We start from the raw sequence: 122,814 nt of genomic DNA on the forward strand, positions 1-122,814 counted from the left end.
TTACGCATCCCAAGACAGGAAAGACATACACAGTCAAGGGTAGAATTACTTGTTTGTCTACCTTTGTTGTTTATTTATTGTCCTGTCCTTGCCTTGTGGATTATTCTATGTTGGTAAAACGAAAAAAAAAACTGAATCTTTGAACACAAGAGCTCAATTAGAAGAAATGATGACAAATCTTCTGTGGCGAGGCATTTTCATTCTGCGGGTCATGATACAAACATGCTCAAATTTATGGGTTTAGAGGTGGTTAATCGATCTCCACAAGGGGGAGATAGAGATAACCATCTCTTACAGCGAGAGGCTTGGTACATCTTTAGTTTGAATACCTGCATTCCAAATGGCATGAATGAAGACCTACAACTGTCCTGTTTTTTATGAATGTGATGTTGTCATGAATGTATTGTTGGTTATGTTGCATTACACAACTGTAAATATGTATACTATGTAATGCACTGAATTGTATACAGTGAATGTCTCCAACCAATGGATTACCTTGACAGGTGGACTGAATACACCACTGTCATTGGTTGGCAACAGTAGGGTGTGGTGATGGGTGTGGGTATTTAGGATTGTTTTTTTTTGTTACTCTTGTTGCACACTGAAAAAGGCACACGCCGAAACGCGTCTGTGCAATGAAAAACACTACTATGCAAGGTGCGGTCTCCTTCTTGAAACATTGAATTTGAAATTTGGGCCAGCACCCTCAGAGATTTAAATAATTAAGAGTGACGCCTGCTCCAAGAAGAAAATTGACATGCCATAGGCTACAACAACATTAACACAATGGCTATAAAATATACTGCAACACTAACATTTGAAATTGATTATCATACTACATGGAGTTGTAGCCTAATGAAAGCAACAGGATATCTTACAGGAGATTTATATGTCAAAGGACGCCTTGACATGGCCCTGTAGGCTACAAGTCCATATCCTATATAGACTATATAGTCCATATTCCTCAAAAATGTATTACAAGAAGCTAACATTTCTCTGTTGCATCTAGGGGTGTAATATTGTACTAATACATTGTTCTTTGAACGTTAGTTTTGTATTGAAATCAGATGTAAATCGATACATTGATATGGATTGACGGTTGAATGAGAAGTAAAATGACGTGAGCCACGAATACAATGCTTTTGAGAGCGATTTTAGAATGATTTCATTTCACCGTCATTATCAAAGTAAGATGGCGCTGCCCTTGTGGCTGTGATATACAAAGTAGGAAGCATGATGGAGAGTAGATAACCGTAACAGCAGATGAAAATAAAACCGTTCACTTATTAAAACACATTACACAACACTGTTGGGGCCGTTCTAATTTGGACATTAAGCTGGTTCAAGCATTTGATTTGGCAGCATAATGGTTAGATCTAAATGTCCCTTTCACTCTGTCTATTTTATCCATGAAGGCACAACCATTAGAGGAGACTAGAGCTTCACACACTCTCCATAACCTAATTCTTGCCTACTCCAGTACACTAAAAAGCAAGTGACAGTTTTGCCTCAATTGTCGCCAAAGATCATTATGCATCGTTTTTCGTTCTCAAAATGTTGAAACATTGTCATTATTGAAGTGGTTATTGTGCATATTATTAATTAATGGTCCACTGTGTTCATTATTTTACAGGAAGAGCTGGAGCTTTTAACCCTTCACGAGGCACCCCATTAAGGGTAAGTTGACCACCCAATCAGAAGCCAGCCATGGGTAAGCGGTTAGGTGGGTGTCATACTTGTAGCCCAATGGTTGCCGGTTCGACTTCCAACCTGCCAGGTTGGTGGGGGGAGCCAGTGCTCTCCCCCTTCCTCCTCCATGACTAAGGTACACTGAGCATGGTACCGTCCCGCCCCGCCCCACTGCTCCCTTGGGACGCCATTGGGGGCTGCCCCCTTGCACGGGTGAGGCATGAATGCAATTTCGTTGTGTGCGGTGGGCACTTTGGAGTTTCCCAATCAGGCCTACACTTTTCACAATACAGCAAAAGGTGGCTATTTCAGGTACAAGCTATGTGTCAGGAATGTTGCTGCCTTATGCTTCAACTGCAGGTTTGCCTGCCTTTGCTGCAGTTTCTCAGATCATCTTGGTTTTGGATAGCATAGTTAAGAACTTGATTTTTATCCCATGGCTATATACACAATCGCAGTACGACGAGTTGTTACCTTAAAACACCACATTAACACTCCCTTTTAAGTAAGCAATGAAATTTGATAGAAAAAAACTTAATTTGTTAGAATGAGCTAAATGGATGTTCTTCCCCCCCCCCAGTGTCTTCCTGCCTGCTCAGATGTCCACCACAGCAAAGCTGCGAGTCATTTTTGATGATCTTACTGTGCGCAAATTGATTCTACCATCCGGTATCCCCAGTACTCTTCAGGATCTCAAGCTTGTCATCCAGAGCACATTCAGCACTCCAGATGGCTTTTGTCTAATGTATCAAGATGTGGAGTTCGGGGGCCAATTATTTACACTGACCTCTATAGAAGATGTGCAAGACAGGGGTACGCTCAAAGTTGTTAAAGTTGAACCAGTCATTGTAGATCTCTGTGCAGTGGAAGAATCAGATGGCGTGTCATCCACATCCTTAGCATCTCAGGACACAATTTTGCTCTCCTCATCATCTGATGAAAGTCCCTTGTCCCAACCATGGCCAAGAAATGTTGAAATTGGAGAAACAAAAGAGGCAATGGAAGAAGAGAGGGTGGTTCTACTCACAGAAGTGAAAAAGACCAACAACGAGGAGATTATCCGTGAGAAAATGGAGAAGACCTTTTCGTATCGACGGTTGGAGGTTGTCAACCAGATGCCCTCAGTCCCAGATGTCATGGCGAGATGGCCTGCCCTTTTCTATGAGTCTCAGGTAAACATTAATGTTTATGTCACACCTTCATGGCTGTCATGAGATATTTTGAAGTTAATTCAGGTGAAAGGTCTTTAATTCATTCATATAGCTTTTTATTTATACACATCTGAAATTAACCGGTCCATAAGTAGAAATAAAGAAGAGATTGTACACCATCTACATACATGCATTTCCTCCAATCTAAAACACTTCAATGTGTGTCTGTGTGTTGTATGCTTGTGTCTTCCTTTCTTTGTTTTTAGGTAAAGGAGGAGTTCAAGAGGATCACAACTATCCATCTGGACCAAACCTTTTTGACTAAGATGGATCTCTACACTCCAAAACTCCTGACCATCTTCAAGACAAAGGGTGGGACTGCAGGCACAAAAATAAACAGCGTCTTGGAGTCACTCAGTCAGGTGAGAACATAAAAAAGAACAATCTGCGCATTTCTAACCCCATTTATCTGTAATATAGAGCCTAGGGTTACTTGCCTGTTACATTTGCAGGTGTCCACACACTATATCTGTTCTCCTTTCTGTCTGATGACTTGGTCACGTTTGCTTTTTGTGAAAGCCCAGATGGTGACTTATCAGCCACTGGAGTACATCAGTTAGGGGCAAAATAATATTACAGTACATCCTGCTAATAAGACATGCCGATAATCAGTGTGAACTGTGTCAAGTCCCTGAAAGCTGGCCTGTATCCAGATGTCTCTTCCATGTTCTGTACACTTCAGACAGACACACAAGATATTCTTGGCACAGCTCACATTGAAGTTGTCATCTTGCACTGCCTGAGCGACTTCAGTGAATAATGGTCACCACCTTATGGCTCATCAAGGCATGAGGCAATGGCAAAATGCAACTAAAGCATAAGCCAAAATGGAGCTGAACAGAGAAATGGTCTGTGGATGCCACCTAACGAATCACTAATTTTAAGGGGATGTCTTGAAAATAACCTTTCATTTCCACCTGTTGCCTTTAAAATTCACACAGCAGTCCGTGATATGGATTCGCTATCAGTGTTGTATAATTGACTTGAAACGTCATTCTATTGTTTTGGTGTTCCTTTGCTCTTTTAAGCATTGAAGTTATTTATGCTGTTGTTTTTTTATACAGAAACAGATCTATAGCCATGATGCGGTCATCCGTTGTCTGATCCATTTCCTGGGAGAATCGGCAGAGGAGCTCATTAAAGACTACCAGGTGTGTGTCCCCCTTTGTCTGTGAACCTATTGAACGCATGTCGTTAACAACTACCATCCTTGTAATGCCATGTATGTGTGTAGGTGGCTGTAGTAGATATGCACTTGAGTATCTCTATGATGGCACTTTATGTATGTAGGTATGTATGTATGGGTTTTTTGTTTTGTTTTTTGGCGTCTTGTGTATCAGTGTTGTGTGTATGTGGCAGCTATGTATGTCCAGGACAAATTTCCTTCGGTATCATTAAAAAGGGTCTTGAATCTTGAGTCTGTCCTCCCCCTTTTACAATGGCTGCATTGTATTGGAATTGTATGGGCTGTACAATTTTTGACTACTTTGGTTGTGTTTGTGTTGTGTTTAGCAGGATGTTTCCAAGGATGTCATCGAACAAGACATCAAAGACCATGAGCTAAAGATCCTTGTGCTGGGCAGTGCAGAGGGTGTCTCCCCAACTGATGTCATCATTGTGATCGATGGTACAGAGGTATTGGGTGGTTGTAAAACGCTCACCAATGCTTGCATTCTGCTCATGGGCTTTGTGTACTCACTAGATCTCAGATATCCCCCATAATTGCAATATACATTTGAAGTTTTTCAAAAGTTGTTTTTGGAGTTGGATGATTTAAAGTTCTTCCCCAAAGTGGATTCTCTGTGGAGGAAACTGGTACTGTAAAAGGGAAATGAGACTACAGCACATGCGGTACAGATGCAATTGACTTAATTGTGAACTTGTTCATAACTGTTCATAAAGGGCTTTGAGTTATGCATCTTGCTCTTTAGTGTAGGTTTATTTAAGGACTTGAATAATGTAAAAATGGGCCTGTACAGGTTGGATTTTTCTTTTCTTTTTTTCATAATTTGTTTACTTTGAATTTCATTACTGTGTGTACTATAGATCAAATTATTAAGTTCCCTCTCAGTCTTTGAATCATTTATAGGACCCATATCACTCACCAGTACTTGCATTCTGCTTATGGGCTCTGTGTAATCAATTAGTATGTGTATCTCAGTTTGGAGCATATCAGAGCTTTAAAGTTTTTCAAAAGTTACATTTTGCGTTTGGATGACTTCAATATTCTCAAAAAAGTGGGTTCTTTGAGGGTAAATCTACTACTGTAAAAGAAGAATATGCCATTTGTATATTACAGATGAGTGACTTCACTTTGAATTCTGTGTGCAGAAGTCTGAGTTATGCGTCTTGCTAGGTTTGTTCAACAAGTTAAATAATGTACAGATGGGCATGGACAACTTATTGCCTTTTCCTTTTATTTTGAAGAATTTTATTCCTGGAATATTTTGAATATTTTATTATAGTGCACTATAGGCCAATTAGTTGGTTCCCTTGCAAACATTTTCCGTCCCAAGGCTAACTCATTCCTCACTTACGTGAACCACACACACACACACACACACACACACACACACACACACACACACACACACACACACACACACACACACACACACATACAGTTTGTTTCACATAAATTGGCCCAGACCAGAGATTACTTTTATACCGTTCTGTGATCAAATGTTTCTGGATTACTTCTCTTAATGGTACATTAAGAACAAGAGCTAAGCTAAATTGAGATAGATGATAACAGTAAGACAGGGGAGGCCAAGTTTAGATAACCAGTCAAGCAGAACTTGAGAAGAAGGATCACAGATGAGAGAACAGAAAATGAGTCAACTCTATTCATCCTTCTTCTCAAATATTGCTCAACTGTTTATCTCAACTTCACCTCCTTTGTCTTAGTTATATCACAGAATACAGTGTCTCTGAACATTTCAAGAAAGGCCACAAAGTGGACCCTCCCTACTCTGTCTCTCTCGCACACACACGCTTAAACACGCTCCCATTCCTATTTTTTTTGCTTTTTTCCCCCAGTGTTTTATTGAACGTTTCATTTTTATCATCTTGAAGAATTTAATTGTATCTTGAAGAATTTTATATTGTCATGTACAAAATGCCCACTTTTTTGTATGCAGGTTTTGCGTTGAAAAATAAATGGCAAAATTCTGGATATTGTGTCTTCATTTTTCAGGGAGATATTAATCTGTGTAAATGAGTAATATTTACTTATAGTTTTTACGTGCAAAACGGTGTACTAGGTTTTTACTAGTAAATCTTAATCAAAACATTACTAAGTAAAAAATACTTGCTTTCAGCTGTGAACATTACTTTGGTATTACTAGTAAAAAACTGTAAGGAGTTGCAAGTAAATTTTACTTAAAATTTGCCTTGTTAAATTTACTTAGTATTTTTGTGTGCAAAAGGTGTACAAGGTTTTTCTAAGTAAACCATGGTCCATATTTTTATCAGTTTGGTGCAGCATCACAAGGGGAAATGACACAGCCTATGAGGACCATCAGCTACTGAATGGTATGATTCCAACAGTCTCACCCTCAACACAAAGACCATGGACTATGTAGATCCAAAGCCGATCCCACAGCCCTCTGCATAAAAGGTGAGTCTGTGAAGAAGGTGTCCAATATGAAGATTTTTTCCCCTGAACCAACGTACTAAAGACCTGTTTTGGGTGGCTAACACATCTGCCATTGTAACGAAAACCCAACTGTGTACCAATTGTGACCAATAAAAGGCAAATTGTTTCAGTCGTTCAGCTTCCGGAAATCCCCTGTTGTATTGTCTGTTTTACTTTTACAGTTCCATTCTGTGTCTATGTTGTTCATGCCCATAAGAATTGACCAGTTGCAAGCTGATTATAACTTGATCCATGACCTTGGTCATCTTACAGTATCACATAGACCTCCCTTATACTGCACTGCAAAGCAAAAAGGCAGTAGGCCTAACTGCGTGGAGGGTCAAACTGAGTAAAAGCATTCAAAAAAGGATCCTGTTGTCTAGATCCAGTAGTTGTAGGTAGATTATTGACATGTGGTAGTTTTTTTTTTACTGTATAATGCACATGATTGATGACGTCTTAACATGGTTGCTATTCACTATAGTTGCCATCTCACCTCTATCAACCAGGAAACAGTTGAAGGATACATGGCATGGCCAAAAGAACTCTTGGCAGTCTTTATGGCCTCTTGGTTTGCGTTCAGACAAGCACAATAAATAATAATTGTGTTGGAAAGAGCAAGCTGAGAAATTGGTAGGCTAATCCATTCTGAGAAAATAAATCATAACTCACATAACTTTTGTTGAGTCCCGTTACTTTTCCAGACCAGAATGGCTTTCCTCACAGAATGTATAGTCTATTAATTAATTCATAAGCGCCATATACCTTCTCATGCAATATCAACTGTGTGGAATGGAGTGGAAACCACAGATGTTTTAAACATGAAGATAGACTATATTGATTAGTACAAAGTGTTTGAAGTGTTATAATGTTCCATAATCCATGCCAGATGCTTTAATTGTTATTGCCATAATAAATATGACCTTTATCATTAAATAATGTTTAAGTGTAAAAAGGTGAAATACACATCCAGCCTAATACTCTTTCTCAAGTGTTTGAGAAAGTGAGCACATAGGATTGCAAGTTTGCAGCACAAACTTGTTTTGTAGGTCCACTTGTTATGTGTCATGGAAAAGCCAATACAGCAAGCCAAGGCCAAGCAATATTACATTAAATGAATTTTGAAGTTCACTAAATTTATGGAAATACAAGCTGTTTTTGTAAACTCTGCATACATACACAACTCTGTATACATGCATGCACGCCACCCTTAGAGCTGGAGGTTGTAGGTGAGAAACATAGACATTGTCATGTATACATACAGTACATGCCACCCCTAGAGCTGGAGGCAGTAGGTGAGAGCGACGAGGGATCTAAACAATGTGCTTAAGATGTGATGCAACTCTGTGTATTACCAGCCTGTGTATTACATTACTATAAATTAGTAGTTATGAATATTGATCATTGTTACTTAAAAATAATGCATGTAGCCTATTATATTTGTATGTACTTGATGTCTCAGTCTGACATTATTTTCCCCTTTTGGTTGCATTCCCTCTCCCACCTCTGTCTCTCTCCCTCTCCAACACACACACACACACACCCTTCCCCCAAACAGAGCCCCCGTCCCTCTCCATCTACCCCTCCCCCCTCCCCCTGGTGGTCCCTGGCCAGGCCGTGACTGTGCAGTGTGAGGCATCTGGCTTCGTTCCCCTCTCTCTGGAGCTGGCCTGGGAGTTTGTGGGGGCCGACGGCAAGCCGCGGGCCCTGGGCCAAGGCAGCGTGAGCGGGCACAGGCAGGCCCTGGACGGCACCTACAGCCAGAGTAGCCGTCTGGAGCTGGACTCTGCCAAGCTGGGCCTGGGCCGCGGAGGGGAGGTCAGCTGTGTGGCCGTCCACAAGGGGGGAACCAGGAAGGCCAAAGTCGCCCTGAATGTGATCGGTAAGGGATGCTAGTGCACTTGCTTCTTAGCCAGGGTTGCCAGATGAGGCTGATGATGTCCAGCTCAAAAAATGCTCAAACCCCACCTGGAAGCACTAAATCCCTAACCTGATTTACATCATCTGGCTGCGTTCGGCTACGTCACGCGAGGGCGTTCCCATGCCTCACTACCCCAGATGGTAAGAATCAGGTAACTAAATCCCATGCAATTCTATTGATTTCAATGGCTAAAAATTGGGCGTTTTTTTCTGCTTAATGCCATTTTTACCCGCAGACGGCCATCCAAAGCAGCCCAATTGAGCGGGAAATCTCCCAATCTGGCAACACTGTTCTTAGCGCAGAGAGCATAGGCTGGAATGGCATGTTTTAGAACAACTGTATAGTTAGTTTAATGATGGTCTACAACTAGTAATAACTTTGGATGAAATAGCTTTTCCTTTGTAATTTGGACTGTACAGTTTGCTTTTCAGTTTTTTTTTATACTCATCTCAGCTCATCTCGTGTCAAACTTTTCTCTGTGTTAGGTGTCAGTGCTCCGTCCATTGAAGACTCCATGGCGATGGTTGCTGTAGCTCTGGGCCTGTATGGTCTCATTAAAGTGTTCAGTTGGACCTTCAGCTCAGCAGGTATGTCAGTTTGGCTTTAACACAGTACTTTTAACTTTGTAGTACTTATATATAAATATTTGTCTGACTGGTATTTTTACCCCCTTTCAAAAATAGGAACTGGTCAGCACCTAAAACACTTGCTGTTAGGCTACTGCATGTCTCAGTGAGTGCAATGCTGTGTGCATGATGATGCAGAAAGTTTTAATACTAAGGCATTTGACCATATTAACATGCCCTGCGGTTTTTGTTGTTGTCCTTCTGACTGTGTGCCCAATCTGTTTTGTGGTGCCATTACAGAAAGGGAAGTGATCAAGGAACATGCACTCCCATGAAATTCATCATTCGACAGACTTGTTTCTCAAGCGGATTTACATTCAGCATTTTTTACAGAATGCTTGTCTCTTATGCTTATGACCGATATAAGGAGCAATAATTGGAAAATATCCTACTAAAGGAATGCCTTTAAATCTGCCCTTGGCTACAGTGACATTTCTATGTGCTCAACGCATTGGCAAGATGTAACCATTAAAATAATTGATGTGAATTCTGTAAATAACAGTAACATGACAGCTGTAAATATTGTGATTCGAAGTTCATGATGATTGTAACTTTTTGGTGGAGTTGTTTATGAGTTGGGATAGTGGTGTGTGATTTTTGTGTAAATTTGCCGGTGAAGACAAAGTTCAGTGCGGTTTTGTACATAGTTAAGTGTTACCATCTTCAGACAGTGGGGAACATTGTTGGCTTTTATATTAAAAAAATGTTTGGAAAATGGACATCTTGTTATTTATGACCAACTTGCATTCATATTACATTCTTTGCACTTCCAACACCTCAAATATAAAGAGAGTGTTTAGAAATACTGTAACAGCTAATGTTGCGTATATGGACAAATGGGAAAGGGTTTCATCAAAGGTTCTTGAAATTTCAACATTAGGGGAGTAGAGAATCTTAGACCAATGTGTTGCAGATGAATTAAACAATCCATGAGTTCAATGTAACTTTCCATTGGTACATCTGGGCATTTTTAGATGAAACTACCCCAGAGCATGCGTCATACACGGCAGCGGACCGTCAGGGTCCGTGTATATTTTGGTAATTGGATTTTCCCTTTATGAAGGGAATTCAAAAAACGAAAAACGACTGGTTTGTTTGATTTTCGTTTCCAAACCCAAAATCAAAAATTGAAATACGCCACATTTTTCTTTCATTTTCATTTTTTAATCACACTTTAAAAAATGAAATTCAAAGTCAACTCAAACGGAAAAACGGACCAAAAACAAGCATTATTCATTATTCTCGCAGCCGGAAGTCGCCTTCGATTGGCTACAACGGCTCCCTTCTGATTGGCTTTCATTTTGACAGCGCGCACGACTGACAGAGCTTTACAGAAAAAGCCGTACCAGAAGATGCCTGGTTGGCTTTATCACTTTTAGCAAGTGTAGTGAGTGAGAAGAAAACATCGTAAACAACAGCGTAATTGCAAAAGTGGCAGAGTTCAAACTATGAAAGTCTATGCCTATGAAAACTTGAGCGATTATGTCAACGAAGTAGGCAGGCTTCAGACAATTTTAAATCACTCGGTCACTGAATCCTGTCCTCGCGCTCGCTAAAATAATGACCCAGCAGAGGTGAATAAATGTAGTAGTCCAGTCGTGATCCCCATAGGTCCCTATACTGAACCCAGAAATGTTGAGTACCCTAAAGTTTTATTGCAGAAATGTCATCTATAGGTCAAATGAAGGGGATTTAGCTTGGTTGCCTGAAGTTGCACTTTGGGCAATTTGCATAATTAGCAAAAACATATTGATAAGGTAAGACTATATAGGTGAATAGGCAAAAACTGAAATCATAGATATAACCTTGAAACTTTCTCAGTTGATTACTGATGATAAGAGAAGAAAAAAATGTATTGGATGTTTTTTGCATTTTGATGTTAAGATATGCAAACGAGGGCATGAATCATCAATTATGCACTAATTTGCATGGGTGGTTGACGTTTAAGGGCGTAACGCAAAAAAAAAAAAAAAGTTTTTCAAATTCCTGAAAAAAATGATGGATAAAAGATGGAAAAAAATAGAAAAAAATAAAGCACTTAGTGGTCTGTGGATTTTTTTCTTATTTTTGCCATTTTTGGGAAAATGTGTGCATCAACACATTGCATAGGCATGTCACACCGCAGGAAAATGGAGTCACACCACAGGGAATTCACTGCATTATGGCCATTTTAATCCTTTTGTATACATGACTGACATCTGAGCTCATGCTAACTTGATAATGATATTGTGTTTAATCTTAATATGCGTTTTCATTAATAAAAAAACTTTTTTTTCCTCCTATAAGAGCAGTCACACCACAGGACACCATAAAATGAACCTAAGCATTGCGTGACAGAAAGATTGCAATATGAAGACATATTAAGAGGTTAAGAGTCACCTTAAACTTCCACAGCACTCTCCAATAACTGAGGTACTGACTGGTTAGGAGCCAGTCTTTAAGACCCTTGTAGTTGGCCTTGCAGCTGCCCATTCACAAACATTGACATACAGGTCACCCCACAGGACGCAATTTGTGTTACGAAATTGAACTTGTAGTTAATATTACTGTCTTGAGTTTTTTCCACATTCACATATCTTAATCTAAAGTTAAGATTTATGCAATCATGCCAAATGCTTCATACATTATCCAAAATGTTGTTGGTTAATTTATATATATATTATTATATATTGTTTCATTAATGTTACAGTCACACCGCAGGAAATTTGACATAAACCTTTACATAAATCTTAACAAAAATGTTTCTTCTCATCTAAGACTAATATGAAACATAATGGACCACATCTTCTTTCATTGACATTTGTTTTTTAAAGGAAAATAACAGTTTTGTAGGTTTTTAACCAATGTTACGAAAAAACAAGGCGTCACATCTCCCACCCGCATACACATGAAATCAGCTTTGCATGGTAAAACCTGACTCAAAATTATTTTTCTGTGGATAAAGTATGTATATTTCAGGGTTGAGTTAGTGAAAACTTTTTCAAGACCCTGGTCAAGAGACAGTTTTGACATGTACCGTAGATGGATGAATTAGGTGTTTCATGCTAAACAGCTGTAGCCTACATGTAGGCCTACATACAGTGAACAAATTCAAAAGAGCTACGTATACAAACATCATACAATAGTATCAATTAATCGTTTATCAATTAATTGTGATGACACGAATCAATAATTTGCATCCCTCACCACACCATTTAAAAAATGTTGGGGGGACCTTATCTTACTACACAACAAAAATAAACCATTCATAGTTCATAAGGATGAATACCAAGAAGATAATGAGGGTGTCAAAACAGAAAATGGAGATGGTGAAGGCTATGTGGTCATCAAGACTATACTGTACTGTACTGTAGTGTGATGAACTGTAATATACTCTACTGTACTGCAATGTACTCTGCTGTACTGTACTCTACTCTACTCTAGTGTACCGTACTGTACTACTGTACTCTACTGTAGTGCACTGTACTGTGCTGTACTCTACTGTACTGTACTCTACTCTAGTGTACTGTACTGTACTGTACTGTACTGTACTCTAACTGCACTGTATTCTACTGAACTGTGCTGTACTGCACTATACTGTACTCTATGATACTGTACTGTACTCTACTGTTCTATACTGAACTGTATTGTACTCTACTGTAACATACTGTACTCTACTGTACTGTGCTGCACTGTACTGTATGCTACTGTACTATTGTACAACTACATATGACTGAAACATGTAGAGCATTCTGAGGTCAAGTACAATATGATGCAAAAAGGTGTGGTGGGAATGAGTAATGTTACTGTTACCACTATAAATCTTGAAGGTTAACAAGGTCCTGTGGCATTTTGTTGGTGGGGGGGGGGGGGTCAATGGTTGGCCATCCTTCCTCCTGGAGTATGTGTGTGCCTTGCATATCAAGAAAATGAGTAATGGTTCACCTTTATAGTATATTCCATATGAGAATTGTTGCTTTATATTGATATTTCTCCTATAGGTCAGGGTGGCAAAGACCTACGATTCATGTTGTCCATGCTGTTTGGAAGTAGCAATTGATACTCAATGATCACTGAGGTAACGGTAATACAACACAAGTAGGCTACTAGGTGAGGACTTCTTTGCAAATCCTGAAAAAAGAAATCCATTTACCTCTGTTTACTTACTGAACACCTACTTAGAAATAATTTTCAACTGAAAATATACATTGAGTAATTTATAATGCCATTCTTAAAAATGACTGAAATGCACTCACTATATGCGCAACACTACCTGTGAAGATGTAGAACTTGGTGATGTTATGGATTATTCACACATATGGAGAGCTTGTCCCTTACTCTATCTCGTGCAAATGAGGAGCTGCTACCTTGGACACCTTGTTGCACTGACACCTCCCCATTCAGTATGCTGCTGAGTGAGCATTCGCAGCAGTCTATTCTCACCTTAGTTTCAGGGTGGGAAATACTCATTTTAATACAGGTGAAGTATGAATCTTCTCAAATTGTTCACAATGTTACATTTGCTGTCAAGCATGTAAGCACAGACTCACTCATATGACATGTTAGAAAGTTTTTTTCAGAGGGCTCCTAGGCTAGAATTACTACACATACCCTAAAGAAACACCATGCAAAGTCTGGTGCTTTTGTCACTTCCGTAAAGGTAAAACCCTTAACAGACTCCACGATAATCTATCCATGTCAAAACATCTTCTTGACCAGGTTCCTCAGAGGGTTTTCACCAATTCAACCCTGAAATATAAAAATTGTACCCACAGAAAAATAATTTTGAGTCTGGTTTTACCAGGCAAAGCTGATTTCGTGTGTATGCAAATTAGCGCATACTTAATGATGCATGCTCTCATTTGCATATCTAAACATCAAAATACAGAAAACATCCAATGGGCCTACATTTTTTTCTTCTTTCAACATCAGTAATCAACTGAGAAAGTTTCAAGGTGATATCTATGATTGAATTTTTCAAGCCTATTGACCAGTAGTAACTTAGTCCTTACCTTAACAATATATGTATGCTAATTATACAAATTGTCCAAAGTGAAACTTTGGGCAACCAAGCTAAATCCCCTTCATTTGACCTATAGATGACATTTCTGCAATAAAACTTTAGGGTACTCATCATTTATGGGTTCATGAAATCACGACTAGACTTAGGCGCAGTTGTTAATGTAGTTTGGTAGGCCTACTCCCTGCACCAATTGACAACGGCCAGTGAACACTAGGCTACTGTTTGATGTTTTGTGGACTCGTCTCACTAGTGAAGCTGTCTTCCATGACACTCCCATGTGGATAAGTTTCGCTTTGGGATCTGAGATTTTTATACATTGCAGAAGAAAATACTTCACTTTTCAGTTAACCGAAAGAAGTTGGGTTTTATTAACCCGTTAAGACACTGCGTTATACATTTGCTAGAACAATGACCGTAATGCATTAGGCTACTATCCATGCGTTGTCATAGTATAGTAGTAGCCTACCTAACTTTTCAATGACTGTGTGCCACCACTGGAGGTACGGCGAGGGGCTATGTAAAACAGGTGTAGCCTACTTCCACCAAAGCATTTGATATTGTCTTGCACTCCCCTTTGTTGCACTCACTTTTTATCATGCTCATAATCACAATTAGTTTTATGGGGAAGCGCTTGCAACCTCTTGTCAACGTGCGTAACGAGCGGAATGGAGAGAAGCAGGCACGAAGTCGGAAGTAGGCTATATCAAAACTATTTAGGCCTTTAATTTACCTTCAGAGACATCAGAAAATAAATGTAGGCCCCTACACGTTGGCATCATAAAACGGACAAGACATTTCACTGGTAACAGAAAACAAAATCATTCACTTCTTCTAAGTTCAGCAGCATCAAACTACAACACGCTTCTCTGCTTACAATAATATGCAGCAGTTTTACGCGAAGCCACCTCCTACCGGTTACCACTTCACAATAAAAATCGCTCACATCAACGACTTGACTATGGCTTAAATACACCCATTTTCAAGGGCCAGCCAATTATTCACTAATTCAGTCAGTCACAAAACATAAACCGCCTGTTTAAACACAATACTCAAAACATAACTGTAATGTTCTTGTTGTGTCTATTGACATATAAGTGTCCAAATAAACAAACATTAAACGGAGCGATCACTGATCTGAATCTAACTGATTTATTCACTGGTATAATACACCGGGCCGCCAGGGGCGCACTCAATATGTAAGGCACATACATTGCATTGACGTGGTGGGGGCACTACGTAAACATGCATATGTTACATCCCCCTTCTTTTAAAGCAAGAGCTTAGTTATATCAACACAAGAGGTCAATCCTTACATTCAGCAAACAATTAGCAAATATAGAATTAATGTACAGTGTACCATTTCAATTCACAACTGTAGTTCTATTGCCGAATACATTAATAACTTTTAAAGCATTACATTTACCATACCATGTCAAGTCAATCACCTGTTAAAATAAGTCATCAAATCAATCACATAGAATATATTATGCAGTCACATCAATCACACAAAATTAGATATTAAATAATCATGTTGTCTGTCAGTCCATTTCAAAATGCATCAGTAGCTGTAAGAAAAACATTGTTATTGCATAAACACATCTGCAATATAATCAAACCATCTTACCATATATCATGTCAAATCACATATCAAATCACGTACAACAATACAGTGTATAAAAATCATGACAATAAAATCTTTTCATTTTCTTTTATTTATTTATTTTTTTTTTTTTGTGATTCATCTTTTCTTTTCTGTCTTTTTTTGTGTGAATCATCTTTTCATTTTTTTTTTTTGAAGTCTGTTTTCCTTTTTTTTTTTTGAAAGTGTTATCAGACTTATCTTTTGTGAATTGTTTTTTTTATTTTTTTATTTCATGTTCACAGGTTTAAAACAGTTTTCACAGGTTCATTCTTACTGTTGGTCTCACGACGCGTCCTGATCTCGTGCTGGAAAGTGGTGTGCGTGTAGTATCAGTGTCTGGTTGTGAATGTTCAGGTTCAGTGTCTGTAGGGTCAAACCTGTGTTGCGGTTGAATCTCCTCCTCGCTGGTGCTGTCCTCGGCCGTGGGAAGAAGGTGACGCCGGTTGCGCCGGAGATGCTGTCCTTCACTGGTGACGATGTTGTACGACCTTGGTGTGTCGGCTGGCTGGATGACAGCAGCAGGTTTCCACCTGCCGTCTGGAAGCTGGTGACGGATGGTGGCACCGGCAGGAAGCGTAGGCAGTGCTTTGGCGTTCCTGTCGTAGTAGTGCTTCTGTCGCCGTTGACACAGCTCTCTCCTGGTGCGGACTGTGTCGCGGCAGGCGAGCTCTGGCTGCAGCTGTTTCGCGGTGGAGGGCAGGACTGAGCGCAGGCGCCGGCTCATCAGCAGCTGCGCTGGTGACTTCAGTCCATCTACTGGAGTGTTGCGGTATTCCAGTAAACTGAGGTAAGGGTCTGACTTTTGTGCGTGCGCTTTGTCCATGATGGCTTTGACTGTTTGCACAGTCTTCTCGGCCAGCCCGTTGCTCTGTGGGTACAGGGGGCTGCTGGTGATGTGCTCAAAGTCCCATGCATGACTGAAGGCCTTGAAGTCCTGAGCGCTGTAGCACGGCCCATTGTCACTGACAACGGTCTGGGGTATGCCGAATCTGGCGAATGTGGCTTTCAGCTTCTTGATGACTGCTGAGGCTGTGAGGCTGGTGATCTTTTCAACCTCAAAGTAACGGCTGTAGTAGTCCACTGTGACGATGTACTCACTGTTGTTCCAGGTGAAGAGGTCTGTGGCTACTACCTGCCAGGGCCGCTCTGGGATGGGATGCGCGATCATGGGCTCTTTGGTGACGGAGTTCCGGCGCTCGAGGCAGATGAGGCAGTTTCCGACCATTGTGTCGATGGCTTTCAGCATGCCTGGCCAGAACAGTACATCTCGTGCCCGCTGTTTACTTTTCTCCATGCCCAAGTGTCCTGAGTGTATCAGTGATAACATTTCAGTTCTGAGTGAGTGTGGCACAATGATTTTCTCACCTTTCAGCAGGATGCCGTCAGCCTCTGAGATTTCGTCGCGGTGGTTCCAGTACTCCATGATCTCAGGTGAGCACTTTTTCCTTGCTTCAGGCCACCCGGAGTGAATGACCTGTCTCAGTAGCGAGAGCTGCTTGTCTTGGGCTGAGGCCATCCTAATTTGTGCCATTTTCCGGTCGCTCACTGGGGCGTTCCGGACAACTGTGTGAATGTGATTGTCCATTCCCTCACACAGAGACTGTTCATCACATGCAATTGACTTCCTGGAAAGTGTGTTGGCAACTGGGATTTGCTTTCCAGGTTTGTGTATGATGTTGATGTCATACCTTTGTAGTTGCAGGATCATGCGCTGCAGTCGTGGTGGTGCTGCTGACAGTGGCTTGCGCATAATTGACTCGAGTGGCTTGTGGTCTGACTCGACTGTCACCTGACGTCCGTACAGGTACTGGTGGAATTTCCTGCATCCGAAGAGTACTGCATACAGCTCCTTCTCGATCTGCGCGTAGTTTTGCTCGGTCTCGTTGAGCGCTTTCGATGCATACGCCACTGGCCTCTCGTCCTGCAGCAGCACGGCACCTAGTCCGCTTTTCGATGCGTCGACTTGTAGCTTCACCTCTTTCGTGTGGTCGTAGTAGGTGAGTACTGGTCCAGGCTCTCTTGTCAGCGTGTCCTTCACGCGCTGGAATGCTGCGTCGAGGTTGGAGTCCCACACAAACTCGTTGCCTTCCTTCAGCAGCTGTCGGAGCGGTTCTGTCGTTTCAGACAGTTTGGGAGCGAAGCGGGAGATGTAGGTGACCATGCCCAATATGGTCTCGAGCTCCGCTTTGTTGTTCGGCGGTGGCATCTCGTTGATGGCTTTGATCTTGCTGGGGTCGGGTTTGATCCCGTCTCGCGTCAGCTTGTGCCCGAAGTAGCTCACCTCTGGAACGCAGATGATGCTCTTCTCCCGGTTCAGCTTTATTCCCCTCTCTCTCGTCCTCTCGAGCAGTGCGAGCAGGTTGGCGTCGTGTTCCTCTCTCGTGCGTCCGTACACCAAGATGTCATCGACGATCGCTGCAACGCCTGGGAGCCCCTCATACGCCTCGTCCACTCTCCGCTGGAACTCGTCTTGCGCTGAGATGATGCCGAAGGGAAGTCTGATGAATCGGTATCTCCCGAAGACGGTGTTGAAGGTGGTCAGCATCGACGACTCGTGGCTGAGCTTAATTGCCCAGTATCCGGATCTGGCGTCCAGCACACTGAAGAAGTTGGCTCCAGCCAGTCGTGGTGTGATGTCGTCCAGCGTTGGAAGAGGGTAATGGGGTCGCTGTATGGCTTTATTCAGAGGTCGGGGGTCTAAGCACACTCTCAGCTTTCCTGTTTTGGGCTTTTCCACAACAACTAGTGCGTTTACCCACTCGGTCGGTTCAGTCACTTTTTCTATCACCCCCAGCCTCTCCATCTCGTGTAGCTCCTCTTTCAGACGGGCTCGCAGTGCATACGGGATGCGGCGGGGTGGACACACCACTGGTGTGACATCTGGCTTCAGGCGTAGGGTACACTCACCGGGGAACAGTCCGATGCCGTCGAACACGTCCGCGAACTCCTCCGTGATGCTGGTGTGGGGCTGCGCGGTGGCCATGTGTACCAACTTGACCATGTTGAGATCGAGGCAGGCCCGCATTCCGAGAACAGGTGGTGAGTTCTTTGCGTGGACGATGTCAAAGCCTAGCGTGACTGCCTTGTCCTTGTACCTGCAGGTGAGTCTGCACGAACCCTCGATGTCCAGCCGCTGTCCGCCGTACCCGGAGATGGTGCTGTCTGGTGGGCTCAGTCGTGTGTTGCCAAACACTTTGTGGAAAGTCTCAGCTGGGATGTTGGCCTGTGCACCCGTGTCGATCTTGAATTTCAGCTTTTTCCTCTGCTTTCCCAGCTCTACCTCTGCAAACGCTTGTTCTCTCGTCGTGTCGGGGTGGATTTTGGTGATGGTGTGGATGTACAGCTCATCCGATGACTCGTCGTCGGTCTCGTTGACGCAGTGGACTTTCTTCGGGTGGTACCTGGGCTTTTGTCGCTGCGGTTGTGATGCTGATGACCTGCATACTTTCGCGAAGTGGTTCGGCTTCTTGCACTTGTTGCACACCCTTCCTTTCGCCGGACATTCTCCTGTACGTCCATGGTCCCCTCCACACGCACCGCACACTTTCGTCGCACCTGCTGTCCTCTCGCCGTCCGTCGTCCGTCCCTGCCGTTGTCGATCTGGCTTGTAGTACGCGGGCTTTCTGCTAACTGCATGGGCGGAATGGCTGGCTGCGCTAGTGCTAGCAGTGTGGCTATCATCCATTGAACGTAGCTGTTGGCGGGATAGCTCGTGCGTTCTGGCTATGTTGATAGCTTTCTCTAACTGTAGCTCAGAACCGTGGCATAACAGTTTTTCACGCACCTTATGGGAGTTGGTGCCAAACACAATCCTGTCCCGAATCATGTCGTCCTCATCACGAAAGTTACAGTCCTTAATCATCAGTCTCAAGTCCGTAATAAACTGGTCAATGCCTTCCCCTTCCCCTTGCACTCGCTGATGGAACTGGTAGCGCGCGAAGATGGGGTTAGCTTTTGGCGTAGATTCGGCAGGATTAGGACACAGGAGACGGGTGTTGGAGGTTTTGGGGTGTGCTTTCTCTTTATACATTTATCTGCGCAGCGTGTGTATGAATGTGTGTGTGTATGTGAAGTTTTATTTTATTAATTGTTTGTATTACAAAACAGCAGCCCATTCCAGGGACAGCCCAGCGTGACCACGTGGGTTTCCTTGTCAGTTGGCAAATCGGTGCCTGTGCAACATGGGAGAAGATGAGGACCTCGCGGAAATAAAGGCCATGGCAAGAAGGCAAGGGGAACAGATAAAGCTGCTGTCCCAATGGGTTGACCAACTGCAGCGGCCCCAACCAGGGTCGCATGGAGCTTCCATCATTTGTTGGCGCTGCCAGCAACCTGGCCACCTGGCCCGGGACTGTGACGGGCCGCGGGTTCCTGCTGGGCCACCGTCCTCGCCGTCGCCGACAGATCAGCTGGGAGGTAATGGGCAGCCCTCCCCACGTCACTCGTCTGGAAGACGGGGTTCCACTGACCGGAGGAATTCCAGTGGACGGTTACCGGGCTCAAGGGACTTCTTTATGCCTTTCCAGTCTAGTTTGACACCATCCTGTATGATCTTGCCTTGCCTCTGTATGTGCGTGTGTGTGTGTATGTTGGTGATGTGCAACATTCTGGGTATGTTTTAGTGCTTCATTGGTGTGTGTCTGTGACTCTGTGCGTGCGTGTGTGCGCGTATACATGTGGGAGTGCAAGAGAAGAAGGGTGAGATGACCGTGTGGTGGGACATAGCCAGTTGACCGGTGAGACATTTTTTGGTTTGGTTTTTTTGTTATGCCGTCGGGGCGACGACAAAAATAGCGGGGGCGAATGTAGCATAATGAGACCTGTGCCTTTAATTTGTAGGCTTGTCATGTGACCAGTTTGGACCAATAGGCAGCATTTGTGGGTTTCTTTAAAATAAGGGCGCCAAGTAGGGCATACTCTTCAGGAGGTGGCAGCTTCTATTGCTAGCATTCTTGCTAGTTGGGTCTCAGTGGAAGCCCTGTGAAGCTTCATCCCTTCTGGAAGCTTGTGGCTGTGGTGGAGTTGCTGCTAGCTGCTTTCTAGCCAGACTGCTGGCTTTGGTACTTCACCTGTGTGCAGCCTATTTTTGGTATGTAGCCTATGTCCTGACTTTCCCTATATCAGATTGGATATTATGATGTACGTATCTAAATTTGCTGCTGCTACTTCGCCAGGTATCGGGCTCTGATGCCTTGCCCCTTTCGCTGCTATTGCTACTGTATTAGTCCCTCTGTCTCATCGGTCATGGTGACCGGATGATTCAGTGTGTGGCTCTTTACCCTTGGTGGGCTGCTGTTTTATTTTGAGGTTTGGGATGGATGATGTGTGTATGGGTGTGCATGAGTGTCTGAACTGAGTGTTGTGTAGCTACATCTGATACTGAGTGTGGTACTTAGGTGTGTGAGTGCCCAGGAAACAGTAGTGGTGTTCTGGCCAGTGGTGTGAGCGTAGCCAGTATTTTCTTTTGATTTTGTTTCATGTATTTCTTTTCTTTTGTCTTAAATGTTCACCCTGATCAGGCTAGCCACTCTCTGGATGAACCACCAAGACCTCCTAGCTTAGTGTGTGCTGTGCTTTCTATTTTCTTACTATGACTAGAGGTGTCCCTACCCTTCTTACGCATGCTTATCTTGACTAGAAGTGTTTATTGAGTTAACTGGTCTTGCAGTGCTTAATTGTAACAGAAGCTACAAGGCTAAGGTGACATCCATAGGCGCCTGCTGATCCTGGTGTATATGTATATTGGGTTTCAGGTACTTTTGTATATTTTAAAGATTGTGATTGTGAAATCTTATTTTTGTTATTAAAAAGAGAAGTAATTGTCCCTGACATCTGTCTCCGTGTCCTATACGAACCTGTGTGTCTTTATTCATGTGCTAGTGGGTTAGCTCAATTTTCCAGAGGGACTGTGGCGCCCTCTGGTGGCGTAGTCGGTAATTACATTTACAAACCTAAAAAGTAAACCTCTATTTCCACTCGGTTACATTTACGTACGTGTCAAATTTGTCGTAGTAAGTCTTGAGTTTTTTTCTCTGGTCCGCTGTAAGTGTCCAGGTGCTGTAGACATCCCTGCCTTTCTCTCCGATCCACAGTAGTAGGTAGCTGCATTTCTCCTCTTCTGTTTTTTCACGTAGCGGTCCGCTAAACATTAGCTCGACATGTTGGCGGAACTTTTTCCAAGCCTGAGGTAAATTCGTGGATTCCCAATCCATTCGAGGCATAGGAACGTTGAAGTGATCCATTTTCGTCGACAGAAAATAAAACACGTACTATTCTGACACCATGTAATGTTCTTGTTGTGTCTATTGACATAAGTGTCCAAATAAACAAACAGTAAACGGAGCAATCACTGATCGGAATCTAACTGATTTATTCACTGGTATAATACACCGGGCCGCCAGGGGCGCACTCAATATGTAAGGCACATATATACATTGCATTGACGTGGTGGGGGCACAACGTAAACATGCATATGTTACAATAACCACATAGAACATAAAGATTGTCCGGGTTCACTGATCATCACAAATAATAAACATAACACAAAATCCCCACACATTTCCCCTTCCAAAAGTCACCGGTGTAATCTTGCCATTCAGAACTGATATGCTTGCAATTGGCGGCGCCTCCGCCCATGACCACCATGACAATGTTCGGAGAAAGTGTTCCATTGCGAGCGCAGGTGTGCGAGTGTGTGCGCGTTGCCTACGAGTGCGTGCGTGTGCGCTTTCGCTCATCTAAGTCCCGACATTTAAGAAAACTGAAAATGTTCACATATAAACCATTCGTGAGTTTTTAAAATAGGCTAAATCCGCCAGTGAGAAGAGGGAGGGAAACTTCGCCTTCTCACAAGTTTGAACATCTCCAGAAAATTCCGTAATGCTGTCTGCGTCCTCCAAGTGACCACGTAGTGCAATGCACTTGCACAGAACAGTAAAATATCAATGATCACTTTCACATGTGCCCGGTTTCTTTCAACAAATTCCATTAAACTGTCTTGTCACTTAACACTTCCGTTTTGTAAGCTCTTTGGTGCAAGTGATTTGCAACCAAAAGCCTTATCCCCATCTCTGTCAGTGACTGACTGTATTCACATGATAGGGGCCCTCAAGAAACGTTTGCTACATTCAGAAGTAAAGCTGATGCTGAATTTGAGAGAATACCAGGGCTGGACTGGTATAATTTTTCAGGCCGGGCATTTTCCAAGGCCAGGCCAGGCCACCATGAAGCAAAAAACAATAAAGCTTATGATAATACCTACACGCGGCGTTTTGGTGCAATAACTTCAGCCATCTTCCCAGTTCCCTGATTAGGTAGGCCTACTTAGGGGCCTACATACACCAAATAGCTACTTAGTAGGCCTACCCCTGTGTACAATATAGTATATTGCATAATACAAGAATCATGAAATTAGCATAGGATGGAGATTCATTATTTTCTTGAAAATAAACTTTTAAGCAGGCTAGCAAGTTAGAATAGAACATAATACAAATCACTTAAAACTAAAAAGTCTTGTGTCAAAAACCTTGGAGTGACAGTAATCAGTAATCATAGTTTCAATGGTCATAGGCCTATGAAAATCATACATCAGCTTTGGCATTTTAGGGACATACTGTAGCTAAGATGAAAGATTCTGTATCTAAACAGCATATGGAGAAATTAATCCATGTGTTCCATCTAGCCTACTTACAGGTCTTCCCAAAAAAGGTACTCAGGCAGGTGCAACTAAAGCGACCTTGGGTTCGTTGAAAGGCGCTATATAAAACCAAGTTATTATTATTGTTGTTGTTATTGTTAATACAAAGAAAATAGATCACATCACTCCAGCACTTAGGTCAATACACTACCAGTGAGATTTCGAATGAGGTTACAACTCTTCAGGTAGCCTAATATCTATGTCTCTAAGTCACTATGGCTTAGGCCCTAAATGTATTGTAGATAGGCCTATGCTAGATCAGTATCATCTGAATAAATGTCTGATGTCTTCAGTCTCCTCTACTGGTTGTGTCAAGGGCAAAATCCAGACAGGGTGAAATGGCATTAGTCATTATGTTGCTAAATTCTGGAAACAGCTTCCTGTCCAAATTAGAACAGTAGGCTATCATGTAGGCCTACAAAGCCTTTGGTCATAGTCACCTTCTCATTACAATACATTCTACTTTAGCCTATTCTCTTTCTCTAGTACATTGAATCACAGTAAGGGCCTATATGATAATATGCTATAGGCTACAAATAGCCTACTATTGTTAATATTGCTATGTTAGCCTTCTTAAATTATCACAGGCATCTGTGTTGAATTGGATGTGGGCTTCTGCCTAACACTGCAGGTCTAACTTCTTTCTGCACCTCCCCCTTTCCATCATACATCCTTCTCCCAACTCAGTTCCTATGCACTAGCCAGACACCTCTCCAGATGCAACGTAGCTTCAAATAAATTGCCTCCGCCCAAAGCAGTTAACGTATGAAACGCGGTTAAAAAAAAAAAATCAATATCAACTTCGCTGTTTTTGTTTCATGCACGTTTTCTATCCTGCTTATACTGTGTGCTAGGACATATTTGGCACCGTTAGAAAGGTCTGCTTCTCCTCTGTTCAGTGGTGTGCATGTTATATCGCCACAGTTTATTGTGTAAACGCGACGTTAAGTAAAAGTAGAGCAGCCTAAGCACTTCTCATTCAACAGTAGAAAACAAGTCTCCAAGCGAATCTCCATTCACATTACATGAGTGTTATTTCCGTCATCCATCAGTTTAAATCAGTGTCTTACCTTTAAGCTGAGTTGACACAAACAATCTTCCAATAATCCACTTTGTTAACAGACATATAGCCAGTAGATTGCCATGTATTTCGCCAGCATGCCCAAACTCATTAATTCATTCCACACTGTGGAACTGAACGGCAGAAAATAGGAAGTAAAAGGGGCGAGTCTTTATATTTACCATCATGCACCACACCATTTTTGTTTGCAAATTCTTCATAAACATCTTAAAAAAGACACCAAATAAAACCAGATAATTTTGTTTTTACTTAAATTGCACTTCTGTACTATATTTTAACTGTGTTGTAGGAATTTTAATTTTTGAAAAATGACTTGATATAGTACAGTACATGTACATACATATACCCACCACAATAGAACTGCCTGTCTCTAGTTGAGACTATAGGGAGAATTCACTTCTCAATTGTATAGTAATGGTGTAATGCTGTTCCTTCTTTACACCTCAATAGTGCAAATATTGCAGAAAGTGGCCTGCGAGGCAAGTAACGTGGCCTGCTACGTAATAACGGACTTGGCCTGAATGAAAAAATTGATAAATACTGGTCAGGCCACCGGGCATTTGCCCGGTATGCCCTATGGCCAGTCCACCGGTGGAGAATACTCAAGCAAATTAACTGAGAACAATTACTTAAAAGACAACTTCATGCAGGACTGCAACCACCATCTATTGTGGAAGTGTTAGATTCCGGTAATAAAGACGTGTTTCCGAGAATTCACAGCATTTAGATGCTGATTAAATGGGGTTGTTCACCATGCGTAATAGTATGCGTAACAATATAGTATGGCTCCATGAGTAGGCCTAGGCTATGTGCACAGGTGTTCTTCATCTCTGAGCACTGTGACAGTTTGCAGTGATTGCATTTGTTTTCTGTTAAAATATATGGTTCATGTAGGCCTACTATTTTGGAGTTAAACATTTTCAGGGGAGAAAAGGAACACCAAGTGTTTTCTGGCTTCAGCCTTTCCTGCCCCCCTTCCCCGAAAAAAAGAATAGATAAATGAAATAATTAATAGTGATTTTATTCAGTGATTGACATTGTAAACAAAAATTGTAGGGTGTGTGTGTGTGTTGGGTACACACGCTACGGCACGGCATTTATAAAAGTATTTTATCCTACCATCCCACCTTGAGCGCGAGTTGACGTTCTGGCTGTCAAATGGAAGCCAATCAGAAGGGAGCACTGACTACTTCTTACCAGAGCCATACAGAGGGGAGAGTCGGGCAATCTCCGCCGTGTGCTTAGGCCGACTTCCTCTTTAGCAAAATTAGCTGTTTTAGCTTATCAGTACTGCTCAGCGTTGCGAATGTTAGTTCCTAGCAGTGGGCGTAGCACATAGCAAATGCAATGCAGGGAATATGACAAGACTTGCTGTTCATAGTAATAACTTCAGATAAACATCACAGATGGTAAACTGTTGTGATTATCACCACCGAGACAGTTGTTGGTTTACATATTTGTGGTGATTACCCCGCAGTATGGTTCGTTAGTCCTTATTTTTGGCTGTTAATGTGGTGGTTCTATGTTGAGTCTATGGAAAGACAGCCGCTTTAGGAACACCCTTATCTCGCTGAAAGGCGGAGCTGCCATTCAATTCCTGGTCCTCCAATTGCGTAACTCTCCCCTCTGTATGGCTCTGCTTCTTACTGTAGACGTTGTAGCCAATTGGAGACGAGAAACTCTTAAGCCTAACCTGTCTGACTTCCGGCTGCGAGAATAGGAATAATACTTGTTTTTGGTCGTTTTTCCGTTTGTGCTGACTTTGAATTTCATTTTTTAAAATGTAATTAAAAGAAGAAAATGAAAGAAAAATGCTGCGTAATTCAATTGTTCGTTTTGGGTTTGGAAACGAAAATCAAACAAACCAGTCGTTTTTCGTTTTTTTAACTCCCTTCATAAAGGGAAAATCCAATTACCAAAATATACACGGACCGCGGTTCTACCCATTTGGGGATAATTTTGAATTAGTTAAGTTGGTATTTATTATGGTAGGGCTGACTGTTGGGGGGGGCCTACAATGGGCAAATTTTGCAGGGCCCTAGGCAACTGCCTAGTCTGTCTGTCTATCTGTCCCTCTATCTACAGTATCTATGTGTCTATAAAACTGAAGTCAGAATTCCGTGTTGAAAATCTCAGAGTGATTATGACATTGTGAATGAAAATTCTAATCACATGATATTACTCCTCAAAGGGGTAAACAATGTCTGGATGGAGGATGGACGATTGGGATGGAGAAATAAAACACATACTTAGAAAAGGAACATCTTTAATTAGCTGATCTCACAAGAATCCATACGGGAGTGTATTGATTTGATATGGTGTATCTCTGGGAACCTGTGCTTTAGTCTAATATCTGAATTCAATCCATCCATTGAACAGTTCAACGTCAAAGGTGCTGTCAAACTCATATTCCAGAACATTTGCATTGGTCTTGCGTCAGTCTATTCCCATTTCTGAGAAGTTGATAACTTTGACCTATGACCCGCAAGATTAACAGGGCCACAATGAAATATGAATTTTTATCCTTCAACGGTTCAACCTTTTGCTTAACCCAATGTTGCCCAAAAGTCAACGGGATCAGGGGGCGCTGTGGCGCAGTGCTCTGAGCCCCCACATTTGGCCTTGCATGCCCATGGAGACCCAGGTTCGGTCATGTCCCAACCCTGTCCCATCTCTTTCCCCACTCACTTCCTGTCATAATCTCCACTTTCCTATCAATAAAGGCACAATCTGACGGAACACAATATCCCTTCCTCCCTCCCTCTCGAGGGCGAGAGGTGTGGTCATGATTAGGGCTCCCTTTTGCAGAATCATCAAAGTCTTGTTGTGACATATGATGTTAAGTCTGCTTATGCTCACTTGAAATGGAGCACACACTCACACACACCCTCTGATTTAGTTTCTACTTCAGTTATAACAAGATTCATAACGTATATTGTGTAGTATTTCAAATAGATGTTGGACTATTTATTAGGCCTTTAAAAGGAAGAACAGGAAACAATTGTGTGAGAGATGGGGTAGGGTTGGGAAATGACCCAGGCTGGATTCAAACCTGACTCACCACAGCTCCCCCTAGGCATGTGTATTACTATAAAGTAGATCATTACATAATCTGCAACTCACTCATACTGGTGACATGCTAACTTGGATGTCCTGATCAAAATATTGTTGATATTACAATATACACCTAGATATTACAAGAGCTATTGTAGATATTACAATAAAGATGTAATTTCAGGAAAAGATTCAAATCAATCAATCAAAAGCTGATGTTTCAAATGGACGCTGAACAAAATAAAGAGGTACTTACATGATCAGTGCCACAAACACATAAAATAGTGATTAGCAGCTATCAATTACGATCACATTCATGATTATTTTTAAATGAGTTCTGATTTAGCAGATTACAAAATTATTCTTACTACAAAATACATCACACACAACCGTTTCCAAATGGGTACCCTTTATTTTATTTGTTTTTAAAACTGAAAATCGATCATACAATTTAGTAATCTGATCAGGATGTCCACATTTTCTTGTGAGTTCCTTAAGCTATATCTTGATGTAATGGCGTTCAGGATAGAGAAATAAAACATGTACTTTAAAAATGAAACCTTACATTTGTGGATTCCATAAGAATCCACACTACTGTATTTGCCACCACCACCAATTAGTTTAATGTTGAAAAGTGAAAGAAAGTTGCGCTTGTTGAAAACGTCAAAACATTACAAAACATTGCACAAACAAATCCTAAAAATAAACTAACCAGAGAACCAAACAAGAATCACCAACTCATTCAGGTACTCAAAATAATGTCTTCAAAGATTGTCTCATAGACATGAATTGGATCATAGACGACTATTCCACAATTTGGACCACTGACATGGAAAATAACAATAGTGCAAATAAACCCCAGTAATCAAAAAGTGAATGGTCTATTGCTGGAAAAAAGTCAAACAAGTCATCTAGCGAGTTTAGAAATATATACAAGTATGTACATCAGTTGATTTGTGCTGGATGATTTTCCTTCAGCACTCTTCACTCTTCAAAGATTTTTTTGGGCTTTAACACCTTGTCCACACCAAGAGCGACCTACGCTGCCTTGTAGCAGAGGTAGCAGAAGAGGTTTCGCCATGAATTCGCTTGGTAAGTTACATTGACATATTTGATTTAGCTAATCACCTAACGGCTCTGGCTTGGAGAGGAACATTCCAATTGTTTTTTTTTGCCAAACCGCATCATAGCTCATTACCATCATATTAGCTTGACTTTAATTGTTGAAATTTGCTCTGGTCACTCAGTTCGTTTCCCCCCTGGTGAATTCGCTCTGGCCGCGCACCCTCCATAGAGAAATAATGACTTCCGTCGCTTGGTGTGAACAAGGCATAAGCCTTTATTTCTGTGACGGGACAGGTAGAGAATGACAGGAAGCGAGTGGGGAGAGATGGGGATGCCTCTGCAAATGACTTGAGCCGGACTGTAGCAGACCAGTGCCCAGCTGATTGAGGCATGGCTGGGCCCTTCACTCTTCACACAGAGGGGTCGGGGTTAAGTTTCTCGGTTTCATTCCTAGAGAGAAAATGAATGCAAATAAATCTTAGATCACATCTACAACTACATGTAAGACTAGGTGTAAGCTCTGCTCTTTCGTCGAGTGAACATCTTTACTAGACTGGTTTTACCAGACCACAAGAATTACGTCGTACAAAGTTATTCAAAATGAATGGTCTGGTCTTTCAGGCTACATCTATACATTAGTGGAATGAATATATGTACATGAAAAGTTAAATGGGATTAATATTACATTGTTATGTTCTTTGCTTCACTGGCAGTCTGCTGTCTTTTACCGGGATAGTTTGAGTTGTAAATTATTAAAAGTTCATCTGTAAGAGCAGTAGCGTACGTAAGCTTACATAGAGTTATTAACACTCTGCAGTATGCACAGTGCACACTGTGAGTACCTTAAAGGGAGGCATTAATCATATACGACACTGATGATAGAGAAACATGTAAAACCACATGCACCGTACCTGACAATGGGGTTGGAGTTGGAGATGTCAGAGTTGGTGTCCTCTGCCAATGTTAAAGAATATACAGCATTAATTAAAACACATGTACTGTGACTGGATGACAAGTAAAGCTTCTGGTCCTCAGTGCCAAATAGCATGATGAACTACATGAGTGAAATAAAAAACTAGTATTGTCATCACTGTATAGGCCTATATCATCATTACTTTACTGAAATCTGTCACTTGCATGAAAGGTAGATAACAAATATTTTAAAATGCAATTCAGGCTAATTATCATGCCATTATAATAAAAAAACTGTAGACTGGTTAGAATTTGACGAAAAGTGAATTGTACAGCCTCAAAAAATCACATCACTATAATAAGATTGCAAAGATATATGTACTGTAAGCTAGGTCAGTGATAAAAATGATTGATGATGAAGAAATCAGTACATATTTTAAGCATTCAGAAGTGTCTGCATTTTGGGTCAAAGCAATACTCACGTGATGAAGCCTTGTCATACTCTGTGAACATACAAGGGAATAAAAATCAGGCTCATGCAATCGACAAGACAGTTTTACTTAACAATGAAACTACATGAAAGAAAGTTATCTCACCCTTCTCACCCTTCTTCTTCAACACCATGACAACAATGCCAGCAATAACTCCAACGCCAACCACGAGAACAGCAGCAATGATGCCAATGATTGTGCCCGTGCCCATGCCCATGCCAGTATCCACTTCATCTAAAACAATCCTTGTCAGTTATTTCCTTGACAGAATTACACAGGCAAATAACACCATTTTGACATCAAGGCAAGGAATACTGGGCATTTCTCAAAACCTAGTGTGCGCACTTCCAAGTGTATTCAGCCTAATTAGTCACAGCCAGTGATTGGATACTCTTTATTAGTCACACCAAGTGATTGGATACTCCATAGAGTTCACCATTGACTATCCAATCACTGGGCGTGACTAATTATGCTGATACACTTGGAAGTGTGCACACTAGGTTTTGAGAAATGCCCATGTAGTACAAACTCAGCAGAGCTGACTGACAATCATTTCTGTTCTTTGCATATCAATAACCCTAAGGCCTAAGCCAGGTAATCCATAACTACTACAGGTGGTAACTACTACTTTCTGGTCCAGTTAGACTATTATGGTGTGTAATTTATTTTCGTCACACCCAGTCCTCTAGAGCTCTAACTATGTTTGTAGTAAGTGATTACACTTATAGGGTTTTCATACCTGGTCCCTTCCAGCCATTTAAATGAACTCAGACCTGTGACTCAGCATTTTCTGTGCATGTGTGAACGCACCAAACTGTACCCAGAACCCTTGGAAGTGAATGCTGAGTCACAGGTCTGAGTTCACTTAAATGGCTGCAAGGGAGCAGGTGTAAAAACTCCATAGGTGTGAAAATACCCTAAGTTAGTATTAAATGTAATAATAAAGCTGTAACAATAACATTCATGCATATTGAATTGTATTGTATCATATCTTTAACCACTCACCACCTGTGCGTGGCTCCCTTGGTCTGAAGATGCTGCCCTTGTGTGTGACCTCGCAGGAGTACTGGGCCTTCTCCCTCTCCTCAGGTGAGACGGTGAGCACGGATCTCTTCTGGAAGGTTCCATCCTCGTTGGGCAGAGTCTCCCCCACATCCACATCATCATCCACCTCCACTCCATCCTTCTTCCAGGTGATCATCACTGAGTCAGGGTAGAAGCCTGTGGCATGGCACGCCACCTCAGGGCCCTTCTGGACCAGGGAGACCTCAGGGTCCACTGGAGGGACACAGTAGTAAAAACGATAGATTTGAAATAATGAGAAAGAAATAGAAGCAATAACAATGTCAATAACCATACAAGATCAGAAAGGCAAAGATATTTTTTACAAAGTTATTTTTATACAAATAAAAAAGTGACAAATTCATATTAGGATCTTTCAGGGCATAAAAATGTCTGAGGGGACAAAGAGAATGGAATATGTATACTATGTATATTGTCCAGCGTAATCCCAAATGATGTGTGTAAAATATACATTCAAAGTCAATGAGAGAGAAGCTCTATATAATGTTAATTGTAAGATATAAGGTTGGAGCATGTTCGCACACTAAACAAGACACAAAGGTCAAGCACAAGGAGTTTATTTATTAGAGCAGGATAGAGCAGGCGTTTCAGGCTGTTGCCATCATCATTGCTCTCTGTGCTGACCTTGTTTAGTGTGCGAACCTGCTCCAACCTTATACCTTACTTATTTTGGGTCCACGCACCTAGTTACTTTTCTTAACATCTAGAGCGCAACAATATCCTTACTTCCTGGTTAATTGTAAATGATTTAAAGTCATAAAACATTGCTAATTGAAACATTTCAAAGACAACTTCTATGAAAATAAGAAAATCTCTGATTGAGATTTTAGATTCAGCCTGTTCTACGAGCTCCACTAACGTCCAGGTCTTGTCTCACCCTTCACCCTTACTCTACACTACAAGAATGACTGCATCACTGCACATTACAGCTTACAGTACATAATGCAGCTATTGCTGCTGTGTACAGTTTTACCTTTCCTGTCCAGAGAGCTTCTCCCATAGTTAACATATTTCTTGAGCCACTCAACACACTCATTGCTGAGGTAGTTTTTCCAATACTCAAGCTCTGCATGCAAGTTCTCCCACTTCAGTTTGGTTGGGAAGGCCTGCTGCACTGGAGCAGTGTACTGCATGGTCTTCACATCAAAGGAGATGAAGTCCTCTCCGTCATAACCATATTGGTAAATTCCAATTTTTTCTTCAGTTTCATCATCCCACTGACAGCCATACATGAACTGGAATGTGTGCACACCTGACGAAGGAAGAGAAGAAAAATGTGTGAGAAAAAGCCATGAAGTCAATATGAAAATCATACTTGTACAATGACATGACCAAAATGAGTCACATATGCTACTGTTCAGATACTGTTTACATATCTGAGCTCAACAGTTTATACTGTCCTTTGTGAATTGTACAGAGAAAATTGAAGTTGGGATGCAAATTTTACTGTAGCTAATTTATTCACTGCAGTCTCCATTTCACAGCTACTGTATCTATTTTATCATCTTAGGTTAAACAAAGTAATTATTGGATATGTATAAAAATATTTACTCTCAAGATATGTGATGATGATTATGGAATGTATTCTGTTTCATAATTAACCATTAGGTGGAATAGGAAATAATTAGTTATTTTAATGAATTAAATATAGTGAAGGTCAATCACACCAGAGGACCATTTTCAGAATTAGACAACTTTGGAGTAAAATAAAGGAAAGACTGAATGTAATCCATTGGTTAGTCTACGTATACCATTATTTGAGTTCCACAGCCCTCACATGTGCCTCTGTCTTGTGTGCTGGCCTATGGTGTAAATGAGGAGTCCTGATCATAGACACGTATGCATGTCTAATATGCTACTGAGTCAGGTGGAGTGATGACACGTATACATGTCTAATATGCTACTGAGACAGGTGATGTCACATATACATGTCTAATATGCTACTGAGTCAGGTGGAGTGATGTCACGTATACATGTCTAATATGCTACTGAGTCCAACTGGCTCTTCACATGCTGAGGCTCCACACCCTTCTGCTCTACACCTGAGTCACATGACACACTGATGACTCTGTCTGTCTGTATGTGCTTCATTCTTTCTGTCTGTCTCTCTGTGCTTCATATTGTCTACCTGACTGTGTCTGTGTTTCTCTCTGTCTGTGTTTCAGTCTCTGTCTGCCTGAATGTCCTTCATTCTGTCTCTATGTGCTTTATTCGCTGTCTGTCCATCTGTAGGTCTGTCTGTGCTGCATTCTGTCCATTCCAATGAGTCTACATTGGGCTGTCCATCCTGCCGTCTATCTGTGTGTGTTACACTCTGCCTGCCTGCCTGTTCTCCCTTCCTGCATTGTAGAGTATCAGAGGTGAGTGTGTGGTGTGTGTTTCCACTCTGGCCCCTAATGATCCCCATTCATTCACATCAGATGAGATGAGATGAGATCAGATGGCCCCAGTCCTCCATCTCACTACAGCAGCCTCAGCCTGAGAGGGACGACTAGAGATGCAGGAGGGATGAGGTGAGGTGGGCTGGGGAACAGGGAGGAGGGCAGTGTGTGTGTGTGTGTGTGTGTGTGTGTGTGTGTGTGTGTGTGTGTGTGTGTGTGTGTGTGTGTGTGTGTGTGTGTGTGTGTGTGTGTGTGTGATGACTAGTGCGTGTGTGTGTGTGTGTGTGTGTGTGTGATGACTAGTGCTGGTGAGGTGTGCTGGGGGTACCAGTGGTGTGTTGGGGAGGGCAGTGCTGAGGGTCAGGGGTGGAGTTGGGTGGAGGGTATTAAGGACTAATAGAGATGGGATGGAATGGGATGATGCTGCTGCTGGTTTGGGTGCTAATGGGGGTAAGACGGGGAGATTTGAACTGTGTGGGGCAACTGTGTGTGTGTGTGTGTGTGTGTGTGTGTGTGTGTGTGTGTGTGTGTGTGTGTGTGTGTGTGTGTGTGTGTGTGTGTGTGTGTGTGTGTGCACCTCTGTCCAGTGTGCAGCTGTATGGTGCAGGTGAGGAGTCCTGATCATAGACACGTATACATGTCTAATATGCTACTGAGTCAGGAGGAGTGATGTCACGTATACATGTCTAATATGCTACTGAGTCAGGTGGAGTGATGTCACGTATACATGTCTAATATGCTACTGAGTCAGGTGGAGTGATGTCACGTATACATGTCTAATATGCTACTGAGTACGACTGGCTCTTCACATGCTGAGGCTCCACCTCACTCTGCTCTACACCTGAGTCACATGACACACTGGTGACTCTGTATGTCTGTCCCTCTGAGTTTCATTCTTTCTGTCTGTCTGTCTCTCTGTGCTTCGTATTGTCTACCTGACTGTGTCTGTGTTTCTCTCTGTCTGTGTTTCAGTCTCTGTCTGCCTGAATGTCCTTCATTCTGTCTCTATGTGCTTTATTCGCTGTCTGTCCATCTGTAGGTCTGTCTGTGCTGCATTCTGTCCTTTCTAATGACTCTCTATTGGGATTTCCATCCTGCAGTCTGTCCATCTGTGTGTGTTAAACTCTGCCTGCCTGCCTGTTCTCCCTTCCTGCATTGTAGAGTATCAGAGGTGAGTGTGTGGTGTGTGTTTCCACTCTGGCCCCTAATGATCCCCATTCATTCACATCAGATGAGATGAGATGAGATGAGATCAGATGGCCCCAGTCCTCCATCTCACTACAGCAGCCTCAGCCTGAGAGGGACCACTAGAGATGCAGGAGGGATGAGGTGAAGTGTAGTGGAGGGAACAGGGATGCGGGCAGTGTGTATGTGCATGTGTGTGCATTTGTGTGTGTGTAGCAGCGTTAATAGACTGGAAACAGAAGTGGACCTATATATAGTGCAGCTTTAGCACCAAGCCCATAGGGACCAGAACTGATTAGCTTCAGCAACTGAGGTTGAGCTTACAGAACACCTTGCTAGCCACCCACTCCTGACTCCACTTACACATACATAGGGCCTACACATAACATGTAGGCAGGAGTGTATGTCACATTAACCTTCAGCTCCTGCTGCTCTTAACTCACGCTATTATCTGAATGAAGTGGCATAGAAAACACACACACACACACAACTTCATGAACACAACCTCATGTAATGGCAGCTTGTTGGTCATTCAGACAGTAACTAATAGGTGATTAAGTGGCCAAAATGAGTGGCCAAATATAATACATACATATGATGATTAAGACAAAGTATTAATTTACAACTTGAAATATTATGTAGTACATGAAAGTTACCTTTTTCACTAAGACATAAAATATTTAGTATTCATTACACTTTTCATACACGACAAGGTGGCTCTTCTCCAAGTACACCATTTTAGCTGCTGTACTTTCATACTAGTAAATATTAGTTTATTACTTGCTAAATATTCATGAAAAGATAAAATTTGGGAATGGGCAGCACAGTTTTGATGCACAGCATAGTTGCAATACCTACTCTGTTCACCATCCGACATACTGTAGATTGATCAATAGGCCTACTCACCTCCAGTTTGGTTGAAACGTGACTTGACGATGTCTATGCTGGCCTTGTAGGTCTGGCTAGCAGCCAAGAGATTGCTGTTCTCCCTTTCCCAATACTGGGAATCTACATGCTTTTCCAACCAGTCTTGTTTAGCTGCAGCTTTCTTAGTGTCACTGTCATAGTGAAAGAATGTGGCACCATCCACCACTCCAACCGTAACAAACTCAGGAAAGTTTGGTACTCCAGCAGAAGCAGTGTAGAAGTACTTCAAAAAATGGATTTCTAAAAGAAAGAGTTAAAAATTAGAATGATTATCTGTCTGATTCAATTTAGGGTCCATTTTAGTTTATAGTGTTCTTTGTTACCTAATATGTTTAAAGTGGTTTTATGTCATCAAAAGAGGTTTAACATACAACGTCAGCCATCCTTTCACACATATTTTTATGAGCCTATTTTTTTAATCTTAACAAGACACCGTTTCATCTCTTTATGCCTTCTTTGATAGTACAAATGTATTGATATAGGCTACTGGTAGGCCTACTGGGGTTGTTAGATAGGCCTAGATAGGCTATATAGACTAGATAGCCATTTTGTTTATTATTAGGATTAGTTATGTAGGCCTACAGTCTTATTTTCTATATTTTCTCGATCTCAAGCACATTGTGTATGATATGATAGCCTATACTATATAGTGCTGTCAATCAATTTAAAACTGTAGTTTCATGTTTCATGGAAAAGCTAACCTGACCCTGCTTCCATCATTTTCCAGTAGGCCTAAAGCAGTCATCTGAAGAAGTTCCAACAATGGTTAATAACAAATAGGCCTACATCATGTGATTCCTTAGAAAAACATCAAATATGGACAGTCTTTTAGTGTGACAATACTCTCAACCTCTGAATAGATACTACAGTACTTTACGAGAAAAGATCAGACTAACTCACATTGGTTTCTATCTAAAGGTAACCTGGCTTTCACCAGATCTGTGTATTTCCACACAACTCTGTGAGCTCCACTCAAGGCAGAACCACTGCTCGGCGCATTCCATTCTGGGTCAGTTTTGCTTCATTAATTTGGGTAAATGGGCAAATTTAAATTCCTTTGAGATGATTCTGAATAAGTTAATTTAATTAATGTCAAATTATATTAAGTTAGATAAAAGATTAATTGGAATGCTATCTATTTAATAACAATAATAAGTAAGCATGGTATTGGCATCACCAGGAAGTGAACTTTCCTCGTGAACGTTCTGTTTACATACAGTTTTGACAGTTGACAGTTGACGAAGCTAGATGACACACAGCTATGATCGCCCACCGTGACATATGCAGAAAGCATAAGTCTGTAAATTACCCTTTTAAAGTATTGTACATGAGTTGATAGAAATATTGTAATGAGTAAAGATCCGTGGCTTTGTAACCTGCAATGTTGTTCGTATCTGTTAGAAATGATTAATATGTCTGAGCTCCGTAGTTACATTACATTGCACTTAGCGGACGCTTTCATTTATTCAAAGTGACTTAGTTATTATTTTTCAGGGAATTGGTTACAGTCCCTGGAGCAATGTGGGGTTAGGTGACTTGCTCAAGGGCACTTCAGCCATGGATGGAGATGTAGGCAGAGGTCAGGGGGATTCGAACCTGCAACCCCTAGATTGAAAGACCAACTGGCTAACCACTAGGCCACGGCTGCCCCGTGCAGCTACTGTACAGGGGCAGCTACACCAATGTTCAGTTCTTTTTTCTTTTTTTTTTTTTTAAATTTCTGTTTGTTATAATTTCACACCGTCTTAATGGATAATGTCAATAAATGGGCATGGCTGCTCGTCTTCTTGAAGATGGAGTTCATCTGGCTGTTCAGTCATAGTTAAGATGCACTTTGGAGGGAACAGAACAACCACATTTATCTGGTGAAAGCCTGATTAATCTAAAGGTGATTTGATGTTTTCACTGTACTCATTAGAGCTAAGCAAAAATTGTAACAGGCTAAATAATGTAATCTTACATATGTAATTCAGTCATATCCACATGCCATGTCAAATAATAATTACATTACATTACATTTAGCAGAAATCTTTGACCAAAGCGACTTACAGTACAGCAGTATACAAGCACAGTAATTAGTAGAAAAATTTACACAATTAACAAAGACATCTAGATGCAGTGCATAGTTGCAACACTGATAGCATTGTCCAACACGAGGTAAAAGAAGATGTAGCATAAAATAATAATAAAATGTAATTTAGGTGCATAAAAGGTGTCAAAAGCAGTGGCTTAAGGAAGAACGCTAGACATTAAGAGTCAAGGCTAAGGTTAAAGTGTTTTTAGCCTAGATTTAAAGTGGTCATAGAGGGAGCGAGTCTGACGTCTAGAGGCAAATCACTCCATAGCCGTGGGCCAGCCACGATGTGAGTGGAATTAGTTATCATGTTATGCTATAGTATTAGTGTTGTGCAGGGAAGCTCTCTCAGAAGAGATCTACACTAGCTTCTTGAAGGTTGAGAGAGATGACCCTGCTCTTGTAGCAACTGGTAGCTTATTCCACCAATGAGAAACAATGACAGAAAACTGATTGGATCGGAATCGCCTTGTGAGAGTAGAGGGCAAGGCTAAACAGTTGGTATTGGAGGAATGCAACACCCTGGAAGGAGCATAAGGCATTAGCATATCCTTCAGGTAAGCCGGAGCAGAAGCTGCTGTAGCTTTGTAGGCAAGGGTCAATAATAATAATAATAATAATAATAATAATAACAACAACAACAACAACACAACAAAAACACTAATAAAAATTGCTAGGTAGCAACTGTTTTACCACAAGTTACACATTGCACTAGGGCTGCACGATTATGGAAAAAAAATCATAATCACGATTATTGTTTTTATGCAGATGTTTTTGAAAATTATAACAAGATGAAATATAACCAAGAATGCATTATATACGGGATGAGCAAAATAAAATAAATTGTAATAATTATGTAAAGGCAATAGCATGAAACTTAGGAGGACAGATTTCTGGTAAGAAACACCAGCATGTCAGTATCTTCTGGCTTCAAGGACGCTCTCAAAGGCAGGTCACTATTCGATTGAAATCACGACTTCGATTTCACGATTTTATCACGATTTTCGATTATTTTCGATTAATTGTGTAGTCCTACATTGCACACTAATCTGCACTCACTAGAGCTTAGATCGGGCCTAAAGAGTGAAACCCGACCCTACCGAGCCCGCGCTCATTGGAGCCCGGCCCGGCCCGGCCCATCACATTAACTGTGAATTATGAGCCCCAGACCGATTGAAGCCCGACCATATTGTGGATGTTATAGCTGACGGTGTCAACTAGTTTTAAGCAAGTGAACCAACACATTTGTTAACATTTATCTTGATAAACAATGCAACAAGGACGACAAGTGTTGCACATGTGTGTTTAAAAGCATCCAGATGAATCAAAAACGGCCGACAATAAGCGGAGCATTAATGTTGAGTCCTATCGTCTTCATGCTGTAAACTGATCACAAACTTGTTTACTTTTCTCATGTCGTATACTCTTGCCTTGAACATTTTGATGATGACCACTACTGGATTGTAAAGGCAGATTACAAAATATAGATTTTGTGTCGCCAGCTGATGGCAAATTTATTTAAACCGCAGAATTGTCAATGTAGTCAGATGCATGTGGAGGCGGAGCATCTAGGCTACAGAAATCTCTGACTAAATTCTTTAAAAAAAAAAAAATCATACCCCAATAAGTTACCGTCCAGAAACCTAGTGAGATTCAGTTTTTACTCCCCAAAGACGATTTTTAGGCGCCCTGGCGTCCGTCAGTGCCACAGCCATTTTGGCCGGTGATGAAAAAAGTTACAAAGCCATGCATGCACTGTCACTGCGACTTCTCGTGAGCATATCGTCCGCTGAAATTTAATTTAACCGTCTACTACAGTAGCCACTTGGAGATCCACTAGCCTACCATTTTTCAGCAGAGGTAAAAGTGAAAGTGATTAGTAGCCACTTGGAGATCCACTAGCCTACCATTTTTCAGCAGAGGTAAAAGTGAAAGTGATTCCATGCTGCGATGCTGCGCATGCCATCGCATTGAGTCCCAAACAGTACGGCTTGACTTCGCAATTCATGAAACGGTTTTGGAAATGCAATGTCCTTCGTTGTGTTCACTGATATGGTAAAATACGAAAAAACAAATTAATAAACAGAAGTGTTCCTCGACAGCAGCAGCAGCCAGCGTGAGTCAAGTGATTGGGAAGCATAACGTTATTGGGGACAACGGCACTGTTACCTGTTACCTGCTTGGCAGTTGAGGGAAAAATGTGCATGATATGCTGCCCTTTGCAATTTCGTAGTCTGACTTGTGCAACTTTATAGGCTAGCATACACATAAAGAATAGTGTTTAAAAGCTTCCAGGTAGGCTAAATCAAAAACAATAGGCCGACAATAAACGGAACATTAGGCCTACATGTAGTCTGTTTAATATCGTCTTCATGCTGTAAACTGATCTCAAACTTCTTCACTTTTGTCCTTGGTCATTTTGATGATGACCACTACACTGGATTGTAAAGGCATAGCAAAATATAGATTTTGCATCGCTTGTCAGTTGATAGTTAACTTATTTGAACCAGAGAATTGTCAGTGGTATTTTAAGTCAGACGCAAGTGGAGGAGTATCGACAGAGTTCTGACACGGGAGACATGCGGGTGCCTGGAGGCTTTTAAGACCAGCGAAATCTCCGACTAAATTCTTTTAAAAATCATGGCCAAATGCATATGAGACTCAGTTTGTCATTCGCCAAGGTGGATTTATAGACGCCCTGGTGCACGGCCAGCCTTGACACACACACCCGCGCGCGCCAGTCAATTTAGCACAGCAGTGGAAGAAAACTGCGCATGCTGCCTTTTGCAATTTCGTAGTCTGACTTGTGCAACTTTGTAGGCTTCACACAAAGAATAGTGTTCAGAATATTTCGTCTAATTATTATCCAACATAATGTTGCCCGTACCATTAAGGCCCTGAGCTAATAGTTAAAAAAATAATAATAAATAAAAAAAAAAGCTTGATCACGCCTGGGGCCCGGTCCGATCCGACCCGACCCGAGGATAGTGATGGAAAATGCCGGACCTACCCGGCCCACGGGTCGGGTCGGGTTGCTTCGGGCTCGGGCAGAGAATCTAAACTCTAGCACTCACTACTCCGCACTGCACCCTTCTCCAAGGAAAATCAAACCCAAGTTATTTGCTACAACAATTTTAGCACCCCAGATAACCTACTCAAAATGATAGTGTGCCTTAACTGTTCTTTAGATAATATGCATAATCTTCATCTGGTTTTGTTGCAAGGAAATAGTCCAGTAATGAAATCAATTTATCAACCAACAGCTTGTTTTACTTATTTAGATCCTGCACTGCCATCTGGTGGTGATAAACTAGAAAAACACCAAGAAAAATGTATAAGTTGTCATTGTTGTGGGTTAGATGAAATGGCTCAGAGGGCCACATGTCACCCCCACTACGTTGGGTCATACACACTATGTGATAATAGCCACAAAACAATTACAACAATAACAGAAATAACAACAATCATAATAACAGTAGGTCAACAATTAATGATGATACCAAACCGGTCCTCTGTTAAAAAATATGGCCTACAGTAAATGTAACTAGACCTACAACTCAATGCAATGGTATTATTCTAAAATGTGTGACATAACAATGCGTTCCTTGTCTTAGGCCTACTGCCAAAATAAAACAAACAAACAAACAATAAATACATCCTAAAAGTGTAAAATACATAGTCCTGTGGAAATGTTTAGCCTACTGCTTCAACCATTCTAAAAGCAGACGAGCATATTTAGATTATCTATCTAAGATTAGATTATCTGTATTTTTCACTTCACAGACGAATAGCCTAATAATACTAATAGTAGCCTACTAGCCTACTACTACTACTACTAGGACTACTACTACTTCTACTACAAGTAATTAATATTTATTGCTTATAGTGTAATATCACTATACACCATGGTCTCAAAACAGTAAAAGAAAAAAATAATACAATAATTAAAAAAATATGTGAGCTTAATAATGACAGATGTGTTTATTAAAGGGGTATGCCACTATTTTGGGGCTTAATACAGTTAAAGACGTTGGCCAGGGTTTATATAGGTGGTAAAGTGTCTTATTTTTCATGTAAGCCGTTGTCTTGTTTTAAGACAAGTTAAAAGAGGGATCATGTCGCTAAGCTAGTGAAAGTCAATGGATCCGTGTAGCATGTAGCAATGCTACACGGATCCATTTACTTTCACTAGCTTAGCGACACACTCCATCTTTGAACTTGTCTTAAAGCAAGACAATGCTTAGGCTAACATGAAAAATAAGACACTTTACCACCTTTATAAACCCCAGCCAACGATTTTAACTGTATTAAGCCCCAAAATAGTGGCATACCCCTTTAACAATATTTTATAAATTATATAAACGTATAAATAATAATATATAAATTATTAACAACAACACCACAATGCATAGGACTAAGCCCTGCCGTAATATAAGAAATTGAAAACAAAACGTTTGCTTCTAGATTTGCGCAATAATATGCAACAACAACAACAGCACTGTAGTTCCCTCAAAGAAGGTAGATCCACCCTCTTTGCTTCTACTACCTGAACTTCCGGAAGAATAATGGAACTACAGTGTTGTTGTTGCATATTATTGCGCTGCCGTTACCGGACTACTACCTTTGCTGCCTTTCTTGATTATTACGCCGGCTCGAGAATGTGTGTGTGTGTGTGTGCTTGCCTAATACACTTACCTGTACTTTACTGTGACATTGTAAGAATGTTTAACCCCTATCATACTCTGTACACTGCCTACTTCTACATACTATACTATATCATAGATGTATCCATCAACACTTGTTGTCTACCTTAACCGACAGAGTATGTTTTTTTGCATTGGTCTATCCCAACTCACAGAATGTCTTTTTGCACAATTACCTTTTCTACATTTATTATCTCTATTATTTTATTTTATTTACCCCACCCTGATGACTATTCCTGTGTTTATTTTTGTCTTGAAATGTCCATGTGGGCTTTTGTGTATTTATGTAAGCTACTGGATACCTGAATTTCCCCCTGGGGATCAATAAAGTTACTCTACTCTACTCTACTCTACTACTCTACTAATATAGTCTTTGCTTAAACCATCCTCGTTAATCACCTCGTTTCAGTTCAGTTTCAGTAGTGAAGATGCTGAGAATCCTACACAATGTTTAACTACTGGGCTATCGGGCATTAAGCTAACTGGTCTTGTACTGATTCAGCAGTTCCGAAGAAACATGCAAATAAGCTGCGCCGCCAGACACAGGAATCGGCTGGATCAACGGGAGAGAGGTAAAAAATCATTTATTTAACTTGGGGAGGGGTGGAAAATGGGCTTAATTCCAAAAATGGGGCAGTATACAAGCGGGCTGTTGAGTCCGTCCTGGGCCATATCCCAGTCCTTCCCCATCTCTCTCCCCCACACATTACTTATCCCATTCTTCACTTTCTTGTCCTTATAAAGGCAAAATTGGAATAATAATAATAATAATAATAAATTATTGTGTGTGTGTGTGTGTGTAACAGATGCCAACTAACAGAGTTCGGTGGTAGTACAGCTCTCTACCGAAGCCTCATACAGTTGCACTGAACCATCAGTCTGGAGCTTTAACTTAATGGTATTGTACTGTGTCTCCCATGTTGAACTAGAGCATGAACTTAAAGGTTGCGAGTCTGGGGGCCGAGTGGTGGACTGCGCAGTATGACCTCTGTGAGGTCTACACGAGTATATGGGTAGATAGATAGACTGCTCTAATTGCGCTTGATGAAGGATAAAAGGACCATTCATATTTTCATATTTTCATTTGTCCAAGACCAAGGCCTAACACTTAATTCACCATGCAATGCTGGTTACTGTCACCCCGCCCTGCATCATATTGTAGGAAACTATTACAGACAAGCCTTTACCTAGCGGAACAGATTGAATTGAGCACAACTGCTTTTTGAAAGTGCATCAAAAAGACTAAATCATTCCTGACCTCCTCCATTATGTCTTATTACTGTGTACCTTTGACCCCATGTGCGTTGTGCATGGATGCCCTTGTGTTACGCAACGTGATGTATAGATTTATGTGCAGGGCATCTGAATAACAAAATGACTAACTTTCTGTTTTGGCTAGCCCTAGGTAGTACTTTAGAGACTGTTTTTCAGCATGTGGAATCGCAGGTGAAGACGTCTGTAAATGGCATGCTTGTTTTATTAGCATTAGGGCTGCACGATATTAGAGAAATATGTGATACAAGATAACATGTATATCGCGATATCGATATTAGTCGCAATATTTAATACACCCGTCTCCAAAAGACTTGTCACCTATTCATCTGTTTGGAATAACAGCTAATAACCTGACTTTCAATTAATCACTTGGCTTCAGAAGTCACTCATATGAAAGCTACAACCCTCCCGAATGAAAATGCATGTACAAAAATAAATGTCATGCACCAAAGAAAGATTGACCCTTTAATGAACACAGACAGGGCAGATTTTCAGAGGACAAAAGTTTTGTCGCCTATCGAACATAATGTGAAAATGAGCAGATAAGTCACATCAAAACACTTCAAATACGCAGATCGGGTGTCATACTTAATCACTGATTCACTCACACCTCTCCAGAAAATCAACTTTGGCCTTAGGTGTATGTTTAGGGTCATTGTAATCATGGAAAGCAACACAATGAAAATCAATGAGAGTTCAATGAGAGATGGTGACATATTTGCTATTCGTAGAGCAATACATTTTTAACTTCATGATGTAATCAATGATAAAAGCCCTCACACACCAGCAGCATGCATGCAGCTCCGCATAAAAGCTGTATCCCTCCCATGTTTAAAATGTCAACCTAATATCTTTTTTAACCTTTTCATCAAATTGGCTGTTATTAAAAAATAAAAAGTAGGTATCGCGATACAACCAACTTTTGCGATACGTGTATCGCAAGCCGTGATATCGCGATAGATATATTTTCTATGTATCGTGCAGCCCTAATTAGCATGCTTGTCCCTTATAGATAGACTACTTAGAATAGTGTACGTGCAATTTCATTCATGTATTTATTTTACTTAGTAATTTTATCTGATGATATCTATGTATGTATTGCTTTTATTTATTTTCATGATATTGTGTTGCTTTGTTCTACTCGTTCTATGTTATTTCCTGTAGCTTAATTGAATAGTGTTTCCCACTTGAAATGTTTTTCTTTTTTTGGGGGGGGGGACGTTTAGAAGGGGGATTGGCCGGAACCGGTAAATCAGTTTTTACCTCAGTACAACTACTATCAATAAATATCATCAGATAAAAAAATGAACAAGTGATTTAAATCTGTTGGTGATCTAGTTATTAGGCTTATTTGTGTTTTTGGTGGCGTAGGTTTGTTTGTCTGTCTGTCTGACAGCAGGATAACTCAAGAAGTTATGAGTTATGGATTTGTTGAAAATTACAAAAGGAAGCGATTACATTTTGGTAATCCGGATCGAGGATTTAAAAAAAAAAAAAGATTCTTTACCATTGCAGGATAGCAGGCAAATTTCGACATTCCCGTTAACTCCACAAAAAGAAGGCAGAAGACTTGAAAAAAAGAGAGAAAAGGTTGTAACACAGTCAAATGTTCTATCAAACAGATTCCTTTGTGCGAGGTCTGCACTCTCTGGGTGCATCTATCCATTTTATTTTATTTTTTAAATGTGTTTATCTTTTATAGTTTTAACTGTAGGCCTAGGCATATAGGCCTTCTTCATCTTTATTTAGGCCTATCTTATAAATATCTCACTCAGATTCATAAGCCGTAAGCCCCTAATAGGCCTAGAACTCTACGTCTGTGGCTGTCTCTTGGTTGTGGAAATATGTTATTGCAGGCCCTATTGCAAGCTCAGGGAATCGAAAACGCTTTCACAGTGTACTGAATTAGGTTAAATAAAATAAAAAATAAAAAACACTCAAGCTGTGACCATCTCTAAAACCTCGTAGTTTAATTAAGACATGGAGTGGTGAAAAAGTTCAGATGCGTCAAACGTCCTCCTATAGTAAACAACTGGTCACCAAAGAATGCCCCAAAGCCCAAAACACAAAAAGGTTTCATACCAGCGGACGCAGCGTGGAGACACCAAAGGGTCCCAAATAGGACCCCGATCTTCATCTTTCGCGTTGTTATGGCTGTAGGCTACACAGATTTCTGTCTCAGAAGTGCTACATTTCTCAATGCGAATCCAGGAAACGACTAACTTCTATTCTGTCTTCTCGAGGTATGGTGGCATTATGCTGAGACCATGCACACAGTAGCCAATGACATTTTAGAAGCGCACACGCGTAATTTGTTTCAGGGCAGAGGTTTCCGCTCCACCTTACTTTTCGAAACTGAAACTAGCTAAGTAGGTTGTTGGTAGCTTTGCTGCACAAGTCGCTTGGAGAATTGTTGTCATTAGGGTTGCCATCTCTGTCTGGAAAAAATCCTGGATGGGCCTATGTAAAAATCAATCGACCTTTTTGCTTGTACACAATATCCTTCATTCATTGTCCAGAAAAGTATTCTTTTTCTGGACAGGTAATTATTTCAATCCTGGACAATCAGGAAAAACATGGACAGGTGGCAACATTGTCATACAGGAAACACACACACACACACACACACACACACACACTAGCCTATATAGCCCTTTTTTGCTATATGCCATACAACGACATGAATATAGGCCTATGGCTATAAAATATACTGCAACACTAACATTTGAAAATGATTATCATACTATATGGAGTTCTAGCCTAATGAAAGCAACAGAATTCTTACAGGAGATGTATATGTCAAAGGACGCCTTGGCATGGCCCTGTAGGCTACAAGTCCACCTAGCCTACACGTCATTCCTCAAAAATGTATTACAAGAAGCTAACATTGCTCTGTTGCATCTGGGGGTATAATATTGTACTAATACATTGTTCTTTGTATGGTAGCCTATGTACATTTCTTTTTCTCTGTGTGGTGAGCACGGCCGTCGTTAAGACTATTTTAGGGGGGGGGGGGGGGGGGGGGGGGGGGGGGGGGGGGGGGGGGGGGGGGGGGGGGGGGGGTATTAGTATTAGCCCCCCTTTAACAATTTTGGATTTTTTTTTTTTATTATTTTTTTTTTACATATTTCCAAAAACAAATGCAGTAAAGCACTGAATACGAACCACCAAGAAGGCAAGTTAATCTGAATACAAGTTCTTGTTTGCTTATTTATTGTTTAATGCCACTTATATCCTACTGCACAGCAATAAAAGCAGGGTGCACAGCAATATGTTTGTGCTTTGTGATTGTGCTTTGTGACTAACACCTTGAGAAAAGTGTAATTACTTACACGGATGAAATCTTCCGACCCAAAGTACCAATTTTCACTCACAATACCCGTGTAATACCCATTGTCTTGAAATTATAGTTGAGCTTTAATATTTGTCTTAACAGTTTGAAAACACACATGAACTGATTAAAAAAGCTACTAATGGAGTAAAAATGACCTAATACCGGCTGGGGATGCATAGTTTTCCAAGTAAGGAACCTGTTTGAATGAATCGCTTCCTGACCACTGCTTCTCCTGGAGATGTGCAGTTAGTAACTCCTTAAAGTTCCTAGTCCTTGTGTAAATTATGCTCTCTGCATTTTTATCTAATCATTTTAACTTCCGTACATAATATTCATCAGTTGAAACATTTTGAAATGTTTTGTTTAGCTTACATATAAGGAATGTTCATTAAAATGTGAATTAAAAAAAAAAAATCACTGTAACTAGTGTTTATAAATCGGTATGGTGCTCTTAAAATAATTGTTCAAGAAGACGCTTTTGCACACCTCTGTAGGTGGGCAGGTGCGTAGGATATTATCCCAGTGGGGTTGTCATTCAAGTGTAAAGAAATCCTGCACACTGTCCATTCCACCAACAAACTTTAATACAACATGAAGAAGGTTGGATGACCGAAACAATGTATTAAAGTTTGTTGGTGGAATGGACAGTGTGTGGGATTTCTTTGCTCTTAAAATAATGAATTCATAGACAAAACCTTGGCAGGTGAGCTGAAAAAAAATTGGCGCGGGCATTTTCTTCCTCTGGGGCTAAGCCCCCCCTGTCTCCCAAACCTAGTGACAGGCCTGCTGGTGAGCTTAAACTCTATGATGTATGAGCCTCTTGTAGAGATGTCCCTCTTTTCCTGCCAACTGCCAGGACTTCTTCCGGGGCTGAATGGGGAAACTGGACAGGCTCACAAGCAATTCCAAAAAATACTTTTCTAAATATAAAAAAGGAATAGGGCAAGAAAAGGATGTAGAATGGGGAAGAGTGTGTGGGGGTGTATTTGTGTGAGTGGACTGAGTATTGCTAAACATAATGAACGTCTAAAAAAAAACCTGAACAAAGTGCAGCGAAAAATGTCTCGCAACAACACAGCCAATTGTCATTTGTTATAACTGGTTGTAGGGATCCGTTTGGTCTTGGTACAAATGTACCCACATTCCAGATTAGAAACATCATCTTAAAGTCACCCAATAACACCACTTTGGTGCAGCATCACAAGGGGAAATGACACAGCCTATAGGGATGAGGATCATCAGCTACTGAATGGTGTGATTCCAACAATCTCACCCTCAACACAAAGAAGACCATAGACTACACCATATGTAGATCCAAAGCCGATCCCACAGCCCTCTGCATAAAAGGTGAGTCTGTGAAGAGGGTGTCCAACATGAAGATGTTTTCCATGAACCAACAAACAAGGACCTGTTTTGGGTGGCTAACACATCTGCCGTAGTAACAAAAACCCAACTGTGTACCAATTGTGACCAATAAAAGGCAAATTGTTTCAGTCGTTCAGCTTCCGGAAATCCCCTGTTGTATTGTCTGTTTTAGTTTTACAGTTCCATTCTGTGTCTATGTTGTCCAGGCCCCATAAGAATGGACCAATTGCAAACTGATTATAACTTGATCCATCATCCTCCAGTATCACATAGACCTCCCTTACTGCACTGCAAAGCAAAAAGGCAGTAGGCCTAACTGCGTGGAGGGTCAAACTGAGTAAAAACACTCTAAAAAGGATCCTGTTGTCTAGATCCAGTAGTTGCAGGTAGATTATTGACATGGTAGTTTTGTTACTGTATATAATGCACATGATTGATGGAGTCTTTACATGGTTGCTATATGCTTGCCATCTCACCTCTACCAACCAGGAACAGTTGAAGGATAAATGGCATGGCCAAAAGAACTCTTGGCATTCCTCTTGGTTTGCGTTCAGACAAGCACAATAAATAATAATTGTGCTGGAAAGAGCAAGCTGAGTAGGTTTGGTAGGCTAATCCATTCTGAGAAAATAAATCATAACCCACATAACTTTTGGTGAGTCCCATTACCTTTCCAGACCAGAATGGTTTTCCTCACAGACTGTATATTAATTAATTCATAACTGCCATATACCTGCTCATGCAATGTCAACTGTGTGGAATGGAGTGGAAACCACAGATGTTTTTCCACATGTAGATATTGATTAGCATAAGCCTACCTGTCTGGTGACACGAATTTACAATGATGAGGTGTTATCATGTTCCATAACCCCATGCCAGATGCTTTAATTATTATTGCTATAATGTATGACCTTTATAACTAAACAAAGTGTAATAAGCTGAAATACACATCCAGCCTAATACTCATTCTCAATCGTTTGAGAAGGCGAGCACATAGGGTTGCATGTTTGCAGCACAAACTTGTTTTGTAGGCCCACTTTTTATGTGCCATGGCATCTTCTTTCCGAGAAATCGCTCAGCCTTCAGTTTAGGGCAGGCAGTAGTGCCGAATCACATGCTAAGAGCTCCCTCTTGTGTTCTATTTTTGGTATTGCTATGTCGTAGTTTAGTGTACGCGCATGGCAAGTTCGTGTTCAAAAATGAAACTAAAAGAGACGGTCTTCCACGGAAAGTCCCAGCGATACCTTCGGCGATTTCACACATTATTCTTCGCATTGGTTGCCCTATTGTGAGCTGTTGCATTGTGAAGTCTACGAGAAACGACTTCAGCTTCGCAAAAGAAAAATGACAGAGTATTCAACGATTTACAGGATCGTCGGAGTCGTGCTGACTGCTGCAGCCATACAAGGTGGGTGGTTGGTTTCCTTGTTTAGGCTACAAGAGTTTTTGTTCGAATATGCTCTAAGTTGCAACTCTTCTGCTACATAACCAAGCGAAAAATGCATGATCGCATGACGATTTGACTCCTGCGTAGGCCTGCACAGGCCTAGGGCGACCAGAGTTTGCTGAAACTACTTCGCTTCTTTCCCATTCTTTCATTACAGCATCCTCCAATGATTGCCCCGTGTTGGAATGTTGGTTTGTGCAAGAGAAGCCTGGAAGAGGTGGGTTCTCTCCGGCTGTGACACAGGAGAAGTCCCTGATGTACATCAGCACAGAGCCAACTGACAGTGCCAGCACACAGTTTCGTCCTCCCGCAGATATAGACCTGTCCAGAGTATATTATGTTACAGGTGGGTGCACACACACTATCTCCCATGAACAAGCACATTGCTCTTGATTTGAGACAGACAGATCACATTAAATTAAATTGAAGTGAAGGGGTTGAAAGTACATCCAAACCCTGTCAAACAGCTGATGAATCCTCATCATGTAGATAGCTAGGTAGGTACGTAGGTAGGTAGACAGACAGACAGACATACAGACAAACAGACAGATGGGTAGTGCTAGTGTTTATGACTGACGACCTCCGTTCATTTCTAGACCCCTCGGCTTCCTTCTGCCATGCCCCTCTGCACCCACCAGAGGGCGCTGTGACCAAGCCTCAGTGTGAGATTAACCCTTTCCTGCCTCAGCCCTCCATGGTCCGCTGGGCCGCCTCTCTCACTGAGTCAGGCCAGAGCCCGGTTCACCTGCAGGCTGATTGGCTCTCGGTAGCTGCTCAGGGATTGGACGGCCAGTTGGTGCTGTCCTCTCTCATGAGGGCACCCTCAGGGTCCAAGGAACCCCAAGGTAATGTAAACACACACTTCAAAGTCAGTCTGAGTCTCTTGATCACTCAATTTCTCTCTCTCCATCATACACACACACACACACACACACACACACACACACACACACACACACACACACACACACACACAGTTCCTGCTGTCACTCTTATCTTGTAGATGTGCCACACACCGACACACATTGTCTGTTTTCGCATTGGCTTTGTGAATCCTGACCACCACCATCATCGTCATTGTTCTCTAGGGTAAAGGTCATCAACAAATAGCAACTCAGACAACACCAAGACAGTAAATGCAGAATGCAGAATGCAGAATGCAGTACTTGCATCTCAATTATTGACACTAATTTGCTGTTTGCCTGTCAGAGTCAACAGTAGTTGTGTGACTTATTCATAGCATTATATAATGAATATTGTACTGTCAACCTGACTTCCGACCTTCTTTGTTTTTCGCCTTGCCTTGCCAGTTGTCCTCAGCGTCACCAGTAAAACGGCATCTGTGCGCGCCCGGCTGGGCGAGCGGGTGACGCTGGACTGCGGCTTCTGGGTGGACCCCTCGTCGCCCCTCTCCGGGGCCGGCTTCTCTGTGGAGTGGCGCTACCAGTTCCGCGGCGAGGGCCGCCTGGTGCTGGCCTACGACGGCAAGAGGGACTGGCTGGCGGAGACCAGCGAGACGGGCGCGACCGTGGACTTCGCCGCCCTGCACGAGAGCGGGGACGCCTCGCTGGTCCTGGAGGAGGCGGAGACGCGCCACTCGGGCACCTACATCTGCACCGTCTACCTGCCCAACCTGCTGGCACAGGTGGCGCTGGACCTGGAGGTCGTAGGTGAGAAGCATAGACATGTATACATACAGTACAGTACAAGACACTCTTAGAGCTGGAGGTAGAAGGTGAGATAGCATAGACGTGTGCATGTGAAGATTTCAAATGCAACACCCTCTACAGCAAGCCAAGCCTAAGCGAAATAGTTGAAATGATTTTTGAAGTTCACTAAATGTGTCTTAATGTAAATTTGTAAACTCTGCATACATACACAACTCTGTACATGCATACACACACACAGGGCTCTAAATTAACTTTTTCCACCACCAGCCAATTTGGCTAGTAGACATTTTTTCTTACCAGCCAAACAGAAGTTCAACTAGCCATTTTTTAATCTTGCCAAAATAGGCTATGCGTTAGGCTAGTTATGTTTATTATTATTATTATTATTATTATCATTATTGTGGTTATTTTATTCAAATTTCCACAACACATAAACACTATAGGCCTACATACTAGGTCTATAATAAGCATATTATATATACTTTTTTTTTTAACTTCTGCTTTATTTTTTATCTTATTTTTACCTCTGAAAACAATGAATCACCAGCCACACACAACAGACCTTTAAACCAAACACACAGCCAAACACGACAAAACCTCACACTCCAAGGAGGGAGAAGAGATGAGAGGAAAAGAAGAGGAGGAGAGGAGTCAACACACACACACACACACACACACACACGTTGTGCAATAATGGATATGATGTCGTGTGTGCCTATTGTGTGTTTATGTGGCCTACAGTATGATGCTATAGGCACCATTATTTCCTCCAGGAGCTCTTCTCTACCATGCGCAACAAAATAACAAGAAACCTACGATATGTTTAACTAAAAGCAAATAATATCACGGAAATGTTCGCTTCCTTTGTTACTTCCATAGCGTAGCCTACTCGCACGGGCATAAGGTCTGCCCTTCTTTCCGATGGCGTGGGCTTTCCAACTTATTTGCGCCAGGACTTGAAACATTTCAGAAGACAACTGACAGCTACGCTCACACTACTCTGACAGCCCGTTCTCCTCCTCTGCCCTTGTCGCTATTTCGTTCCACAACACTCCTGTTATTGAAACTCTTCGGTCAGGTCCTCGCAGCTTAAAAAGGCAGCCTGTTAGAGCAAGGTGCCGGTGTAAGTGTCGGTGAATGCTAATAGTAACAGTAGTCCTAATAGTGACGTTAAAAGTGGTAGCGCGAAAGCGACAGGAGCAGGGGAGAGCTGCCTGTCAAAATAGTGTGAGCGCACAAAAGTTCTGAAATGCGTTCTGTCCTGGCGCGCGCAACAGCAGCACGGAGTGGCTGCTGCTTCGGAAAGCTCACGGTGGGGTGGGGTCACGACAGGAGTGTTTATGGGTAATGTAGGAAATCTCGCCGTATCGTTGTCATACAAGCCGCCGTTTACCGTTCACAATTTACTGTAGGCTACTCGGGCGCTACTAGCCAAATGGGCGGGTAGGTATTTTTTTCCACCGGCCAAAATTAATTTTCACCCGTGTTTGGCGTGTTGGCGTGTGTTAATTTAGAGCCCTGCACGCCACCCTTAGAGCTGCAGGTTGTAAGTGAGCAGCATAGACATTAGTCTCTTTTCCATTGGGTTCCGCGTTCCGGTGCGGGCTTTATAAATATTCATGAAACTTGACGGGGGGTCGATGGTGCTGTCTCGCACGCATTTCCATACAACGCAGACTAGAACTGGGCCGTATGATCAGCTGCTGCAACTAGCCGCGACAACACCGTGTTTTCACGCCATGGTGAATCTAAGCCCTAATCTAAACAATAGGACCTAGGACTAAATATAACCAGCGATCTCCTTCTCTTAGACCCATAGACATGTGTTTGGGCTTGTTCGAAAGCTGCGAATCTTAGCTTTTCACAGGTTTTTACGGAATGTTTTTATGTTCTTTCAATCCAAAGTTATATAACTTTAAGCGGCCGCTGTTTCAAGTGAAAATATAGCGCTTTCCAACCAGCGTTTACCTCGTCATTTTGTTTTCGAACAGACAGCGATCTCCTTAACCTAGACCTACAGACATGTGTTAGGGCTTGTTCGAAAGCTGAGATTCTTAGCTTTTTACAGGTTTTTACGGCACGTGTTTATGTTCTTTCAATCCAAAGTTATATAACTTTAAGCGGCCGCTGTTTCAAGTGAAAATATAGCGCTTTCCAACCAGCGTTTACCTCGTCGTCATTTTGTTTTCGAACAGACAGCGATCTCCTTAACCTAGACCTACAGACATGTGTTAGGGCTTGTTCGAAAGCTGAGATTCTTAGCTTTTTACAGGTTTTTACGGCACGTGTTTATGTTCTTTAAATCCAAAGTTATTTAACTTTAAGCGGTCGCCACTTCAAGTAAACAATGGCGTTGTTCTCCAGCCGGATAGAGAGGAAATCTTTGTTCCCTCGAAACCACAGTTGTCTTTTTCATTCGAAATTTTCATTTTTACATTTAATTTGATAACAGCAAATTCGCCATCCCTCTGCAGGTTCGTAGGCTATATGAAGATATGTGCAATGAAAAGGGCTACTTTAGTGTGCCCTATTTTGCATGGTGGTAAAAAAAACGACTTCTCACAAGGAGGAGGCATGGAGCTTTGGAAATAGCGTGATTTTAAAATAATAGCCTAATAGGCTAATAATATAACTCCTTGGCCAAGGACTGGACTTAGGCTACTTTAAAGAACATGATAATTGCTTGAGCAAATGTTCTCTGTCTACTGTAAAAACTGCCGACAGAAAAGTTGATTTTTAAAGTGCGTGGGTGGGGATAGGTGTTTTCACATGCCGGTAAATCCTAACACAGGCAACATTTAGCCTAGTGGAACTCAGCTCCGCACGCCTCGAACCACGTCTTTCGCGATTCTATAATCGCCCCTGTTTGAGCCCTGTTTGAGCTGATGATGGGTGTGTATGGGTGGAGTAAATGCAAAAAGAAAACGAAACCACGCCCCAGCAGCGAGTGCAGCCCCGTTCTACCAGGGCTAGTCGAAAAAGGACTCCTGTCATATGTACAGTACATGCCACCCTAGAGCTGGAGGCAGTAGGTGAGAAGATTGGAGCAAGGATTTGAGAGCGACGAGGGATCTAAACAATGTGCTTAAGATGTGCTGCAAGTCTGTGTATTACCAGCCTGTGTATTACATTACTATAAATTAGTAATTATGAATATTGATCATTGTTAGTTACATATAATGCATGTATTATATTTGTATGTACTTGATGTCTCAGTCTGACATTATTTTCCCCTATTGTTTCTGTCTTTCTTGCATTCCCTCTCCCACCTCTGTCTCTCTCCCTCTCCAACACACACACACACACACACACACACACCCTTCCCCCAAACAGAGCCCCCGTCCCTCTCCATCTACCCCTCCCCCCTCCCTCTGGTGGTCCCGGGCCAGGCTGTGACTGTGCAGTGTGAGGCATCTGGCTTTGTTCCCCTCTCTCTGGAGCTGGCTTGGGAGTTTGTGGGGGCCGACGGCAAGCCGCGAGCCCTGGGCCAAGGCAGCGTGAGCGGGCACAGGCAGGCCCTGGACGGCACCTACAGCCAGAGTAGCCGTCTGGAGCTGGACTCTGCCAAGCTGGGCCTGGGCCGCGGAGGGGAGGTCAGCTGTGTGGCCGTCCACAAGGGGGGAACCAGGAAGGCCAAAGTCGCCCTGAATGTGATCGGTAAGGGATGCTAGTGCACTTGCTTCTTAGCCAGGGTTGCCAGATGAGGCTGATGCTAAAAAAAATGCTCAAAACCCACCTGGAAGCACTGAATCCCATGCAATTCTATTGATTTATATGGCTAAAAATTGGGCATATTTTTTCTGCTAATTGCCATTTTTACCCGCAGACGGCCATCCAAAGCAGCCCAATTGAGCGGGAAATCTCCCAATCTGGCAACACTGTTCTTAGTGCAGAGAACATAGGCTGGAATAGCATGTTATGGGAGATCTGTATAGCTAGTTTAATGATGGTCTACAACTAGTATGTAACAAAGACTTTGGATGAAATAGCGTTTCCTTGTAAATTTGAATATACTGTTTGCTTTTCAGTTTTTTTGATACTCGTCTCAGCTCATCTCGTGTCAAACTTCCGTCTGTGTTAGGTGTCAGTGCTCCGTCCATTGAAGACTCCATGGCGATGGTTGCCGTAGCTCTGGGCCTGTATGGTCTCATTAAAGTGTTCAGTTGGACCTTCAGCTCACCTGGTATGTCAGTTTTGCTTTAACACAGTACTTTTAACTTTATAGTACTTATATATTAATATTTGCCAATGGCTGACTGGTATTTTTACCCCCTTTCATATAGGAACTGGTCAGGACGATGCTAAAGATAAGGTATACTCTTTGGCTCTTCTTAATATGCACCTAAAACAATTGCTGTTACTGCATGTCTCTTTGTCACAGTGAGTGCGATGTTGTGTGCATGATGATGCAGAAAGTTTTAATACTAAGTTCTTTGATGGCATTTGACCATATTAATGTGCTCTGCCGTTTTTTTATTGTTGTCCTGACTTTGTCCCCGATCTGTTTTGTGTTGCTATTACAGAAGGAGAAGTGATCAAGGAATACGTACTCCATGCAATGCCTTATTCGACAGACTTGTTTCTCAAGCGGATTTACATTCAACATTTTTTACAGATTGTTTGTCTCTTCTGCCGATGATAGATATAAGGAGAGGGTATTTCGAGATGCTAGCATAAAATAAGCAATGAATGGAAAATATCCTACACTTGAAAGAAAAGGAATGCCTTTATATCTGCCCTTGGCTACAGTGACATTTGTATGTGCACAACGCATTGGAAAGATGAAACCAATAAAATAATATGTGTGAATTATGTAAATAACAGTAACATATAAATATAAACATATAAATAACATGCAGCTGTAAATATTGTGATTCGAAGTTGATGATGATTTTAACATTTTGTTTTTGGTTGTTTATGGGTTGTTTATTAGTTGGGATAGTGGTGTGTGATATTTGTTTAAATTTGCAGATGAAGATAAAGTCCAGTACAGTTGTAATGTGCACATAATAAAGTGTTACCATCAGTGGGACATTGTTGGCTTTTATATATATATATATACGGTATATATATATAGTTGAGAAAATTACCCTCTTGTTATGTATTATTACTTGCACATACATAATGACAGTCTTTGCACCTCCAACAACATTTCAACTATAAAGAATAGAAGCACTGTAACAGCTAATGTTCCATGAACAAATGGGAAAGCCTTTTGTCAAAGTTTGGTGGTTACATTGTTAACATTGTTGACATTTCATCGCTAGGGGGAGAGAGAATCCCAGACCAATGCGTCGTAGAAGAATCAAACAATACCGTAGAAGAAAACAGCGGCCAGTTTGTTGACCAATGAATGGGATTCTTACTAAACAGCGACCAATTGTGCGCGCGGTTGTAGGTGACGTTGCGCGGCGAGACGTAAAAACAAAACCGAGGAGCTGTGCGCGGGTAAAGTTCCTATCTAAATAGATGTTATTTGCTTAGTAACATTCCTTCTATATATATTGGCGCATTGTTTAAGGCAAGGCCAAGAGGGCAGTTATATTATAATGTTATTAAATTATACAATCCTGTAACTTAAGAAGATGGATATATCATTCTTTGTTGCCATGCTAGCATATTGAACTAGCCTGCTAGGTTAACGTTAGCCAAGTGAAAGTGATTATCAAGAAATCCTGTAATTATTCCGTTAGAATTGTGTATTTAGCTATTATGCTGGTATGTGTGTACACCGACCATTAGCGTACCTCTCGTACATGTCAGACTAGTAGTGTCGACTCGTACCACCAGCGTATTACACAATTATCTATTATTATAGCTTTGACAGACTTACAATAAACGTCATTAGCGCACAAGATCCTTGGAGCCATGTCTGTGGGAATATTCTGCTTTAACCACGGCTTCCACCGTGTTTAGCCACTGCTTCCTCCCTTGTGTTGTAATGATATCAATATCTCTGGCCACTTTGGCAGGTAGCTTGTTCTTGGTTACGATACAGAGTGGTATATTCTATTGTTTATCTTTGGGCTTTAGCGCTTCATTTTCTAAGATCAGGCATACACCATCATGGTGAAAACATAAAAACGACGACAAAGGTGGTAGAAAGACTAGAGACTCAGGAAAACCACTAGCTGCCTTGAGCCAAATAGCTAATTTCAAGCCCTGTAGTGTAAGCTAAGTGATGTGATGGTGAGTAACATGATTATCTGTAGGCTAAGTGTTGCCTTTGCAGGATTATTTGATACGCCATAGCAACAGCTATGAGATTTATACCACATAATCAAATGTAACAAAAGAGGGGCTCACCTTGCATCAAGTGTCTGCTTTATTTTCTAAAATAACCACATTATCATACACACTGTTATTCAATTCACACTTGTAGATTTTCATATCACAGGATACCATGGGCGTAACGCAAATACTTCAGCCCCCCCCCCCCCCCCCCTGCAAGCTACCAAGAAGGGCCCTCGAACGAAAAAAGAGGGCCTAATATCATGTGGAGGGGGCCCATGTCTTCAAGTCAAGGGCCCATGTGGGACCCCTTCCTCGTATGGGCCCCCCTGCCTTGCGGGGGTATACTTTATGTACGCCCCTGCAGGACAGTGTCATGTTGTACTTCCTATGCCGTTGTTTTGGAGTTGCGGTTCAGTCTCTGATTTTGTTTTTCTATTCAGGCCAGAAAGTTCCTTCTTTCACAATGGACAACGTAATCATTCTTGATGATGACGAGGAAGAAGAGAATACAAACCCTGTACGTCCCATCTCTCCACGGTCCTCCTCCCTCAAATCACCCAAAAGGGAAATGGCCTCCACGTCCACACACATTACAGAATCACCATTTGACTGTGTGAAAAGGGACAAACACGTATTGAAGCTTGAAAATGAGAAGTTGTTTTCAGAGGTAAGACAATTGCATGGAGTTGGACATACGTGAGTGAGAATTGGATTAAATGTATTGAGATGAAGAAATAATATGACTTTTTCATACCTGTGTATGAGCCAATGCCATGTCACATGCCAAATCTGCCTACCAGATAACTGGCTTATATGATAATAGATATCTATAGATGATAATTGTGGCTTTTATTGCTAACATCCATGTCAGCCCTCCATTGCTCATCCATCACTTTATAGATTTCCAGTCATAATGACCGCCTAAAAAACTGCCTACCCTTTATCTTAGTTTGTCAGCCACTGCACACCGCTCACCCAAGACTGCCCCGAAGTTCTGTCCTTCCTTCAAGCCAAACACGCCAAGGCCATGCCGGAATTCCTGTCCTCTATCGAGTTCCGGAACGCGCTGGGCCGCTGCCTGACCCGGGCGCAGACCAGCAAGGCCAAGACCTTCGTTTACATCAACGAGCTGTGCACGCTCCTGAAGCAGCACTCTGCTAAGAGGAGAGCGTCCACTCGAGCAGCTCCATCAGCCGGGAGAGACGCTGAAGCCAGCCCCGCTGGACAGAGGGAGGATGGGAGTCCAGCAGCAGCAGCAGCTGGATCAGCAGATGGGACTCCATCCTCCTCCGAGGCCCAGGGGGGAGGGAGCGGCGAGGGAGAGGAGGGCAAGAAGGCCCAGCGAGCCTCCAGGAAGCAGGTTTGTAATCAGAGGCGTCAGTCTCCAATCTCTAGCCTGGTTATCGTGACTTCAACTACATTTAGGGTTGCTTAACGAACCCATTTCTCAGATGGCTGGCTTTACCCTCGTCTGTAAACTGCTTCTTTATGCTGTATGGCTTATTATGCCTTTAATGTAAGTGGGAGAGAGAGATGTGATGGTTTGGAAAATGACCCACGCTGGATTCGAACCGGGGTCCCCATGGGCAGTGACTGAGCACCTGTATGGAGGGGAGCATTAGTGCGCTGCAGCACACCCGTGGCAACTTTTTCCTTTGGTTGAGCCATCAGTGGGGCCGATGTCGAAATTCTGTTGTTGCCTCAAAGGGGCTCAATGTTGGATTGCATAGTTTGCGCGGTGCCCGTGGCATGCCTGTCTCAAAATCGACACCATCATGAAAAAATGCTGTTTAATTAAGCTTGCTGTGAGAATGTTTTTCATCACAGAATGCCCGCAGTTGATACAAATCTGAATACGGTATGTAAAGCGATTTTACGTATGAGAAGTGACCGAAGTGTTTCCCACGACACTCACAGCGGACCAATCTGTCAAAAAGTTACATTTGGGGTTCTCAGTGGACGGACCATGAAAATGGTTGCGAGAGTCATCGTTCACTTACTAATGACTCAAATAAACATCGGCTCGGGACAGTGATTATTAAACTTTCAATCCTACATAGAGCACCTTGAAACTCAGCCTGTATCAAGGCGTCGTCAAATACCGGTAGTGTGTTTTGGCAACTGTGGCCTAAGGGTTAGGAAGTTGGTCTTGTAATCGGAAGGTTGCATTTATACCATCCATGGTCAAAGTGCCCTTGAACAAGGCAACCCTACATTACTCCAGGTACTGAAACCAATACCTTGTACCTAACTAACTAAGTAACTTTGGATTAAAAAAAAACAGCAAAGTGTAATGCAATGTGTTTAAACATTACTGTTATGTATAATACATGTGTTTTTCTGTTATTCCACAATAGATTGCGTACCTGGAGAACCTGCTGAAGGTGTATAACGATGAGATCAAGCGCCTTCAGGAGAAGGAGCTGAGTGTGGACGACATGGGGAAGGAGGACTCCAGCTACATCCAAGAGCACAAGCTGAAGAGAAAAGTGGGTTACTCTGGCTACTACACAATGCTGTTTCACCTCAACTCCCACTCCTTCACTTTCCCCCTCTCTCCTGCCTTCTCTTTTGTTGTTTTTTTGCCCTCTCATTCTTCTCTCTCTCTCACATACACACTCACACACAACTAGAACATGGGAATCCTACCGTCACCTCATAATTTTCCTTCCATTTTTATCACCTTAATACATTATGCTACACTTAAGCACAGATTAGACTTCTGCAACTGCGAACATCAATTGTCGCTTGGGTCTGGTCACAAACCAGCTTTGCTTTTATGGATCTGGTCGCAAGCCACATTTGAAATAGCACGATTACCTTCACTACGTTGCAAGCACCATGGCCATTATTATGCAATGTTGCTTTCTTTCTGCATCTGTCGTGTCCACCTGGCGGATAGTCAGGATTTTTTTGGAGGTGCTTGATGACTGGTGCAGAGCCTTTGCAGTCACCGATTTGACGGAGGCAGAGGCTATGTGTCGGAAGCATCAATTACCCTTTATACTACACTTATACTATCCACCTTAATTTACTCGCCATATCTTACTTGGTAACCTGTTTGCAGCACCCCTGTGTGGGTGTGTGTGCGTGCACGTGTTTGTGTTGACTGCTTGTTTAAATGTGTTTTTGGGTGTACTGCAGATGATGAAGATCTACGACAAGCTGTGTGAGCTGAAGAGCTGTAACACTCTGACAGGGAGGGTCATTGAACAGAGGATCCCATACAAAGGAACCAGATATCCAGAAATCAACAAGAAGGTAAGCAGATATGAGGGGTTACCTAAGGTCTTTTTTTTGATGGGTATACAGATCCTTACAGGTTGGTGTTGCCTCAAACCTCTGAAAGAGGCTTACCCAACCAATGCCGACATTTTGGCACCTTGTTTTTAGATGTGCTTAATAAATTAAAAGAAATGATTTACTCACTTACACATCACTTCCTATTTTACAATCAGACGATCAGTGCTACATCAACAATCAGTTGTCGTAACTTTTTAAGGTTTTGAGAAGGTTAACACTCACTTGAGTTATGTTATTTTTCCATCTCTCTTTCCCTCTATCTCTCTCTCGCCCCTTCCCCCACACCTTTGTCTTTGTCTCTCTCTCTTTCTGTCTCTCTCTCTCTCTCTCTCTCTCTCTCTCTCTCTCTCTCTCTCTCTCTCTCTCTCTCTCTCTCTCTCTCTCTCCTCCACCAGATCGAACGCTACATCAACAGTCCTGACGTGCGCTGGAGCCCTCCGGACTACCAGGACATCCTGCGGCTGGTGCAGAGGGCCAACGAGCGCCACGGCCTGTCTCTGAGCCGCAGCCAGCAGTCCCAGATCGCCCAGGACGCCTTCCAGGACACGGGCCGCCGCCTGCAGGACCGACGCCACCTCGACATGGTCTACAACTTCGGCTCGCACCTCACAGACGCATACAAGCCCAGTGAGAGCCGCTGATTCTTGTCTCAACGAGGCAACTCTACTCCCCTTTGCTATAAATGGGTCTCTTTTGTGTCTATATGAATGGATAGAAGAGTAGAATGTCACGCTAAGCCCCCCACATTTGGGCTTGCATGCCCAAGAGATATGCACCCAGGGTTCGAATCCGGCCTGGGTCATTTCCCATCCCTACTCTGTCTCTCTCTCCACATTTGCTTCCTGTCGCTCTTCACTGTCCTATCAAAAAAGCCCATACAAATATCTTTTAAAAAAGAAGAGTAGAACATATGACAGGAAGGGAGTGAGTGAAAGAGAGGGATGGAACAGGGCATGGAAATGATAGCCTGACTGGCCAGACCATTCATTTTGAATTTACCATTCACTTTGTAACTCATGAATGGTCTGATTCTGCTTCTCTGGGGAGGGTTTTCAGTCGACCACCAGACCAGTCATGAACGTCAACTGTCAGCGATTGGTCGGAGCTCATTTCAAACCAGAGCTGAGCTCACTGCTCACACCCAAGTGCTCCAGGGCATCAAGGATCCAGACCAAAAATGAATTACGAAGTCATTAATGTGGTCTGGTAAAACCAGGCTAGCAACTCTACTCCCCTTTGCTATAAATGTTCTCTTTGTGTCTAAATTAATGTATAGGCCAGTAGAAAGTATGACACGGAGTGGGAAATAGAGATGGGCAAAGATGGGGAAATGACCCAGGCCGGACTCGAACTTGGGTCCCCATGCAAGCCCATGAGTGAGTTGCCTTAGTGCGCTGCACCACAGACACACTCGGTTCATGTCAAATTTGTGAGGCGCACGTTGTAGTCTCTTACCCAGTTTTGCACAAAAACGAATAACCTTTCTTGCCTGCCAAAAATGAGTGGTTTTACGACACCAATCCAAACCTTTAAAACTCACTACTATCTGTGAAATCCAGAGCACATGCCAAACGGAATCGGGAGCGTACCTTTTGTGGTCTTTGTGTTTGACCGGGGAACATAGGACCCTTTTTCGAAAAAAGAGTTCTATGTTCCCGAGTTTTCAAATTGTGTCCTTCCCAAAACCACCCCTAAACCTAACCTGTCAGTAATGCAATGTTTCTGAGTTGTACATTTGTGCCCTGACGAAAACTATCCCTAAACTTAACCTGTTAGAGGTGCAACAACAACCTGAGCTTTACCATGCGGCAGCAGTCTACTTGGAAGCAGCGGGGAACATGGAACCTTTTTTTGAAAAAAGGATCCTAAGTTACCCGGTGGCGGGGAGCATAGGACCCGGGGAACATGGGGATGACCCCACAGAATCATTCATTCCCATTCAAATTTTTGCGAGTTAAAGCCCCATGGACCGGAAATAGAGTGGTGTGGCTTAGGTGCCCCATTCACTTGCACGGTGTTCTTGTTCTGTGTTTCCCCACCTGTAGCCACGGACCCTGCCCTCTCGGACCCCACCCTGTCCCGGAAGCTGCGCTCCAATCGGGAGGTGGCGGTGTCTGGTCTGGAGGAAGTCATCAGCAAGTACGCTGTGATGCAGGACGACACAGAGGAGGAGGAGAGGAAGAAGAGGCAGACTAAAAAGGTGAGGGGGAAGAGAGCAGGAAAACGTTGGCTCGTGATTGGCTGACCGACTGGATTTACAAAGCAATACAGCTTGGCTGAGGTTGACAGAGGCTTGTGATGTGTTTGTAAATCACTTCAGATCCAGCTGATGTTTCTTTAGTAATTACCGTAATCTACCCCTTGTGTTGCTAACGACAGGGGTGTGTGCGTGCGTGAGCGTGTCTGCGTGCGTGCACGCGTGTGTATGTGAAGACTGTGGCATAATGATAAGGGAGTTGGTCTTAGGTGTTTCGAGAGACGCTGGTATGTTATTTATCAATGGCACAAAAATGGCCGGAGACAGTCTTTGCCCAATATGTTGTCCATGTTTCCAACAAGCAGAATGCTGGCAAAGTAGAGGAGAAAGAAGCAGCGGATGAGGAAAAGGAGGAAGAGGAGGAGGATGACGAAGATGATGTGTCCTCAGATCCAGACATTGAGGAAGAAATTCAGGCCAGCAATTCTCAAGAGGGTGAGTTGCACAAGTTGAGAAAAAAATCCATGAATGTATGTTTCCTTGTCAAGTGTTCCAGTTTTCTGTCCTAAAACTTAATTGTTGCAAAATGTCAATCTTGATCCAATTGCTAAGATACAAATTGAGTGTTTATGCTGCTGTCCCTTTCTCTTCTCCAGACGTGCCAGACAGATAAGATGTTAACCACTGGGAGCTTGGATACTTTTTAAACTCTTTGGATAAACTGGTCTGTTTGAATGACAGTCACAGATGATAATTTTGTTGTTTTTGCCTCGTTGAGTTCATTTTTATTTGGTGTTTTCAGGGGATGGCGAAGAGGAGGAGAACGGTGAGCCTGTAAATGACAGTGAAGGGGAGATCCAGGAGAGTGAAGGAGGCCTTCCCTCCGTAGAGCAGCAGCAGCAGCAGCAGCAGGAGGAGGAGGAGGAGGAGGAGGAGGATGAAGATGAGGGGAGTAGTGACAATGACCTGCAGTCAGGCAGCAGCAGCCACAGGAGTACCTCCTCAACACCCTCCCCATTGGGGGAACCCGCCGCAGAAAGTCCCTCCCCCTCAGACACTCCCAGCCAGTCGGAGCCCTCCGTCACAAAGGTTGAAGAGGACAGCCAATGGCAGAGGCCCGTCTCCATCTCTCCGCCAATCGCAACACAAACAGACTCTCTGCCCCCGTCTCCGGTGGTGGTGTCCACCAATGAGGACTTGGCGTTGACGTCCTTAGACGCCCAGGCAGGTGATGAGGATGAGGATCGCCCGTCCTCCCCGGCCACGGCGAGGAAGAGGAAGAGGAACAGTGAGGTGGTCTCACAGACCACCAGAACTAAACGACAGAAAGCCACCAGTGTGAGGTCAGCAACATTTGTTTACTTACGCAAACACAAGTTACAGTACGATCATAAATAGATTCTCTAGATTCCACCACCGCATTCCCTTACCTAAATGAGTTTCTCTGACTTCCCATTGCTTTCCAAGTGCGCTCTTCAGTGTAGCACCCTCACAGTTGAGTGGATTTCCACCCGTCATTCAAATGGAAAGGTTTCAATTCAGAAACGAAAACATAATCATTCAGTTCAGAAACATAATCCCACCTAACATTGAATTGATGGTTGATGGTCACAATACATGCAAATGCCATTCAGTGCCCAAGCCTGCATCCATAAACTGGGTGAACGACATTCGAAAAAGTAGAGAACGTAGCATACGTATTTCAAAACGGGAAACATTGCTCTTCGTCTTCTCTGCCATTTCTATTCATTTGATTTCAGATCGCACCTACACTATACACGGGCATAATAAATAAGTGAAAGCAATGAAGAAAGATACATGATGCAGTATATCAGAAATGTTGACATTCTCTGTCTGTAAGTTAGTTGTTTTTTTCCCTATTATGTTAAATATTTAAAAATGTTCTGTTAATTATTACTTCATCACTTTATTATTATTCACTACTTCTAACGCTATTGGCCCCGTCTTGCACTTTAATGTCTGTCTTGTGAATGTCAGTCCTCTGTATGTCTATTTCCTGGTATGGGACAGAGAGAGAAACAGGGTTTCAATTTTCTTGTATGAGCTGTCCATATGAAGAAACTGATATAATAACGCTGAAGGGGACCAGCAAGTGCAGACAAGGAAGAAGCTAGCCACCGGAGCATCTTCAGAATGATATGGAGGACATTTTATAATAATAATAATAATAATAATAATAATAATAATAATAATAATAATAATAATAATAATAATTGTATTTGTATAGCACTGTATCATACAAGGGATGCAACTCAAAGTGCTTAACAAATGAGAAAAAAAGAACATAATTGTTAGAGGTGGATTAAAAGGAGAGGAAGAGAGGAGAGGCAGAGATAGCAGGAAGGCAGAGGAAGAAGAGATAGAAAGAGATCGTAGAGTCATAGGGTCAACGTAGGTTAGGACCGGGATTCTTAGATGCGTAAAGTCCATAGTGGCTGGGTCTAGCATATGTCATAGTCACACAGAGATTGGGCGCTCAGATGCGGCCCCTGGTGGCATCAGGGGTGAGGAAAAACTCCCTTTCGCTTGAATCATAGTTTGTGGGGGGAAAAAAGCTCAATGAGGTCTGAGCAAAAAAAACCTATAGCCAGGAAGAAACCTCAGGCAGAGACCAGCGGCCACCTAGAGCAGCAAGGACACTGCGGCAGCTGGGACACTGTGACTTGGCAGCTAGGAGTTGTTCTATTGGTTCAAGTCTTGGCACTTACCCAAATAGAACTAAACAGTACAATATCCACATCTGAAGATGCTCCGGTGACTTTCTTCCATGTCTCTTGACTGGACTTGACCTGACTTGGCTTGTGTGTTGCAGTGGCAGTGACAGTGACATCCCCCTGGATATGGGCGTAGCCAGCAGCCCCCTCCAGGTCGACTCCACCAGGGCAGACTCCCCCTCCCACGAGATGGTCAGCAGCTCACAGATGACGCCGCCTCCAAAGCCAAATAAGGTGTGTGTGTCTTTGTGTACGTGTGTTTTGCAGACACCATGTCATATTATTAGTATTATTTATTACTATTAATGAAAGTATTGAAAGAGTCACTGTGTGCATTAATATGGTGCATGCTGTATTCATGTCCAATAATTTTTTGATTTTTGGGGTACCCAAATGGCTCCAATTTTCTGTGCGTGTATGTTTATGTGTGTGTGCGTGTGTCTGTGTTTTTCTCATATTTCTCATTTAATTATATTAATTTTCAGATTTCATATTATTGTTATTAATAAGAGTCTACTGAAGAGATTCGATATTGTATAATGCATATCTTAACGATTCACTATTCGTCTCCATGAGTTAACGAAATTAATTGAAAATTGTTTACGGTTAAAGTTACCTCAATAATTAGTGAATGTCAACTCCCCTCCTGTTTCTTGTTGCACCAGGTGGACAAAGCTACTCAGTGTGACCCAGAGGAAGTCATTGAACTGTCAGACTCCGAGTGATGGGGGTGCACCGGCTTGGCTGTGACGGCAATACAAGCAAAAAACTCATCAAAAAGCAGTGCTGTGAACAAGGCATGCCTACCAATGCTGTATGGATGGGATGGAACCCCCTCTTTCACAAGAGCTCTAGCCGCTCATTGCACTTGTTGGGGGGAAAGGCCACTCGTGCATCTCTGCTTGTGGGGAGGGTGGGGAGAAACTCCAATGCCCAGGCTGGGCCACCTGGGCTAGTCTCACCAAGGGCTGTAGACTGCAGTCAGCCGCATGGCTCCTTGTTTCAGGAGATGAGGAATCGTTTACACTTCGTCTTCAGCTGAGCTTTTGTCGCAGGGCTCAGCTCTGGATGGCATTGGGACAGGGTAATTCAGGATCTCAACAATATGGTTTTCATTTCAGTTTTATGTTTGATTTTTATTTTAAGTTTAGTTTTAGTTGAAGTAGTTTTCTGTTGTTGTTTTTTTTTTAACATTTTATTTAATTTGATTTTTGTTTTCCTGGAACTAATTTGAAATGTATGGGAGTGCCACTCTACTGGAGATGTGTCTGTGGTTAGAGGTCAGAGGTCACAGCACTCATGTCTGCTCCAGTGAACCGTGAGGTTGACAAAGTGGACGGAGGGGATGCATGGTTGTTCATCTACGGTGCTAGGCAAATGTGTGGATGTCACATGTCTTAAGCTTAACCGATAAAGATACACTTAAGAACTATTCAGCTCATTTTTTTTTATCCGATATTCGCCTTAATTGGAGGAAACAAGTGTTTTGTTTTATTTATCGCCATTTCCTTTCCTTTTTAAAAAAAATATTTTTATTTTACACAGGGGTAACCCTTAATCTGTGATCAAATGCCTCAGGGATGTTTCGCACTTTTTGTTCCCCCTTCCTTCATCATTTTAAAAAAAATGATTTTGTCAAAAGTGTATTGTCTGAGGGAGAAGGTGCTCTGTTTGGGGCTCATCTACTTTTTGTACGACTAGGACATTGCTACATCACAGACTGCTAAGTTGCCTATTTATTGATGCGTCTTGATGGGATGGTCAGGGCCAATTACTGCACATTATAACAGTCTTGGAGAACTGGGATTGCGCCTAAACTGAGCCTGATGTAAAGAACGGTCATATAGCGGATAGGAAGCAAGCTACAAAACTGTATTTAGCTTGTGATGGATTTTGAACATGAGGTCTGTCGGATGAATAATAATAAAAAATGAACTAAAATATTTGTTTCATTCATTGATGGAATATACACATTGAATGTTTTAAACAATTCTATTCATGCAAGACTCTTCTACACTGTTTACAGTCTGCTATGATGGCAAATCCACTTGAAGATCATTGAATCAAAAACTGCTTTCAAGGGTCATAGAACCCATGAAGGACTACCAACAAAAGTGCAGTATGCAAGCTGAGCTACTGTGCCGAATATCATCATGTATGACCTGGGATCTTCTGTTACGCATTGTGGAATAGTGACGGAGGCCTCTTCAAGGCTCGTCATAGGCAAAGGATTTTAGGCTAGTTTGTGTGTGTGTCTGTCTTTTTTAATCAAGATGTAAACTTATTTTCTATTTTGGGCAAATAAAAAAACTTTCAAAATTACATTTGTATGGCATAATGACTGGCCCAGTTCTCTTTGTGTTTATTTATGCACATTTAAACCAGAAAATAAGTCAACTGTGCTTGTGGTGGTGAGATGAGCAGCATGAATTGGGGATGCTTTGAAACAACACATTATATCTGGCATTTACTGTATGTAGTCGCTGCTAGCCTAAACTGTCAGTAGGTACTGTGTTGCATTGCGGAATGGGGCTTGTATCTTTGAAGAGTACCACCACCATCACAAATGTCTTACTATAATTATGCCAAATTTTTCAGTTATGTCATAAGGACGTTGCAGGATTTTTAACAGAGTTATATGGGAACTGTAGAGTATTGAAGTAAAATTCTAAAATATTTTATTGTTTTCTGTCCATCATACACACATGCATAACAACGTGCTTTCCATGTGAATACACAGTACAACGAAATTACACTCACCACACATCACTGTTTTAAAACCAGATGTTTATTTTTTCTGTGATGTCACAAGATCTTGACAGGTGGGTAACATTGGGGGGTTATTCCAAGAACATGGTTAAACTTGGTAAAGATCACCTCTACAGAAAGGGGTAAACCTGCTCATAGATAGCTTACCTGCATCATTTGAGAAAATGAGGGTGTCAGGCTCCTGTATTAGCTGATGTAGGCCTACCTCCAGGTGAACTTAACCGGTTCGTTATTGAACCATGTTCTTGAAAAACAACCCTGGTCATATTTCAGTAGGCTGTCACAATGGTGCTTGCTTACACACAGGCAGGTACAGTATGTGTGTGACAGTCATAATAGTGGGTGTACCATATGTAATCTTTACAAGGCAAACTTCAATCACTCCTAATATGGTCCCCCAAAGAACACAATAGTATCCGGCGATGCTTGGAAAGAAAGAAAAAAAGTTGGCGTTGAAATTTCCACTTCATCCTTCCCCATAGAATCTCCATTTCACTCCAAAACAATCTGACAAAGGCTTCCACTCTGAACTCTTGAGGTATCTGATAGTCATGGCTGGACATGGTTATGAAATATATTTTTATTTATTCATAAAGATCTACAGTAAGGCAGTTAAATTCCAACAAGGTCAGTTGGTATTTCAATAGTTTGTAATAGATTTCTTAAATACATCTCTGTAACACATGTAACACAAATGCATCCCTCCAGGTCTACTGGACTATTACAGTAATCAATGTAATGAACAACCCCCCCCCCGTGGAGGAAAAGCACCTTCAGTAGGGTTGGGCGGTCTTCAAATCTTGATATTGTCGAACCTTCTCTGTATTTTAACCCTGATCTACAGTATCACCTTAACTTTGAGATGGGCAACTTTCATGACGAGTAGGACAAACATTTTTCATTGCCGCCATCAGAGGACCACATATTTAGACTATGAGAGAAGTTATTTAATTAATTATAATAAAAAGTATTAATTATTAATAGAAATTATTATTTTATATACTCTATATAGTGTATATGATCGTTTATTGAACCACTACTTTTCAAGATTCTCGATAAGCAACAAAGACATTTGTTTTTAAAAGTGCAAAATACTCACATTTACTGTAATGATTAAAAATTAATAAATTAGGGGTACATTCCATTAGCCTTACGTCTTTCCTCGACCTGTGCCTGAGGCCTCGCACTTTGCAGATGCCCTGTCACCCTGTACAAAAACGCAAGTTTCCCAGCCGTCAGCCTAGCTACAGCAACTTTTGGGAGACTTTCCCCTTTCATAATCGCAAAAGCAAATGAGAAAATGACCTTTGAATTGCACTTTTGCAAAATACTGAAATAATCAAACTTCTGTCGTCATAACGTGTTGCGACATCATCATGAGGCCACAACACAAGGGAGGATGGGAGTTAGGATAATGGAAATGACCCTCTGTCTAAGGGCTGCACTGAGTGAGGGAGTGGGCCGTATGAGGCAGTTTCCTACAGGTGCCCATCTCTGCCTTAGCTAATGTAGAATTAGTTTACAGCTTGAGCCTATATACTGTACCTACAGTGTGCTATTGTAGGTCCTTCAACGCTGCAGAGTTATTAAAATGACTTTGAAGCTGGTACCCTTGCTAACCTTTTAACCCCTCAATGTACCTTATAACCGTACTACCGCCCAACCCAAGCATTCAGAAGCCCTCAGGTCCTGTACAATGGACATGAAGGTGGGTCATCTTACATGTCTCCTTGATGGCACCAACCATCTGAACATCTGATGGCTATCAAAGCAACAAGTCTTGGCCATTGTAATGCTTAATAACAGTCCGGCCTTCACAGAAGGAAAACACTTCACTGCATTCACAAGTTGTCTTTGTGACAGTCAATTCATAAACTTTCAAAACACAGCACCAAAGCATAATAATATGGGGTATATCTCTTTGAGGAATGACAGAATCTCCATTGACCACAATACTCCGGTGAATTCTGATCACAATGGGTCTTTTCCATATGATCAGAAATCTTCCAACACTAAACATCTCAATGCATTCGAAGCAGGTTTCAGAGGCATACTGGCATATACACACACACTCCTGTTTTCTGCATGATAACGGTAGTTGTGTACCCGTTTCGCTTCAAAACAGAACTTATACAATGTCATGGTGAACAAGGCTAATCATGGCATGGTTTGTGATCGGTCACAAATAACTAAAGACAAATTAGTCAGATCAAAGATGTGAAGGAAAAGATAGAAACGTGTCTCAACAGTCTTCTACTATTCATCTGAGATTTTTTTTCTTCTTCTGTGAAGTGTTCACTGACAACAGAGTTTACAATAGCAGCCTAGACTACGCAATACAGCAGCAAAACGTTTCATAGATTTCTCAAGGTATTTCGATGCCACAATTTGACTACTAAGATGCAGCGGAAGATGGAGAACGACTATTTTTTTGGTATTTTAAAGAAGTAATCTGCTCAAGCACACCGCACCTGCACCTTGTGCGACTTCACAACCACACAAAAGTCATGTACTTGTACTCATGTACTGTAAGGTCTGTAGATAACGATAAGACAATGGTCCCGTTTCAATTGGTAGCTTATAATTTGGCGCTGTTGCGGGAATGTTCACCGAAGTATTCCGTTCCTCTTCTCAGACTTTCTGTCTACTAGGCCATGTTGCTCTCGTCAACGCTCACCTCGCACACGTCGTCCTCGCACGGCCCTCGGCTCATGCCCAGGCCGAAGATGCCGGAGCCAAGACCCTGGGCACCGATGCCCAGCAGGGACACGGGGCCAGCCATACCCAGGCACGGCATGGAGCCACCTCCACCTCCACCTCCACCAGGGCTGGGCTGATGATGTGGAGACCCGCCGCCCAGACCACCTCGCCCCCCGACACCGTTCCTGCCTTCTGAGCCCACCTGCATGGCGTCGGATTGAAGGGGGTGAGTCGGGGAGAGGCCCTGTGCGTCTTGGGAACCCCCAGCCTCCATGGAGCTGCCGCCTCCTCCTCCTCCGCCACCACCTATCCCTCGCCTCTCGCACTGGGAGCGGTGCCGCATGAAGCTGTCGCGCCACATGAACTTCTTTCCGCAGCCGCTGCAGACGTAGGGCTTGAGGCCCGTGTGCGTCTTCATGTGCTCCGTCAGGTGGTGCTTCATCTTGAACTTCTTGGCGCAGACGGGGCAGTGGAAGGGCCGCAGGTCCAGGTGCATGTTGATGTGCCGGTCGCGCATGCTCTTGTGCGTGAACGTCTTGCCGCAGTGGCACATGAACACCTTCCCACCCGAGCCTCCTGCTCCTCCCGGGGCCATGGCGTCCAGCCCCTCCAACCCGCCCCCCTGCCCGGACAAGTGGGCCGCCCCATGCTCCAACCCCGGGCCCTTCAACGCGGACCCGGAGAGACCACTTCCCATTCCCAGGGGGGAGGAGGAGTCCAGTGCGGCTTGACTGTACAGTAGGATCTGGTTGCCCTGCATGTCGAGGGGGAAGAGCTGTGCCCTGGCGGCGGCCGACTGAAGGGGGCCCAGCAGGGCGGAGATGGAGCGGCTGCTGCTGCTGCTACTGCTGCCCTGACCCGTGTGGTCCAGAGGGTGCTGCTGAGACGGGTGGTCCAGCAGACCGCTGTCATACTTGAGGTAGTCTTCAGAGGACTGGCAGTAATCAACCTGGACAGAAAGGAACACAAAAACTGATTTGATTATTAAATCCCACTCCAACATAAGAAGATGTAAATACAGTATATCACGAAAGTGAGTACACCCCTCACAGTTTGTGTAGATTTCTGAGTATATCTTTTCATAGGAAAGCATTACAGAAATTTCACTTTGACACAATGATTAGTGACCTTTTCACAACATATTTAAACGCTTACATTTCTTGTTCACTCAGAAAAAAACAAGATTCATGAACAAGATTCAAAAAACAAGATCATGATATTCTCCATAGGATTGCATTCAAATCTCACACCTATTCACATCTATTTAAGTCAGGTGCAGACTCAACATGTAAAAGTTCAATGTAAAGACAGGTTGAAACGCACACAGATGACCTCCCTTTTAATCCCTTTTCATTTTGAGACGATTCGGGCCAACCCTTCTCTATCGGATTTTAATCTGGGGTGTTCTCACTTGTACTCACTTGTTAGTACATATTCAAACATTAATGCCTGTATTTAGTTTTTTTCGGAGTAAACAAGAAATTTAAGCGATTAAATATGTTGTTAAAAGGTCTCTAATCATTGTGTCAAAGTGAAATTTCTCTAATGCTTTCATATGAAAAGATATACTCACAAATTTGCAAAAACTGTGAGGAGTGTCACTTTCGTGATATACTGTATAATAATATTAAAGTAATAATAATATTGATGTAGTAATAATAACAGTAAAGTCAATGTTTTGCAGCATATGAATACCCCGTCAAATCTGACCAGATTTCTCAAAACCACACTGTGGGCCAAATCCTGCATTCTCCCTCTTCCCACAATGTGTTACTCTCCGTCATTTGCTTCCACATTGTCAATTTTGTAGGTTGCGATCATGAAAGACTAATTTAGAAAACTAAAGATAAATTCTGTACATAATACTAAAAATAAACTACTAAGACAATTCCAACCAACCTGTGTCTCCATTTCTGCTTCGGCTCGGCTGCTGAGCTCGTCGGAGAGGGTCCTGACGTTGGAGATGCTGAAAGCCCTCTCCCTCTCCAGCTCTCGCGCCCTCTCTCTCGCCATCTCCAGCTCCTTATCCTCCTCATCGTCGTCTTCCCCTCCTTCCTCCCCTCCGGACACCACGATCAGTTCGTCATCCGGACTCCTCTCCGTCTTCACCACCACCCACTGCTTGCGTGGCATGATGCTAGGCTGACTGTACGTGGGCCTCTTCTGCGGAGGAGGAGGAGGTGGTGACGGCGCGTCTCCGTCCTGGTACGAGGACACTCCGAAGCTGTCGCTGATGCCCACACCTTGGTCACACCCAGACAGTGACAGCTTCTTCCTGCGGTGGCGTCCTCGCTCCCGTTTCCTGGAGGACAAGTAGAGGGTATCGTCTTCTTCCTCCTCCTCCTCAAGACCCTCGTCTTCATCATCCTCGTCTCCCTCGATCAGGAAGGTCTCCTCAGAGCGCCCCGACGGAGCGCAGTAACTCGGGGTGGAGCTCAGTCCCTGTCCCTGTCCGTCCCCGCCACTGCCGCTAGTTGAAGCGGAGCCTCCACCACCACCACCACCGCCACCACAGTTGGCCTCTCTGGGGCTGAAGTAGTTGGTGCTGCTGGGGGATTGGCTCTCGCTGAGGGAGGGTCGGCCGTGGGACTGGTGGTGGTGGTGGGGGGGCTGGTGGTCTGCTGATCTGGAGTGGAGGAGCACCACGCTACTGCTGCTGCCTGAAGGGTTCTCCCCGTTTCCTCCGCCGCCCTCTGGGTTCTCCTGAGAGCCACGTGACACGAGAGCTGTGCTGCCGCCACCACTGCCGCTGCCACCTCCCTTAGCTTCGCGGAGCAACTCGGTGCACTTGTCGACGATGTGCCACATCTGCAGCACACTGCCCACCGTGAGGTAGTTGACGATGTCGTCGCGGAGCATGCGGAGCTGCCCGGTGTACGCGCACCTGAGAACGCTCTCGAACGCCAGCGGGTCCATCACCGCCGGGATGGAGACGGTGGACATGTTCTTCAGAAGCACCTGGACATGGAACAAGCAAAGACATGATATTTACATTACATTACACTTAGCTACGCTTTTATCCAGTGACTTAGTTATTTACAGGGTATTGCTTACGTCCCTAGGGCAATTTGGGGTTAGGTGCCTTGGTCAAGGGCACTTCAGCCATGGATGGAGATGTAGGGAGAGGTATGGGTGGGGTTTGGACCTACAACCCTCTTGATCTTAAATCCACCTCACCATTAGGCCAAGGCTGCCCAAAACATTGATGTAGCGATGTTGTTACAGGTCTTTCAAATGAAAATGTATATGGTGGTACTAAAGGAATAGGTGTGCACATTTGAAACACACACACACAGGACAAAGTTCTTTGGAAGTCTGCACACTTTTTTGCAATTCACATTTAATGTTTTGTTAACGCTTAACTTGACGCTGGCGTCATACGTATGAAGTGTCATAATGCAGTCATGCAGGTGTCATAAACATGACTGCATGACTGAAATTCGGTTATGACAGGCCTAACAATGTCATTTTTTTTCCATGACCATAAAATGTGCATCACATGGACCTTATGTTTGACTCGTTTTGATACTATTATGACACTGTTATGTCATACTATGACGCCGGTGTCAAGTAAAGTGTAACCAATTTTTCTACACTCCTGATTGCGAAATCAACCAGACGTTCCATCTGGTTCCATAACTAGGTCTGAATAGTTTTCCGTTCTCCTCATGGACATTCCATACAAATGTGGGGGAAAACAAAGACCTAGACATATTGGGCGGTAGTGTATTGCTTTCATTTTTGAGAATGAGAAATACAAAGTGTGGCGTGAGAGAATGAGAAAGGGCCCAGATGAGTGATCCCACTCCCAAAGAGAGTATAGGCTAAGACATGAGGGCACTGAATTAATTACTAGTCAAAAAGCACACAAGCCTGGGCTTTAAAAAAACAACACACCTGGTCGTGAAAGTAGGGGGACGATGCTGCCAGCACACAGCGATGTGCCTTGAAGACCTGTCCCTGCACATGGATGGACAAGTCGCAGAAGCGGCCCTCCTCTCGCTGCCGGTTGAGGCCATCCAGCACAGCTGTTTGCGCCGCAGGAAAGCACACCTGCACAACAGTGCCGCTATGGCCCTGCTCCATGGCGCATCACGCTTCACAGAACACGGTCAACGGCAACGGAAGATTATGCATGTCAAGAACGCGAAAATAGTGGTATAATTTAATTAATTAATTTCACTGACAAAATGCAAGAGGCATCATTTCAGAAATGGCAGCGTCCCGCCTCCATAGGTGCATGTTTACATTCAGAAATATTCATGCATGACGAGGACAAACTGAATCTGCCGATTTGAAGTCCACAGCATGGAGAATAAAAACAAGGCAACTGGTGTAAAACGCATTTAACAAGCAGCTCTGGAGGGATGGATGTCAAAAGTTTGTTAATGGCCGCCCACCACCTAAATAAACATAAAATTGCCGACCAACGCGCTTGCTGATTTGCCTTGCAAGGCACGAATAGGCTTCGCGTCTGGTCCTCACTTTGGGGAATCAGGATGGAACCGACAGTTTGCACAATCCAAGTTAGACGACATTAACGGTAGAACTATCATCTCTATCCATTGCGATATGTACACAGCGTTGATCCATCTTTTGCACGTCGCGCCGTGGGTCGTAGGTGAATCCAGCCCCATTGGCTAGCTGTTAGCTTACTGCTACACTGCTGTGCTATCTAGCTGGCTAAACTGGTGTCTGAACTTCAAAACTTACCTACTTTAGACGCCCGGTGTAACCTGTCGAGCAGTTAGCAGCTCGCTCTAGCTGGTAAACCAGTGGCAGCCTCCATGGTGGACGGAGGTCAGTTAATCCAATCGCTCTCTAGTTCTACATGCACAACGAAGGACACGAAGAAGCCGACACCCGCTACCTTTAACAGCAAATCAAAACTCAGCCTCGACCTGGCCGATACAAAGTAACGCATGCTTGTCTGGGCAGCGTCAAACGTCACTCACAGGCCAAGTTCATGATCAAACACCATTAGTTCTAGATTTATTTATGGACTTGTACAAGTGCATATGCCTGCTCAAAGATATGAAGAGATCCATTATTTTGTACACACATGCATCAAAAACAGTGTTCAACAATGTTTGAAGAAATACAAAGTATTCAGGCAGATGGGAGAGTAATGCAAAGGGTGATTTAATAGCAAGACCAAAGTTTTAATACATACATTCAAGAAATCCAAATTATTGGTAAAAGCAGTTAAAAATTATGCCATAAAAATAGAAGTGTCATATATGGTCACAGCTATATGCAGTAGAAATAAAAGTACCGTTATGGATGTAATTACAACACCAAGAGTATAATTATTACATGGCTGCAGAGCCAGGTAACACCATACTGCTAATTCTGTATACATTCATATCAGTGCTTTTACTTCTACTTTATACAAGTCTGTATGCATTCAAAAAAAACAAAATCAATACAGTTTATTTGCGGTTGGCGGATGCTGTACCAATGACACAGTCGTTGACCTGCAAAAGATGCAATACACAAATGTCAAACATGTGTACACTGTGCACTGACAATCTTAATTATATAATTATAAAAAGGAAGACGTTTCACTATGACTAAAACAGTCATAATGTCTACATTGTCTGCAAGACACTGACCTTTGTTGCGAATCTCAGCGAGTTGAGGGACTCATTGAAACTGTCAACTTCTGCAGCAATGTTCACGAACATCAAACTAGAAGAGAATTGAGGTGGAACGAAAGGTCAAATCCATGTCAGAGTATGCATGCAGTAGCACAGGTGCTGGACCACAGAGAAGATAACTGAAAGGAAATGATAATGGTCCGTGGACATGTGTTTTTGTATGATTAGTGTTGATGTCTAGTTCAGCATTACTGAGGGAGGACAGGATCCTTACGTTTTACTGTTGCCTCCCAAGCACTGCTGCAGTAGGTAGGTCAACTTGGAGTTACGGTATGGTATGTGGTTCTCCTAGAATAAAATGAGAAAGAAAAAAGGTTAGAGGCCGCACAGTGCTAAGTTTTGTAACAGCACTAGTTATAATAAAACTAATCTTAAATCATTTAGAAACCACCAATTAGCACAAAACAGAGGCTGATAGCTTCAAATCACTTTGGTTCCCTCCACATAGTTTCTTCTGGCCTTCTGATGTGAGGCACACCGTTGATCCAAGTTTTAAAAATGATCGAACTAAAAAAAAAAAAAACAATGATCTAATCTCCCATCCGACTTGTGGACACACGCTTCGCTGATGCGCCGCCTCCGGAGAAAACAATTACGTTTACGTTACAACTTTTGGGGGACATTTCCCCTATTCAACATTCCGATTGCAACCGAGAAAAGGACCTTGGAAATTATGCATTTGCAAGATATTGAGTCAAACTACCATCCTCAATGACGTCATCACGAGGCCACAAGCATAAGGGAGGTAGGGAGTTTGGATAATGGAAATGTATGCCACATGATGCAAAGCCCAAAAGTCCCTGATGAGCCACCGTACCTTGTTGGCCAGGGAGGAGATCACAATGCCCAGGTTGGTGAGGGAGGAGTTGATGGCGGTCATCTCCTTAAATCTCTCTCCCTGAGACTGGCTCTTCTGTACGCGCTCACTTCCGGCCAGATCCACCAGACACAAGCATGCTGCAGAGAGACAGGAAAGCCATTTTTTAAAAAGTGCACTGTGTAATATTTTTCAGTAGTTGATTTTCTTGAATGCATGCTGGCCATTCGCAAATGTTACCTTTTTCATGAACACTTACTACCCCTAGCAATTAGATTATTCATTATGGGAGAATTGCACGTTTCATTCATGAAAAGGTAGATATTCTCTATGCCTGCCATTTTGAATTTCCAGACATAGTCAAGTCAATTTTAGCTGCAAAACGTATTGTACTTTGGCCATGAAGGTAAATATTAGTTTATTATTTGGGAAATGCTCATGAAAAGATCGAATTTGGTAATAGACAGTCGTTTCAATGAGCAGCATAGTTCAGAAGGATACAGTTGAGAGGAGGGGTGCTCAGTTGCCACTGAGGTGCATTACGTAGTCCATTTTATATTTTTTAATACCAAGAGGGCGTAGGCAGGCTTATCAGGTCAAGGGGAAATTTGGAGGCTTACGATGAGGTCAAGGGGCGGCTTTTTCAGGTTGAGATTGAATCACTGGTCTAATCAAGGTCCCAAATGGTCATTGCAAGCGACTCAGTCAAAACTTACTTTGTACATTATAGAACATCAGTTGGTTGGTGTTTGTGTGTGTGTCTTGGGGTAGATGTGTAATTCAAATGTGTTGAGCGTTTGTCGTCTACATATTAAGGCAAGCATACGCCATTTGCTGCCCAAAAACTCAAACATAAGCAACATGAAGTTTCTAAGTAACTAAAATGGGTATTTTTAAATGTAAATCCTGAGATTGCGTACATTTGCACTTGGTGCCACGGTCTGTGTTCTTGCCCTCGATGTCCAGTTGGAAGACCGAGTGGGATCGGGAGGACTGGTCATTCATGCTGGTTTTAGCAGTAGACCGGTTCTGGTTGGCCAGCTCAATCAGGTTGTAGACCTGCAGATAAGACAGCAACGATACACTCAGTTGTTCTTAGGCCCCTCTGTCCAGAGAATACAATGGTGTGTACGCTCAAGATTGCCACGTTTCACACAAGTCACCAAAATGGCAGTGGAAAAAGTAGAAGTGCCAAAAATTTTGCCACTTGAGTCCCTGCTGTTCCACATCTAATTTTAGACAACTTGTGTATAATGGAGTTGAAATGAAAGTAATCCATCAAATGAGCTTTATTAACACGCTCAACTCAACAAAAATTAAGAGCAACGGGTGCTCATGCCATACGAAACATTCAAAAGAAAGGAGACAGGACAGCACTCCTAGTTGCTTCATTGCCCGTCAAGACGTTTCAGTCTTAGCTTCCTTCCGTGTCTGGCTCACCCTAGGAGTGTCGCCCGGTCTTTCTTTATAATTGAAACCCACCTGGTCCTCACTGGTGACAGCCTCGTAGGTCAGGTTGGTGACGGTGATCCCAGCGTTGGGGGTCTTCTTTATCTCATGCTCTAGCCTCTTGCTGGATTTGCCCTTGAAGAGAAGATCCCTCAGGGTCTCGTTGTAGATCTCAACAAAGCTGGCAGTGAAGGAATACTGGAAATGCAAAGACAAAAAATAATCCATACTTTTTTTTTTTTAAATCCACACATTTTCACCATGTTGCCATTAATAGGTGGCCAGTAATAAAGAGACACAAGTCATTTTAACATTCAGGTTAAACACTACATTCATGGAATATCATGCATGCATGTATAAAATCATGGAAATTCAGTTTAAGTCATTAGTGCGTCAGCCTGCGTCACATATAATTTGAGTCCATGGCGAGGAAAAGGAAAGGGTGCAGTGGTGCAAGTCTGCCTTTCAAACCGCAGTCTGTGTGTAATGTGCATTTATGCCCATTTCAAATGAGATAACTGCACACAAACAGCTCAGCACCACAGGCTCGAGTTTCCATTTGAGCAGTCATGCATTAAAACAATTTCCACACAGAATCCAGACTAAAACATTCCCATAGAGATCCTTGGTAGCCTGATAAACCAGACTAAATGTGAGATTGGATGTTTAATTTAGTCTGGCCACGATGAACGATACACCTGAAGATTAGGTGCGTTCAAGACAGCGTTTTTTTCAGACAGGCAGCCAATTTGCTAGGCAGCAAGCATGCTCACTGTGTCCATGTGAAGCATCCTGGTTAGAATTTCTGTTCACGATGCAGCATAGGGGAGTGACCTCTGCGCCGCAGTAATGTCACATGGCGTTAAACCATCGCGGGAACAAAAGTTTTGCTTAGCAGCCGCGCAGTACCATTGGGGCAACTGCTTTGGCATGGGACCTCCTCCATGCCGTCGGTAATCTACGGTGATTGGCATTCATCAATCTGACGTGAATTGCAGGTGTAGTCCACATGCTTGTGAGGCAGTTCACTCGCTCCTCCAAGTAGGAAGCAGCGTTTTTTATGTCTTGGAAAATCACGTTAGAAAAAACTGTCCAACTTGTTTGCCAAGCATTCAACCCCACCTTTATTAGACTAAGCAGATCTCGTGTTGATCAAGCATTTTTATGCTTGGTTGCGTCCGTGCCTATCGTTGATGAGAACAACCCCTTGTCTCTCAAACCGTACCTGTGCCTATAGGCCAACGCTCTGACCAATCAGCGCCATCTTTCATGTTGTTGTGCTTTCCCAGAGTTGCGGGCTTCGTTGCCACTCCCTCAAAACCCCACCCGCTTTGATTCAAAACAAATATCTGCGTTGTGATTGGTTTGCCAGATTCAGGGCAATTTGGCAGTTCACGGCTATGGATCACGGCTAGACCGCAGTCGCAGGTTAAAAAAAAAAAAATCAGCGCTAGTTTACTAGGCTAGAACCTTGGTATGAAACAGGCCTTGGAAGTACTGAAGCTGAGTAGTCAGTAGTAGTGTGTGTGTGTGTGCACTTTTGAGACCATGTATGCAACAGGAATTTCTACCTCCCAGCCCATGGCCTCCAGCACTTTGGCGGCCTTGAAGATCTGCTTGACGGCGCGGGGGATGACGCCCGGCTCCTCCTCGCTGCCCTCCATGGTGTAGGTCTTGCCGCTGCCCGTCTGGCCGTAGGCGAAGCAGCAGACGTTGTAGCCGTCCAGCGCCGACTGCACCAGCAGGGAGATCTCCTCAAACACCTCCTGCTGGGAGGCCGCCGGACCAAACACGTGGTCGAAGCTGAAGTTGTAGTTCTTCTGCGTGTCGCCGGAGCGCCCCGTGTGAGACTAGATTTGGGACACAAAAAAGCCAAGACAGTTAATATTAAGAAATGAAAAAAAAAATGTTTGTTTTTTTTGCACAACAGATTTTGACCCCAAAAGTTCTTCACATAAATAGTAAATTGATAAACAGAGGAAAACCCCAATACATTCTGCATATCACGAAATCTGATATCACAGTGACTGTGGACATCAAGAAAGTAACCAGTAATTAATAATGGTCTGAAACAAATGTGACTTCAGAGAAAAATCTAATTTCATCTTAAAAGGAAAATATTATTGGGGTTTGTTTGGAAAATAGTTGACAGATGATGTGTAGTTTTACCTCCTCTGACTTGGCCAGGACCACAGCCTTGTTGTCATGGGTCGGCAGCTGGATATGGGGGATTTCCGCCCCAACATCAGACAGCAGGGGCCTCACTCGGCAGAACACCCTGATGTTGCCCTGTTTCAAAAGAAAGAAATCATAAAAAAATAATAATGATAAAACACACACAAAACAATGACAGAATTATTCAGTAAATTTCAAAATAGCCTTTTCTCATGAAATACGAGTTTCGTAAAGAAATCTTCGTAAAGAAATGACATTTGCACTACAATCAAGTTGTATTTTCAGGGGACCTCGTTAAGGTGAGGTCACCTTCAATGTAGGCCTAAAGTGGAGGGCGAAATCCTGGTTTGTGTTCATAGTATTACCCTTGGAGGACTTAATAAAATTTCAAGTGGCCCTCGAATGAAAACGGTTCCCCTCCCCTGCATTAACCGAACCCACCTTGAGTTCTTGGATGGTGTTGTGGAGTTTCCGGCGCTCCATCTCCCCGCTGTACAGCTCCTCCTCCATCTTGACGATCTGCTCCTTGGCCTGCCGGAGCTCCTCCTGGGTCTTCTGGAGGACGTCCTGCGTATGCTCCAGAGACGACTTGCAGACAGACAGATGGCTCTGGAGACCAGGGCAAAAGGAGCAATAAATATACAGTATATATGATATTGATGCATGTTAATGCGTTTTTGTCTGTCTGGAACTTTTTGTCAGCTGCTATTTTGAAGAAACACTTATTCTTTATTTAAAAGACATAGATAGATAGATCGATAGATAGAAGAGAAACTTTTTCGTAGTAGCAGACGCCAGGGTGGTCCAAACACAGCTAATACTACTACTGTATTATAATGGATTAGATTGAACCATATTCATTGCAGTACATTCATTACCAATTCATTTGTGGACATTAGCTGTGGTTTTACCACCGGACATCCGAGTCTAACGTCATTGACTCTAGTCTAGCACAACGCCTTCACATCCCTACTCTATGAGGACATCCAGCAAGACTGTGCTTGAAACGATTGCTTCTCCAGCATCACAATGAAGCACGTTGGGCAGGCAAGGTAGAGTAAACATTTTCTATACAAAATCACATTATTCATCCAGTACCTGTGTTGTATGCAGCTCAGTTGTGAGGGCGTCTTTCAGGGACTCCACGGATCTCAGTTTGTCAGAGGTAGACTTGAAGTCCCTCTCCACGGTGTCGGCCCGCTGGGTCACTTGCTCCAGTTCTTCCTTCAACCCTGGCAGCACTCTGTAATGGACACGCATCTTTAGGCTATTGGCTGCCATGACAACCCAGTAACAAATAAAGCCATCCATCCAAGCAATGCCACACTTGTATAGTACACAATATGTCACGTCCCTGTACACATCAAAAGAGTGTGACGAAATAATCCTAGCCAAGGTGTATGTAATTGCAGAGATCTCAATCAAAAATGTAGCATTGCAACTAGACTGGCCCAGCCCGTCTAGTTTACTGCATGTATGCACCAGCGTTGCCTTACCACTTGTTAGGTCTCCTTTTCTAAACATTGGCTGATGTTGCGCACCGTGCATTCCCTCAAAAATCATTATTGTATTACATGCTGGCCCCACTGGTGAGGAAATCACAGATTGTGGCTTTAAGTAGGCTATATATAGTCATGCTGTATTTACTTGAGTTCAAGCTCGAGCTCTGCATTTCTCCTCTCCAGACGGCCGAGGTCCACCTTGGCGCGTGACGTGAAGCTCTTCAGGTCTTCGTTCTCCTGGCTGACCCCCTTCAGACGGCTCTGGTAGTTCTGAACCTTCATCTCCATGTCGCTGACTTTGCCTTTCAAGTCCCATGCTGCCCTCTTGCTGCCACCTCCTGTGCTTACTGCCATTGTCATATACAAACAAAAACCAAGACGTTACAAAAAAAACGTGTGATTGGTGTTTGGGTTTGTGTTTTGATTGAATAGAAACCCAATCAAGAGCGCAGCTGATGAACATTTGAGATCAAATGAAGTCAAGCCAACAATCATACATCAAACATACATGGTAATTATAACAGACAACACTGGCAGAAGTAACTTCTGTTTGTGTTTACATGCATTACAAAGAGCAAAATAATAATATATTATTATAATTTTGCTTTTTGTTATGCGTGCAAACAAAAACAGTTATGATGCAGTTTATTATTATTATTGTTATTATTATTATTATTATTATAAAACTGTTTTTTGTGAATATTGGGTAATATGATGCAGTTATAATAAAACTGCATCATATTACCCAATATTCACAAACGACGCAAGTGTGAAACTCAAACTTATTTACCTGCCATAAATGTCACTTACCGTAATATGACATTAGCATGAACAGAGGCATGTGCACACAGTAGAACTTAGCATTTAATATAATGTTTAACATTATCAAAAGAAGTCATTTAACTATGAATACCTTTGGCAACAGGGGCAACCCGTGGCTTGTTTACACCTGGCAAGAAAGGGAAAAACAAAATGGTTTACTTTAGTTTAGACAGGCAATAAACACCAGTTGTATTCATGAATATTGTACGGTTTTGCACAGCCAAGTTCACACAGCAAACAACAACCACCAAAGACCATTCTCCTCACCTGTTGCGGCAACACCAGCAACGGTAGCTGCAGCAGGACGTCTCACTGCTAAACAAACAGATTCTGATTAAGGAAAAGATCTAGCTTGGCTGTTGTGCCGCACCAAGCTCAGACAGAGGTAACCATCCAACAGAAATAAAATTCTTCGTCCATCAGTCCGTCCATCCACACACACCAATCAGTTTCATTCAAATCTGTGCCAGTCAGGCCCATAGTGTCTAATTCCATCTGGAATGACCACATCTATTAAAGGAGCGGTGTCCTCACCGGCAGGGCGTGGCACTGGGGCAGCCACTGGCCTCCTCGCCCCAACTACAGACGCTGCCACAATGCGCCTCGGAGGCTCCGGCTCGGCTTTGCGAATTTTCTTCTGTGAACAACCAAGCAACACGCAAACACATACTGTAACAGAAATCTGCAAGCTGCAAAGGACACTCAAAAACGGAGTGTCTCAAACTGAACTCCAAATGTCCATGTCATCAAGTAACATTGTGTATTGAATCAGAAGGTCATAGTATTTGACTCGAGAAGGGTACAGTCCAATCCATACCTGGGCAGGCTGCGGGTCCATATCGTTGCTTCCCGGATGGACTCTTTTGGAAGTCATCACGGGTAAGCGGGACAAAGAGTTCTGACAAAAATAAGACCAGCAGCATTTTAGTCACCCCTGGTGGAAACATTCTCAATCCTAAAATGCCACTGAGCCATGAAAGACAGGCCACTTCCACATTATAAATTCCATCACCACTACTCCTCAAAATCAGCATACTGTTCCACTGTGTCAATCACAACAGTGCATTGTGATGAACTACAAACCAACTATAAACACATAAATCATACTAATACATGATAGTTATCGAAATTGCAATCAACATTTTAGGTTCTACCTTTGCCTTTCAAATTCTGACTGGCCTAACACCAAATCCCTCATTGGTGTAGTTGTTATTACAGGGGGGAAACACATGATAGTTGTCGACATGCAATCAACATTTTAGGTTCCACCTTTTTCTCTGACTGGCCTAACACTAAATATCCATCATGTGTATGTAATTGTTATTACAGGGGGGAAACAGTAGGCTATAGCGAAATACAACCACATCCATAGACATGCATGCAAAGCAAAGACATGGAAACAACGAAGAGCGGTCAGGGTGGGATGAGAGATGACGTGTCTTGAAGCAAAAACAAAACAAACAATCATCCTCACGCATTTCATTAGCTTCATAACAAGACATCGTTTAACTTTAATCTGCTTAAGCATTTGGCGCCGAAATATACACTCACCTCTTTATTTGTTTTGTTGTTCATCACTTGCCTGCAATGTAAACCATTATGTAAGCCTCAAAAATATCAGTATCGCCATTTCATCACGTCCAAATAAAACACGGAAAGGGCCAAATATGTTAAAAACACGGCAGTTGCTAAGATGATGGTTAAAAAAAAGTCTAAATCCTTTCGGATATCTTTTCAACGGCAATGACACAGCTCCCCGTCACATTTTACGAATAGGCTACACATGCCAGGAATTACAGTTAATAACGCTGCAAGTGTTACTACCAACAAACATTATAACAAATCAAAATGTGTATTCTGTCATGCTGAAACACAGTTCGGAAGCGATAAGCTCCTCAAAAACACAGAAACACTCACTATATCATAGGAATAAGCAGCTGCACCCCAGTTATCTTACCATTTACATCGAAGTTGGGAAGAAATGCTAGCATAAACACAACCGTTTAGGTTTCAAATTTAAACTTTACCGCTCTCATTGGAGAACTGTGTCACCAATCCTGAACGAGAACGAAAGTCTGGGCGTGTCGTTTTCTTCTTCTTTGGATTGTTGTCGGGTTACGCTATGTTTGCGCATACCGCCCGCCACCTACTGGTTGATGGGAGATTCTGCTACCTAGAAGCCACTTATTCGGGCACACAGCTGTGTTTTTGAAGCAGTATATCTCAAAATTGCTCTTACAGGTATATTGGCGTCCCTTCCCAGCACTGCGTCCATAAGCAGATCATAAACAAGTTGCACTGTCTCCTCCTCCAAAGTACATCTCAGGCTACTGCCCTGATGTCACTGGGCAGTCGGGGTAAGCGGTAGGCGGGCGTCAGACTTGTAACCCAAAGGTTGCTGGTTCGACTCCTGACTCGCCGGGTTGGTGGGGGGAATAATTAACCAGTGTTCCCCCTCATCCTCTTTCATGACTGAGGTACCTGAGCATGGTACTGTCCCACTGCACTTCTCCGTTTTGGGCACCATTGGGGATGAAGCATAAATGCATCTGCCACTGTTTCAACACTGCCCTTTGAATAAGCACGTTCATTTCTCCCCAGCCCAAATGAACTGCTATATTGGGTTCTGCTGGCTTCTCTGACACATTTTTCCCCCTCTTTTTTTCCCTTTTTTTTGGCCAAGTTGTCGTCTGGGCTGTGCCGCCTCCGGAAGTGTTTCCTCCTCTTTGCCAGCAGCAGTATGTGGCCTGATCAAGGTCTGTGGAATTGCCACACTTGTCTGGAATGGTCACTCACTCCTGAGCATCAAGAGTTTTGTATTAGAAGCATATCATGTAGCATATCAGTAGTCTAAATCTGTGTAAATTCCACTGCTTGCAAAATGTCTCTCTGGTTGTCAAGTCTAAAGACACGCCTCCTGTGTTGTTCGTTCCAACATGCCCAGGGGCGAATTAATGCAGGCTAGATATGGCTGCACCCTAGAAGCCCCCACCTGCCAGGGCCCCCTCATTGCCAAAAGGGAAAAATTGCAGATAAGAATTGTGACAAGAATCGATGCAATATTGAAAAAAAATCATCTGTCGAGTACAGTTGGTAGACATGTCATCCTTAATTCCTTGTCCTTGTGTCTGTTTGTGGCACAATTTGGTGTCCATGGGGGCACACAGCAACCTGTAGCTATGGGCCCCAGGCCATCTTAATCTGGCCCTGAATACGTCTTTCACTTGAAATGAGGGTACTATAACCTAGGCTGAATATGGCAATGGCAGGACGATGATCTGTCTGTCCAACATCTACTCTAACTCTATTCTAACACTCGTTGTCTTTTTCTGTCTCACAAACATTTTCACCTGCAGTGATCAAGCACTCACATGAAAACATTCAAGGTGTCAGACAGCAAGCACCTTGCAGAATCAAGACTAATTGTGCTGAATAGCAAAAGTAGCGGCATTGGCACGAAGTGCAGATGTCAAGTGACAGGGTAAATTATTAGGGTGTTACTGTAGAAGGCTTGCAGGTTCGATTACCGACCCGTCAGATTAGGGGGCGTGTGGGCGTGTGGTTAGGGGGCAGTGTTCTCCTCTCCCCCATCCTTCTGACTGCAGTACCCTGAGCATGGTGTCCGACTGTACTGCTCTTTGGGGATGGCGTTTGGGGCTGTCCCCCTGTGTGACGGAGGTCATCTTGAACCTGTTCACCCCCCCTCAGGGATCGAACGTGCGACCTCGTCAACTACAACGGTCCGGCAATGGGAGACACAGTATGATATCGCTAGGCCAAGAGACTAGTCTCTCAGTCCAATGGCACAAGACTGTATGAGGCTATCGGAGGGAGGTTTTCGTTGCACGCCAACTCTGCTAGCTAGCCTCCGTTACACTCTCCCCCTTAAACCTCACTCCCAATCCGGGTCACGGCACCACTGTGACGAAGGTCATGTTGCACCTGTTCACCCCCCTGAGGGATCGAACGTGTGACCTCGTCAACTACAACGGTCCGGCAATGGGAGACACAGTACGATACCGCTGGGCCAAGAGACTAGTCTCTCGGCCCAACGGCACGAGACTGTATGAGGCTATCGGAGGGAGGTTTTACCAACGTTCCACGCCAACTCTGTTAGCCCTCTATTGCATGGCGTTGCCTTATGGCAACAAATTATTTTTTGGGTTTTTTAAAAAAAGAGTATAACAAATATCCACCACTTTTCCCATTGTGATTGAACATGGGACTTTACTTTTGAAATATTTATCAGTTTGAAGACATTACCTTATTAGGAAATCCTGTTTTCCCACCCCTTTCATGTGGATGTGCCACACTACGAAGGTCACGTCATAGTGGGAATCTTTAGTTAGTTTTCAAACTTCAAGACATATTTTCATCATAATAAAATTCAATGATGTGTAAAATTTTAGGATGTGTAAACTTTCATTTTTCATCATTTAATCCAAATATAAAGTTATACTTTCTCTGTAAAAGGCGAAAATTAATTTGTTGCCATATGGCAACAACATGCATACAGTGACACTCCTTCTACAACCCAATGGGCTCCCATTGAGTTACATAGGGCAGGGCTCCCATTGAGTTACATAGTGCTCCATTTGCACTTATTATGTAATTTTAACTTGAAAACATGAACCTTCTTAACATTATGCTATTTGTATACCTCAATTCATAAGTTATATGATATAATATTACCAAATAAATTAATTTTCACATGCATAGAGTGACACTCCTTCTATACATGCATTCCAACGGGCTCCCATTGAGTTACATAGGTCAGGGCTCACATTGAGTTATTCCTGGTAAAATATGAATAAAACTAAATGTATTTTACTTCAAATAAACTATATTACACATTGTGATATTATAATGTTACAATTGTTTACAATTTCCTTCAATAAGATCATGTTTTTGAAAGAAAATTGATTTCAGCATGTTCATCGATCTCGCGTTGTTGCCATATGGCAACAAATGACCAACTACCCCCCCAATTTTTTTTTTTTTTAGATTTTTGTTTAAATTTGTATTAGCCTATTTAACCACTTTCAAGTCTAAAAAACACATTTAAAAAATATATATGATGTTTAAAAGGTTGTTCATGCAATAGAGGGTTAATTAGCCTCCGTTACACTTGCACAGGTGAGGCATACCGATAAATGCAATTTTGCTCTGTGTGCTGTGACTGGACTACTGTGTCACAATGAAAATGGAAGTCGTCCCCCCCATGGCAACTAATTGCCCCCTCTCAGCTGTATCCTTCTCAACGCCCCTCTAGGGCTCCATAGCGCACCCTGGGGGACTGTTAGAGCCCTCGTGGAGACCCACTAATGTGAAAGTGAAAGCCCATTGGGAAACTCCAACTCCCATTGTCATTGTGACACAGCACTCCACAGCACACAAGTGAACACTGCACACTGCACACAACGAAATTGCATTTATGCCTCACCCGCGCAAGGGGGCAGCCCTCAGTGGCGTCCATGGGGAGCAGTGCGGTGGGACGGTACCATGCTTAGGGTACCTCAGTCATGGAGGAGGATGGGGGAGAACACTGGTTGATTACTCCCCCCACCAACCTGGCGGGTCGGAAGTCGAACCGGCAACCTCTGGGATGCAAGTCAGACGCCCTAACCGCTCACCCATGACTGCCCAAAATAATAGCCTAATGTAGACCCAAGAGTTCACAAGCTCAGGCCTGAGTGGGGTTTTCGGACAATATTCTGGTATTCCCCAACATAGGTTAGCCTACATAAAAAATTGCAAGAGATGAAGGCAGTAGTGGTGAGAATAATAATATAACATTTTATCAACATTGATTGAACGTTTTGAATGTACACTGTGCAGTTGTTCTTCAAGACCTCACATGACGGAAGTGCTGAAAAAGAACCATTTTGGTGATCTGACCTCATTCACCGGAAGTGTCGAGAAACAGACTCGGGCTGCCCCACAAGAGGGAAAAAAATTGAAAAAAAAATTGAGGGAAAAAAATCGGCGAATCTGAGGGTTCGGGCGGATTTGGACGAAGTTTCCGAACTGTCCCGGCCCGAGGGAGACCCAGGGTTAAGAGAGAGTCACCAGCACCGGTAATTAACATACAGTAACGACTAAATTGTTAATTATTTCCTCATAATTTGAGCAACTCGCACGAGTGCTTCTCCCCTGTCTCGCCAGCCGGAAGTCTGCATGAAGCTGCGTCTCGCACAGGGGCATTGGCGTCGACGTTTTTTTCTCTGTTCGTTTTTTTATCCGCGAGTTTTTTTTCTCTTTTTTTATTTTCACAGTGAGACTAACGGGAGAGGGATGCAGGCATAGGGGCATTATTGTTTTCTCGCGGAAGTTTAAATGTGCATGGCGTTTTACTCTGTAATGCATAGTACGCCGTTTAGCTAACAAAAGACGAAAATAATGGAGGCAAGCTAGCTAGTTCTGATGAGCTCAAATATCATTTTGGATGGATTGTTTCTTGTTTTGCTAGCTAGCTGTTTTGCTAGCGATATAATACTAAGGCTAAACGATGTTGCAACTGTCTACACGCACACACAATAAAATACAGATGTCATGCATGTCTTGTTGAATTGGCTTGTTGTGAACCCATGTAGTATTACTGGGAAAGTGTTTAAAAATGAGCACAACTATCCTTACGTTATTCTTCTAGGGCTGGCTAAGTAACCTTGGCTAACTTCTTTCAACTATACAATATATTGCCAACCTTGTCAAGTCTGCAGAATTCGCGAGCACGTTATTAATTGCTCAATTTCATAGACAGCTTTTTGATATGTACATGGTGCATTTCACGAAGCAGTGTTTGACGCATGCTAGCTATCTGGTTAGCTTTTGTTTTGGGGAGCTATTAATAGAAATAGCCAGCCATGTAGCGAGCGGCTGAAAGCAGAGGGGCGTAGCTGGCTTGTCTGACATGTGTGATGTGCAAATTTGACTTTCGAATTTCACTCCCAAGAATCTCACAGTACGCAGCGTTCTCGAGCTTTTACTCAGCATTTACCAGTGCATGTACAATAAATTGTAGCCGCTCGACAAGTGTTAACTGGGAGACATTTGTTTTAAGACTGTTTCACAAAAGCACAAGCGTTATTTATGTCGCCGTGTACTGTCAACGGGAGAACGGCGGCTGCTGCTTTTCGCTACGAAGAGGCTTGCAAGATGCATGCACAACATAACTTCTGCACGTGGGATCAAGCATGACATTTTCATCAAATAAAACAAAACAACGCAAATGGTCCGTTTGTATATTATCAGCCGACCCCTCCACGCAGACACTTGAGAACGCGACTAGCTCTACAGACTGCCAGACAGGCTTAGCGAAATGCATGCCAGTTACTGGCACTGGGAATTTGTATGTCGGTGCAAATTCCTTTGCAAGACCCTTGGTGATGGTACATGACTTGTCTGGCTTGATCAATTAGTTGCTGTCCTGGCTGAATGCTGGTACGAACTTCATTAAAATCAGGCCAGGTCTGGTTTTCGACTGTCGGAGCGACGCACGGCGGCTGGGTGTTTACTAGTATGTTGCTTTTCAATTGCAGAAATAATGGAAGATTCCCATTTCAACTCATCATACTTTTGGTCTCCCGTTCCCACAGTGCAAGGACAGGTAGACACCTTATTATTGGACTCTCTTGTACTGTACATGGCTGTGCCTCTAAAAAAAGAAGACACCTTACTTAAAAAAAAAAATCAAAAGAAAAAATCAAACAAATAATAAAGAGTAATAATGACTTGAGTTTGCATCTTATCAGGCTGCGATGGCTGATCCTGAAATTGGCTGAGATGAATCATGTGTTAGAGCTTGGCGTTGACAGCCCTGCCAAAAATAATCTCCACTGCTCGCTCTCCCTTTCCTTCTCCTTAATCCATCCACGTCATCCATCCATCCATCCTCTCCCTCCTCTTCACCATCGTTCTGCACCTTTTATCTCTCATCATCATCTCATTCCACTTTTCCATCTGCCCCATCCCTTTTTTCCTCCTTTACATCTTCCCTCCCTTTTTGCCCCCTGTCCTTTCCATTTCTCCTCCATTGTCTTCCTCCCCTTTTGTGGTCTCATCCCTTCATTCCTCTCTTCACCTTCTTTTACATTGTTTCATCTCCCTCCATCACTCCTTCACACCCCCTCAACCACCTCTGTCTTTCCCCTTCTCCCTTTTTCCTCACCTTACGCCCCCTGCTCTCCCCTTTTCTGCTGTGTCCCCATGTTCTTCGTCTCTCCTTTCACCCCAATGCATCCCTCCACCTTTTCCACCCCTCCTTCGCTCCTGCCCCTCCACCCCTCTGTCTGCCCTCTTCTCGTCTCTCTCCTGTCCCCCATGTCCTGTCCCACCCCTCCATCGTCCCTCTATCTGCTCTTTCTTCTCTCCTCTCTTCTCTCCTGTCCCCCATGTTGTCCTCCATCGCTCCTGCCCCACCGCCCTTCTGTCTGCTCTATCTTCTCTTCTCTTCGTTATCCTCCTCACCGCCCCTCTGTCTCTCCTATCCTTTCCTCTCCACTCTCCATCACTCCTGCCCCACCACCCCTCCGTCTGCCCTCTCCTCTCCTCTCTCTCCTGTCCCCCATGTTTCCCTCCTTATGTGCAGATTGAGAACGCCATGTTCCTGAACAAGATGAAGGAGCAGCTGGGTCAGGAGAAGGTGGCGGCGGCTGCGGCGGCCTCCTTCCCCCACGCCTCGTCCGCCCACTACCCCGCTGCCGTGCTCACCGTGCCCGGCTCCGTGGCCATGGACGCCGGGGCTGCCCTGGGCCGGGGCCCCAAGCAGGAAGGAGGAGGTGGTGGGGGAGGTGGAGGAGGAGGAGGAGGAGGGAGCTCTCAGATGGGAGCACACCTGCACCCGCCCCACACCTCCCAGAACATCACCGTGGTGCCCGTGCCCTCCACCGGCATCATGACGGCAGGTCTGTGTTGCACACCTGCCTTCCCCGCTCTCCCTTCCCCTGGGTCTGCTGTGTCCTCTCTCAAATATCGACTTGGGGTGGCTTGGATGGTCTGACATGGCAACATGGCTAATAGATAATCATTCAAGTATAAGAAAAGCCTGCACGCACTGTCCACTCTAGTAGCAAGGTTTGTTAATGGACTGCTGTTACATTGGAAAGCAACTGGTTGAAAATCTAAGCAGCGTTGAGGATTAAGTTCATCCCAGTTGCCGTCCATTTAGACAAGTGTGCAACAGGTAATTGCAGAGCAGGTTTTATCAATAGGCAGACTAGGCAATCGTCTTGGGCCCAACCAAATCTGCCCTCTGTTTGGGGCCCCCAATAGTCACCTTCTCCCTGGTAAACACTAGCAAAATAATTCAAAAGGGCCCCATGCCCATACTGTGTAAATATGACCTGTCTTTGAGGTTGCCAGATGGGGCTGATGATTTCCAGCCCAAAAAATATTCAAAACCCGCCTGGAACCACTAAATCATGCCCAATTTAAACAAAATTCTATTGATTTCTATGGCCATAAATTGGCAGACCCAAACCCACCCAAAGGCCCTTTTTACACATTTCCCCCCACAGACGGCCATCCTAAGCAGCTCAATTCCCCAATCTGGCAACACTACCTGTCACAGCCGTGAGTCAGCCATAAGTCAGCCGAAGTCGATAAGGGACCTTTTGTCCTCCCATGTCCTTTCGTTGGTTTCCCTTTCTGAACATCTCCACCTTTGTTTGCTTTCCTCTTTATTTTCTTCCTGGTCATTCTTGCTTCCCCCTTTCGTTCACTTCCACTCGCCCACCTTTGACATCATCAGAATCTGCCTCTGATTTTTTCTTATGTACTGTGATTTGTTTACTCATGGGGGTTGCAGCCGCTCTTGTGCTTGTAAAAAAAGTGTCATCTCAACTTTACAACCAGCCCAAAATATGCCAACCGCTATAAATTATTCATGTACTAACCCCAACTCCGATGAAGTTGGGACGTTTGGTAAACAGTGAATAAAATCAAAATGCTATCATTTTCAAAACATTCAATCTATTCATTAGATGGAGAATAGTGAAAAGACAACATATTAAGTGTTAAAACCGAGAAAAAATATTGTTTTGGGGGACATATGTACTCATTTCTAATTTGATAAATCCAACACGTCTCAAAAGAGTTGGGACGGGGATCAGTGAAATTTAGTAAACATCCAAATAAGATAAAACAACAAAGAAGAACATTTCAAAATGAATTGTACTGACGGACAATATAGGTGTCCAGGTATAAGATCATCACAGAGAGGCTGAGTCACTCAGAATTAAAGATGCAAAGGGAATAATTACCATAGTTATTACATACATTTTTGAATTCCCTTTGATTTACCACGATTGAGTGTATATAAGACATATTTTTGTTACTAAAATCATTGTATAGGTTCATGACATCATGAAATATATATTGGCTGTAGTCTCACTCTAATTCCTGGAGTGCTAGAGCTATTGAAAATTGACCATATTAAGAATGCTTAATGCATGAAAATGACACAGGGGTTTAACATTCTCCTAAGCACCTGAGCTCACTTGAAATAGACCCAGAAGACATGGGAAACTGTCCTTTGCTTACAGAAGTCAGCAGAAGTTGTAGAAGTCCATTCTTTTTGACAATAATAGAGCATTGCACATCCTGTGCTACAGTGAAAATGTACCATCCAACTTGTGTTAGTGCTAGCTTCAAAAGTCAGCCTCCATGATGGCATGCGGATGCAGTAGTGCATTGGTTAAGATGTTCTCACTCATCTGTAGAGTTAAATACAGTGCTGAATGGTATAAATGGGTTTTAAACAGCATGAAAAGCCACTCATGCATTATATTTTGAAGGGAGATCTTCGATTACTGCCACATAGTAAGGTCAAATTGCATTCTCTACTATGTTTTAACAGTTTGGCTCCATCATAAGGACCAGCATGTGATAAAATGGTGGGTTTTTGGTCAAGGCCTGTCACACTGTAAGCACTACAGAAAGGAAAACATTGCAAAACATGACAAGGAATACACCCACCATTTAAGCTGGTGAAATCATGTCCAAGATAGGAATTAACACTGTTTTTTATATAAAATCATCTCATCGGTTAATGTATTTAACTGTTAAGTGTTGTCTTTTGTTTTGTTTTTAGTCTTCCTCGACATTTGCTGCCATTTATTGTCCCCGTCCCAACTCTTTTGAGACGTGTTGGATTTCTCAAATTAGAAATGAGTACATATGTCCCCCAAAACAATATTTTTTCTCGGTTTTAACACTTAATATGTTGTCTTTTCACTATTCTCCATCTAATGAATAGATTGAGTGTTTTGAAAATGATAGCATTTTAATTTTATTCACTGTTTACCAAACGTCCCAACTTCATCGGAGTTGGGGTTTGTATTTATTTTCATTTTTCCCACTGACTGCTTGCAGACGTCTTTTTAAGGAGCATGCTTGGTCCAACCACATATCCAGTATGTGGCTCTTATGGATGTGTTTTGTTTAAAGCCTTTTTGGCATGAGGCTGTTTGGTTGTGGAGTTGACACAGGACAATGGCAAATGCTGCGTGCCCCCACACCGCCAACCCAAGCCCCCTGGGTCACCATGGTGTGTCTGTCACTCTCCACTCTCTCTCAGCGGGGCTAGTGATCACCACTCCCCAAGGTACGCTGCTCTCCCCTGCTGCCTCCTCCCAATCTTTTGTTTCGGGATCCCCCGTCACTACCATGATAGTGTCCACACTACACCCCTCAAACGCAGGTAAACAACCCCCACCCCCCCATCCTAACCCCTAACCTATCTTCTGTATTTGCCCTCTCCTAACCAATGCACGCCGCCGCTTACAAGGAAGCCTGGTTTTCCAAGCAGCTCTGTATCACTGTCCTCTGCACTGATCTCCTAACCCCCCGGTCCTTTGATCCCCATCTCCTCTCATATCACTAGCTGCTTGCTTTGCTACTTCTGCCTCCAGACAGGTAGACCAACCATGTAATGTACACACACACACACACACACACACACACACACACACACACACACACACACACACACACACACACACACACACACACACACACACACGTTCAAGTTCATGGTAATGAAAAGTGCTTCAAGTCTGCCCAATGTTCTTCTCACTTGTAGCATAGCTATTTTTGCGCAAAAGACCCAACGATAGACAGTGAGTGAGTGAGCAAGAGGACAAAGACGGCATGCTAAAGAGGGCTAGACCCGGTGTTGTGATAGCCATGAAAGGAGACTTCAGACCTTCTGCTTCAGCAGTTGTTTTCCAAGAAGCCAAAAATAGCTGGCATGGAATGCTGGTTTTCCCTCTGCCTCTGTTCGGGTGTTGATCTTCGTCCATAGATGCTGCCTACGCAGTACGCACAAGGCCTTGGTCTGGCTGCTTACATACCTAATAACAAGCTTATTTAGGAACATGATCTCTGGGGCCCTGTTTTCTTTTCATACGGACCCAAACTTCACTAAGTCGCGTTTTATATTCTGCATACAGATTTGTTCAACGGTAAGACTTTATACACACATATGCACACACCCAAGGCATGCTGGTGCTTCTGCTAACCCCTTTGCGAGACTTGCTCAAAGCCATACCTAACACCCTGCCCATGAACCCATGGGAGCGCCCCCTGTTGTTTTGAAAATGAGGTGGTACTAGGGGTGAAAAACAGGAACTAATGCATAGACCTCTATCGAAGTCTATGGATAAATGTGTGACCTGACTTTTATGGAGGGGGAGGGGAAAGGAGGGAGTGATGGATGGATGGCGGGAGGGGAGGGAGAGCAAGCGAACTGTGTGTGTTGAGTGTGTTCTCCCCTTTTCTCTCGGTTTCCATTAGACGCCAGCCGGCCTCCCTCCCTCTACCTCCACAGCCAGTGTGAGTACTACTACTGCTACCGCCCCTCCCTCCCTCCCTCCCTCCTTGCCCCCTGACCCTGGGTCAGCTCCCCGCACTGCACTGCCACACCACAGCGCCACTGCACCGCATCACACCACACCACTTCATAGCGTACCGCACCATACCTCACCATACCACAGCATACCGCACCACAGCGCACCACACCGCATCACACCACATCACTCTATAGCATTCCGCACCACACCTCACCACACCACAACATACCGCACCACAGCGCACCACACCACAGCACTTCATACAAGCATAGCGCACCACACAACGCACAACACCACACCACAACACATCACACCCCAGCACACTGCACCACACCGCAACACACCGCACCCCAACACAACACATCACACCCCAGCACACCACATCACACCATACACAACGCAACGCAACGCACACACCACAGCACACTGCACCACACCACACCACACACAGCTGACCTGGGAATAGACGGGAGTCATCCAGTTCGTCCCACTGACTACACTGCAGTCCCTGAAGTCCACTAACTAAACTGGATATCATGACTTATTTTAATGCATAACCCTGTTATTTTTATGTTAAATAATTTTGACTGAAATGTAGTCACGAAGATGTGAGGTATAAAAAAAGCAATGTTCAGATATTTCCTTATGTGAAGTCAGGCTTGTCATGAGCGTTTTAGCCCTACTATGAGTGTGCGCTTCACTGGTTTTTGCACAGGCAAGGTATGAGAAAAGACTGATGTGTAGTTTTAATTTGTGATGGCTATGTTTCTTAAAATCTCAGCATGACCCTGTCTCACAGTAGTGCTTTTAAGTATTATGTGTAATCTAGGCCTGACTAGGAATGTGACAAGTTTTCGTAGTGTTAATAGCATAGTGTGAGGTGCTGGGATGTGGGCATGATTTGATAGAATGGGAGAGGGAATGTGCTCTGGCGTATAAGCGTTAAGACAGACAGACAGGCTGGCATGGCTTTTATTTCGTGTTGTGTTCATGAATTCCGTCTTTGAATCCTTCTTTAGATAATTGGATGACTGGAGGTACTCATCAACATGGCAAGTTTATGCACACACTGTAGAAATGTTTTTTTTTCTTCTTAAAGGAACGGTCCACCATTTTTGTAAATGTGTTCATTTTACACTTCCCCTCAATTTCAATAATTGAGCATTTCTCTTGGTCTTGCTGCCTTTCTCTGAGTCTGGTGATATTACTTTTTAGCATGCATCATTGAAAGTGAAAGCCCACCTGGGAAACTCCAACTCCCATTGTCATGTGATACAGCACACAGGTGCACGCTGCAAAACTGCATTTATGCCTCACCCGTGCAAGGGGGCAGCCCCCAATGGCACCCCAAGGGAAGCAGTGCAGCGGAACAGTACCATGCTCAGGGTACCTCAGTTATGGAAGAGGATGGGGGAGTGCACTGGTTAGTTACATACCTGGTGGGTCGAGAGTCGAACCGGCAACCCTTGGGCTGCAAATTACTTACGCAATTACTTACCCATGACTGTCCTGAACTGGATGGCATCAAAAACGGAATGCTACCAACTCATCCCATTCGGTTCAATGATACGTGCTAAGTGGTAGTATCACCACAATCACTGAGCGAACAGGAGAAGGGGGAAAAGTCAATGATTTAACTTGAGGCTAGGTGTAAAATGAGCACATTTTCAAAAATGGTGGATTCTTCCCTTAATGTGGCACGTCAGAGTGTCCGATACTGTCTGCTTGATAAAATTATATTTTCATTGTGTATGTGTGTGTGTAACCTCAACGTTTGCTGCCCAGTCAGCTTTGATAGCTCATTTTCTGAAAAGCCCATAAACAACTGAAGTCTGAAGAATTCGCAATTAGAAATCACAGTGTGATGCTGGATAATCTCCGTCGCCTCAATCAAACAAACTGGAAAATCCTCCTCAAGCGCCTGTTGTCAGGTTTGAGAACAATCTGTGATTTGAGGGTAAAAATAGCCAGGATTATAAATAGCGCACACTGAAAGGCCTCCGACTCCCTGTTTCCTGGATCGCTTTAGCGTCTCTCCATCTCAAGGTGGGCTCGTTAGAGAAGCGCTCGTCTCGTCTGAAACTCTCTGCAGTCAGTGCTTATTTTTTTGTCTGGTGCGGCGAAAGCGACCAAATGATGAGAGGGATCGGCTCTGCATAATTTATTCCAGCCCGCTGCATTATTGAAGGAGACGCAGCCTGGTGTGTCTGATGAACATCCACACCCAGCTCCACGCACCTCTCCTCTCCTCTCTCCTCTTCCTTTCTCTCCTCTTCCTTTCTCTCCTCTTCCTTTCTCCCTCTCCTCTCCTCTCCTCTCCTCTCCTCTCCTCTCCTCTCCTCTCCTCTTCCTTGCTCTGCTCTGCTCTGCTCTGCTCTCCTTTCCTCTCCTCTCCTCTCCTCTCCTCTCCTCTCCTCTCCTCTCCTCTTCTCTCCTCTTCCTCTATCTCCTCTTCCTCTATCTCTTCCACTATCTCTTCCACTCTCCTTCACTCACTCTCTTCTCCACTCCACTTTCATTTCCTCTCCACTACTCCCTTCTCTTTATTACTGAAGGAGACGCAGCCTGGTGTCTGAGCCTCCACACCTAGCCACACACTCCTCTCCTCTCCTCTCCTCTCCTCTCCTCTCCTCTCCTCTCCTCTCCTCTCCTCTCCTCTCCTCTCCTCTCCTCTCCTCTCCTCTTCCTTTCTCTCCTCTATCTCTTCCCCTATTCTCATCTCATCTTCTTTCCTTTCCTCTTCTCTCCTCTCCTCTCCTCTCCTCTCCTCACTCTCTTCTCCACTCCACTTTCATTTCCTCTCCACTCCTCCCTTCTCTTTATTATTGAAGGAGACGCAGCCTGGTGTGTCTGATTAGGCTCCACATCCAGCCCTGCACACCTCCTCTCCTTTCTTCTCTTCTCTTCTCTTCTCTTCTCTTCTCTTCTCTTCTCTTCTCTTCTCTTCTCTTCTCTTCTCTTCTCTTCTCTTCTCTTCTCTTCTCTTCCTCTCTCTTTCCCTATCGTTCATTCACTCTCTTCTCCTTTCCTCTCGACTCCTTCCTTCTCTTCTCTCTGACATCAGGGACATTGTAGGCACATTTCTTTCCACTTAGTGCAAATGAAAAGGAATTGATTATTTGTACCCCAGTAGGTAATTTTATTTTATTTTTATTTTTCGAGATATTTGTGGTACTGAGTAATTCTGAATTGAGGGTTCTTCTTTGAATAGACACATTTGAAATGACAGGTTTTGGTGGCAAGTATGGAAAAATCCACAACTGGAGAGCTTCATATCACCCACTTCATATTGTATTTTTGTGTTGTCATCTCATATCATGTGTATAGCCAAAGGAGCCGATTCTGGAGACACGTGACATGATTTAATTAAAAATAAAATGCATCCGGTAGATGTGGGCCCTTCGTCTTGTGGTTAATAGAGCATCCTCTCCTGTGCCCCCCTCTCCCTCTCTCCGTTTCCTTGCCCCCCTTTCCTCTTCTCTTTCCTGTGTCCTGTTTTCCTCTCCTTCCCTCCCTCTCTCCTCCTTTATTTCTCTACCCTCATGTTTCAGACAAGAAAGAGAATGGCAGCATCCCCCCGGCCGTCGTCATGCCGACACCCTCCAAGCGGGGGCGTAAGAAGAAGTCCATGCTGCCTCGCGAGGGTCCGGTGACGGCCCACGCCCTGCCCACAGGAAGCGATGCGCTGATCCTCGCCCACCTCGCAGCCGGGGGCCAGGTGAGTCTCATGGTAAAGGACCTCCACATTTCAATGTTAGGCTATTTGAAATGATTGAAATTGTGTAGATGGATGATTTACGTTGGGGGAGGGATTACCATTCCTTTGAGAAAGGCAGTGCCATCTGTGTTTTTACTGTTAAGTGGCACATGTTTGCCCAGCGATGAAGTGTCGGTTGAGTTGTTCGAGTTAATCTTTTCTGGTTAGCCCGTGAGTGTCATGCAGAAGTACTACAGAAGCTTAATCCCTGATGAAGACATAGCTTTTTGAAATGCCAAAAATGTCTCATTGCATCAAGCCACCAGTTTATAATAGAGACATCGAAACCATTCCCCTTTTCTCCTAAGTGTGTAGAGTGGGTAGAGTGATTTTTGTCGGATGAAACACTATGAAGCGGCTGCATGTCTGTATCTAAGTGTCTCTCCTGATCCTCACAGCACCACGCAGCGGACCCCTATGACCTCTCGAATGACGAAGACGATCATACTAACAAAGACGGGAACAAATCCTACAGGTTGGCCTTTTTGTTGCATCTCTTAATATTATTTTTTTTTGCCTTTATTTCTGACAGGACATTAGAGGAGAGATAGGAAATTAGAGGGGAGAGAGAGACGGGTAAGGATTTGCAAATGACCCGGACCGAAATCGAACCTGGGTCGCCAGCGTAATAACCCAGTGCCCTACCGTTAGGCCACGACAGAGCCTTTTGTTGCATCTCTTGTGTCCAGTTATTATATCTCAGTTGTCCATTGACTTGTGTTGTCCATAGATAGAATAACTAATTGACTGAATAATCTATGGGTTGATGTAGTATATTGATCTCATGGAAGGAAATGAAAGCATAGCTTTAGGTTTAGGGTTGTTTTGGTGGATGTGTGGACCATGGTTGGTTCAATAAAGGGATTTTAAATGTCAATGTCTCTCTCTCTCTCTCTCTCTCAGGTGTCGGATGTGTGCGGTGACCTTCTTCAGCAAGTCGGACATGCAGATCCACGCCAAGTCTCACACCGAGGCCAAGCCCCACAAGTGCCCCCACTGCTCCAAATCCTTCGCCAACTCCAGCTACCTGGCGCAGCACATCCGCATCCACACAGGGGCCAAGCCCTACACCTGCTCTTACTGCCAGAAGACCTTCCGGCAGCTCAGTCACTTACAGCAGCACACACGGTACTGCTGCAGCACACACACACACACACACACACACACACACACACACACACACACACACACACACACACACACACACACACACACACACACACACGACTGCAGACATAAACACACTGCAGTGAAGACACACAGGCGCGCACACACACACAACCGATGATAGACACAGACGCAGAGACACGAACGCAATATACTGTATTCACTCGCATGCAGCCGCTTTCAAACACACTTGCACAGCGACACACAATGGGTACACACTTACACAGAGTATTCTGGTTTCAAATGGAATATTGCCAGTAATTGGAATGGCGGAATATTCTGTTTTACATGACAAACCGGATACTGTCATTATCGTATAAAAGGGGATTATCCTTACATGAAACTGTGCGCTCGCTCACTCACTCACTCACACACATGTAACTCTTTTGTGGTGTGAGTGAGGAATATCATGCTTCTATACGTAAATGTGATTGCCATGGTTACCACATACTCTGGCAGGAAGGATGGTGGAGGGCTCAAGGATGATCAGTGATAACAAAAGTAACGTGCATTTGATTTGAGGTCATTGGAAAGTGATGCAATTTTCAGCAGTTGTACAGTATATAGTCATAGTTGAAAGATACAGTATGTGTTTGCAGTAGATGTAAAGTGCAGTCTTTTATCTTGTTCAGTTCAGATTGTTCTGATTTTCTACAGTTGTATGCTCGCTCTCACTCTCACTCTCTCTCACTCTCTCTCTCGTCGGTTCTCTGACAGACTCAAACTCCCACTCTTGTAGACAGGTTGAGTGTGTTAGAGAGTTCAGAATGAGCCCCTTGCGAGGAACACTCTGCACATCTCTCATTTTCACTGCCTGATTTTCCTTCTGCCATCTCTTCATTTCTCCATTGTCACACAACCACTTGTTGTGTTGGTTGTGTCTTCCAAGGCCACTTTCCGCCGTCATCTTCTCTCTTGCCTTTTCACTTCCATTCCCATCCATTTCTAGTGGTGTGAACAATAATCGATTCGGCAATGCATGCCGATGTGGGGCAGGACAGTTTACCGTTTCCAACTTGGGGCCCAGCTCTGACCCAATTGACAATAAAACTGAAATAAATGGTCAGCAGCAACACACACACACACACACACACACACACACACACACACACACACACACACACACACACACACACACACACACACACACACACACACACACACACCAGGGCTTGACGCTAACTTTTTTGCTTGCTGACCATTGTGGCTAGTAGTTTTCTCGAGTCATCAGCCATTCGGCTATTCTAGTAGCCATAAATTGGATATGTTTCTTTTATATCATGAAATAGTACATAGAACCTCAGATGATCAGGTGCTAAATCAAGGAAATTAGTTCACAGCTTTCTACATGGAAATAAATCATACAAATAGAAACTGAGTAACTGAACTTTCTCTTGAGCTTCTACAAATAATTGATACACAAGGGGCAAAGTGCAGTGTAGGCTATTCTGATATGTCATACATAGAATAAGCTACCTGCTAAATTAGCTAGTGACACTGAAATGATTACCAGCCACAGCCAAGTTTTACCAGCATTTGGCCGGTTGGCAGGTGCCAGTGTCAAGCCCTGACACACACACACACACACAAATATTTAGATTTTTAGAAAACTATTTCAGGGCCCACAGTTTGAGAATCATTAGTTTAGATTGATCATGAACGTTACGTCTTGCATTTAAAATATCAAGTGTGAAAACTCACCCCAAGTTTAATCTTCTATTCGTGCACAGTCCTCTAAACATCTCCCCTCTTATACCCTATGTTTTTTATATGCCATACACGTCTTTTTCACGATTTTCCTCACAAATGTTCTTGGTTGCAAGCATGTTTGTCACTCATTTTGTATTGCATAGGTACACTCGGTGTAGCCTCCCTGTTTTCTGCATAGGATTCTGTTGTACCTGCTAGTAATGCCTGGCTGATTGTCATTATACCTGTTTGGTATTATTGCGGGTGTCAATCTCTGGTTCAGAAACCACAATCAATTTGAACGTGAACAGCTTTTAAATGAATTAGCTGATCATGACAAGCACTCGAGAAAGCTGTGAAGAAGACACACGTTGGACGGAAAAAATGGCAGGGTAGTTTCTTTCTGAATCTGGTATTGACACCTCTGCTTGTGATGTGCCTCGTGTCTGTGATTTCTTTGCTGACTGTCCCCACTGCTTAGCTTGTGTTAAATGCTTGTCTTTACTACACAACAGTATATGCACTCCTTCTTCATTTGTGTTTCAGGCATATGTACCAAAGCTCTGTGGGTTCTATACAATACACTTGTGCATGGCAACAATCCAATGCTAAATGATAATGACTTGTATGTTCCCTTAACCCTTTGTCCTCACTCATCTGTTTAATTTATGTGCACATTTTCACAATTTCTTGTTTTGCTTGCTTGTCCTGATATGCTATTTTTTCCCCATCCACACGCTCCCTTCTTCCCCACTCTGTTCCACTCTCTTTTTTTCCTTTTTTCTTTGTCTTCCCCTGTCATTTCCCACCAGGTTTGTGAGGTCTGACTGAGCCTAGATCCCCATCAGTTACACACAGAGAGCTACACAGGCACATTGCACTGGGACATTGCACACGTAGGTGAGCTGGAGAAGGCAAGAGAGTGAGAGACAGAGAACAAATTAAAAAAAAGAGAGAGAGACAACCAATACTGACTACACCTGGTGTTTTTATTTTTCTATTTTAAAATATGTGCTGCGTTTCGCAACTCAGACACAGATATCATGGCCAGAGGCTTCCCCCTTTTCTATCCCTTCCCCCAAAAAACTTTCCCCTGTGATTATTTTCTTTTTATACCCAGGTCGTCGTTGATCTTATAAATAAATCTCTCTCTCTCTCTCTGTTTTGTTCTCTCTCTCTCTCTCCCTCCCCTCCCTCTTCCCGTCTCCCTTCCCTTGGTAGAAACCACACCGAGAGCAAGCCCCACAAGTGCCCCCACTGCACCAAATCCTTCGCCAACTCCAGCTACCTGGCGCAGCACATCCGCATCCACACAGGGGCCAAGCCCTACACCTGCAACTACTGCCAGAACTCGTTCAGGCAGCTCAGTCACTTACAGCAGCACCACAGGTAACGCAAACGGCTAGGGACAGCTAGCAAGCTAGCACCGCACTCTGTTGTGACGTCGTCGCCTTATTATGACGTCGTCACACCACACGCTCAGGATTCCGCAGCACTGCTGTTGTCTGAAGACACTCAGACTTATCGAAATGCATTTTTGGTCCACAATCCCCTTGCTCAGCTCTCTTTCACTCATATTCTCCTTTCTCTCACCCTCTTCTGTCCATCTCCCACCTAACCTCTATCTCCCGCTCGCTCAGTTTTTTTTCGTTCTATTCCAATTATGGCTCAGCCGTTGCCTTTGCTTTTGTGATGACGTTTTGTTTTGAGTTGAAATTCATTTCATGAAATGTTTTGTTGAAATTGCTTCTGTTCTTCTTCTTCTTCTTCTTCTTCTTATGTCGCCCTCTTCCTGCTCAGGATCCACACAGGTGACCGGCCGTACAAGTGTGTCCACCCGGGCTGTGAGAAGGCCTTCACTCAACTCTCCAACCTGCAGGTAAGGCCTTGCATCACCACTGCTGTGCACTACATCTTGAAAAATGTTGTGCTGAGAACAGCCACTGACAGAAATCATTATGACTTCCGTCATCTGACTGTGTTTCACCAAACTACACGCGAGGGCCTTCTGGTTTCCTCACGCAACCCTCTGAGGCTTTTGACAGTCAGAATCATTGATGAGCCAATCGCTCGGTGGGATTTTCCATAGGTGGGGCGTGTTATGGCTCTTCTTCCTCCTGACGTCCTCTGTTAACGGGTCGTTCAATGTGAGTGGCTGAAGTGGTCAGTCAAGATGAGGACAGGCCGTTCATCCAATCACATGCAAGGATTTGAAAGGATTTATAAGGAAGGATTGATGGGTTGATAAGGAGCATCATTCTAAAACGTGTCGGTTGTTTGGGATACCCAGATGGTATTGTGAAGACGAAGGTGACCTGACCATCACTAGGGTTGTGGGTATACTCTGATTGTCACTTCAACGAGCTTGGCTCTTTGGTGTAGCGTTCAGAGCCCCAATTTGGTACCTCAAAAGGTACGTGCCCGACTCCTAGTGGGGCAACCCTACTCTCTTGTCTGCACAATCAAACAAAAAAAAGCTTTTGTTTGAGTTGGGCTGATGGTGACAATCATAGCCCTGGCTAAGGTGCCAGTTAAAATAGGACAAGTCCTAAAAGCCCTTATACATTTCTGAAATGATTTGATTTGTCACTGTGGTCAGTTGGCCATTGACATGTCATAATTGAATTCTGAACTTTGCTTCGCTCATTTTGCTTGCATGTTTTTTTGCCATTTTGGTTTTCAAATTAACTTGGGAAATATGTCTGTCTCTCCTTATGCTTAATTCTCTTTTCTCTACCACAGTCGCACCGTCGGCAGCACAACAAGGACAAGCCCTTCAAGTGCCACAACTGCAACCGCGGCTACACGGACGCGGCCAGCCTGGAGGTGCACCTGTCCACGCACACCGTCAAGCACGCCAAGCTCTACTCCTGCGGCCTCTGCAATCGTGCATACACCTCGGTACGTCATGCAATAAGCCATCTCTCTCTCACGCACACTCGCATTCGCACTCACATTCACGGTAGATGGTTCAGGTGAGGTGGCTCAGGTGGTGGAGGGGCCTGTTTGGCAACCAGAAGGTTGCAGGTTCATGTCCCGCTCTGCCTGACCCCATCGATGTGTCCTTGAGCAAGATTCTTTACACCAAATTGCCCCTGGTGGCAGGGTGTACCCTGTGTGGCAGCCACTTCCACTTCCACTTAGTTTGTGAATGTGACGGTGAATGGATGAATGTGAGACATACAGTGCAAAGAGCTTTGAGTGCTCAGAGGAGTGGAAAGGGGTCAAAGACGTGCAAAATGAAAGTGAAAGTGAAAGCCCATTGGGAAACTCCAACTCCCATTGTCATTGTGACACAGCACTCCACAGCACACAAGTGAACACTGCACACAACGAAATTGCATTTATGCCTCACCCGTGCAAGGGGGCAGCCCTCAGTGGCGCCCCATGGGGAGCAGTGCGGTGGGACGGTACCATGCTCAGGGTACCTCAGTCATGGAGGAGGATGGGGGAGAGCACTGGTTGATTACTCCCCCCACCAACCTGGTGGGTCGGGAGTCGAACCGGCAACCTCTGGGATGCAAGTCTGACGCCCTAACCGCTCACCCATGACTGCCATTGTCATTCAGTGTAACGGATGCCTTCTGCTGACTAACTGTAAAAAACTTGACTCTTTTTATTTATTGTTACAGGGAATTCATGAAAGCCTCGGCTGTTATCCATTCACTTGAAACAATTTAAAAATCATGTTTTTTTGCAGTTACAGTCGGCGGAAGGTGTCCGTAACACTGAATGACAAAGACGTCGTTGGCCCAAAGGCACTATATAAAAATGCAGTCCATTTACCATTCACACTGTGTTACACACTGATGCGGAGATGTAGCTTGTTGCACACAACATCACTCCTCCTTAGACTTTCCCCTCAAGTTGTGTGGGTACTAGTAGCTGTTCCTCTAATTTTGGAAAGGCTGTGCACTACCTTCTTCATACAAATGGCTTGTCCAGGCGTCAGCCAATCCAACCCTGAGGTTGTTGGTTACAATCACACTTTAGCAGAGATTCATCTAATCTCTTGAATTTTAAATCTGTCATGTTATGTTGTGTGTTTAAAGGGACACTGTGCAGGAAATGGTCAAAAAAGGTACTGCAACTATGCTGATCATTGAAACTGGGCTGCCTATTGCCAAATTTTATATTTACATGAAAGTTTACTAAGTAATAAACAAATATTTTCTAGTATGGTCCAAGTACATTCATTTTTGCAGCTAAAAATGGCTATTTTTTGACATTCAAAATGGTGGACCATGGAGAAGATCCTCCTTTTCATGTATAAAAAGAACAATTTTTCCAGTCATAATGAATACTTAGAATTTGATGCTGGTGGTAAGTATTCATGAGAAAGGTAACATTAGTGAATGGGCAGCATGAATTCTGGAAATAAACAACAACAAATCTCACACAGTGTCCCTTAAAAAAATCTTGCATGGAATACACAATGTAAGTAGACTGTAAGTAGAAAGTGACATCCAGTTTAAGTAAAAATGTTACATGCCTTTTCCCCTCTACATGTACTGTGTCTCCTCTGTTCCCACCCATGTGATGAGGATGCCTTTTGCATTCCTAGAACTATTTTCGGTACAGTGCAGTGCAGTGCAGCCACGGCTCGCTAATGTGATTTCAAAGCTCTTAGTGTGTTTTATTGGAGGCCTCGAGGAATGGTAAATGGGAGGCCTGGGTCCTTTCAGATTAGGCCTACACACCAGATGCAGGGGTTGAGTTGAGGGAGTTCACCCATGCCTTCCTCGTGTAAAAGATGGCTGAAGCCAGTAGCTCTTAGAGGGGGAAAGAATACGATTCTAAAGAATTTCACCTTGTTATAGGATCATGTATCAAATGTAGCAGAAAATGTAGCATTTTATACTGTAAACCTTTTCTTGCGGTTCTAGACTATAGCGTGGCTGCTATCCAAATACATGAACAGCATTTGTGTTATGGAGTTGTAGACTTTAAATTAAAACAACACTTCCAGATTGGCCTTGAATTCCCAGTTTCAGTTTTGCAGCTCTTGACTCTCTCCCTTTTCATCCTCTGTCTCTCTCTTATGCAGGAGACCTACCTGATGAAGCACATGCGTAAACACAACCCTGACCCCCTGACGGTAGCGGCTGCGGTGGCGGCGCAGCAGGCGGGGGGCCAGATGCCCGGCACTGGGAGGGGTCGAGGGCGCGGACGAGGGGGGGCAGCTGCCGCTGCCGCAGCTGCTGCTGCAGCAGCAGCAGCAGCAGCCGCCGCCGCCGCTGCAGCCAGTGGTCCAGGAGGAGGAGGAGGCAGTGGAGGCCAGCCACCCAACGCGGCCAACTCCAACCCCCCCAGCGGCTACCCAGCGGCACCACCGGGCGCCGGGGGAGGGGGCGGAGGAGGGGAGGGTGTGCCGCCGCCGTGCCCCTTCGACCTGCACCAGTACAAGACGGTGTCGGCCGGCGAGATCCAGTACAAGCCGGTCAGCGTGGCCGAGCTGTCCGCCGCACACAAGGACCTCTGCCTGACCGTGTCCACCTCCGCCATCCAGGTGGAGCACATGAACTCCTAAAATAGACTGGGGGAGGGGAAGGGAGGGGTGGGGGAACCGAGGGAGGGAAGGAGGGATGGGAGGAGGAGTAGAACGATGTATGGATGTATTTGGCTGGAAAGACTGTAAAAAATGAGAGGTGGAGGGGGAAAATTACAAACTACACTGCCTTGTGCTGAATGGAGAGCAGACTGGACCGGAGCCCAAAAGATATATATGTGGACAGATCATGCTGGGGAGGAGGAGGAGGATGGCCAGAAGAGAGAGCAGAGGAAGAGGAGCGGGCACAGAGCAACAAAGCTAGCTGCGAGGGTGGGGTTGGGGACCAGGGTGGGGAGGGGTAGGTGGGATTGGGAGACGACGCTGGTGGCACTTACAGAACTTTTTCATTATCCATTTTTTTGTTTGTTTCCTTTTTCCTGTTTCTCGTCACCTTTATTATTATTGTTAAGTCATTTATCTATCATATGTGTGTATTTTTCTATGGTCTGACGTGTGGAAGAGAATGAGCAATGCCTTTGTGTGTACGAATGTGCGTTTGTGTGTGTGTGTGTGAGAGTGTGTATGTGCTTCTGAGACGGACGTTCAGCAAAGAGTATGGAACATGGAGAGAGCAATGGCTGTGTGGTGGAATGTATGGCAACATCCGGACAGAGCATTACTATATCTTCTTTTTTTCAAAGAAAGAAAGAAAAAAAGTGGCTTATCATTTCATTGTTCTTCCCAACGTGACAAAGTCGCAAGGGTCGAAGCGGAAAAGGACAGAGAGGTTATTATATGCTAACGGTGGTTTTTTGCCGCAAGGTACTATTTACTAGTTTATTTTTTACTTTTTAATACCAACTTATTACGTTACATCATTATTGTTATGCAAGTAACATCATTTATCCTTTTCAGTTCGCCATTACTGTAACCTTGTACATATACCGCATAGAAACGACATTTAAAAAAAAGTTTTGTTTTCTTTCACTCAAAAAGGGAAGGACTGTCTTTCTGCCTCTGTATAACAGACCGTCGAAAAAAGAAGAAAAAAAAAGTTAACGAAACAAGAAAATGACATTAGTAATAATAACCAAATACAGAACCGCATTTCTCTCCCCAGCCAATCAGATACCTCCTCACTGCCCGATTGTCGAGCGAGCATAGCACTGATTGGTTGGTTTTCTTCATGTATAATCCTTGTTGTAATTTCATTATGTGTCTTTTGGAATAACACAGTTCTCAATATTCTTCTTATTAATGTTATTACTGTTGCTCTACTATGACTATTAACGACTCCTCTGCTGAATTTGCTGTATAGACCACACACATCATTAAAAAGGAAATGGAAAAACAAGCTGTTTGCGTCTGTGGCCTGTTTAAAATGACTTGGGCTTTGAAGTTGGTCTGACATGTAGGCCTACAGTGATGTATACAATAGGAGCCCATCAGACTTTCTAGGGCTGAAGAGTGTTTTAAGACTTCACACTCAGATGGAGCTATTACATGGGCCGAGTAAATTGTTGACCTTGAGCAACATCGTGTCGAAGGTTGTGTCTATGGCCCTTTCAAATGTTAACATTAAAGAAAGACTTAAACACAGTGTATGATGACATGTTCATATTTCTGTCTTCAGTAGTGTAACATGTTGTATTACCCACTGTTTAACTGCCCCCCCTAGTGAAGTGTCAGCGAAGTGTGCTTTAATATAATTTAATAGTATGACTGGCACAGGGATGACAATCAGCAGCCCCAGTCCAAATTCACCTTTGACCTTTGATCCTTAGCTAAGGCTTGGGGTCCATCTCAATATAGTACCTCCACTCCTGTCCTTATGCCTGTGGTACTGTAACCTGAGCCAAGATGTCACTGATTATTTATTCAATAGCTAACAAAAGTATAATTCAAGGTCATTTTCTCATTTGTCATCGGGATATTGAATGGGGAATAGCCCCCAAAATTTGCTCCGCCTTGGATTTGTTTCTCCACGGAGATAGGATGTCAGCGAAGCACAAGACACAAGCAAAAGGAGAGGATGTGGAGAGGGGTACTAATTTGACATGGACCCTTGGACTGCACTATAGATAGGGCTAGCCCCCCCCCATGTATAGAATGAGCAGTCAGATTAAGCCTACACTTGATCCTACTCTTCAACTTATTGTCAATGTGTGCCGCGCCCTTCCTTAAAGCACTATTATTGTATACAACATGTGGTTGGTTCTCATATGATGCTCCCACTGTGGGCTCTTACTGCCTGATCAGCAGGGACTTGGCAGCGCTTGAGTGACAAATTACAGGTCTGTTTTTTTTTTTACACTACAGACAACTAGGGCTCCCGAGAGTTAATTTCGGCTTTTTTTGTTTTAAATATTTTTAGGGCTTTTTTCCCCTTTATTTCTGACAGGATTGTGAAGGAGACACAGGAAATGAGTGGGGAAAGAAGGACGGGGAAGGATCGGCAAATGAACCGGGTCGGAGTCGAACCAGAGTCGCCGGCGAAGTAACCCAGTGCCCTACCGTTAAGCCATGGCAGGACCGTTAATATGCCTTTTGATGAGCAAGACAGAAGTCAATAAGTAATAACCATCTTATTGACTGACTTAAATTGTATAGTACAACACAGTCAACATCCCCATGTACACACACCTCACATACAGTATGACAAACAAAACCCGCAAAGAAAGACTGTGAGACCCAGGCTGTGGTGATTCCATAATTATCTTTATGCAGTTGAAGAGAATAGCAAATTTTCTACAAAATAGTTCATCAGTACAGTCAGTGCACTAACAACAAACTGGAAATCTACCGGATTACCTCAGTTCCTACCGTACTTTAACAATCTCTGTTACAGACAGTGGCAAATCGATACGTAATATAATATATCAGGAAATGGTCAGCACAGAGAAGACTACTCCTATTCTAACATACAACCGTTAGGTCTAGAGACCTACACTCCCTGGACTTGTGTCAACAGATGTTTTTTTCCCCATTTGGTAGTTCAGTCGTGGCTAATGTCTAGAAATGTAAACAATGGATAATAAGAGATTTCTTTTTAGGGTATGATGCAATGGAGTTAAATAGCTGTATACAATGTAAAATATTGTTAGTGAATAAACTGTAATTCTGATAAAACACATGATCTGTGTGTGACAAGTCTGAATGTCTTGAGGTACTTGACGGCCAAAAAAATCTAAACAAATCGTATTGATTGGACTGATGAGGTCAACTGTGTCGGCATACCTTCATACTATATCACACATTACATAAAACAAAACAAAACCACTGGTTCTAATACAGACACACTTCTAAAGCGTGACTACACTCCAGCTTCAATACATATTTCCCAAAACAAGAGCTTAGGATCAAAATATATAACAATTTAAATTATTCAAACAAAGGAAGATAAGGACAGTGACTCTTTCAATAGCTGCACTTGTGAAGCATGCACAACAAGCCATTCACATCATCAGCAAAAGCGTGTGTGTGAGCGTGTGTGTGTGTGTGCGTGCGCGCAAATAATGTGCATCTGGTTTCCTCCATTAGCAGTTCAATACGCCCTGCCAGCCACGCAATCTGTTGGCATGGAAACCAAATGGCCACCCAGAGACGGAGGTGTCTGTGAGCAGATGGTATGGCAAATGTTTGGTTTGAGGAAGAGCATGACTCTTGGACAAACACGCAGAGAATAACGACTGAAACCAGCTAAAAACCAGCGCACAGGACGGCAGAAAGCAAATCCACTTTTTTGATTTCTTAACACAAACGCTTCAGTACTGTAGTAGTCACAGTAAAATACATAAGCAGTGACAATGACTCAAGACTCAAGACGAGTAATGCAAGGAGTAAGAAAAGTAATGACCCAATATTAATAGTTTCTTTCCTACCTACTGTAATCATTACAACTCTTTAAAAGATACAGTACTTCCCTTCATTTCATTAAGCTTTTAGTATGCTTTTCAACATTAAAATATTTGTGAAGTATTTTTCTATTTGGTAAACTTGCTTCAACCAGACCAAAAAACTTCCCTCATATCAACAGGTTAGAGAGTCATCATACAGCAGAGGTGTCAAACTCAACTTGACTGAAGGCCAAAGTCAAAATCTGGCACAAAGTCGCGGGCCGAACTCAATATGTAATCTTAAAAAATGGACTGAAATGATGTATGCATTCACTTAATAGGCTACTCGGAGTTAAATTTCACATGCTCTTTCCTATCATATGTGGTAGGTCAAATGTGCCTGCCGATATTGTGTTGCTTATGAGTGTGAATTCATTGACATGGACCCACTCACATTCCTGTGACATATCAAAGTTCACATTCAAGTCCTGTTACGCTATACATTAATGGTGTATGTGGGCCAACTATAATAATGAAATTATCTCGCAGGCCAAATAAAATGACTATGTGGGCCAGATTTGGCCCTTAGGCCTGAGTTTGACATCCCTGTAGAGAGCATTGCCCAACTTCATAATGAGGAGAACATTTAATTTTCTGTGAAAAACAAACAAACACAATCTGCTACATTTCTGGCCAGAGAATGATTATGTGATCAGTAATAAGACAAATAATTAGAGTGCATTAAATACAATTGTGAAACACTAAATAAATAACATGAGGTGAAATAAATACTTGCCCGTTAAATAACACATCTACGATGATCAAACAGTTGTAGTGGTTGCAAATATCACATGTTAAATGTCTGGACTCCCTGAAATGTAACTTCCTATCAACTACTTCAACTTTGACAATAATGACCGGGAATCATGTTCAGTCGCAGTGTGGAGGCATACAGCAATTGAATTTGGTCAAGCAACAGTAAAATCTGAACATCACCCACATTATGCGATAATCATTTCTCCCTTTAAGAAATAAGATTTTAAGAGTACCATGTGGAAGATTCACACTGCGAGATTGCATGAGACGGTCTTGTTTTAAGATGCACTTCTGGTTTGGCAGCTAGTATAAGTGGACATCAAGGCAGTTCCAATGGGAATGAGGGTTAGTAGGGAGGAGCACACATACAGTACGTGATAGTGAGACTACTGGCACATCGTCTTACTTTCAGTCAGTTTTGAGGACTTGCAGCTTCAACATCTTTTAGATATTTTTTTCTTTATATATTGATTTTGTTTTAAATCAGAGCTACAATTAATGTTTTAAGTGTTTTTTCTTAATATTTGTAATATTTTTGTTATGTAATTTAACTTTCCTTCTTTAAGCATTTGGGATGCCCAGCGTGACACACACTGGCCCGTATTCCCACTTATGTTCTCAGAAGTTGTTCTCAGATAATGTAGCTCTAACACTGGCTGAGCAAGAATGGTGAGCTCACGACGGGTGACGTCACCTCAGTGCCAGCATCTCAGAAGAGGGTAACCACAGAAGACATCAATACACACAAATTGACACTTTTGACACAAAGAAACAGGTGATTTGGCGAGGTAGCGTTCTCTTTTCTGGGGAGAGGAGTTCTATAGTGATTTGACAATAACTCATTTAAATCCTTCATCTACATACTGTACGCCTTCACAAAGACCACCCATTGACCAAGCCACCATGGCGGAAATCAAAATGACTTTTTAAAAAATAAAATGTTGTATAGTAATGTCTACTTCAAGTAGTTCTACATATGTAAAGCGTTATTGTGCATGGCTCTTTCAAAAACAACTTTCCTGTAGTCCATCTCATTTTATAACGTCTCCATTACTCTTTGTGTTTCCACAGAGTGACATTGTATTACACCTACTATTGTTTTCCTTTCTTTGCCCCTTTCTTGGTCTTATCTGTATTTCACATGAATACCTCATGAGCCATCACAACAAGCATGACTGCTTAACACACAGAATACAGTATATACAGTGGAATTGCACACAAGATGCTCGACAGTACCATTTATATGAAAAAAATAAGTATTAAGTCGCAGCCATGTCTACCTAGTGCAAGCTCGCCTTAATTGGTTTACTGATTAGAGCACAGTTGATCAAATCTCCCCAGAAACTGCCTACCTGTGCCAAGTCAAAGAAAGGCAAACACAGAAGCATGCCGAGCGAAGAGAAGAGAAGAGAAGAGAAGAGAAGAGAAGAGAAGAGAAGAGAAGAGAAGAGAAGAGAAGAGAAGAGAAGAGAAGAGAAGAGGCTGAAATGGAGAGAACATGAAACAAGTGGTGACACAGGGAAGACACAAGACGAGACAGGGAAAGAGATGGTCAAAAAGAAAAAAGAGAGGTAGAGAAGGGAGGGCGAGAAAGAGAGAGAGAGAGAGAGAGAGAGAGAGAGAGAGAGAGAGAGAGAGAGAGAGAGAGAGAGGGGCCAATATCTCGACTTAAGCGTATGCAGTGGCTGTAGACTGCCTGCCTGCGCTGCATGGGCTGAGTCCTCTTAACCAGTGCGAGCCACCTGCAGAGAAAGCACAGAGACCAGGAGTCAATGCAATGCCCTATGAAGGCAGCAATTACTAGGGCAGCAACTTTAGCGCGTTAATTAGGAGCCGTTTTCACACATAATTGCGCACGTGTCTGGGGGTGAGTGAGGGAGAGGGAGCTAGAGAGAGAAAGAGAGGCCGCGTACACTGGATGAATACTTTGTCTGAACATCATGAGCAGCGGTTTCACCAGAGCTGGGTGAAAGAGCTTTTGGTGTGGCAGTTTACAAACGTATGTCTACTCATTATTAATCGTGATTCATTTTTATAACACGTTAATTCACTGTGTAATTAATTAATCTAATTAACACGCTAAAGTTGCAGCCCTAATGAATAATTACACAAACATAAAAGCATCAGTACAACAGTATATGCATTGACTTTGTAGGAAAGTTTAAGCTTGGGGGTGCTATGGCCTAATGGTTAAGGAGATGGGCTTTAGATCAGAGGGTTGCAGGTTCGAATCTCACCCTCCCACTCCCTAGCGTGCTCCAAGGCTGAGGTGAACTTGAGCAAGGCACCCATAAAGCTCCAGGGACTGCAACCAATACCCTGTAAATAACTAAGTCGCTTTGGATAAAAGCATCAGCTAAGAGCAATGCAATGTCATTTTTTCCCCTTCATGTGGCCAATACAAAATGGTGGCTGATCAGACGATGTAAGGTGAAGTCAGGTAAGATCAGGACAGGTACATGTCTATACAGTCCACCTGTGAGATAGATGCTGACTCGGTAAACACCATACATACTGTGCAGCCAATATTACTGTGTGTAGTGGGTAGGGTTCGGTAAAGCGAGGTCAGGACAGGTGTGTGACCTACCAGTGAGATCCTAACTCTGGTCCATGTACAGTAAATTCAGGTCAGGTGTGTTTTGTTAGTAACTGTAAGTAGTGTGTAGTAGTAATACCTGTGAGATGCTGACTCTGGTTCCCCTGGTCTAGTGTACCTGTGAGATGCTGACTCAAGTCTATAATATATATTGCATATGTATACTGTAAGTTAAGTGAAGGTAAGGTCAGGACAGTACCTGTGACATGTTGACACATATTAGCCTAATAAAATGAATTTATAAAAATTCATATCAATAATGTATGTCAGTTTAAGTGTGTATGTGGTGTTTTAATCATAATTATACTTTTTGGTAGTATTTTTTCAACTGTATTTTTTCCCTCCACTTCCCCATGAAAATTTCAGGCAACCCCACATGGGGTCGCGACCCCAGAGTTGAAAACCCCTGTTATAAGTTGAGGTAAGGTGTGGTAAGAAGAGGTGTGTAGTCCGGTGTACCTGTGAGATGCTGACTCCGATGAGCTTCTCAATGTTACATGATGTATGTACAAACTGTATATTATAGTAAGTGTCTATTGTACCTGTCAGATGCTGACTCCGCTGAGCCTCTCAATGGTCTATTATGTATGTATATTATAAGGTAAGGTGTGGTCAGGTCAGTACCTGTGAGATGCTGCCTCCAGTGAGCTTCTGGATCTTATATTATGTATATATATTATAAGTCTATTGTACCTGTGAGATGCTGCCTTCAGTGAGCTTCTCAATGTTATATTATGTATATATATTATAAGTCTATTGTACCTGTGAGATGCTGCCTCCAGTGAGCTTCTCAATGTTATGTGTGTATATTATAAGTCTACTGTACCTGTGAGATAGTGACTCCGGTGAGCTTCTCGATGTTGTATCATGTTATGTGTGTATATTATAAGTGTATTGTACCTGTAAGATAGTGACTCCGGTGAGCTTCTCAATGTTTTATCATGTATGTACAGTATATTATAAGTCTATTGTACCTGTGAGATAGTGACTCCGGTGAGCTTCTCGATGGTCTCGGGCAGCCTGGTCATGATGTCCAGCACCTCTCCAGTCAGCTTGGCCGCGCCCACCTCCGAGCCGCCGCTGGAAACCATGGTAATCTTATTGGCCGCCGCCAGGGGCTTGCTGATCTCCTCCGCCATCTAAAGAGAAGCACACACACACACACACACACACACACACACACACACACACACACACACACACACACACACACACACACACACACACACACACACACACACACACACACACACACACACACATACACACACATACACACACACAGAATACAGAATACACACGCACGTGCACACACACACGCACGTGCACACACACACACACACACACACACACACACACGAGCAAGCAAGCAAGCAAATTACAATTACTATGATAGCATCATCATAGCATTGGTGCAGGGCAGTGAAGACAAACATCAGTAGGTTAATGCCAAACAGGACAGGAAGGAGACATCAAGGAGACACAAGCCACTTCACTCAGCTGTTTTCCATTTGCTTTTGATGCAAAGAGTAGACCGAGCAGGATGTTTATGTTTTTTTTGTCTCTCTCTCCCTGTCTCTTTCTCTTCATCTCTCTCTCTCTTTCTCTCTCTCCCTGTTTCTCTCTCTCTCCATTGTGTCTCTCTGCACAATCTCTCTGCACCATTAGGTTTTCTTCACTCCTTCACCATCTCTCGTTCCATCCCTGCCTCATCCTCCATCTCTCTCTCTCTCTCTCTCTCTCTCTCTCTCTCTCTCTCTCTCTCTCTCTCTCGTAAATCAGAGAGCCTAACTGCACTTCTCTGAGAAAATGCAACTTCTTGTTGCCATCTCTGCCCTCATGTCGAGAGCGTGACATCGGATATCATTCAGTTCAGTTCAGTTGAGGTGACCGTGAAGAAGTGTGAAGCGATGAAGAGTCTAGTGTTGCTTAAGCTGGAGGAATGTGGCCCTTTATTCCGCTTCTGGCATCAGCTCGTAGTGTGTGTGTGTGTGTGTGTGTGTGTGTGTGTGTGTGTGTGTGTGTGTGTGTGTGTGTGTGTGTGTGTGTGTGTGTGTGTGTGTGTGTGTGTGTGTGTGTGCGTGCGTGCGTGCGTGCATTCTTTCATCCAAAAACATGGACTGTGGGAAGCCTTGGACTTCAGGGTTTATGGTAATTCTACATTTGTTCTAAAAACAAGGGAAGAGGAGTGCACACGCACGCACACACACACACACACACACATGCACGCACACACACATGCACGCACACACACATGCACGCACACACACACACACACACACACACACACACACACACACACACACACACACACACACACACACACACACACACACACACACACACACACACACACACACACACATCCGTTATCTAAATTGGTGCTGAACCGACGAACAGAAGGAACACATTGAGGAGAGGACTGCTGAAGACACCCTCTTTTATACTGTTATTCACCCTCTCTCCACTACCTCGGACGAGGACAGTGAATAAAACAACTGAAAATGAAGGGAGCTGAAGCGTGCAAAATGAACCTCTCCTTTAATTTGCCGCTGTGTGCCATTTTGCCAACTACAGTATAAATGTACACAATGTAATTGAAGCTACAAACCCCAACTCCGATGAAGTTGGGACGTTTGGTAAACAGTGAATAAAATCAAAATGCTATCATTTTCAAAACATTCAATCTATTCATTAGATGGAGAATAGTGAAAAGACAACATATTAAGTGTTAAAACCGAGAACAAATATTGTTTTGGGGGACATATGTACTCATTTCTAATTTGATAAATCCAACACGTCTCAAAAGAGTTGGGACGGGGATCAGTGAAATTTAGTAAACATCCAAATAAGATAAAACAACAAAGAAGAACATTTCAAAATGAATTGTACTGACGGACAATATAGGTGTCCAGGTATAAGATCATCAAAGAGAGGCTGAGTCACTCAGAATTAAAGATGCAAAGGGAATAATTACCATAGTTATTACATACATTTTTGAATTCCCTTTGATTTACCACGATTGAGTGTATATAAGACGTATTTTTGTTAATAAAATCATTGTATAGGTTCATGACATCATGAAATATATATTGGCTGTAGTCTCACTCTAATTCCTGGAGTGCTAGAGCTATTGAAAATTGACCATATTAAGAATGCTTAATGCATGAAAATGATACAGGGGTTTAACATTCTCCTAAGCACCTGAGCTCACTTGAAATAGACCCAGAAGACATGGGAAACTGTCCTTTGCTTACAGAAGTCAGCAGAAGCTGTAGAAGTCCATTCTTTTTGACAATAATAGAGCATTGCACATCCTGTGCTACAGTGAAAATGGACCATCCAACTTGTGTTAGTGCTAGCTTCAAAAGTCAGCCTCCATGATGGCATGCGGATGCAGTAGTGCATTGGTTAAGATGTTCTCACTCATCTGTAGAGTTAAATACAGTGCTGAATGGTATAAATGGGTTTTGAACAGCATGAAAAGCCACTCATGCATTATATTTTGAAGGGAGATCTTCGATTACTGCCACATAGTAAGGTCAAATTGCATTCTCTACTATATTTTAACAGTTTGTCTCCATCATAAGGACCAGCAGGTGATAAAATGGTGGGTTCTTGGTCAAGACCTGTCACACTGTAAGCACTACAGAAAGAAAACATTGCAAAACATGACAAGGAATACACCCACCATTTAAGCTGGTGAAATCATGTCCAAGATAGGAATTAACACTGTTTTTTATATAAAATCATCTCATCGGTTAATGTATTTAACTGTTATGTGTTGTCTTTTGTTTTGTTTTTAGTCTTCCTCGACATTTGCTGCCATTTATTGTCCCCGTCCCAACTCTTTTGAGATGTGTTGGATTTATCAAATTAGAAATGAGTACATATGTCCCCCAAAACAATATTTTTTTCTCGGTTTTAACACTTAATATGTTGTCTTTTCACTATTCTCCATCTAATGAATAGATCGAATGTTTTGAAAATGATAGCATTTTGATTTTATTCACTGTTTACCAAACGTCCCAACTTCATCGGAGTTGGGGTTTGTATTTGTCCTGACAATGTGCAGAGTTCATCAAGAAAGATGATGATATATGGGCACTTTAAAGAAACATACAGCAAGTGGTATTTCATGCCGTCATTGTGTCATCATTCATTAGGAACTAATGATTAAGGGCTGTTCGGCTGTGGTCCATGTGATTCATCTGTCTAGATCTGGACTTTTGCTCTTTCCTGACTTTGCATCCTGCCATCCCTGTTATTCCAGCTCTCTTTCTACTAATGATACTGAGTTTACACACCAGTGGGACATCTATTAATGACCATCCTTCCTTCCTCTAACACACGCACACTTACACACACACATATTCACGTGAAACCCACCAGAGGCAGTTTCTACAGTAGCATGTCCGTACACACACACACACACACACACACACACACACACACACACACACACACACACACACACACACACACACACACACACACACACACACACACACACACACACACACACACTCCGCTGTACGTGGGACCCACCAGTGGCAGTTTCTCCAGCAGCATGTCCACCATGGCCCCCTCCTGGTACTCCTGGAAGGCCTCGGCCTTCTTGGCCATCTGCTCGGCCTCCGCACGCCCCTTGGCCTCCACTGCAAACGCCTCCGCCTCGCCCCTCACCTGACACACACAGAGGAAGTGGATTTACATTACTGCGTAGCCTATCATTACATAATAATAATAATAATAATAATTGTATTTGTATAGCACAATATCATACAAGGCATGCAGCTCAAAGTGCTTAACAAATGGATAAACATCAATGTTAAAGATGAAGTTAAAAAGAGAAGTAGAAAAGAGAGACAGAAACAAGAAAGAATAGCAAGAAGACAAAAGAAGAAACTAGACGGAATAGAGAAAAGAAGTAGATAGGTAAATAAGTAGATGTAGAGAAAATTAAATACGTTTAAAGAGGACATAAGTAGAGATTATAGAGGCATAAGGTCCACAAGGGTTAGGCCCAGGATAAGTGATAAATAGTCATGATCAATCAACTCAAGCATGATCAATCAAATGAGAAAATAAGTAGATAGGTAAATAAGTAGATGTAGAGAAAATTAAATACGTTTAAAGAGGACATAAGTAGAGATTATAGAGGCATAGGGTCCACAAGGGTTAGGCCCAGGATAAGTGATAAATAGTCATGATCAATCAACTCAAGCTGGCGTCTGCACCTTTATCTTTTGGAGAGTTTCACATGGTGCGTAATAGTAATGCAGGGAAACTATTGCACAGAAGAGCTGGATGCAATTTTCATTTCATTTCATTTCATAAGACTAGAAAATGCAGAAGTGCAGAAGCTGTTTGATAGAACATTTGACTATGTTGCACTCTATTTGAGTAAGTCTTTCTGCCTTCTTTTTGAGGAGTTAGAAAATGGAATGTCAAACTTCATCCAATCCAGCAATGGTGAGGAATCTTTTAAAAATTCCTAGGTCCGGATCGTGATCCGCGTCACCGCCAAAATTTAATCTCTTGTGCCTTTTGTCATTTCCAACAACTCCACAAAGTTTCATCCAAATCCGTTCACAACTTTTTGAGTTATCCTGCTGACAGACAAACAAACAAGCAGACAGACAGACAAACAGACAGACAGACAGACAAACCAATGTGACTGAAAACATAACCTCCTTGGCGGAGGTAAATATATTAATGGACCCCGCGTAACGCCTGTAATTCCCACTTTTAGCATTCCATACGCTACATGCTACACAATTTGACTGCAGTATGGGGTGGATTCCAATATAGAGACTCCCTCCTTGGTCTGTGCTTGTGGCCTCATATTTCGCTGATGTCCTACCTCCATGGAGAAAACAACTACATTTCCCCGCTATCAGCCTAGCCACAACAATTTCTGAGGGACTATAATTCTTCATTCACCATCCCGTTTGCAAATGAGAAAATTACATTAGAATTGAGCTTCTGCAAGATAGAACATGAAATACAATGCTGTTGTCGGTGACGTCATCATAAGGCCACGAGGAGGCAAGTGAGCAAAGGAGGATGCGAGTCAGCATATTGGAATCCACCCATATTGTCAGCCTGCTCTGGGGTGCATTTCTCGAAAGTGTACTAGTTAGCCAGTTAGCAACTTCAGTAGTTGGCAATGGGAAATTGCATTGCAAACAACAAAGTAGCTAACGTGGTTAGCAACTACGCTTTCGAGAAATGCATCCCCGTGTTGTTAGTTCCTCACTCACCCTGATGGCCTCAGCTTCAGCCTCAGCCTCCATGATGAGCTGCAGCCTGGGATGCAAACAGCAGGGGGAGACAAAGAGACATGTGCCAGAGAGTTTGGTTATGAGAACAACAAGGTACGCAAGGCAAAAAGGAGAAGACATCCTCTGCTCTTCTGCTGCTGCTCTGTTTCTGGGACCCTATTCCGTTTTTTCCCATGCCTAACATTTTAATGGGCTGTTTCATTTCCGTTTTCGCCACTCTTCACCTCTCTTAAGTGGGCATCTATCTTCATCAAAACACTTCCTATTGCATGATATATGAGGTTGATGTATGTTGATGTTCAACTTAATATTATTAAGGAGTAGTTTTAACCATTGCATATGGAAAAGCAGAAACAACCACACTATCTGCCATTTTATAATGTAAGCTTAAGCAGTTCATAATACTGGGGCCATTTTCATGACAGAGAAAAATCGAGCTGGTACAGACAGGGTAAACTAACAGCGTTGTGAACGGTGTGTTCTTCCTCTCTCA

General features: G+C 43.1%; 8 protein-coding genes across 12 annotated transcripts in view; 4 read left to right on the forward strand and 4 right to left on the reverse strand.

Moving 5' to 3' along the window:
- The first annotated feature begins 2,288 nt into the window (after window positions 1–2,288).
- Window positions 2,289–9,359, forward strand: LOC134436808 (uncharacterized). The gene is made up of 7 exons (XM_063186157.1): window positions 2,289–2,861; window positions 3,107–3,262; window positions 3,965–4,051; window positions 4,416–4,527; window positions 8,096–8,419; window positions 8,944–9,045; window positions 9,325–9,359. Exons 1-7 carry the CDS (start codon window positions 2,289–2,291, stop codon window positions 9,357–9,359), a joined length of 1,389 nt encoding a protein of 462 aa, XP_063042227.1.
- Window positions 9,360–27,951: 18,592 nt separating this feature from the next.
- Window positions 27,952–45,893, reverse strand: LOC134436809 (class I histocompatibility antigen, F10 alpha chain-like). Its single transcript, XM_063186158.1, has 8 exons — window positions 45,738–45,893; window positions 35,583–35,843; window positions 32,084–32,362; window positions 31,014–31,305; window positions 30,133–30,272; window positions 30,019–30,039; window positions 29,536–29,578; window positions 27,952–29,074 (listed from the first exon to the last, which is right to left on the reverse strand). The coding sequence occupies exons 1-8, from the start codon at window positions 45,790–45,792 to the stop codon at window positions 29,035–29,037; spliced, it is 1,131 nt and encodes a 376-aa protein (XP_063042228.1). The 5' UTR covers window positions 45,793–45,893; the 3' UTR covers window positions 27,952–29,034.
- Window positions 45,894–49,567: 3,674 nt separating this feature from the next.
- Window positions 49,568–56,503, forward strand: tapbp.1 (TAP binding protein (tapasin), tandem duplicate 1). Its single transcript, XM_063185440.1, has 8 exons — window positions 49,568–49,762; window positions 49,959–50,147; window positions 50,398–50,646; window positions 51,112–51,471; window positions 54,805–55,128; window positions 55,553–55,654; window positions 55,755–55,783; window positions 55,995–56,503. The coding sequence occupies exons 1-8, from the start codon at window positions 49,699–49,701 to the stop codon at window positions 56,004–56,006; spliced, it is 1,329 nt and encodes a 442-aa protein (XP_063041510.1). The 5' UTR covers window positions 49,568–49,698; the 3' UTR covers window positions 56,007–56,503.
- A 257-nt stretch (window positions 56,504–56,760) lies between these two features.
- On the forward strand, window positions 56,761–68,051 carry daxx (death-domain associated protein). Of its 3 annotated transcripts, XR_010032183.1 has the most exons (12): window positions 56,761–56,919; window positions 58,146–58,372; window positions 58,655–59,065; window positions 60,063–60,194; window positions 60,850–60,966; window positions 61,404–61,635; window positions 63,054–63,208; window positions 63,568–63,700; window positions 64,008–64,548; window positions 66,039–66,174; window positions 66,606–67,024; window positions 67,967–68,051. XR_010032183.1 is itself a non-coding variant. In XM_063185429.1 (11 exons), the coding sequence occupies exons 2-11, from the start codon at window positions 58,169–58,171 to the stop codon at window positions 66,663–66,665; spliced, it is 2,121 nt and encodes a 706-aa protein (XP_063041499.1). In that variant the 5' UTR covers window positions 56,761–56,919; window positions 58,146–58,168; the 3' UTR covers window positions 66,666–67,881. The 3 variants fall into 3 exon arrangements, 2 of the variants coding, with proteins under 2 accessions (XP_063041499.1, XP_063041500.1); XM_063185429.1 differs by lacking the exon at window positions 67,967–68,051 and having other exon boundaries at window positions 66,606–67,881; XM_063185430.1 differs by lacking the exon at window positions 67,967–68,051 and having other exon boundaries at window positions 56,763–56,919; window positions 63,571–63,700; window positions 66,606–67,881.
- Window positions 68,052–68,725: 674 nt separating this feature from the next.
- On the reverse strand, window positions 68,726–76,262 carry zbtb22b (zinc finger and BTB domain containing 22b). Its single transcript, XM_063185428.1, has 3 exons — window positions 75,307–76,262; window positions 73,309–74,367; window positions 68,726–72,358 (listed from the first exon to the last, which is right to left on the reverse strand). Exons 1-3 carry the CDS (start codon window positions 75,493–75,495, stop codon window positions 71,357–71,359), a joined length of 2,250 nt encoding a protein of 749 aa, XP_063041498.1. The 5' UTR covers window positions 75,496–76,262; the 3' UTR covers window positions 68,726–71,356.
- Window positions 76,263–76,529: 267 nt separating this feature from the next.
- On the reverse strand, window positions 76,530–85,875 carry kifc1 (kinesin family member C1). 3 transcript variants are annotated; one of them, XM_063185438.1, is made up of 17 exons: window positions 85,792–85,875; window positions 85,386–85,416; window positions 84,652–84,732; window positions 84,369–84,471; window positions 84,102–84,146; window positions 83,926–83,961; window positions 83,158–83,359; window positions 82,609–82,753; window positions 81,952–82,119; window positions 81,505–81,624; window positions 80,907–81,185; window positions 79,369–79,533; window positions 78,807–78,945; window positions 77,887–78,026; window positions 77,284–77,357; window positions 77,025–77,100; window positions 76,530–76,886 (listed from the first exon to the last, which is right to left on the reverse strand). In XM_063185438.1, the coding sequence occupies exons 2-17, from the start codon at window positions 85,407–85,409 to the stop codon at window positions 76,842–76,844; spliced, it is 1,842 nt and encodes a 613-aa protein (XP_063041508.1). In that variant the 5' UTR covers window positions 85,410–85,416; window positions 85,792–85,875; the 3' UTR covers window positions 76,530–76,841. The 3 variants fall into 3 exon arrangements, with proteins under 3 accessions (XP_063041508.1, XP_063041506.1, XP_063041507.1); XM_063185436.1 differs by having other exon boundaries at window positions 84,102–84,149; XM_063185437.1 differs by lacking the exon at window positions 85,792–85,875 and adding an exon at window positions 85,752–85,770 and having other exon boundaries at window positions 84,102–84,149.
- Window positions 85,876–89,636: 3,761 nt separating this feature from the next.
- znf384a (zinc finger protein 384 a) lies at window positions 89,637–110,140 on the forward strand. Its single transcript, XM_063185454.1, has 13 exons — window positions 89,637–89,911; window positions 91,373–91,440; window positions 92,422–92,737; window positions 95,410–95,532; window positions 96,627–96,665; window positions 100,234–100,400; window positions 100,838–100,914; window positions 101,343–101,567; window positions 104,517–104,684; window positions 105,096–105,174; window positions 106,038–106,196; window positions 108,343–108,475; window positions 108,542–110,140. Exons 2-13 carry the CDS (start codon window positions 91,378–91,380, stop codon window positions 108,823–108,825), a joined length of 1,833 nt encoding a protein of 610 aa, XP_063041524.1. The 5' UTR covers window positions 89,637–89,911; window positions 91,373–91,377; the 3' UTR covers window positions 108,826–110,140.
- A 1,349-nt stretch (window positions 110,141–111,489) lies between these two features.
- flot1a (flotillin 1a) overlaps window positions 111,490–122,814 on the reverse strand; it is a 20,570-nt gene continuing 9,245 nt past the window's right edge. Inside the window, exons 10-13 of the mRNA XM_063185456.1 lie at window positions 122,301–122,346; window positions 120,583–120,720; window positions 117,009–117,173; window positions 111,490–115,180 (exon numbers count right to left, since the gene is read on the reverse strand). Of these exons, the coding sequence (XP_063041526.1) occupies window positions 115,163–115,180; window positions 117,009–117,173; window positions 120,583–120,720; window positions 122,301–122,346 (367 nt within the window). The 3' untranslated portion in view covers window positions 111,490–115,162. The remainder of the gene's footprint in view (window positions 115,181–117,008; window positions 117,174–120,582; window positions 120,721–122,300; window positions 122,347–122,814) is intronic.

The sequence above is a fragment of the Engraulis encrasicolus genome, chromosome 20 (assembly GCF_034702125.1).
Source record: "Engraulis encrasicolus isolate BLACKSEA-1 chromosome 20, IST_EnEncr_1.0, whole genome shotgun sequence".
Classification (NCBI taxonomy): Eukaryota; Metazoa; Chordata; class Actinopteri; order Clupeiformes; family Engraulidae; genus Engraulis; species Engraulis encrasicolus.

Bases quoted from the DNA above. Each gene is read 5' to 3' on its own strand.
- LOC134436808 (XM_063186157.1), top strand. From the start codon at position 2,289: ATGTCCACCACAGCAAAGCTGCGAGTCATTTTTGATGATCTTACTGTG. The intron at 4,528-8,095 runs GTACAGAGGTAT...TCCCCCAAACAG, and splicing joins TGTCATCATTGTGATCGATG to AGCCCCCGTCCCTCTCCATC. The intron at 8,420-8,943 runs GTAAGGGATGCT...TCTCTGTGTTAG, and splicing joins AGTCGCCCTGAATGTGATCG to GTGTCAGTGCTCCGTCCATT.
- LOC134436809 (XM_063186158.1), bottom strand. From the start codon at position 45,792: ATGAAGATCGGGGTCCTATTTGGGACCCTTTGGTGTCTCCACGCTGCG. The intron at 35,844-45,737 runs GTATGAAACCTT...TCTTTCTTTTAG, and splicing joins TCTCCACGCTGCGTCCGCTG to AAATCCATTTTTTGAAGTAC. The intron at 32,363-35,582 runs GTGAGTAGGCCT...TTCCTTCGTCAG, and splicing joins ACGTTTCAACCAAACTGGAG to GTGTGCACACATTCCAGTTC.
- tapbp.1 (XM_063185440.1), top strand. From the start codon at position 49,699: ATGACAGAGTATTCAACGATTTACAGGATCGTCGGAGTCGTGCTGACT. The intron at 51,472-54,804 runs GTGAGAAGCATA...TCCCCCAAACAG, and splicing joins GCTGGACCTGGAGGTCGTAG to AGCCCCCGTCCCTCTCCATC. The intron at 55,655-55,754 runs GTATGTCAGTTT...CCTTTCATATAG, and splicing joins TTGGACCTTCAGCTCACCTG to GAACTGGTCAGGACGATGCT.
- daxx (XM_063185429.1), top strand. From the start codon at position 58,169: ATGGACAACGTAATCATTCTTGATGATGACGAGGAAGAAGAGAATACA. The intron at 60,967-61,403 runs GTAAGCAGATAT...CTCCTCCACCAG, and splicing joins ATCCAGAAATCAACAAGAAG to ATCGAACGCTACATCAACAG. The intron at 64,549-66,038 runs GTCAGCAACATT...TGTGTGTTGCAG, and splicing joins CAGAAAGCCACCAGTGTGAG to TGGCAGTGACAGTGACATCC.
- zbtb22b (XM_063185428.1), bottom strand. From the start codon at position 75,495: ATGGAGCAGGGCCATAGCGGCACTGTTGTGCAGGTGTGCTTTCCTGCG. The intron at 74,368-75,306 runs GTGTGTTGTTTT...TTCCATGTCCAG, and splicing joins CCCCCTACTTTCACGACCAG to GTGCTTCTGAAGAACATGTC. The intron at 72,359-73,308 runs GTTGGTTGGAAT...CTTTCTGTCCAG, and splicing joins AAGCAGAAATGGAGACACAG to GTTGATTACTGCCAGTCCTC.
- kifc1 (XM_063185436.1), bottom strand. From the start codon at position 85,409: ATGAACAACAAAACAAATAAAGAG. The intron at 81,625-81,951 runs GTGGGTTCGGTT...CTTTTGAAACAG, and splicing joins ACACCATCCAAGAACTCAAG to GGCAACATCAGGGTGTTCTG. The intron at 81,186-81,504 runs GTAAAACTACAC...TCCCAAATCTAG, and splicing joins TCCTGGCCAAGTCAGAGGAG to TCTCACACGGGGCGCTCCGG.
- znf384a (XM_063185454.1), top strand. From the start codon at position 91,378: ATGGAAGATTCCCATTTCAACTCATCATACTTTTGGTCTCCCGTTCCC. The intron at 100,401-100,837 runs GTGAGTCTCATG...TGATCCTCACAG, and splicing joins ACCTCGCAGCCGGGGGCCAG to CACCACGCAGCGGACCCCTA. The intron at 101,568-104,516 runs GTACTGCTGCAG...TTCCCTTGGTAG, and splicing joins CACTTACAGCAGCACACACG to AAACCACACCGAGAGCAAGC.